Source organism: Lygodium microphyllum, chromosome 23 (genome assembly GCF_053477565.2).
Source record: "Lygodium microphyllum isolate KBCC chromosome 23, Lygodium_microphyllum_v1.1.10, whole genome shotgun sequence".
Classification (NCBI taxonomy): Eukaryota; Viridiplantae; Streptophyta; class Polypodiopsida; order Schizaeales; family Lygodiaceae; genus Lygodium; species Lygodium microphyllum.
In genome coordinates this window covers 100,302,710-100,446,888 of record NC_141157.1, presented here as the reverse complement: position 1 = coordinate 100,446,888, position 144,179 = coordinate 100,302,710, and the positions used below count along the sequence as shown (strand labels likewise).

Below are 144,179 nucleotides of genomic sequence, written 5' to 3'. Positions count from 1 at the left end.
ACATCCCCAAGGTTAGATGTTGAACTCTTTTAGTAATAATGAGTTAATTATGTAGTTTGGGTGCTAGGATCATTGCCAAATGCAAGAGGTCTCTTCATAGGGACATGTAGCTAGCTAGGAGATGCAATTGAGTCAAGGGGATTTGGCCATAATTCATTGGCCATACTAGGACTAGTCTACTCCCACAAAGGTCTCTAGGAAGGCCCCAATGCTAATAACTAAGGGTGGATTGGTGGTTTGCAACTAGTCTTCAACTTACCCTCACTTTGTGCATGTGCTCGTTCTTTTCCGTGCACTATGTGAAATCAACATTTTATCTCTTTTCAAGTGTGCTTTGAGTAATGGAAATTTGAGTGAGTGAGAAAACAATGTGCAACTTCGATGCTCTTGTCTCTATGGGTCGGCTTGATAGGGTCGTGTGTTTGGTTTCTAGCTGTTCTCATTGCCATTAGGCGAAGTTTGATTTATAGAGTGAAAATTAATAGAATTAAGTAAAAATTGTACATAAATTTTCTTGGAATAAAAATCCATGTATTCACAAATATGATTTTTGCTTGTATTTGTGATTGTGCTAATGCTAAATGAAGAAACATATTCTAATGGGTTAATTAAGGAAGTTATTTATGTGTGTTAAATATGAATTGTGGTAGGATTAATTAGGAAATTAAAAATACACCTTCAAGGGAAGCAAGTAGGTGAATCCTTGATGGGTTCATCCTACAACAAGGTGGTCTCGATTAGTAGAGAGGTTCTTGAGAGAGTGATAGACTAGAAAATCTTAGAGAGATCTGAATGTTTGACTACCCTAGAGCATCATTCTAGATCGTGACTTAGTGTCATTTTAGGGGACTAGAGTGAGACTTTACCCTACAGATAGAAGGGTTGACACATCCAAATCTCCCTCATTTCTCACTCTCTTTGAAGTCAATGTGTCACTAGTCTACTTTAGTTTATTAAAACTTGCACAAGCAGCTACACAAAACTAGTGTTGGAACTTTTGCTAAGAGACCTTAGAAGTTAATTAAGGCCCCTTTTGCAAGTGGATCCTTGTGGGGATGAGGTGGAGCTTCCCTTCAGAAGTTATACTAAAGTGATCCTAGGACATGAATTTCAAATATTTCTTGGGAGTTCTAGATGGAATTGCCTAGATACATCTCTTGTTGGTCTACCAAAGTCGCACTATTGAGAGCTCATTGGATAGGCATGTGATAGTCTTGAAAGTCCTTATTAATAGAATCCATGAGGAGAAGTTATACAAAGTCCCTAGTTAGCTATTAAACCTTGAACCAAACCAATCTAGGAGAATTGTTAAAATATTCCATTCAAATAGACAACCTCAACAAAGAGAGAGGTAAAGGAAGAGCTCAAACATTAAGAGTGATCAATTTGCATAATGAAAAAGGTAAGGAGAAAGAAGCCAATCTCCAATAAGAGGTGGAAAGGTTAACATAAGAACTTTCAAGTGTAAGTGGAAACCTAATCCCTAGACCTTACAAAACTAATGTCCAATGCATTAATTGTGTGGAAATTACTTGCCATCCAAATGTCCTGAAATTTTGTTCCAATTCTAGATGATATGGCCATGATGTAGTAATTTGTTGTGCACTTAGAAGGCTTTCATATCCCAATACTTATTCTATGAACTCTTATCGAGCAAAGAAATTATTTTCCTATGGAAGACTAGCCCCTCTTGCTCTATTAGCCCCCACTTGAACCTAGAACCTATTTCTCTCAAGGTTGATATCAATCCATTAGGAATCTCATGATGTAGTTCCAATTGTAACCCATCCATTGAGTTTCATACCAATAAAATATGTTAGAGAACCATTGAGGAATGAAAACTACACAAACATTTATCTCATTTATGATGATGGGGACCACATAGACCCTATGGATTATGGACATATTCTAGTATAGTGTTGAAAAGAGGCTACAATCAATGCACAAAAAATAGAGAGAACCAATGGCCAATTGGCAATGAAGAAAACCAAGTCACTTGAAAGTGCAATATCATAAAAAGCATGACTCAACTAGAGATAACAAGGTGGAGTAGTCTTGCCTTGACTTCCACATTATGTATCTTTTTGTGTATTTCCCATAACAAAATAGATGAAAATCCACTAGCTCGTACATGGCATATCCCTCCATCCAATATCATGCCTATCTTGCTTTTCTAAGGCATGCTTTATACATCAATGGGCACAACCAAAAGAGAGGTATACTTTAACACATGGACAAGCCACATTGGACCCATGATTCCATAGTACTCCTTGGAAATGTTGGCCATTTCTACCCTACTTAGTCCTATAATGACCAAAGAAAATTCAATCACCCTTTCAGCAAGCTTGAATGCTCATCAATGGGATCAAAGACATTGACCATTTTCATCTTAATTTGAATAAAAAATAGTTATAGAGAATCATAAATCTCTACTTTATGTGTCTTGTTTGAACTAGTTTTAATAGTGAGAGAGAGAGAGAGAGAGAGAGAGAGAGAGAGAGAGAGAGAGAGAGAGAGAGAGAGAGAGAGAGAGAGAGAGAGAGAGAGAGAGAGAGAGAGAGAGAGAGAGAGAGAGAGAGAGAGAGAGAGAGAGAGAGAGAGAGAGAGAGAGAGAGAGATCATAGTAAAATATATAGGAGCTCTTGATAAGCACTACATAGACAAAGCTCATATATCAATCCCAATTGATGTCATGATGAGGTTCAACTAAAGAAAGTAGGGATTAGCCTTCCATGATGTTCTCTAGTGGATGGATTCTAGATAGGATAGAGAAATGCTAAAAGTAAGACCTAAAAGGAATCAATCAAAATGAACCTCAACAACAATGAAATAATAACTACTTTGCCCTCAAGAAGAGCAATAAAAAATATAGAAGTACCTAAAACCAAGAAATTTCAGGTTGCAAAGGTGGGTGAGTACCCTGACCCCAAGGAACGACTAAAGTTGATCGGAAAAGTGAAATTCTAGGTAAAGATTGCTCAAATGGAGTTTGAAGACCATGTGGTTGTGTTAGACCCAAGTGCCCAACAACTATGGAGCATAATGACATAAATGACCTTGATAAGAACAAACACTTTTGGGAGACCTGAGTTTGACCCATGGGTAGTTGAAGAAGAGAAAATCCAACCTATGTCATCTCAAGGACAAGCTTACAAACCATGGAGAGGTAGAGTGAATACCTACAAACTGATAGATTCAAGGATGATAGCAAATTTGGCCGCCACTTGCATTACCATTCCCTTAGGAAAACTACTCAATAAGAACCCACAACTAAGAAGCAAGAAAAATCTACCAATCTATCATCCTTATACCAAATCTAGCACCTATTTGCACCCTCAAAGCCTTAGGATTCATAGTCTTTGGGAAATATCCAGACACATTGAATAACACAATAGAAACACCATAACTACTAGGATATCGCGACTTGGGATGGCATCTACAATTCTTATGCCCTTGAAACTTAAAGTTTCAATCCTATATAGACCATTGACACATTAAAAATTGCATCCTCTCCATTGTCACCATCATTCTCTTCCATAAAAAGAATTCAAGAAGCACAAGGGAGATGAGATGCAAGGCTTGTGCATGTCAAGACACAAGGAAAGAAGCATACAAGAGGGAGAATGTAGAGGAATAAGAAGTTGCAATCTCCAACCACCTAGCCACACAACTCCTCACATCCCATTTTGTACAATTTAAGTTTTTTTTTCTTTCTTGTCTTTTTGTTACTTTTTTTTTTGTAGACCTTAGGAAAGAACCTTTCTTTCTAATGAAGTAATATGTTCTAATCCTTTGAAATTGAAGAGACACACATATTTTTACCTATGGCTTTCGCATGTGCAAACTTACTAATAAGACATTGAAAATTTACAATGGATCTTGATTATGAAATACGCAAATAAGCAATTGTGGAGCTAAAATGTTTGATTCTTGTCAATGTAGACAATCAAGATGTGCCAAATGGTACATAAATTTAGAGCTTAGCATAGATGGAAGGATTTTTAACTTTGATTGATTGGTATTATTTATTTTAGATGGGTGATAGATTTGTATTTATATTGATTTTGTTATTGAGATGTAACCTTAGGTACAAGGCTATCATAGAAAGAATTTTGGGTAATATTAAAGTTCTGTCAAAATATATACATCACTTACATTCTAGAATAGTGCATTCAAATATTTAAAGATTGATTGCATTACTATTTTAGAGTAGAAATTACTAATCATGTGGAATTTCTCTTCAATAAAAAATTTGTTCATCAACTTTAGGGATTGTTTCATTCCACATTTGAACTACTAACAAGTAATGGTTCGTGCAATAGTAGGGTCAAACACCATAGCCATTTATCCCCTATGATTTGTTCATTGTTACAATTTGTGTCCTTAGTTACTATCTCCCAACCGATCTCACACAATTGTCTTAAGAAGGGTGATGTCCTGCTCTTTTGTACTTTAATAAATTCTTCATCTCAATCAATTACTTTCAAATGATGAGCATGGAAGTGGTTATATTGTTCCCATGAGACTAGGCATCTTTCTATTAAAAAGGTACATTGATGAAACCCTTATATATTCTGGTAACTCACTAAACCCAAACTAATGAAATCCCTATGTCATTCATCTTGTAGACCTCTTCATCATAATTTCGGGTTTCATCAATTGCATCCATACATCATAAGGTAAGATATTCTTGTTAAATTTTTCATAATAGGAAAACTTTAGAGCATTCCCTTTCATTGGTTAGCCATACTTTCATGGATATAGAGGTGCCATCACATTGCTTTCCTCAAATGGATTTGCAATCTATATGTTATATCTATGAACTCTTTCTTATCATCTTGCAAGGGATCCTTTGTGCCTTGGATCTTCCAATGGATAGTATACTTTAACATAACTTCCATTAAAATAGGCCATTCCCTTTCCTGTCAAGTCTTCTAGCTCAATGTTGCTCAGCTTTCTCTCGAATGAAATGGTAATGGACCTCTATGTATCTGGTCCATATAATATACAATAGATTTCTGGCCAATCGAGTGCAACCAAGGTTATCACAAAAGATGATAACCTTCTTATCCACCTATAGCCCCAAAATTACTAAGTATCTTGTGTAGTCAAGCTACAATGGCAATTTTTGGCAACTTGCTTTGGTCTTCATGGCTAGTTTTGGCCTTCTAACCTCAAACTTCTAGTGTTTAAATTTCTATTTTTGAAATTACTATTTCAAAAGTTGTTATCTTTAGTAGTTTTCTCTTTTGATCTTATATTTACTCTTGCTTCATCTTTTGATGTTTGAGTTTATCTCTTTAACCTTGACTTTGACTACTTCAATAATTGAATTTAAAGACTTAAATTCTACCCTCATTTTTGTTGACATAATCCCTTAATACTTGGGTCATTGGCTTTGGGAAGTCCCAATGTGCTAGGCATTTGAGGTGCAAGCCCATTGAAAGTTTTGAAATCAATAGTATTTGATTATGACATGGAAGCCTCCTATGATAATATGCTATGGTTTTATATATATATATATATATATATATATATATATATAGAGAGAGAGAGAGAGTCTACCTAAGTATGCATTAGATCTTTAATTGCTTTTATGCTAACTAAGCATTTGCATTAATAATGGTTGATTGTGGTATTAGAACCTCATATAATGATGTGCTATGGTTTTGGTTTTATTTCTAGTTCTAGAGAGAGACAAAGGATATATGAGTCTTAGGGGAGGGGAGAGGGGAAGAACGGGGAAACTTGAGACCTAGAATAACAATCTCTATCCTTCTATACCCAATCCGCAAGAAGGAAAATCATGTTATCAATTTGATTAAAGCGCTCAAATGTTAGCTATCATATAGCTAGATCTTCAACTGTGCTAAATATAGATATATTTTCACAAGTTGGTTTTATTGGTTCAATGGGGGATCTGGATATGAGGAACAAACCTTGCTGACTAGGTTTTCATTAGAAATTGGAGTTTTCTTTTGTTACTTTGAGGATTAGAAGCATCCTTGCTTGGTTTTTTTAGAGTCTTTTCCTTGGTCACTGTGATGTCGATGAGTTTATCTATTTTGCTAACTATGAAGGTGATGGTGCTATAGATAAGGGTATAGCTTGATATATTGGTTTTTGCTTTAATGGAATTTTGTTTTTGAGTTTCATATTAGCAACTGGTGGAGTCTTTAGTACTGCAATGGGGATTTACTTTATGTGCTTTAGCGATGTACTCACAACTTCTTTTGTGACTAGTTGATGAGTTTTCATGAGGGGTTCTTTATTTGTGATCTATATAGCCAAAGAGTGCAAGTGCCTTCATATTAGCCTTGTGCATGCAAAAGGTTATTGGGCACAATTTGGGCACCCACCTTGAGTAGGTGCTCTATCTTCTTTAGGGCTTGCCCCAACCAATTTCTATCCTCTTAGATGTTTGGCTTGCATTCTTTTTTCTTTATGGAGGTTCATGATTTTGTTGCCTTGGTTTTTATTCCATGTTTCATTGGTAATCTTCTTGCTACCAAGGAGTGTGATTTGACTCACTAATATTAGATATTTCCTTTGCACTCCTAGTAGGTTTATCACCAATTATTCTCCTCCCTCACCAAATGGTATTGTGGGATGTTGTGATTGGTTTTCCTACTTATCTTGACCACTTTGACTCAAAGCTATAATAGTCCTTGCATCTAGTAGTGTCAAGTATGTATATAGTCCACATTGTAGCTTGTTTGGAGCTTAAAATGTTTGCCAAGTAGTACTTCTTTTCTGGGATCTTCATAATCTCAACTTAGATGTGATAGTAGTTATTTGTAGATTGCAATGTGGGATGATCTTCATGCTTAGGTACTTCTTTTCTTGGATATTTTATGTTTCAAATGCATTATTATCTTGCATTTCCCTTGTAGTAAATAAGGTTTAATCCCACATGGGATTATGTTAGCATTAGTTGGAACAAGCTTGTATTATCCAATTGAGATCCTTTTGAAACATCAAACCCATGATATGTATTGGGGCCTATGCAAGAGACCCACTAGATTAGAACCATTGTATTCCTATATTTTCTTTTTTATCTATCAATAAAGGGAGTGTCTCCCTACACACACACATAAGAATATACTGTTGAGATATCGAGCTCCACTCGTGATATGCCAAGGTGACCGTTGTGCATTTATGTCACCGACTTGTTAGCTGTAGATGCGATTGGTACACCGCCCATGAATAATAGCTAGATGATAGCTATCCTTATCTACTCTAGTTCGTGGCTCAGTTAGTATGCCACCTTAGTTAGTTGAGTTTGGTTTGAGACCCATATATAGGGTTCTTCTATTTCTATGTACTAGAGTTCTTTTTGGCTTACACAACTAAGAAGAGGAAAACTGTTTTTAGCCTCCACCTTTGTGTGTATTCCCCCATTGTGCAAGCAAGAAAGCTACAAGTGAGACTCCTTCCTTCTCTCCCAGAATCTTGACATGGTATCAGAGCCTTGTTCGTGGTAAGGAGCTCAAGAAAGCAAACCAAGTTCGCGGTGTTCTGGTAAGAGGACTAGTGTTGCTTTCATTTTTCTATTTTGGGAGCAAGTCTCTGCAGGTAGCATAGCCGGAGAGTGCAAGAGTGCATTGTCTCAGATTGAGACGCCCTTCGCGGTATAGCAAGAGGGCAGTACATGCTGCGGGTGTGGGCTTTAGCCCTTGGTTGCTCTGTTTTTTTGATTTGAGGCCATTTCGGGGCCTGATTTGGAGGCGGAAGTTTTCTATACGCACTCACGAAAAGGCCCAGTTTTATGATGTGCGACCACTATTCTACAGGTCGGTGAAAAGTTACTATAAAAATTGCATCGTATGCCTGTGCGCAGAGACATTGGGAGTTACAAAATCATCCTTGTTGCCTGTTGATGCAAAATCGTCACTAGGAAGTGACTGTGTGGTCAAATACCACTTTCGTCAATTTTGCAGATTTGCCCTTGTGAGGCTGAAGCTGTGTTCTTTGCAGTGATAGAATTTTTTGCAGTGTTCTGTAATGGCGTCTGATTCTCTTTCACAGATTGTCACTGAAAAGCTTGACAAGAACAACTTCCAAGCATGGAAGTTTAGAATGACGAATTTCCTTATGGAAAAAGGATATTGGGAATTTGTTGCAGGAAATGAAGAAGAACCAGTTCTTCCTGATGTTCCCAATCAATAGCAAATGCAGGCATTTAAAGCATGGCATGAGAGAGCCAGGAAAGTTATGTACTGGATGTCTATCAGCATTTCAGACTCTATGATTGTGCATATTCAAGATGCAAGTACGCCAAAGGAGGCATGGGATACTTTGTCAAAAATGTATAGCACAAATACGCAAGCCAGGAAAATGCAGCTCAAGCAAGAGTTGCACAATGTGCAAAGAGAAAATATGAGCATCAATGACTACCACATGAAGGTGAAGAAGATTGCAGATGCACTTGCTTCCATTGGGTCGCTAGTGGAAGATGATGATTTAGTTTATGTGACCTTGAATGGTCTAGGAAAGGATTATGCACTGTTCCGAACATCCATTTCCGTCCGTAAAAGACTTCCTAATTTTGAGGAGTTGATTGCTCTTCTAATTTTTGAGGAGCAGAGAAATGGTGGTGCATCTTCTTTAGGAGGAACTTCAAAAGAAGCTGTCTTCTACTCAAATGCTGGAAGAGGTAGAGGCAGAGGTAGAGGAGGCCGATCTGGAGGCCATGGTAGAAATCAGAATATGCAGCAAACTCAAGAAAACCAGTCCTATGGAGGAGGACGTGGTAACTCTAGAGGCAGGGGGAGCCAAAGAGGTCGTGGTGGATGGCAAAGAGGCCAAAATGCAAACAATAATGTTGAATGCTACTACTTTGATAAAATGGGTCATATGGCTAAAGACTGCTATAAAAAGTAGAATGACATCATGAATGGAAAATTGCAACAAGGGAATCATGCATCTTCTAGTAGACAGGGTGATGACAGAAATGAGCATTTGTTTATGGTGCAGCACATGAACAATTCTGTGATAAGTGCAGAAGAAAGCAACGATGTATGGTATGTTGACTCAGGTGCATCAAACCACATGACATGCCATGCAAAATGGATGGAGGATGCAAGGAAAATGGAAAAACCAGGATTTGTGGAGACTGGTGATGATACTACACATCCTATTGTGCAGATTGGAAAAATTCCTTTGTCTATGCATGATGGAAAAAAGAAATACCTGTCCGATGTATTTCATGTCCCGAATATCACCAAGAATCTGGTTTCTGTTGGTCAAATGGTTGAGCAGGACTTGCAGGTCAGATTTAATCCTCACGGATGCTTTGTTGAGGATATGAAAAATAAAGTTCGCTTGATAGCAAGAGGAAAGAAGAAGGGCAGAATGTTTACGTTGGATGCAGACATGCCTGAATTGAGTGCAGCAATGTTTGCACATGGGACCGGTGTAGTTGCAGATATTGATATCTGGCATAAACGCATTGGTCATGTTAATGTACAGTGACTTAAATCAATGCAAGCCCAAAATATTGTTGCAGGATTGCCTAAATTCAAGGTTGCAGAAATGCATAAGGTATGTGAAGCCTGTCAATTTGGAAAACAGGCAAGGAAACCATTTCCTACATGTTCAAGAGAGTAAGAAGCCATTGGAATTAATCCACTCTGATGTGTCGACTACTAAAGCTGCATCTCTTGGAGATTGTCATTATTTTGTCACTTTTATTGATGACAATAGCAGAAAAGTTTGGGTGTATTTTATGAAAAAGAAAAGTGAAGTTTTTGGGCATTTCAAAACTCTTAAAGCTATGGTTGAAAAAGAAATAGGCTTGCAAATAAAATGTCTGAGGTCAGATGGAGGGGGAGAGTACCTCTCAAATGAGTTTGCAAGGTTCTTGTAGGAGCATGGCATAAAGCATCAATATTCATATGGTCATACCCCACAACAAAATGGAATTGCAGAAAGAAAAAACAAGCATATTGGAGAGGTATCTCATGCCATGCTCAATGAAAAAGACCTGCTAGATTTTTACTGGGTTGAGGCAGTTGCTACAGCAGTCTACATAATGAACAGGACTCCCACTGCAGCAATACATGGCATGATTCCAGAGGAGATGTATATTAGTAGGAAACCAGATATTGCTCATTTGAAAATTTTTGGTTGCATTGCCTATGTTCATGTGCCAGATGAGTTGAGATCCAAGTTGGATCCAAAAGATGAGAAGTGCATCTTTATTGGTTACTCTCTGCAGCAAAAAGGGTATAGATTCTATAACCCTTCTACTCGTAAGTTTACAGTGAGCAGAGATGTTATTTTTTATGAGATGAGTAGCTAGTATAAACCAATAAATGTGATTGATAATGTAGATGCACAAAATGGCAATGTTGCACAGAATTCACAGGAGCAGTCACAAGATATTAGTGGACCTAGAGTGTCCTCTAGCAGTGGTTCACATTCTTCGCAATGGACAGGCAGATTGAGATCAGGAGAATCTTCTCAAAGCAATGCAGATAGTGGTATGCAGGTATCACGAAAAGGAAAAGAGAGGGTAGATCAGCCCATGTTTGATGTGAATGCAGGTCACTCTTATGTGGATGGTGAATCCAGTGGCTCAGAACAGAGAATTGATGATGAGTTGGGTATTCCTTCTATTGTTACACATGGAGTAAGCAAGACCAGGGATGTTTTGAGAGCACCTGGGAGTGAACCTACTTTGCGCAGGTCTACCAGAGCTAGGTATCCTGTGGATAGGCTGAAATATGATGGATTTACAGCCATTCACTATGCCTATATGGTCAAAGTAATACATGAACCACAACCCACTTCTTTTGAGCAAGCCATGGGAAAAGAAAAATGGGAGAAAGTCATGGATGAAGAAATGGATGCCTTGGAAGCAAATGCTACATGGGAATTGGTATCTTTGCCTAAAGATAAGAATGCAATTGGTTGTAAGTGGGTTTATAAGGTGAAGCACAATGCAGATGGTTCCGTGAACAGATACAAGGCAAGATTAGTAGTCAAGGGGTATGCACAAACATATGGCATTGATTATGAAGAAACATTCAGTCCGGTTGCAATGATGGTATTCGTAAGAGTAGTCATTGCTATGGCTACATCAAAGGAATGGTCTTTACATCAGATGGATGTAAAGAATACCTTCTTGCATGGTGATTTGCAAGAAGAGGTCTATATGGAGCAGCCACTAGGTTATGTGCATGTTGTTCATCCTAAGTTTGTTTGTAGGTTGAAGAAAGCCTTGTATGGCTTGAAGCAAGCACCTAGAGCATGGTCTGACAAGATAGGACAGTATCTTGTCACTATTGGCTTTCAGATTTTCAAGGCAGGTTTCTCACTTTATGTGAGAAAAACAGAGAAAGGTATTATGCTGCTTGTCATTTATATTGATGATTTGATTATCACAGGTGATAGTGATGAAGATATCCTTCATGTGAAAATGCTATTGAAGCAGAAGTTTGAGATGAAGGATTTGGGAGAGCTGCGTTATTTCTTGGGCATTGAGGTGATTAGATCACCAAGTGGGATACGGCTTTTGCAGAGGCAGTATGGATTGGACATGTTGTCCAAATATGGGATGACAGGCTGTAAGCCTATTTCAGTTCCTTTGGAGCAGAATGTGAAGTTGAGCACAGATGCAGGTGAGCTTCTCGAAGACCCTACTATGTACAGACGCATAGTAGGAAGTTTGATTTATATGACTATTACCAGGCCAGATTTGAGCTATACTGTTGGATTGGTAAGTCAGTTTATGCAGGCTTCAAGGAAACCGCATTTGGATGCGGCTAGACGCATACTCAGGTATGTGAAGTCCACATTGCAGTATGGACTATTTTATGAGACTGGGATTCAGATACAGTTGCATGGATACACTGATGCTGATTGGGCTGGTAGTATTTTTGATAGACGATCTACCAGTGGATATGTGTTCTCTTTTGAGAGTGCTGCAGTCACTTGGAGCAGCAAGAAACAGCCTACAGTTGCCTTGTCAAGCACAGAGGCTGAGTACAGGGGCGTAGCAATGGCTGCATGTAAGGTAGCTTGGTTGCATAAGCTACTTTATGATATTCACAAGCCTACACCAGTTGTTATTTATTGTGACAACATGAGCAGTATACACTTGGCAAATAACCCAGTCTATCATGCTAGAACAAAGCACATTGAGATACATTATCACTATGTGCGGGAGAGGGTTTTACTAGGTCTTATTGATCTAGTTTATGTCAGCACACTGAGGATCAGGTAGCTGACATATTTACAAAGGCATTGGGCGCAGAGAAGCTACACAAGTTCAGAGACCTGCTTGGTGTGCAGGAATTGGGATTGAGCTCGAGGGTGAGTGTTGAGATATCGAGCTGCACTCGTGATATGCCAGGGTGACCGTTGTGCATTTATGTCACCGACTTGTCAGTTGTAGATGCGATTGGCACACATCCCATGAATAATAGCTAGATGACAGCTATCCTTATCTACTCTAGTTCGTGGCTCAGTTAGTATGCCACCTTAGTTAGTTGAGTTTGGTTTGAGACCCATATATAGGGTTCTTCTATTTCTATGTACTAGAGTTCTTTTTGGCTTACACAACTAAGAAGAGGAAAACTGTTTTCAGCCTCCACCTGTGTGTGTATTCCCCCATTGTGCAAGCAAGAAAGCTACAAGTGAGACTCCTTCCTTCTCTCCTAGAATCTTGACATATACATGCACATACTTGTAGCACATGCTTAGAAGCTTCACATCAATGTTGTTAGGTGGAACACCACCTACCAAAACCACTCACACAAACTACTATTATAATGTCTTTGCAAAGACTAACTCTTTTTGGATAAACAATGTATTGTACTCCCTTTGCTTCAACCATATTATGCATTCTTTTCTTCTATTTCTTATTCTCAAATGTAATTTTGTATCTTAGATCACTTGAAGGTATGGAATCTTTGAGCCATTATGAGCAGAAGATGAGGAGCAGATTGCTTTAACTTCTACCATTTGTTTGCAAGATTCAAAATGGGATTCAAGAGCAAGTGTGTTGAGATGACATATTGCTTTAACTTCTACCATTTTCTTGCAAGATTCAAAATGAGATTCAAGAGCAAGTGTGCTGAGATGACAAGCTCAACACCTGCAGACATTAATGATGGACCACATGGTTAGCTGGGTTTGCATATCTACAGCACTTAGCACGTCAGTGGTCATTATGATCCTCACAAGGCCACTACTTTATCACTTATTATATTTAGTTTGTCTCACCTACCTACAGCTAGCATAGTTATAGTGCCAATCAATTAGTATAGTCAATTATAAACAGTTTGACGTAGTAGGCCACTTTCCTTTATGTTCTATCTTATCTATACTTTATGTACATTGTATTTTGTGTGAAAAAAGAAAAAGAAACCAACAAGACAATGTTTTGGCCTCCATCTCTCTTCTTATGTTCTTGAGTGAGTTCCCTCTTATATATATGGTGTGTGTTTGGCATAGCAACTCAAACAAGTCCCCCCACCATGTGATTCCTGACATGGTACTAGAGCAGTTCCATTAAGAGAGGCTAGTTTTGAAGACTAAAGTGAAGGAAAAGAAGTAAGGATTCGAGCAAGCAAGCAATGGGTAAGAAGCTCTCCCATTCTTCCACTCTTTCTCCTTAATAAAGCTTGTGGAAACACCAGAAGTAGGGTTGAGCAAAAATCTTAGATTATTATGAGATTTGGTGTGCAAGTATAGTGCTATATATTTTGCAAATAGACCATTTAGATATTTCTCATTGCTTTTCCGGCCATCTAAGGCCATTTCGAGCCCCATTTTAGATCTACAAGGTTGCAGACAACAGTTTTAGGGATATACTGCAATTTCGACTGTGTCGACTGAAAGTGGATTCATAGGCTGCAAATTTCAATTCTGTAAGTTATGAGGTGTTTACCAAGAAGCAAACACAAGTTTTATCTAGAAACATGATGCAAATTACATAAGTGTTAAGCAGTCAATGAAAAAGACTACTTGGTATATTGTTATGCACTTATTGTAAAATATTATAGAAGACTTGCTTGTTGTTCTATATCAATTTTGTAAAAATGATAGAGAACAATGGAAACCCCATCATTGAGATGTTTGGACAAGAGCAATTATCCATCATGAAAGTTTCATGTGATAAATTTCATTATAGAAAAGGCCTTTACAAGTTCGTTTCAAGTGAAGAAAAGGAGCTAGAGCTAAGTAATCCAATGACTGTAGAAGAATTAAAGGCATGGAAAGAATGGAATGCAAAAGGCAAAAAGGTAATGTATTGGCTATTTCCAATCATTGATAATACTATGCTGGGACATATAAAAAATGTAAAAACTTCACATGTAACTTGGATAATTTTTTAGAACATGTTTTCAATAAATACAAAGGTACCAAAGATTTAGCTCAAGCAAGAGCTCAATACTTTGAAGAAAGGAAAAATGTTTGTCAATGAGTATGTTTGAAGGTGAGTAGCATTCCAAATGCTTTGGGAGTGATTGATGCAATGCTTGATGATGATAATTTAGTATCATCTACTTTGGGTGATCTTCATAATGAAAAGGCTTGAAAATTGTTTATTACTTTTGTGTATGTATGGAAGCCATTTTCAAATTTCAATGAGTTGGCCTCTCTCATGATAATTGAAGAGATCAACATGTAGGGTGAATCATTAGGAAAAAGTGGTAAACATCAATGGAGGGGAGCTTCAAGCTACCCCGAGACCTATGGACCACTTATTGCTCAAGTGTTTCGAACCGAGTAGCCATGGCTACTTCTCACATAGCCGACGCGCAAGGCCAGCCTTACGGGTGTAGTGAGCTTACCTTGATGCTCGATCGAGTGCCCTCCTCTTTCTTGCACACCGGTAGCTCCACGATCCTTGAGGCAAGCTCAAACAACCTCAATCCCTCTCCCATGACCTTCATCCTCCATAGCCACACGCGAGACAAGAGAAGAGAAGAGAGGAAGGGAAGATGAAGAGAGAAGATGGAGAGCTTCTTCTCCAAGATCCCTCACTCTCACACAATCACTCCCTCATGCTCTCTCAATCCCTCTCTCAAGCACAAGCAAGAAGGCAAGACACAAGAGAAGAACAAGAAGAAGCTTTTGCCACACACAAGAATGAGCTTCCCATTCACTTTCCAACTTTATATACATGCCCTAATTTCCATGGGCGGTCATCCCCCTTTTTTACATGGCCGGCCATTAGCCTAGGCCCATTTCCTCATTTCCCACCGTTCTAGTCTATCCTATCCCCAACTAATGCATACAATTTGCCCAGGAGTGAGCCTGGCGCTCTTTTACAAGGTTTTGGAAGTGTTTTCGCACTCAATGGTGCACTTTTTATTCTTTTACTCTCCTTGGGTGACTCCAAGACTTCTTGAGGATCGTGCCCGTGCATTTAATTTTTTCCCGGGTCTATTTGCCATTTAAGGCGCCTTTTCTTTTTCTCTTTTTCCATTTCTTGCTCCTCTGTGCTGCGGTAAAAATTACCCTTCTCCTAGCCAAGTGCCAGTCCCATGGCACTGTGGTGGGAAGTAGTGGGATAGATGGTGCTATTGCTAGGTGGAACTGGTGGGGAGATGACACTGATGCTTGTGAATGAGAGGTGATGGAGTTTGATGACGATGACCAGTAGAGATTCCGACGTGCTTTAGGCTTCATGAAGATTCTCGGCATCCTTCACAGTGTGCTGGTGCCCCTATGGAGCCGGTCGTCTTTTGAGTATCCGAAACGCTTGAAGCAATAAGCAATCCCTTAGGAGGATGGTATTGGAGGGATTTATTCTGGAGAAACCCCCCGAACGCTGGTTGCCTTGAAAAGCCGTGGCCTAGGCTAAAAACCCCTGGCGGTGAGTAGAGGATCTTGAGTTTTGAGTTGAAAGTCTTTAGGCTTGTGGTATCAATAAGCGATCTGTAGATCTTGAGGCGGTGGGCATGGATCATCAGACGATGAGGTTCCAAGATCTATGCCAATGGCCGCTCCATCACTGGGTTTTCCTTCTGCTTGATTTGGTTCAATCATGGGAGCCATTAGTAGGCAGATGATTGGCAACATGAAATCTGTTGAGCCATTTAAACCTTCGCAGCGAAGCACCTGAAGTTGCGGTAATGTGGTCATTTCCGACTCCTGGAAAAATTCCTTGTCGTTGGAGGATGTAGTAGATGATGTCCTTCAACCAAGCAGCCCATTCTTGAAACACGAACATAGCCTGCAAGAAAAATGGTGCACTTCCTAGGGGGTGCGTCTGTCTCTCTGTGTAGTGCGTGGTGCCTATGCCAGTGGAACTGGGAGATGGGTCTAACCTTGGGCAAGCCCTTGGTAATGTCCTACACTTGAGGACCCAGTTCGTGCGGCGTTGGAGGTGCGGTGCAAAACTTAGGGTGACAGGTCTGAAAAGTCCTGCCCTTGATGTGCCCTAAGTGTGAAGTGGGGAAGGGGCTAGAGAGGACTCTAGATGCAGTGAGGGTGGTGCACCATAATAGTGAAGGAAGACTACAAGCACTTTTTTTTTTGGTGAATGAGAGAGAGTACATTGGGCAAGGTATGGGGCACCTATTTAGTCACGGGGCGGTTGCAGGCATTGTGATAAAAATGCGCAACTTTGTAGGTATTCTTTAATACTGGCTTTAGCTCTTAGAGGAGTGGTGGACAAGAAGGGGTGATTACACCTTGCAAAACGGGTGTCACTCATATTCTCTAAGAGCTCTAAGCAGAAGGCAGGGAGGAGAGTAGCGTGCATCATCAACCTAGTCATGGCTCTACTATCTATTCCTAGGTTAATATCAAAAAAGAGTGGGGGGAGATGGGCTTCCTCTGCTGCAGGTTTTTGGAGTAGCAAGAATTTGAGAAGTCGGAGGTAATTACAAGTGGTTAAGAATGTTGGATCGGGGCAGGAAGAGAAATCTACAAGAAAACGATTTATGGAGGAAAGTATATCTTCTACCCTAAAAACTAAGCACTCCTCCAAGCTTCTAGCATTTACATTATAGATTTTTGGGAAGTCATAATCCCCATGCAAATCTCTATCGTAGTCCACTCCATGCCTACGGGGGAAGGGCATGTAGATGGGATCGTTACGCTCTTCGGGGAGGGAGCTACAAAATGCGGTCCAGGCATCAAAATTGGTGTCCCAAATCCTCCTTCGCCATTTCGGCTGTGCCTTGGACAGATTTGGGAACCAGATTGACCTTGTCTTCCCAGTACTCTTGTGGCTCTTGTCTCCACCTAGTCATTATCATGCTTCTTTCTTCCATCCATCTGTTTGCGAGTTCGTTAGCCAGATCTTTGATCTTGGCTACGACTCCTAAAGGCAGGGCCCAGTCCAGGGAGTGTGGAAAAGCGAATGAAAGCTCGAATGGCCTCTTATGTAGCTCTCATTGGCACCAAATGACCAACTCCTGGGGCCAATCTACAGGATGTCTATCATTTCTCAGTGGCATGGGCTCCTCAGGGAGTTGTCGTGGAAGTATGCGTGCTTGGTGTTGGGCCTCCTCCGCCAACTCTTGTCTCCTTCTCCTTGCTGCAATTATGTGTTCAGGTAGCTCGGCATTGGCAGGTTCCTCCTATGGGATCTCGGGTTGAGGCGGACTCGGCATCTTTTGTGGCTCTTCGTCATCATCTTGCTTGAAGTCCGGGCCCTCTTCGACATTTCGCTCAACCACAGGAGGAATGACTGGTGGTGGTGGCGGTGGCTGCTCCTACTCCTGAAAACCTAACTCCTCGAGCTCCACAATGGAAAGGCCCATACATCGCAGGTAGTAGAATTGTTGCTCTTTGGTTATTCCTGTACTTGTTGGAAGCTCCCGCTCTTGAAGACCGTATCTTAGAGCCCGGGTGCTTAGCTCCAACTTTCTTTTTACATTTTCCACTATATCATCGCCCTCAGCTTGCGTCACGTGGAGCACCGTGTTGAGAAAGGCATGTCGCTAGGTCTTAGTGGTTATCTCTACAGCCTCAACCCTAGCTTCGACAAGCATTCTTTCGCATTCTGCCACCGCCAGGTGTTTAGTTAAGTCCCTTATCGGAATAGCCTTTTTTTATTAAAGGTCATGGCCATGAGGGCTTCTACGTCTTCCTGGGAGGTCTCCAGCGCATCTTGCAATCTCTGTACTTCATCCTGTAGCCATTTTGCTTCAGCTGTGCTGAGACTCTCAGCCCTTCATTTTTCAGGAATTCGATTTTCCTTATTAACCTGTTTTATTCTTCTTGCTCCTGTCATGACTGGGGCTCCATGGCATGTTCTTGTGGAACAGTGGCTTCGCCTTCCTGAACCTCCCGGTAGAGCTTTTCCACTTGGGCAACCCTTTGTTGTAGATCATTGTATTGCTGCATCAGTAGTTTTAGGTTCCTTTGTTCCGCCACCAGGCTCTACTCCTTGTCCTCCAGCCTTTGCCTAAGGCGGCTTTCATTGTTTTGGGCTTCCTTCATTTTTTATGCTAGCTGGTCCTACAAGGCCTTTATTTCTCTCCGTCTGTCAGCTTCCTGCCTTGAGACCTCTAGTCTGAGGGCCGTTGACGTCTCCTTTTCTTTCTCTAGTTCCAACAGGGCCACCTTCTTCTCTTCTTTTTCCTTGTCCAGTTGTGTCAGTAACTCGGCCACATATGCGTCATAGTCTGCGGCAGGTATGGGAGTATTGGGCGTGGTGGTCGATGCCTCCAACCTTTGTCGTTTGGGGTCTTGCCGTGACTCTGCATCTATGGCAGTGGGCCTTTTCAATCTAGTTTCAGGGACGATTTTGGCCACCTTGCTCACGAGCATCTGCACCATGGTCATGAGTTGTGCCGTGTCGAGGGGAGGCATGGGTTGTGTGGTAGTTTCAGTCGTAGTTTCAGCCGTTGTTGGCACAAAGGAGGGAGGGAGTGGATGTAGGAGGGACTTGCCCTTGCCTACGACCACCGGTGCTGCTTCCACACTTGCGCTGGCTTCGGCTTTATGGCCAGGGCTTGCGGGTTTGAGTTCTCCCCCCCCATGGGTCTCTTCCACCAATCTTCGTGTAGCTTCCGCCAGTTCGGCCAGTTCCTTTAGTCGCTGCTCCTCGACTTCTTCCTCCGCCCTTCTTTTCCTGTCCTCTTCTGCCTTCTTCGACTCCTCTCTTATCCTAGCAAGCTCCTCCTCCTCTTTCCTCCTCCTTTCTTCCTCAGCCCTTCGAGACTCTTTTTGAGCCCTTTTGATGTCAGCCCGCTCTTCCTTACTTAATTTCTCTTTCTTCTCCTTCTGTCTCCTATCACTTTTGCTTTGTTCTTCGGGTTTGCTTGCTCGTGGAGGCGGCACCTCCTGCTCTCCCTTGTCGCTTACTGCTCTTTCGCTTGATTCCCCTCCTTCATGGTGAGGTGGGCTTTGATGCATAGCTTCCTCATCCATGACACCCTCATTCTTTATTGCTTCATCTATGATGGCTGTCAGGATGCTCCCATATCTAATTGTAGCTACCTTTGACGCAGGTTTCTTCCTTGCGGAGCGGGCGGTTGAGGCAGGGGATTCTCCTCCTGCTGGTGCTTCCACCGGAGTGACAAGGGCAGCTGAACTTTGAATGGTCTTCTGTATGAATCCATTCCAGTCTATTTCTTCAAGGACTCCTACTGCTATGCTTTCCAATAGTGGGACCCCGATCCTGTTCATCAGCGCATTGTAACGTTGGCCCGAGAAGAGGGTATGGATCATCTTTGCTTGTAATTTCACTGTTGGCTCCAGGATGTCAGCCAAGTTGATTCCATCCACGGTATGCACCGCTTCTTTCTTGACCCCCAGCATGGTGTAAACATCTCGTCTCGGCCTTCTCTCTTTCTTTGGAACAAGCCCCAGGGCCTTTTATATGATTGTTGCATTGAGGGGCACTTCGATTCTTCTTTCTTGCTCCCTTGCCCTTACTGTGACAGTGCCACAGTTCCGGCTCTTGTCGAAGTTCCTTAGGAAATCTGCACACATGTTGTAATCCACAGCCTGCCCCACCTTCTCCACGTACTTGTGGAGGTCGCATTTGTCCACCAAGTCTTTGATTGCGGGTTCCTCCAGGATGGCCTCGTCTAGATTCAGTGTGTGCTTGAAAGTGAACTGACTGAATCCTCGCATCTCGATATACTGATGCCAAATTTGGTCATTTCCTCTTCAGAGAATGGGAGTTTGCCCCCTTTGTCCTGTCCTGCCATGGTGGCGACCTGTCAACACACCATGCCAACATTAATGCCTCACAATCGGCTTATTTCTAATTAGAACTCAGTTTGAGAGAAAAATATATGTGCTCAAAATGGGTACACTTGCTTATAGGCTTGACCATTGCTATTGTTTTGCTCTGCAGTATTCTTCCATAGAAACTTACTTAATTATAACAATCTGCTAGCTAGATAGCATAACTTTCCATTTTTGCTCTGCTCTTGCTCACATTGCTCCCCCCTCCGTCGGGGATCTTTCAAAGAATCCTTCCTAGGATTAGCACAAGAGGACGAGGTAAGCACTGTTTCGCATGGGTTGACTTACCTAGCCAATAGCCAATCATAGAAGATTGGATTGTATTCGAGTTGGGCATGACAATGTAGAGTAGATGGTTGGATGGAGACTTGGGAAATGTAGGTCAAAACATTGTGGAAGAGATCTCCAGTATTGAGGCGACTGGCAACATGTAATTCCTCTTCGGTGAGGAATTGGTTAATGTAGGGGTGGGCAAGCACATGGTCATCCAAATGCTAATTACGGGTAATGGCCAAGACCCTAAACGAGATAGGTACCACATAAGTGGGGTCATATTCGATAGTTTTAACTGCCCTGCGTTGCTCAGCATTGGTCATTATGCGACAACCTTTTTTCTCCCATTGGATCCTTAGCGTAAACCACTGCCGCAAGAATGTGGAAGGTGAGCTTGCCATCTACTTAAGCTCTTGCAACTCCTGTTCAGGAGCAGAACGAGGAGGCTCATGATACGAAGTGATAAGTCTTCTGAGGGCAGCTTGATCCTTCAAGATTTCGTCGTTTGCTATCAATTTGGCAGCAATTTTGGGGACTTTAGTGGTCATAAGTTCGTATTCCTCCCAAGTGCATGGTAATGCATGAACATCCGAAGCAAGCATTTCGTCAAGAAGGCCTAGGTCTAGCCTCTCGTAGCTTCTAGCAAATGTAGTGAAAGTTTCATCTAACATTTTAATGCAGGTTATTAAGTCATCCCCAGAAGTTGCGGCAAGGTCCTTAGCCAAAGAGAGGAAAGGTCATATTGCGTATGAAGGTTTAAGACCCACTGGCGAGGGTGGTGCAACTGGACTGGATAGTTGTGACTTCCTCATCGGTGTCACGGGTTGGTCCTTGCACTCTGAAGCACCTTGAGATGCTGCAGGAGGCTCCGGAGGCATGGGGGTCGTGCTAGGTTCTGAGTGAACAGTCATAATGGTTTGTAAGTTCTCTGGATTAGGTAGGTTTAAGGCCTGTGGCATGTGCTTTGGTCGATAGATGAGCTGAGGCTTGCTAGCCACAGCTGACCAGGGCCTGCTGACTATGTGCTGGGCACCCTTTGTGCAAGCCTCTCTCATTGGGGTGAGATTGCTTGTAGATGGGCTTCGTAGCTGGCCACTTTTAGGCACCCAAATCCAGGGATTGCCCTCGTAGTATCCTTGTGCCCGCAAGAGATCTTTGGGAATCCAGTGCGGCGTGGTTGTGTGTCTATGGCGATAGCGCCTAGACTGCCTCTTGGGTCGGGACGGTTGATAATTTTGACGTTTAGGATCATACTTGGGTGGTCTACCCGTATGTGGTTTTTGCCGTTTTAGCACCCATAGAAACTTGGACTCTTCAGCCTTGTGAGCACCCTTGGTGGGTTTGGGCCTGGGGTCGAGAGCCTGGCACGAGGCCGTAGTTTCCTTCTGTTCAAATTCGGGCTGAAGCATGGTCATAGGGGTTTCTACCGGTGGCTTCGTAAAGGTGGGGGAATTAAGATAGCCCTTGCTGAAGGTCGTCACTATGTGCACATTGCCGATGGCAAGATGTATGCGATTTAGGTTGTAATCCACATTACAGTTGGTTTGCTTCTTGAAAGTGCGACCCAATAGCAACACATTACCAGCTCCTTTATTGTCAGGTAACACATGGAAGAAGGCTGGTAAACTTTCAAACTCGATGGAAATGACCACCTTGCACTTCCCTAGGAGTGGGTAAGCGGTACCCCCAAACGGGGTGAGTTTAGCATTAGTGGGCTGTAGTTGCAGTTGACCAATGCATGTCCAATGGTCATGCGTCAAGATGTTGTAGTTGGCACCTTCATCAATCAAGGCTTCAAAAGAATACACCACTCGTGTTGCGACTGTGATTTGCAGGTACGCCGGTGCCACTGCTTCTTCATCCTTATCTGTAAGGTCAGTTACAGTAGCCATGCGGACGTTCAGTGGGGGTTCTAGCATGGGTGGCTCATGTAATGGATGTGAAGGAGGATAGTACTTCTTAATGCGGCCGCCATTAAAAAAGCCTATTCCTTCACCGTCAAGTGTCTCCAACTCGACATTCCCGGTCCTACCGATCACGCGTACTCTGAAAGGCCCTAGCCCCCGAAACTTCATCTTCTGTTTATGTCCTTTTACCGAGTACAGCAGAACAAGGTCCCCTTGTTCGAAGTCTCACTGCTTGACATGCTTGTCAAACCACATCTTTCGTCGAGCCTTTTCACAAATCAGAGAGTGAGTGGCGAGGAGTCGGGTCTCCGTTAAGCGCTCGAGTTCCACCAAGCGGTTGGTCTAAGCCTCTCTGCCCTCCCAACGCTCCTGGACTGCTAGCCTCAAGCTAGGGATAAAGAATTCTAAGGGTAAAATGGCTTCAGTTCCGTACGTCAACCTAAAGGGCGTTTGTCCAACAGCCGTTTTATAAGCTGTGCGATAGGCCCACAAGGCCGCCATTAGCTTGTTGTCCCAGTCACTTCTTGAAGTAGACACGACTTTTGTAAGCACATTGACTAGGATTTTATTTGTGGATTCGGCTTGTCCATTAGCCTGAGGGTAATAGGGAGAGGACTTCCGATGAATTGTTAGGAAGGTAGAGAGTAAGTGGGCAATCACTTCATTAATGAAGTGTGTGCCTTGGTCACTTACAAGTTCAATTGGACAGCCAAACTGTGAAATGACCTGCTCCCACAAGAACTTTGCAGTGGTCCTAGCATCGTTCTTCCTCGTGGCTCGTGCCTCTGCCCATTTCGTTAGATAGTCGGTAGCCACTATGATGTATCGAGCTTGGGAATACTATGCTGCAGGACTGATAGGTCCAATAAAATCAATGCCCCATTTTTCAAGGGGTTGTCGGGCTATGACAGGGGTCAACTCCATCTTGTCCTTTCGCACAGGCACTTTGGTCCTTTGGCACTCATCGCAGTGCTTTACAAATTTAGCTGCATCGCGGAATAGGGTGGGCCACCATAGCTGGGATTGTAGCACCTTTCAGGCTGTTGTGTCCCCACTAAAGTGTCCTCCAGCGATTCCGCCATGTGCTTTGTTTAATGCGTCATGCATCTCGTGCTCACACACGCATCTGCGCAATAAACCGTCTTGTCCCAACCTGTAGAGTTGGCCAGCTAATCAGTTGGTATGGCTAGATTTTCAAGATAAGTCTTTTCAGCCTAGCCTTCTCAATGGATCGCTCTGGTAATCCATTTTCTAGTACTTGCACTATGTCATTGGCCCAATACGGCGTCAGATCTGCTTTAAATAATTCTCGCTCACTAGACAAGTTAAAAAGATGGGTGTCCGAAAAATCGTCAGGCACCCACCCCTTGCCCAACGGCTTCTCCTGTGGGTATATGGGACATGTGGTCAGTCATGTAGTGCTGCTTTCCTTTGCGTACAACCACAGAGAAGTCAAACTCCAGTAAAAGGAGTAACCATCTAGCTATGCGCCCCGTAGCGCAAGGCTTGTTCACAAGATACAGTAGGGCTTGATGGTCAACAAAGAAGACAAAGGGAGTGGCCAACAAGTAATGCCTAAATTTCTTTACCGCAAATACCATGGCCAACCCCTCCCTTTCTGTTGTGGAATAGTTCATCTCGATCTCTGTGAGCTGCTTGCTGGCAAAACTCACCGGGTAATCCAAGTTATACTCACCAGGCTAGCATAGCACGGCTCCAATAGCAAACTTAGAGGCGTCTATGTGCACATGGAACGTTACGTTCCAGTCTGAGGCTCGCAAGATTGGTGCAGTCGTAAGAGCCTTTTTCAAATCCTCATATGCGCGCTGGCATTCCTCCGTCCACTCAAGCACTATCAATAGCTTGTACAAAGGTCTAGCTATTAATGCATAATTTAGCACAAATCGTCGATAATATCCAGTGTGTCCCAAGAAGCACTGAACTCCCTTGTAGTTGTCGGGTGGCAGTAGGTCAACAATGACTCTGACTTTGGAAAAGTCAGTAGCAATGCCGTTCCTTGACACTACATGCCCTAAGATGCATCTGTGTTTTACCCAGAACTGGCACTTTAAGGGGTTTAGCGAGAGGTGGTACAGCCTACACCTTTCAAAGACAGCTCTCAATTTCTCCAAGTGTTCGGCCCAACTAGAGTGTAAACATAGGTTGTCTACGAACACTTCCAGTTCGCGCCTAAGCATGTCCTTAAAGATAGTGCACATTAGGCATTGGAAAGTTGCAGGTGCGTTCATTAGCCCAAAAGGCATGACAATGTAGGCGAATATGCCCCATTCTGTGGCAAAGGCAGTCTTGTGCCTATCATCGGGGTGCACTTGCACTTGATTGTAACCCGAGAAACCATCCAGAAAACTGTAGGCTTCCTTCCCTGCTACCCTCTCCAGCATGTGCTCGGTGTAAGGTAAAGGATAGTTATCCCTTTTCGTAGCGGCATTCACCTTTTTGTAGTTTACGCACACTCGGATTTTTCCATTTTTCTTCATGACAGTCACGATAGGTGATACCCAGTCCGTATGCTCGATCTCATATATAAAATGTACCCTCAGGAGTTTATCAATCTCCTCCTTCACTGCATGGGCGTGCTTGGGATTCATGGGGCAAGGTCGTTGTTTTGTTGGCACTGCATCTGGAACGATTGGGATGTTATGAGTCACGACCCTGGGGTCGACTCCCTTCAGTTCGTCCAATGTCGTCCAATATCCAGGCAAACATGTCAACGTACTCTTGCAGGAGCGCAACAAGTTTGGTCTCTTCCTCCTCCCCCAAGTCATCGGCAACGAACACCGGTCTTGGTTTTTCGCCTTTCCCAGCCAAGTTAACCTCTTTGACTTTGGCGGGTCCCTCAATCAGTTCACTAGTCTGACCTTGTCTTTTTGCACCTAACAGAACCACCACTCTGTCACCCTTTTTAAATTTTATAAACCGTTTGGGTAGATCCTATGGTTTCCTCTGCCTTTCCGCTTCTGAGTCCCTTGCTTGCTTCCTGGCCTCCTCCTTTAGCCTCCTGCACCTCAGGTGGACTGGCAAGTCTCCCTTGGTGCATTTGACCTTAGAGGGTTGTGGTATCTCGGGATCACTTTCAGTGCTAACTTCCGATTCTGAGTTGAACTCGCATCTCTCACTTGAGGAAGGTGTTTCCCCAGGGGGTCATAGTTCTGTAGGGGAATCTGTCTTGAGCACTGGAATTACCCATGGTTGTGCTACTCCAGCTTGCTTGTAATCCACGGCTCCTATTCGTTCTAGCCAGGATCTGTCACACTCCATTAGCATGACTCCTTTTTCATTTCGACTAATCCCTTCTTTCCTACGTCTTAAGTCTGCCCTGATTTGCTCTATCGCTTTTCCCTCCGTGTCGTACTCTATCATGTCTACCTCTTCTTCACTCTCTTCTCCCGTAGAGTGACAGTCCTCATACTCCTCATCTTCCGGGTCCTGTCCTTCTGACTGCTCATCATCCACCAAGCTTGTTGAGATATCGAGCTCCACTCGTAATATGCCAGGGTGACCGTTGTGCATTTATATCACCGACTTGTTAGTTGCAGATGCGGTTGGTACACCGCCCATGAATAATAGCTAGATGATAGCTATCCTTATCTACTCTAGTTTGTGGTTCAGTTAGTATGCCACCTTAGTTAGTTGAGTTTGGTTTGAGACCCATATATAGGGTTCTTCTACTTCTTTGTATGAGAGTTCTTTTTGGCTTACACAACTAAGAAGAGGAAAACTGTTTTCAGCCTCCACCTTTGTGTGTATTCCCCCATTGTGCAAGCAAGAAAGCTACAAGTGAGACTCCTTCCTTCTCTCCCAGAATCTTGACATGGTATCAGAGCCTTGTTCGTGGTAAGGAGCTCAAGAAAGCAAACCAAGTTCGCGGTGTTCTGGTAAGAGGACTAGTGTTGCTTTCATTTTTCTGTTTTGGGAGCAAGTCTCTGCAGGTAGCACAACCGGAAAGTGCAAGAGTGTATTGTCTCAGATTGAGACGCCCTTCGCGGTGTAGCAAGAGGGCAGTATATGCTGCAGGTGTGGGCTTTAGCCCTTGGTTGCTCTGTTTTTTTTATTTGAGGCCATTTCGGGGCTTGTTTTGGAGGCTAGAGTTTTCTACACGCACTCAGGAAAAGGCCCAGTTTTATGTTGTGCGACCACTGTTCTACAGGTCGGTAAAAAGTTACTGTAAAAATTGCATCGTATGCCTGTGCGCAGAGACATTGGGAGTTACAAAATCATCCTTGTTGCCTGCTGATGAAAAATCGTCACTAGGAAGTGACTGTGTGGTCAAATACCACTTTCGTCAGTTTTGTAGATTTGCCCTTGTGAGGCTGAAGCTGTGTTCTTTGCAATGACAGAATTTTTTGCACTGTTGGTAGAAATTAGAATATGCAACAAACTCAAGAAAACCAGTTCTATGGAGGAGGACGTGGTAACTCTAGAGGCAGGAGGAGCCAAAGAGGTCGTGTTGGATGGCAAAGAGGCCAAAATGTAAACAAGAATGTTGAATGCTACTACTCTGGTAAAATGGGTCATATGGCTAAAGACTGCTATAAAAAGTAGAATGACATCATGAATGGAAAATTGCAACAAGGAAATTATGCATCTTCTAATAGACAGGGTGATGACAGAAATGAGCATTTGTTTATAGTGCAGCACATGACCAATTCTGTGACAAGTGCAGAAGAAAGAAACGATGTGTGGTATGTTGACTCAGGTGCATCAAACCACATGACAGGTCATGCAGAATGGATGCAGGATGCAAGGAAAATGGAAAAACCAAGATTTGTGGAGACTGGTGATGATACTACACATCCTATTGTGCAGATTGGAAAATTTCCTTTGTCTATGCATGATGGGAAAAAGAAATACCTGTCGGATGTATTTCATGTCCTGAATATCACCAAGAACCTGCTTTCTGTTGGTCAAATGGTTGAACAGGACTTGCAGGTCAGATTTAATTCTCATGGATGCTTTGTTGATGATATGAAAAATAAAGGTTGCTTGATAGCAAAAGGAAAGAAGAAGGGCAGAATGTTTACATTGGATGTAGACATGCCTGAATTGAGTGCAGCAATGTTTGCACATGGGACCGTTGTACTTGCAGATATTGATATCTGGCATAAACGCATTGGTCATGTTAATGTACAGTGACTTAAATCAATGCAGGCCCAAAATATTGTTGCAGGATTGCCTAAATTCAAGGTTGCAGAAATGCATAAGGTATGTGAAGCCTGTCAATTTGGAAAATAGGCAAGGAAACCATTTCCTAGACATGTTCAAGAGAGTAAGAAGCCATCGGAATTAATCCACTCTGATGTGTGGACTACTAAAGCTGCATCTCTTGGAGGTTGTTATTATTTTGTCACTTTTATTGATGACTATAGCAGAAAAGTTTGGGTGTATTTATTGAAAAAGAAAAGTGAAGTTTTTGAGCATTTCAAAACTCTTAAAGCTATGGTTGAAAAAGAAACAGGCCTGCAAATAAAATGCCTAAGGTCAGATAGAGGGGGAGAGTACCTCTCAAATGAGTTTGCAAGGTTCCTGCAGGAGCATGGCACAAAGCAGCAATATTCATGCAGTCATTACCCACTACAAAATGGAATTGCAGAAAGGAAAAACATGCATATTGGAGAGGTCTCTCGTGCCATGCTCAACGAAAAAGACTTGCCAGATTTTTACTGGGCTGAAGCAGTTGCTACAGCAGTCTACATAATGAACAGGACTCCCACTGCAGCAATACATGGGATGACTCCAGAGGAGAGGTATACTGGTAGAAAACCAGATATTTCTCATTTGAAGATTTTTTGTTGCATTGCCTATGTTCATGTGCCAGATGAGTTGAGATCCAAGTTGGATCCAAAAGCTGAGAAGTGGATCTTTACCGGTTACTCTCTGCAGCAAAAAGGGTATAGATGCTATAGCCCTTCTACTCGTAAGTTTACAGTGAGCAGAGATGTTGTTTTTGATGAGATGAGTAGCTGGTATAAACCAGTAAATGTGATTGATGATGTAGATGCACAAAATGGTAATGCTGTACAGAATTCATAGCAGCAGTCACAAAATATTAGTGGACTTGGAGTGTCCTCTACCAGTGGTTCACATTCTTCGCCATGGACAGGCAGATTGAGATCAGGAGAATCTCCTCAAAACAATGTAAATAGTGGTATGTAGGTTTTACGAAAAGGAAAAGAGAAGGTAGATCAGCCCATATTTGATGTGAATGCAGGTCACTCTTATGTGGATGGTGAATCCAGTGGCTCAGAACAGAGCATTGATGATGAGTCGGGTATTCCTTCTATTGTTACACATGGAGTAAGGAAGACCAGGGATGTTTTGAGAGCACTTGGGAGTGAACCTACTTTGCGCAGGTCTACCAGAGCTAGGTATCCTGTGGGTAGGCTGAAATATGATGGATTTACAGCCATTCACTATGCCTATATGGTCAAAGTGATAAAGGAACCAGAACCCACTTCTTTTGAGCAAGGCATGGGAAAAGAAAAATGGGAGAAAGCCATGGATGAAGAAATGGATGCCTTGGAAGCAAATGCTACATGGGAATCGGTACCTTTGCCTAAAGATAAGAATGCAATTGGTTGTAAGTGGGTTTATAAGGTGAAGCACAATGCAGATGGTTCTGTGAACAGATACAAGGCCAGATTAGTAGTCAAGGGGTATGCACAAACATATGGCATTGATTATGAAGAAACATTCAGTCTGGTTGCAAGGATGGCAACCATAAGAGCAATCATTGCTATGGCTGCATCAAAGGAATGGTCTTTACATCAGATGGATGTAAAGAATGCCTTCTTACATGGTGATTTGCAAGAAGAGGTATATATGGAGCAGCCACCAGGTTATGTGCATGTTGTTCATCCTAAGTTTGTTTGCAGGTTGAAGAAAGCCTTGTATGGCTTGAAGCAAGCACCTAGAGCATGGTCTGACAAGATAGGACAGTATCTTGTCACTATTGGCTTTCAAATTTCCAAGGCAGATTTCTCACTTTATGTGAGAAAAACAGAGAAATGTATTATGTTGCTTGTCATTTATGTTGATGATTTGATTATCACAGGTGATAGTGATGAAGATATCCTTCATGTAAAAATGCTATTGAAGCATAAGTTTGAGATTAAGGATTTGGGAGAGCTGCATTATTTCTTGGGCATTGAGGTGATTAGATCACCAAGTGGGATATGGCTCTTGCAAAGGCAGTATGGATTGGACATGCTGTCCAAATATGGGATAACAAGCTGTAAGCCTATTTCAGTTCCTTTGGAGCAGAATGTGAAGTTGAGCGTAGATGCAAGTGAGCTTCTCGAAGACCCTACTATGTACAGATGCATAGTAGAAAGTTTGATTTATATGACTATTACCAGGCCAGATTTGAGTTATGTTGTTGGATTGGTAAGTCAGTTTATGCAGACTCAAGGAAACCACATTTAGATGCGGCTAGACACATACTCAGGTATGTGAAGTCCACATTGTAGTATGGACTATTTTATGAGACTGGGGTTCAGATACAGTTGCATGGATACACTGGTGCTGATTGGGCTGGTAGTATTTCTGATAGATGATCTATCAGTGGATATGTGTTCTCTTTTGGGAGTGCTGTAGTCACTTGGAGCAGCAAGAAACAACCTATAGTTGCCTTGTCGAGCACAAAGGCTGAGTACAAGGGTGCAACAATGGCTGCATGTGAGGTAGCTTGGTTGCATAAGCTACTTTATGATATGCATAAGCATACAGATGGGCCAGTTGTCATTTATTGTGACAACACGAGTAGTATACACTTGGCAAATAACCCAGTATATCATGCTAGAACAAAGCACATTGAGGTGCATTATCACTATGTGCGGGAGAGGGTTTTACTAAGTCTTATTGATCTAGTTTATGTCAGCACACAGAGGATCAGGTAGCTGACATATTCACGAAGGCATTGGGTGCAGAGAAGCTGCGCAAGTTTAGAGACTTGCTTGGTGTGCAGGAATTGGGATTGAGCTCGAGGGGGAGTGTTGAGATATCGAGCTCCACTCGTGATATGCCAAGGTGACCGTTGTGCATTTATGTCACTGACTTGTTAGTTGCAGATGCGGTTGGTACACCTCCCATGAATAATAGCTAGATGACAGCTATCCTTATCTACTCTAGTTCGCGGTTCAATTAGTATGCCACCTTAGTTGATTGAGTTTGGTTTGAGACCCATATATAGGGTTATTCTATTTCTTTGTATGAGAGTTCTTTTTGGCTTACACAACTAAGAAGAGGAAAACTGTTTTCAGCCTCCACCTTTGTGTGTATTCCCCCATTGTGCAAGCAAGAAAGCTACAAGTGAGACTCCTTCCTTCTCTCCCACAATCTTGACAAAGCTTTCCTCTTCAATCTCCTTGTCGTCAGTAACTAAAGCCCAGCTATATAACAAGTTCAGGTCGTGGACCTTGGTCCATTTCCATTCTGGTTTAGCTAAAAGGTTACGTAGAGGTTTTAAGTTAGCAGCCAAATTGCCGTCCAATTTATCGATCAGATACTCCACAATTTCCTGAAGCTCTAATTTTTTGTTGGGGATGTGGGACGAGGCCGGTTTGCCTGGGTTGAGTGAGCTTCCTGCCATCATGCAGAGCGGCACAACTGGCTCCTCAGTCGGCATGGTTTGCAGCTTTAGCAGTTTGCTGATGTGGTCCCTCCTCATCCGAGAATGGTAGGTCAATGGTTGCGAAAACGTGCATCCAATCCCTCTCATCCTCAGGGCAAGGAATATATCTAGCGAGTGATCCATAAGGCTTGGTCGTTTGAGTATCGCCTTTTAGCATAGCCGAGATAGCAGCAAGGTCAACAGGTGTCGTCATCCAAGTGTCCATCTCTACCCTCACTGCACTAGTTCTGTTCCCTAGGAAAATCAATCCATTGCCCCAATCCTCTATGACTCGTGCATTCCTCATCCAAGGTCAGCCTAATAGTATGTCGTAATCCACTCCCTTCATGACAATGAAGTTTACCAAAAATTGCACACCGGCAATCTTTACCGGCCAATTCTTTAGGACCCCAAATGGTCTTACCTTCATTCCGCTTACTAGCGTGACATTGAATCTAGCAGCCTCTATAGGAGTGGAGCCCCGAGAGGAACACCAAGGAAAAGGGAATTCTCTTGCAAGAAAATCTATCTTGTAACATCAACAAGCTTGTTTATCATGTTTCATATGATCACAATGAAGAAAAGAACACCAGGCACAACAAATCTTCATACAGCATCATGTAGATCTCCCACGAATTTGATAGAATCAACCATATTCTTCAATATCTTCACAAAATCCATCAATGGAACAAAGAAAGCAAAGGAATACACCATCTTTGAATGGAAATACATCACATAGTATTCATCTTCAATATCTTCATAATCTTCTCTCTCAATCTCTCATATACAATCACTCTGTTTGAGTAGAATTGGCTATCTCTGACTCTCTCTCTCTCTCTCTCTCTATCAATAATACATCATATCCTCACTACAATCTCTCAAAAATCACTCTCAATAATCCTTCTTAGATCGTGGATACCCCTTCCAAGAGGTATGTATGATATGAAGGGTCACCAGAGCCACTACAATGTCCTTTCATAGCTCACTACTGTCACTTCACTCTAGTCTTCACTTGAATCTTCAGCAGCTACTTCTTTCAGCTCTTTTGCACTTGTATTCACCTCTTTCCAAGGCTAGAAAACTTTCCCAAGCTACATTTATCATCCATCAGAACACATACAGAAGCATACAAAACAGTCACAGAACAGTGCCAAAATAGCTACAGTACAGAACAGAACAGAACAGAAACAGAAACAGAGGCTCTACAGAAGACCTACAGAAGGTTACAGAAGGTCATCAAAACCATATAACTCATTCTCAAACCATTCCATACTCTCACAAACCATTCAATAAGCTTTCTCAAGATCTCAATCTTCATCAATTAATACTCCATCCCTCCTTACAGAAGATAATCAGAACAAAACGGACCAAAACAGAACAAAACAGAAGGTATACAGAACCTATCAGAACATCATAGAACCACTAATAAACATTATGAACTTCCAAAACACAATCAATATCATCCAAAACACTCTCAAACCACTTTCACAATGAAGAAAAGAACACCAGGCACAACAAATCTTCATACAGCATCATGTAGATCTCCCACGGATTTGATAGAATCAACCATATTCTTCAATATCTTCACAAAATCCATCAATGGAACAAAGAAAGCAAAGAAATACACCATCTTTGAATGGAAATACATCACATAGTATTCATCTTCAATATCTTCGTAGTCTTCTCTCTCAATCTCTCATATACAATCACTCTGTTTGAGTAGAATTGGCTATCTCTGACTCTCTCTCTCTCTCTCTATCAATAATACATCATATCCTCACTACAATCTCTCAAAAATCACTCTCGATAATCCCTCTTAGGTCGTGGATACCCCTCCCAAGAGGTATGTCTGATATGAAGAGTCACCAGAGCCACTACAGTGTCCTTTCATAGCTCACTACTGTCACTTCACTCTAGTCTTCACTTGAGTCTTCAGCAGCTACTTCTTTCACTTCTTTCAGCTCTTTTGCACTTGTATTTACCTCTTTCCAAGGCTAGAAAACTTTCCCAAGCTACACTCTCATCCATCAGAACACATACAGAAGCATACAGAACAGTCACAGAACAGTACCAGAACAGCTACAGTACAAAACAGAACAGAGACAGAAGCTCTACAGAAGACCTACAGAAGGTTACAGAAGGTCATCAAAACCACATAACTCATTCTCAAACCATTCCATACTCTCACAAACCATTCAATAAGCTTTCTCAAGATCTCAATCTTCATCAATCAATACTCCATCCCTCCTTACAGAAGATAATCAGAACAAAACAGACCAAAACAGAACAAAACAAAAGGTATACAGAACCTATCAGAACATCACAGAACCACTAATAAACATTATGAACTTCCAAAACACAATCAATATCATCCAAAACACTCTCAAACCACTTCCTAACCCATCAATCATCTCATAAAATCAACCATTCAACTCTCAAAAACAACAAAAAACAGCCAAAAAACAAGTCATTTCAACACTCAACAAGGAGGGTTTCCCCATGCCTCTAGGACTGCATGGTTTAGCATACTAACACCGGCGCCTGTGTCTACAATTTCTTTCTGAGTCATGTCTCCTAAGGCTAGGACAGGAAAAATTGCGTGCATCTCAATGCCTTCCCAAAAAGCATTGATGTGCAAAGACTTAGGATCTGAGTGTAGAGTTATACTTGGGATCCGTGTAACTGCATCATGGTCTTACGGATCAGCACCCGCAAGTTCTGCATGTCCCTCGATCGAGTCTTTTAACTCCTGCCACAAGGAGTGATTTTGCCTAAGCAAATCCTCCAAGCTTAGAGTTACTGGAGTGGACAGCAAAGTTGTGAGGAGGCTATTGGACCCTTGTCTTCCTCTGAGGCTAGAAGTTCTAGGCCATGCATTCTGTCAGCCCTGGTAAGCTTTCCCCCGGCCTTGCTGAGTCGCTCCTAGTGGTGCAGGTATGCTCCCAGCCTGTGGTTTTGAGGGTGAGACTGGTGTGCTAACACTAGAGAAGTCGTCCATAGGGTCTTCCAATATGGGTTCAGCATCTTCGAGATGCTTTTGGGCGTCCTTGACCCACTCCTTGACCTTGGCTATAGCTTCGAGTTGCCGCTTGGGGTGGGGATATTCCCCTACCTTGGCACTCCCTAGCTCTGCTGTCTTAGGAGTCGAGGTCTCTGCCTCTGCGTCTGTGACCTTCTTTCCCGTTACTAGCGTGGTCGTTTCCTCGGTTTTAAGGGTTATCTTCGCCTCGGCTCTCTTTTTTCGTCTCCTTCGTCTTTTCTTCCCTATTGAGGTTACATCAAGGTTACTTGGCCCTGGCAAGGAGATGCCTGCTTGTTTCGTCTGAGCTCGCGTCATAGCATGTAGCGAGATGGGCGTATCCTCACTACCAAAAGTTTCCACTCCAAAGAGCCCCAAAGGCACCGATGGCATGTTGGCAGCACTCATTGATGGCTTCCGCCTAGGACAGTCAGAAAACAGATGTGTGATTCCACACTCTGTGCATCGAAGATCCGCTTTGTCTTTGTTAGCTTGTTCTCGCTCTGGGAAACGTGATAAAATGTGGCCTGGATGGCCGCAAGTCCAGCATGTGATTGGATCCTGGCTAGGCCCTCCAAAGCCTCTGCCTCGTCCTCTTCCTAAAGCCATCACCGGCACTGGCCGATAGTCCATCAGGACTGGGTTGCCCTCCTCGTCGTAGGATACATACGGATTGACATATGCCTCTTCCTCATTAGGCTCCACAAAGTGAACAAGAGCATCGCTAGGTGGGTGAATCACAAAAGGCCCTGGTGGCCTGGGTATACCAGTTGGGTTCATTTCCAGCCTAGGCACGACAGGTCTTGAGTCAATTGCTGGAAGAGCTAACTGGGTTCCCCTGCCAAAGAAATTAGGTGGCCTATTACCTAAGTATGGAGGGTTGTACTACTGTGCGTATGGGAATCTCCTCGGCATTCTGCAATGCACTGCATCATGTCCGAATCTACCGCAATTTGAGCATGGCCGAGATCTAGGATCTTGGCACTCCACTGGGAGGTGATTGCCGCCGCAGTATACACATTGTACATGTGATCTCACAGGCTTTCTAACGAGCTCTTGCAACCGTGCAATCTCCATTCTCATCTCTTCCATCCCTTGGTCGTGGTCTACACTCTTTCCCTTGTCCAGTGCGTTAGCAGTTGCTTTTCCCCCTAAGGTGGTTGATCTCTCAGGGTCCCTCTGGCTTGCAGTATCTCGGTTGGTAGTCCTCATGCTACATTCCCTAAGTTGATCATCTACGTGTATTGCCTCCTCGAAGACTTGAGCTAGCACGTCTCGTTGTAAGGTGGAGCTACTGGCCAAAGCCTTGTAGAGCTCCTCACTCCGAATCCCATTCATGAACACTGTAGACACTGCCCTCTCGGTAGGTCGCTCATTGGTAGGGATTCTCTTGTAGAGACTGCGCACCTGAGTGACATAATCCCTAACGTCCTCCTTCTCCCTTTGATTGATATTCATCAGCTTAACAATGAGGTTATCCGAATACCCTGCCTCCGAAAACCTCTTGATGAAGAGGCCCTTAAGGCGAACAAAGTTTGTACGCTCTGTATCATCCAGACTAGAGTACCAGGTCCTCCCCTTGTCTCCTAAGCACAGGCCGAAGGCTTGAGCTCGCTGCGCAGGGTCAGTAAGACTGTTCGCCTCACATACTTGCTTGAACTGCTCCATGAAGCTATACGGGTCACTACTAGGTTCATATCGAGCTAGTTGTTTTGCTACTATGGGGATTCTAGCCTGCCCCTTAGCCCCTTGCGTGACTCCCAATCCTGACAGTAGCGCGGTGGCTAGGGCAGTAGCACTCTGTTCCACGGATGTATTGTCCATGAGTCGCTTTGCCACTAATTCACTCAACGTCATGCCAGCCTCTGCTGCCCGTTCCCTCTCTACGTTCGGTCCGGACTTGGCTGCCCTAGCTAGGTCTAGAACTTGTCTAGCCTCATACATATCTACATCTTGCTACAGCCTTCTAGCCCTTTGCTCATGGTTGTAGGCAATTATGCCTTCCAGCGCTCTCTTGATAGCTCTTCTCTCTTCTTCCAGGTTAGCCACTACTTCCTCTACAGGTCTACCTTGGATCACGGTCCTGGTGAGCAAATCGTAGTCGTGGACCAGTTCCTGGACCGAGGTTAGAAATTCTCCTAAGTCTAATTGATCTTCCCCTTGGTCGCCTCTTGATCCTGAGCCTCTTGATCCTGACATTGTCTCTGCTTCCCGCTCCACGAGATTGTCAATGAATCTAATCAACTCCGGCAGCTTCCACTCCTCTATCTTGTTGCTTCCCGTGTCTTCGTCTTTTCTCCAGGTACTACTAGTAGGGCGCTCAGGCACCTGTCTAAGTCTTGGGGTCTTCTCCTACTAGTGGGTTCCTTAATGTTATTAGGTATCCAGATGTGTTCCTTGTTATTTGAAAGCAGCAGCGATCCTTACTCACACGTTGTGCTTAGTGCTTTTGTGGTGCTTGGTGCGAAAACAGGAGCTTTTCTCTTTTCCTGCTGTGCTGATTTAGTGAGCACAAGAGTGAAGTGCCGATGCAGAAAGTGTTTAATGCAAACTCCACCTTGTTTCTACCCACGTTCCCAGCCTAATTTAAGTCCCCAACTCGGTTCCCGACTATTCTATGGTCTTTTCGCACCCTAAGTTTGATTAATCTCTGAAGTTCTAATGGCCAAACCGGGTCCTGGGGGTGTTCAGGGTTGCTTCCTGGGGTCAGGTCTGTGGCAAGGTCAGCAAAAGATCCTTATCTTTTTGTTCTGGTAAGATGGTCCGATTCTGGGAATCGGATAGGGCTGGACCGTCCAACTCTGGGAGTCGGACGGGGTCCGATTCTGGCAATCGAACCAATTTGGTCTGACTCTAACAGTCGGACGGGGTTGGTCCGATTCTGGGAATCGTCCGACCTTGGCGGTCCGATTCTGGGAATCAGACCAGGAGGATGGTCCTACTTTTGAAGTGGTCTGACTGCCCCAATGGTCCAACTATGATGGTTCAATTCTAATGGGCAGTCTGAGTGCCATGTGGCATGTCCAATCGGGTTGGTCCGATTCTGGCAATCGGACTAGTCTGGTCCGACTCTCTCTCAATCGGACGGGTCCGATTCTGGGAGTCGAACGGTCCGACTCCAGAGCTCGGGTAGTCCGATTCTGGGGATCGAACCACTGCGGGTTGGTCCGACTGCATCGGCGGCGAGCGCGATTCTGGCGCGTTTGAATCCTTCCTAATGCCTGCTGCACTCAATCACCACAGACTTCCCACAACTAATTAGAGCACTAATGGAACACACCGGACTCAGCTGAAGCACCACGAATCGAATGTGCCTAGAATCGGGGTTGCGTTTCCTCGTCTTGTGAACCAGAAGCTCTCTCTCTCTCTCTCTCTCTCTCTCTCTCTCTCTCTCTCTCTCTCTCTCTCTCTCTCTCTCTCTCTCTCTCTCTCTCTCTCTCTCACAAGGCCAACTAAAGAAATGTGGTCTGTCCTAGCCTCCCAAGCCTCTTAAGGTCCTTTCCCAGCACTGCAAAACCTTACAGCCAGTTCCATGTCCCTGTTTCACCCAAAAACTTGAATCTGGGCCCTTGTTTTCCTGTTTCCAGCAGCAACCATAACCCCTGTTTTCTCTTTTCTTACCCTAATCTAACCTTAATCTAGTGCAGGCAATATGAAAAACAGAAATGCAGAACAGTAGTCTTAATCTAATGCTTCCAACAAACCCAAGTACTTACCTGTACCACGGATTAAAACCTCCTAAATCTCCTAGTTATCTCGAGCACTGGTTCAGGCTGCAAACCCTAATTCCATGCTCGATCTGATGCGCGCGGCGCTCAAGGCTCGATTCCGTCAGTCCCGACAACGAAACCAAAATGGAGGGGAGCTTCAAGCTCTACCCCGAGACCTACGGACCACTTATTGCTCAAGTGTTTCGAACCGAGCAGCCATGGCTACCTCTCACATAGCTGACGCGCAATGCTTGCCTTATGGGTGTAGTGAGCTTACCTTGATGTTCGATCGAATGTCCTCCTCTTTCTTGCACACCGGTAGCTCCACGATCTTTGAGGCAAGCTCAAGCAACCTCAATCCCTCTCTCATGAGCTTCATCCTCCATAGCCACGCGCGAGACAAGAGAAGAGAAGAGAGGAAGGGAAGATGAAGAGAGAAGATGGAGAGCTTCTTCTCCAAGATCCCTCACTCTCACACAATCACTCCCTCACGCTCTCTCAATCCCTCTCTCAAGCACAAGCAAGAAGGCAAGACACAAGAGAAGAAGAAGAAGAAGCTTTTGCCACACACAAGAATGAGCTTCCCATTCACTTTTCAACTTTATATACATGCCCTAATTTCCATGGGCAGTCATCCCCCTTTTTTACATGGCTGGCCATTAGCCTAGGTCCATTTCCTCATTTCCCATCGTTCTAGTCTATCCTATCCCCAACTAATGCATATAATTTGCACAGGAGTGAGCCTGGCACTCTTTTACAAGGTTGTGGAAGTGTTTTCGCACTCAATGGTGCACTTTTTATTCTTTTACTCTCCTTGGGAAACTCCAAGACTTCTTGAGGATCGTGCCCGTGCATTTAATTTTTTCCCGGGTCTAGTTGCCATTTAAGGCCCCTTTTCTTTTTCTCTTTTTCCATTTCTTACTCCTCTGTGCTGCGGTAAACAATCAACAAACACAAGTTTTATCTGCAAATGAGTTTTATAAAATCTAGATTATCCATCACAAAAGATTTAGTGTTTGTCGATCAAATGATAGAGCAAGGTTGCAAGTTTGATTTAATACAAAATATTACTTTGTGGAAGATTGTAATGATAAGTACACGTTGGTTGCAAAGTGAAAGAGAGTTGGCCACATGTTTACTTTAGATGCTAGAATTCTTACTATGAATGGTGTATGTATGCTAAAGGAAAAGGAGTGGTTGTAGACATTGAAATATGACACAAACGTATTAGACAAAGTTTGTGAAATTAATACAATCCAAAGGATTGGTTATAAAATTGCTTACTTTTAGAATTTCATAAAGTGTGTGAAGCATATCAATTTGGTAAGCAAATAAGACAACCTTTTTTGCATGATAGAGATGTGAGAAAAAATATGATTGATGTTGTGCATACGATGTATATTTCATGAAGGAAAACAATGGTGTATTTGAGCACTTCAAAACTTTCAAGGCTACTGTTGAAATAGAAACAAGCTTGAAAGTTAAGTGCTTCAGATGGAGGGGGAGAGTACCCTCTAATGAGTTCAGTGACTTCTTATGAGGTCTCATAGGGATAATGAGACAATTTACTTGTAGGTATATCCCATAGCAAAACAAGGTTGCCAAAAGAAAAAATATGCATATTATAGAAGTTGCACGAGCATCAATGGCTAAAAAGAATATGCCAAAATATTTTTGGTTTGAAGCTATTTATACTACTGTCTATATTATGAACAGAACATCCACAAGTGTAGTTCATGGGATGATCCTTGAAGAATGCTTTACAGGCAAGAAGCCTGATGTGTCACACTTGAAAGTGTTTGGTTGTATTGCATATGTTCATGTGCCAAATGAGCTGCAAAAAAAAGCTTACTCCAAAGGCTGAAAAATATATTTTCATTGGATACTCTTTAGAATAGAAAGAGTATTAGTGTTATAACCCTATTACAAGTGAGTTCAGAGTGAACAACGATGTTATTTTTAATGAGATGAGTAGTTGGTATGCATCTAGTGGTGATACATTGGATAATTATGATACTCATGATAATTATGTGTAGAAAGGGAAGTGAAAACTTTGAAGCCTTAGTGGACCAATAACATCATCTAATACTATATCTATAGTTAGCCCTTGGTATAGGAGACTAAGGACCGCTCCCACATCTTCAGGTGTATCTACTATTGTTGTAGGTAAAGACAAAGGGAAGAAGAAAGTGGCTAATGGTAATGATACATTTGCTAGTCATTTGGGGTTTGATGGAGATTCCAATGGTTCAAAGAGTTTGGATGATGAGCTTGGTTTTCCTTCAGTATCAGGACACCAAGTGTACAAACAACACATGGTAATGTAAAGACTCCACTAAGTGATCCAATGGTACGTAAGTCTAGCTAGGTTAGATACCTTGTTAATCGATTTGGTTTTGAAGGTTATGCAGCTTACCATTATGCTTATATGGTAAAGGTGGTTGAGGATGTTGAGCCCACTTATTTTGAGGATGTTATTGGTCATGCTCATTGGAATACATCGATGGATGAGGAGATGGTTGCATTAGAAGCCAATAAGACTTGGGATCTAGTATCATTGCCTAAGGGTAAGAAAGATATTGGTTGTAAGTGGATCTACAAAATTAGGCATAATGCAAATGGTTCTATTAGCATGTATAAGGCTAGGCCAATTATAAAAGGCTATGCTCAAACATATGGCATAGATAATTAAGAGACATTCAATCCGATTACTAGGATGGTAATCATTAAATGCGTGATTGCTTTGGTGCAGTAGCCAAAGGTTGGAGTTTATAGCAAGTGGATGTAAAGATTGCCTTCTTGCATGGTGAATTATAAGAAGAGATGTATATGGAGTAGCCAACAGGTTATGAGGATTTAGAGCATCCAAGATATGTATATAGGTTAAAGAATGTGCTCTATGGACTAATGAAGCAAGTACCTAGACCATGGTCTAACTAGATTGGAGAGTATCTTGTCAACATTGGTTTTTATATTTCTGATGCTAATCACTCATTTTATTTAAGAAAGAGAGATGCATGATTGGTTATCATAGTCATCTATGTGGATGACTTTATTACAAATGACAGTGATAATGGGATTGTTGGAGTTAGGAACCTTTTAAAGAAGTTTGAGATGAAGGATTTGGGTGAGCTATGGTACTTTCTTGGTATTGTTGAGATGATCAAATGTGATGATGGTATATGGCTATCCCAAAGGCTATATGGCATGGATACATTGTCCAAGTATGGTATGATAGTATGTATGCCACTAATAGCGTGTAAGCCTCTTTCAGTGCCATTGGAAAAAAATGTGAAATTGAATGCTGATGTTAGGGATGAGATATATGACTATGCTTAGGAGGATAGTAGGGAGTTTGATTTACATGACTATCACAAGGCCAATGTTGTTGGTCTTGTCAATCAATTTATGCAGATGCCTAGAAAGCCACAATTGGATGCAGTTAGACACATATTGAGGTATGTGAAGTCCACTTTGCATTGTGGACTTTCTTAGGAGACAACTAAGGATATACAGGTATTTGGATACACAAATGAAAATTGGGCTAGTAGCATGTTTGACAAAAGATCTACGAACGGATTCATATTTTCACTTAGTAGTGCAACAGTTACATGAAGTAGCAAAAAGCAACCTACAGTTGCTTTATCAAGTACAAAGACTTAGTATGGAGGTGCTGCTATGGCAACATGTGAGTTTGTATGGCTGCAAAAGTTATGGGGTGATTTAGATATGGAGGGAGATGGTCCAGTTGTCATTCATTGTGACAACATGAGCATTGAGGTGCATTATCACTTTATGAGAGAGAAGGTACTTGTAGGAGAGGTTGAGTTGGTATATGTCAATACTATATAGGATTAGATGGCTGACATTTTTACAAAGGTGAAGCTTACTTGGAGTTGCAGAGATACAGTTAAGCTTGAGGGGAAGTGTTGAGATGCCTAGCTCAACATGTGGGGACATTGGTGATGGACCACCTAGTTAGATGGGACTGCACATCTACACTTAGCATGTTAGTGGTCATTATGATCCTCACATGGCCACTAACTTATCACTTATTATATTTGGTTTATTGCATCTACCTATATCTAGCATAGTTATAGCACTAGTTGATTAGTATAGTAAGTTATACACCATCTGACTTGGTAGGCAACTTTCCTTTATGTTTTATCTTATCTATAATTTGTGTACTATACTTTGTATGTGAAAGAAAAAGAAGAAACAAACAAGAAGACATTTTGCCCTCCATCTCTCCTCTTGTGTTCTTGAGCGAGCTTTGTCTTGTATGTATGGTGTGTGTTTAGTATAGCAGCTCAAGCAAGTCCCCCGTCATGCGATTTCCAACAAAGTGTGGAATTGACAAAAGAGAGCAAGAAAATAAGAGTGCAATATATAAGAAACATTTGTTTGTTGATTAAGGTGCTCATAAGTGCAACTAGAGTGCTTCTTGCTCATACATAAAGAGCTTCCTTTTGGCCATTTATATAATCATATATATGCTAGGGTTTAGTACCACCTATCCTTAAGTCTAGTTTACATGCATTCATACCTTTGTGATGTACTTGTTCGTGTACCATTTTCTGAACAACAAGAAGGGCAACAACACCCCCCCTCCCCCCCCGGGCGGGTTTTCCAAAAATTCTCCACTAAAATTTAGAGTTTAGAGCAAACTTAAGCCTCTTTCTCCTTTCTAGAGTGTAGATGCTTACTGGTGATATGCCTTGTCTTTTTACACTAACTACACCATCTTTTTTAGGATACTTGTTCCAACAATTCTTGAGTATCTATTCTTTGTTAAAATAACATTTTGACACTAAGATCAAGAGACCTTGATTTATTCATGTTAATATAAATGCTTTACTGAAAGTTCCTTGCCTCTTTCTTCATCTAAGCAAGATTGATGATTCTTTCTAGTGTAAGATTTGGAACATGAGTTAATGTAGTGTTAAGAAGTGTATAACATTCTAACTATCTTTAGTAAGATGTTTCAATCAAAGATGTGATTGTAGCAATTTCTTAATTAAGGCACAAGGAAGAATTGTTTCACAAGCAGACAATCTAGAACTATCCTAGAGGCCTTGTAACTATAGGTTGCTAACACAACAAGATTCAATATTTTTTGTCATAACTCCATGCTTGACTTGAGCAAAGAAAGCAATCTATTATTTGCCTTGATACCAATATGATACTCGATATTAACCCTAAAGAAGGTGAGCTTGCCATCTATAAATAAATATTGGCCAATGTGAGTACCACAAAGGTCTTGTCATTGTAGACAAACATATAAGGATTCATATGCTTACCCATTAGAACAAAATTTAAAAATCCATCACCACACAAGGTTTGGGAGATGAGGCAAGACGTAGGCCTTGAGGGCCATTTTAGTAGCCAATATAACCCGCATTGCAAGTATTTGAGGCCTAATACTTCGTATTAATACTATCACTTTCAATACCTTTTGTTGTAAGCCCAAAATTATGCTAGCACAAGCCTTAAGGATTGTTTTGGGCTTGAGGCCAACATTAGTAGTTGATAGTAACCCAAAATGTTGGAACTTAGAAAAAACCTATTAGGTTTTTCCCAGGTATTAGGACCAATCGAAAGCCTAATAATTTGGAGATATACTGTAGAATCTAGCCTATAATGTTTGGCCAATGCTAAGAAATGCCTAACAGCTTTGAGATATATTGTAGGATCTAGCCTATAATGTTTGGCCAATGCCAAGAAATGCCTAATAGCAAATTCTCCCAACAAAAAAGCCAATATCTAATTCATGCTTATCCAATGGTTAGGAAAATGAGGAAAAATTTATGTTTGTCCATAAAGATAAACAAGTTTCAACTTAAATTTTAACAAACTAGATCTCACCAATACGAAGACTAATCTAGAGACTTAACATCTTTGCAAAGTTATCATATTCAATATATTTGGCACTAAGGCCAAGTGTTGACAAAAATGAGTCAATCTTTCAAACACAAGGTCAATCCTAGTACTTGTTAACAACTATAGCAATCTTTGATGCGAAGCCTAACAATTGGATTTTGGCCAATAAGATATATAGTTGATAAATCAACAATCCATTTTATTCTATGATCATTGTAGCCATCACAAAACCAATGGTTCTCTCTCTCGTTCATGATTGTTTTAAATGAGTTGTCACTAAATTGGCCCCCTTACAACAAGGACCGTTCCAAACACAAACTTTCTTTTCATTGTTTTATTCAATTCCAATCTTTTAGGAGTGTATGCCACCAAATAGCATAAAGAAAATTATATGTGCTAAAATAATCATTGAATACTCTTTCATATCAGGTCTAAACTTATGTCTTATATAAGACGAACAAATACAACTTTGGCTTCCTGAAAATATCCTCCAATAGTTACTTTTTAACACTTACATTAATTATAGGTTCATCCTAAAATATTCTAAAGCTAGTTCGTGTACATATGAAACACAATAATGCCAAAATATGGTTTACGCCCCTTTACATGATAGAACATTGCCAAGTATCCCTAATGCTTAATGGCGTCGGCGGAAAACACAAAGGCCCTAAACTTTGAGATTGTTGGTTTTGCATTGCACAGAATAATACAATAATCTTAAAGCAAGGCACAATCATTGCGACTTTTAGGCTTCAAATTCAAGAAAAAGTAACAATTCTAAGAAATTGTCATTTGTGCACATTGAAAAGCCTTTGAACCTCTAACCATGTGGTTTGAAGTAAGAGCATATTACTGATGGCCTTATTTCCTTTTCAGGATTGACAATTCCACATGTTATCTATGAAAAAGATTGTAGGACTACAATTCATTCTAAACACAAACCATGACATTTGTTAGAAAATCATTTCTAAAAAATTGTTTGCCAATTTTGCTATACAAAGATTAATAGTTGTTAAATTAATGCTTTGTACTCAACTTCACCAACACCCTATTATGTAGGTAGCTAACTATAAAAATATCTAAATGGATTGTGATTGTTGCAAATTTGAGCTGCACTTCCATCGTAAACCTTCACCCACTACACCAATTCTTACGACTTCTAGATTGCCATTTTAAAACTTAACAAGAAGTGAAAATCTTATGGAATTATATTGCCTACTCCAAGGTATCATTTCTACAAATTCCTCCACAAGGTTAACAATGCTATGTGCAAGAGAAGAAGTGACCCAACTTGGGATAAAGTAAAAGACAAAAATGTTAGTATTGCTGTTGATATAGACAACTTTCATGGTTTTTCCTATGATTATCATACAGGAGCATTGTACTACACACCTCTGCCACGATTGCCAAGCTGTTCACAATACATATGAACAAAGAGACTTGCATGTACATAAGTACATGTTTAGAGGTAGTTGAAAACAGGTTGTAATATGCTCAAAGATGATAAAGCAGAACCTTAACAATGCTTCCAGCTGCTTTTCTGTTGCAAAATTTTGCATGATTTTCCTGCACAATGATAAACACATCAAACGAGTCACACTGTTACTAAATTTGATGACATGAATTTATGACCTAAATATATGATCTACGCCAGATGAAATATACCCGGTAGTCAGTGTCTCATTACGACAGAATGCAGCTGTCCAAAGATCACTTTCAATATTTATAAACAGCTTGGGCTGCTGCTGGGCTGTAAGCACCACCATAAACCTTGCCTCTGAATCAGTCACCAATTACTTATCTGAGAAGTCACACTTTTTTCACGATGGTGATAGCTTGTCTGTGCAATCTCTAAAGCCTGTTCTGAGCCAGGATGATGTAGCCATTCAGCATACAACTCCTTGATTACTGGATTGTTGAAGGGATCAAAGACATTGACCTGCATGAAGAAAATTCAAATCTGAGGCCCCACTTCATATAAGCGCTTTACATTTGGGATATATTGACCTCTCTGCATTCCAAAACACACCTCTTTCAGATAGATAGTCTCAAGAGCCTGGATAAGATCTTTACTCGATTGTCCTTTCCTTGGTTTAATTTGACCCCCTCCAGCCAAACAGCCTATTGCAGCAGTAAAAAGTTACAACTGTCTAATAACCTCAGTAATCAAACATCTGAAATCTGAAGCTGTCCACAAAGTTGACCTGAAGGACATGCCATGACTTCAACAAATTGGTAATCACACTTCCCTGCTTTCAGCTTCCGGACAAGGTTCTGAATATTGCGGAAACCATAGCAACATGCAAAGCGTAGCACCACCTCTCCATCAACCTACAGATTTCAGAGTCTCGACATCTTAAATAAAACCAGTGGAGAGTGCAAGCTACTATTAACCATCTCTTTACTGTATAACCATGTGTACCTCCAAAGTTAACTCCCTGAAGTCAGAATTTCGTAATGTCCTGAAGTTCGAAGGACCAGATAGCTCCTTCCCAAACAAAACACGAGCTGCGTACCGGAAAATGCACTCAGCATAGCCTCCAGATCCTCCTCTTGCACCATATAAGTATCCAGATTCGTCCACATTAGTAAGCCTAAAAATCATTCAGACATTCTTAAGTCTCTCTCTCCATCCTTCACTCCTTGTCACTCCATCCATCCCTACTCCCTCCCTCTCTATGCATCTCTCCACAGTATAATCACAAACTAGAACAGAGTAGATGGGTTTCATCGGTTTGTTCAAACTTCAAGGTAAGACCATTACAGAGAAAAAAGTCTAAATGATCTGGCTATTAAAATTGGTCCCAAAAGAACCATTAGTGAGGAGACCACTAGGAGTCCCTTGTGGTAGCCACCGCATATCAGGAGGACCAAGTATGTGCCCATGAGGTGTAATTGCTTTGTCCATAGTTGCAGGCGCCTCTCAGAGCAGACCCCAACAAGAGGGAGTGAACTGCAAGACAATCTCTCAGATAGGAGCTCATTACTAGTATTATTGCATGCTATAGCAAGATGCAGTGAGGCTATTGATCATTTACTATGAGAAAGGGGCAAGATGCCTTCTTAGACATTTGGGACTTTGGCACCTTCTTCAATGTAGGAACTCCCATATGGTTTGGCAACTTTGGAATTTAGAATTAAATAACTTTGGAATTCGCGGTCATACAATATGAAAGTTGAAGCGCAGTAAAATGCTTGGAGGTACCAAAATGTGGCTCACACCACACAACTCAAGGCACAACCAACTCACCAAGTCAGATCACCAAGATGAAGGCAGCTAAGAAATATGGCAAATGGGCAGCTTATCAAAGTGGCAGAGCCATCATAAAAAAGTTCAAAAAGCCTAAGCTAAGGCCACTCTAGGATCATTGATGTACATTGAAACTCTTGTAGCTTTAGCAATCACTTTTCATTCATGTCAATTGCACTATGAAGTGGATCATAACCTGGTTGGTGTTTTTGGTTGATCTAGCTGTGAAGATTGAAGGTCAAGCTTGTGCAAAGGTCAAGGCAATAGCTGATATATTCCTCTGCATTGGGAATCAACATGGCAGCTTTCGAGCCAGCCTTCTCTTCTGCTGCTGCTCTCTCTCTCACTCTTTTTTTTTTCGTAAAAGGTAATTGTATTAATTACGAAAAAAAGTACATGATTACTTGATTACAAGATACATGACGACAATCTAAGTCATCATGTGAAGAGATTCTAAGTACTACAAGTTACAACGTCATGGCAAGGATGCAGAGGATTTCCTGATTACAGGATACACGAGGGCCCTAGGCCAACATGTGGGGAAACCCCGTAGTAATGCACTGAAAAGGTTACACCAATCATGGCAACAACCCCGAGGCAATTGCCATATGCCACGGATGCAAATCCTCCCGAGGGAGCAGGTCGGAGTGTCGGATGATATCTAGCTCCCAATGCAAGAGCCCTTTAAGCCTGGCAATATGTCGGGGTACATTAGAGGCCGAATCAAAGAGAAAAGCATTGCGCGTGGTCCAAATGTGCCAGCATCCCCAATATCTGAAAAAGTGAAATAAGATCTTCTCATGCAACTGTGGCGGTGCAGGATACTTCGGGCGCACAAAAACCCAGTCGAAAGGAGTTAGCGAGGACCCGACCACCGCGCGCCAAATGTGCGACAAGAGCGACCAGATATTCTTGGCGAGCGGGCAAGAGAGAAAACGATGTCGGGCCGATTCCGCCGGTGTGGTACAGAAGAAACAATTGCCATTCGAGATGCGACGCTTGGCAAGGGCCGAGGCCAGAGGAAGACCGCCAATCATCACCCGCCAAAGAAAAACCTTGCATTTGAAAGGCGTCTTATTTAGCCAGCCCTCCATCAGCGTTTTCTGCCACCATGACAGCGATTTCCGCAGTCCCCAAACAGTATTAGCTTTCTCTCCCAGCCATTGGTGATCTTGAACAAGAAGATGGTACACCTGATTAGTAGAGGCCTTTTCCAGACTCAGGCGGCCTGCAAGGTCCCAGTCCTGCCAAGGGCGGTCCACAGTCAAGGCAGGAAAGGGTTGCCGACCCTGAAGTTCCGACGAAAGCTGCTCCCATAAATCACGGTATCCACGCGGGATCTTGAAGAGTCGCCGAGCAGTCCGAAAAGATACGAGGACATTGCGAGTGGCAAGGGTAGCATCCGCCACCGACGTCACACCTAAACGGGCCATGCGATTAAATCTCGGTCTGAGTTGATGTTTATCTTCCCATGAAAGGAGTCTCGATACTGCCAACAATTCCAGCTGAAAGGAGTTAGTCTGCAAGCGGTCCCCTGCTGGGTGCCAACGGGCCTTTTGGAGCACCACTTTCCACAAGCCGACCAAGTGCAGTAACAAAGAGGAAGAGGGACTGGAAACACGAGAGTCCGCATTAAGGACATGCCACCAGGAGGCCCGAAGCCGTGTGTTACCATGGCGGAGCCCGCTGTCCTCAAGAAAATAGCGGGCTATGATGGTCCATGGGTGATGGTCCACACACATGGCACGAAAAAGGGACCAGCGTAGAGCTAACATATGAGTGTGTGCATCCAAAATAGCTCCTCCACCCATGCGCTTAGGGGTACATGCGTGTGACCATGAAATCCAGGAAATGCCGGCCTGCAGTGAATCCTTCTTCCACAACATGAAACGGATGGGATGAGTGAGGGCCTTCAAAGTAGTAGGCGTCCATGGCAACAAAGGCAGGAAATATGTAAGCATCGGAAGCATGATTGTCTGGGCCACTTTGAGGCGGACATGGAATGGCCACGCTTGTGACTTCCAATACATAAACTTCACCGCCAGTTTTTGTGAAATCCAGTCCAGCAGGTCTTTTGGCCGTACATCCACCCCCAATGGGTATCCAAGATGCTTGACAATGGAGCCACGGGAAACCACCTGGCCTTGCCAGCCTAAGGACTGCAGATCAGGCTCCGTACAACTGAGAATGGCTGACTTAAGGGCATTGATGCGAAGCCCAGAGGCCTGACCAAAGAGTGTCCAAACATCTAATGCCCTGCGAATGTTGTCCCTGTCCGCCTGCAAGATCATAAAGGTATCGTCAGCCAAAGATTGGCTAACGAAGTGCTGACCCAACGGAAGAGACAGCCCGGCCAGCTGAGCAGATGCTGCCATGGAGGATAACATTGAAAGGACCGGGTGAGTCGCCAGGGCAAAAAAGAGCGGGCTCAAAGGACAACCCTGTCTGACCGAGCGCGCAAGGACAAATGGCTCTGTAACTCCACCATTAAGCATAACTCTGGAGGAAGCCTCAGCACTAATGGTGTAGATCAGTCGGGACATGCGGGTACCAAAGCCCATAGCCGACATGAGGTCTGCAATGAACGACCAGTCCACATAATCAAACGCCTTTTCCAAGTCCAATTGGATCAATACCACTTGCTGACCGGAGTGCCGCGCATAGTCAATCGCCATTTGCACATTTAAGATATTATGTAGAATGTTGCGGCCCTTAATGAAGCCATATTGGAGAGGATGCACAATAGCTGGAAGGTGCTTGTGAAGCCGATTCGCCAGCACTTTGGAGTAGATTTTATACATGGAGCCCATCAAAGAGATTGGTCTCCAGTGTTGCAACTTTGACGGCGAAGGGAACTTTGGAATTAGTTTGATAAGGCCTTCTTTCCATGAGGAGGGCATGACCCCCGTTTCCCACACTTGCTGAAACATGGCCACCAATGGCTTCACCAACTGCGTGGCCGAGGTCTGAAAGAATTCATTAGTGAGACCATCCCAGCCAGGACTTTTATCATTCGACAAGTGCAACAAAACATCCATAACCTCTTCCTCGCAAATATTCGTCTCCAAAGCGGCTTGCATATCAAGTGGAACCTGCTGGCGGACCAATTGATAGAAGACCGAACAGGCATGCGTAACCTGGCTAGAAGGCGAGGAAGAGGAACCAAGGAGTTCCATAAAATAGTTTCTGCACATAGTGACAATGGTTTGCGGATCCATGACCATGCGACCTTCCGAATCCTGGAGTCTGGTCATATTTTCGCGAGCTGGAGACGCATGCAAGGCGCGAAAGAACTTATGAGACTGGCAGGCGCTGTCTTGCATTGTGTCCGTCAAGTTGTGCAGCTTGGCCTGTTGATAAGATTTCAACTGAAACACTTAAATAAGATGGGCCAACCGCCTCTCCAGAGACAGCAAAAAATCATCATCAGCGGAATCCAGGAGCAAGGAACGGACCAACGCCAGTAGGTCTTCTGTTGCATGTCGACGCCGGCGACAAAGCGAGGCATGATGGATCCCATACTGGCGAGCAACTCGCTGCACATTGGAGAGCAGTCGTGCAAATGAAGGCAAGCCCTCCGAGGCGAAGTCCAATAAGAACCTCTCAATCAGTTGCTGCATATAGCCCTGGAAAATTGAATGCTTCAAATAAGAGGAGTTGAAACGTAAAGGGAGCCTATCCAGGAATTGCACAAAAGGTGCAATAGAGTGTGCTCGCATCTCAAGCTGGAGGGGGAAATGGTCCGACAACGCATATTGCCGCAAGACCTTCATCTCCAGCATCTCGGGAAGAAAATCATCGCCCTGCATGATATATATTATGTCCAGTCGCGACCAGCTAGTTGCATATTGTGCGGAATGAAAAGTAAACCCTGAAAAAGAAGGGTGAAGCCACGACCAAAGATCTTGCTTGAGCACGTGCAAAGCAAAGGAATTCCACACCCGGCTTTCCGGCGTATCCATTACCGAATGCCCTGAAGTGGACTGTGAAGAGTCAACACACATATTGAAATCGCCCATCAAGAACCCCCTTCGGCCGAGTGACATGGAGCCTTGCAAAGTGGACCAAAGATCCCGTCGGGATGCGGGATCATTCGGAGCATAGAGGCCCAACAGCCATAAAATCTCTCCTTCAAATAAGACTTCGATCACCAGAAACCGGCCCTGCACATCATTTTTAACAAGGACAGGCTGATATTTCTCATGGACAATCATCAGCACGCCCGAATAGTGCGAAGCATGAGTCCCTGCATAAAACAGACGAAATCCATGACAATCTATCACTTTCCCTGCTTCACCGTGACTTTTGTGCTCAACTGCACACAATACATCCCACTGGTTCTCGTGCAAGACGGTCCACATGGCATGTTGCTTATGGCGAGAGCAAATGCCTCGCACATTCCACGTGGCTATCTTCATGTATTCTCAAAGAAGGAAGTCAGGAACGAGGCGCCTGCTGCCTCGATTTCACCTTTTCCACGAGAGCATCCAGGACACCCTCATCCAGAAAATCAGCCAATACTGCGAAAGAATTCTGGCGACCTGCTTTGGAGGTAGAAGGGAAATCCACTACCTTGGGAGAGGGGCGGGGATAACGCCGATCCCAGGGTGTAATAACATTTCCTTTGGCATCGAACGCCAGCTTGGCAGGTGGGCCTCTGGGGCCGTCGGTATAGGCTCTCCTTGGAGACTGATTGCGGGGGCCCGACGGGGCCGTAGGACGCGCAGCCTGCTGTGAAGTGGGCATGTCTTTCCGGCGCGTATATGTGCGCACGGAATCCTGGGAAGCGGGAGGCCCAGGATCTGCCAGGCCTGCATCCAACTTTTTACCTTTTTTAGGACGTGCCTCAATCCAGTCAGTGCGACCGGAATCCACACTCAGGACCTGTTGTTTGCCTTTATCCATGACATGAGGAGACTGAAGGGCTTCCTGGGGCGTGGCATCAAGCACCATGTCGTCCTTGGGCAGCGCAACCTGCGCATCCTCCGAAGACGTCTGCTTTTCAGGGCATTCAGCCATGAAATGCCCCAGTTTTCCACATGAAAAGCAGTGGCCCGCAAAGTTGCCCCATTTTAAGCGAAAATACAAAGGATGCATGCCCAAACAATTGAGGCGAAGCCACGCGGGCCTTTTCCTGGCCGTGTCCCAGAGCATGCATAAACGGTTGCGGTTCATCGCCCTGAGGCTTGGGGGAACCAGCACTGTTCCCACAACTGCCATCGCATCCTTCAATATGGGCCAATAGACCGCCGGACAGTTTTCCACCTCCACCCACACCGGGCATTCGCGTTGAAGCAGATGCTGGAAGTCGGCCATGGGGCGCCATGGCACAACATGAACCAAGCGGCGATCAAAGAATAGCGGCAACTTGGACAGGAGCTCAGCGCGATGCGTTTCTGATTTCAGCAGGACCTCATAAAACCCGCGAGGTCCAAGGAAGATCTCCTCAACCGACTCCCCTTGCAATAGATGGTGCAACCACTGGCGAATGTGCGAAAGCACTGGGATCCTGCCAGTGAAGAAAAGTATAACGGCACGGTCATAGAACACCGAGAAGGATCGCAAGACTGATTTGGGGTCGATCGTGGCTTCCAGCACATCATCCGTTCCCGCAACAGAAAAAGATTCGGTATTATGCTGGACATAATCACCAAGCAGAGTATTGGCGAAGTCCAGCAAATGCTCCCAGTCAATTTCCTGCGAATCCACATGATCAGAGGCCACTTGCGCATAGGAGCGTTCCGGAGGGCTCATTGGCTCATCAGGCGTATGCTTGGAGCGTTTGCCGGCAGGCGGCTGTTCAGAAGTCGGCGGTAACTCCTCCGTGCATGGCACCATATCTTCCGGCTCCTCTGCATCGGAACCAGGGCCAAGGGCTGCCACCGTCCGGTCAAGAAAGTCCAAATCCAGGCCAGCCATACTGCTGTCTTCACACGCGTCCTGTCAGCCTGAGTCGTGGCCTGTCCCACGAGCGCGTGTGGCAGGGCGCAACCCTAACGGTGCACGGGCCTGAGGGTGGGGCACAGGTCTGGCAGTCGACGGCAGCACGGGATAGTCGAGGGCGCAGGGCAGGGGCCTCGCCAGCAGAAACCCTAAAACTCAGAGGGCAAATGAACAAAAACTGGTGCAGAGCCCACCACTCAGGCGGGCGACAACAGGGCGGGGGCCGCTGGCGATGGGCCAACCAGCAGCGGGGCGAAGGACCCAGCTGCGCCCGACGGAACAGGACTCCAGGGGCAGCCGCGGCCAACGGGGCGTCAGGGGCGGGCAATGGGTGACAGGCCTGCAGGCGACGGGCAGCTGCAGGCAACAGGCGACGGGCGACGGGCCGCGGCAGGGGACGGGCAGCTGCAGGCGACGGGCGGCAGGCAGCTGCAGGCGACGACGGGCGCAGACGACGGTGGCGAACCTGGCTATGGCGGCGCGACAGGCGACGCGCTCCCCGACATCGCGCTCTCTCTCTCTCTCTCTCTCTCTCTCTCTCTCTCTCTCTCTCTCTCTCTGTGGAAAAGCTATTTCAGCTCAAAGGGCTGAGATCTCCTCTCTTTCTTTGAGATCTCAGCAATAGAGCACTTTTGAGTCATTTTTGTTGCAAAGAAAATCAATTTGGGGTGGCTTTGTCGGAAAAAAGGACCTACTTTATGAGAGAAACAGAAGAATGGGTCCATAGGACAGATCAGGGCAGCCAAAGGAATGAATGATCAATGAATCCACCGTGCAAAGTGCTGCTATCATTTTTAGAGTTTAGCATGTTTAAATTGTTGGATAAGTTTTGGAGTTGGATTGAGGCCTCTCAAGTTGCCAGAGCCATGGAGCATCTGATGAACAAGTACTGTGCAAGAAACCCAGGAAATTTCAGCAATTAGTAGCCCAATCCATCCATTATCCTTGGGGCCAATCGGTGTCTTTGTGCCAAATACAGCACTCTAGCTCCTGTTTATGAGTGTTTCATTTGCAGGTCTTACAGTTATTGCTGTAATTAGTGTTGGCAATATAAGCTGAGTACCCATCAATTTGAAAAGCTCCCACCACATGTTGCTGAGAAAGCGGGGATCGCGATGGGAGACAATGGCTAGCGGCAGACCACAATACTTGGAGACCCTGGAAAAGAATAACTTGGCCACCTTCCGTGCTGTAACAGGAGGCTCGGTAGCAATGAAGTCAGCCTATTTGGAGAGGTAGTCCACCATCAGAAAGATGGCCGTGCATCCATGAGACTTTGGCAAATCTGTGATGAAATCCATGCTCACCACGTCCCATGGTCGAGAAGAAATTGGCATCTGTTGAAGTTCCCCTGTTGGCTTCATCCTTTGAGCTTTCACCATTTGACAAGTGGGATAGGTGCGTACATATTCGGTGACATGCTCCCGCATTTTGGGCAAGTAAAAAAATCTTTTGAGGCGATCAAAGGTCCTAATCTGACCAAAATGCCCACCGATAGGACTATCATGACATTCCCATAGTATCTGGTTCCAAAGCTCATCATTCTTAGGTACATACAAAGCTCCTTGATAGTAGATGAGCCCATTTCTAACTTCATACATTCTCCATGGGGTAGTCCCTGCTTCAATCTCCTTTAAGAGTTGCTATGCTTTTTCATTTCTATCCATTTTCTCCCGTACTTGAGCCCCAAATCTGCTTTCTGCTACTGTGATGGCTTGTACTTCTACTTGTCTACTTAAAGCATTCAACATCTTGTTAGAGGAACCGGGTTTATGGATAGTTTCTATATCAAATTCTGCTAAAAAATATTGCCATCTAGCCTGCTTCGGTGACAACTTAGGCTGAGTTTGAAAGTATTTAAGGGAAATGTTATCTGTATAGACCTTGGTTGGCTTGTCTTGTACATAATGTCACCACTTACTCAAGTAGTATACTACTGCATACATCTCTTTCTCATGAGTAGCCCACCTCCTTTCAGTTGGGTCCAATTTCCTTGACTCATAGCACACAGGATGCCCATCCTGCAGTATGAGCACACCATGTATGGCATAACTTGACACGTGTGTGGACCTCAAAAGGGCGTGAAAAATCAGCCATCTTCAACATTGAGGCTCGAATCATCATGCTCTTTCGTTGCTCAAAAGCATGTTGTTCTCACTCTGTCCATTGAAACGTAGCTGAATTGGCTGTTAAGTCTGTCAGAGGGGCTGTGACTTTGCTATATCTTTGAATAAACATGCGAAAAAGGACAGTAAAGCCAAGAAATTCCTGCACTTGCCCAACCTTGCGGAAAGCCTCCCAATTTTTCATTGCTTGCACTTTCTTGGGATTGATGGCAATGCCATTTTCTTTCACCAAGTAGCCCAAAAATTCTATTTCTTACACTGCAAACTCACATTTCTCGGGCTTGACATACAACTAGTTGGCCCGGAGTCGAGAAAAGACCTTCTCCAGGTGCTTCAAGTGCTCTTCCAAAGTTCTACTGTAAATGAGGACATCATCAATATATATAATCACAAAATCATCCAGATAGTCAATGAATATTTTATCCATGAGCTCACAAAAGGTAGCTAGTGCATTCGTTAGCCCTTCTGGCATCACTAGCGACTCATAGCTACCATATCGGCTTCTAAAAGTCGTCTTCTCTTCATTACCTTCCGCTATTCTGATTTGATGGTACCCTGACCTTAGATCTTTTCATTGAAGTAGCGTGTTCCTTGTAGATGATCAAGCAACTCATCCCCACTACTGGGACAGGGTATCTATTCCTCATTGTAGACTTGTTGAGAGCCCTATAATCCGTACATAGTCGAAAGTCCCATCCTTCTTCTTGACAAATAGGACCGGAGCACCATAGGGCGATCTACTAGGCTGAATGTGACCAGAGACTTCCATCTCTGCTACTTGCCTTTTTAGTTCCACTAGCTCCGCTCTTGTCATCCTGTAGGCTGGCCTTGCTCTGGTGGCTGTACTCCTGGCAAGAGATCAATTCGGTGATCCACACTCCTGTGAGGCGGCAAGCCGAAAGGCAACGTGTCGAGCATGACATCGTGGAACTTGTTCAAGACCTCTCAAACCTTGTCATCTCCTACCGTCCAATTGATCTGTTGAATCACTGGTTCTTCTTCAATGAGCCTCATCATGCAGAACCGTAGCTTACCCCCATGCCTCACCAATTTCTGTAGCTGCTTGGCAGTGATCTCCATGGGACCTTGGGCTTCCACTTGTTCTTGTTTCTGTTGAGTTGACTCCGTTGCATGATCCTTCAGTGACTCCATCTTCTTTATGCCCTCAACCTGTTTTTCCTCTTGTTGCTCCTTTGTTGGTAACTTTTGCACCCATACTTGTGTGGCACTATCCTTTTCATGGCTACTTGAATCCTGCACCTTTGTGACCACCAATCTAGCATCCACCACATTTTCTGCCGGTGTCTTGTTGTGGCTTGTGCACTTTGTGCGAAAATATGGTATCCACACCACTGATTGAGGGGCCTACAAGTATATCTTATTCCTCCTCATGCCCAATATTTGTACAATATGGTTATCTATCCAATCCATGCCTAAGATACCTTCGAAATCATCCATTGGGACCACTGTGAAATCTAGGCTTGCCTGCCACTGTCCAATTTGAACCGAAGTCCCTTTTGCCAACTCGCAATACTTATACTTCCCTTATACAAAAGACACCTCCAACCCTTCTGTTCTCACTAGCTTCACACCTAGTTGGGCCGCTACTCTAGGTGCTATGAAATTTATACGTTGCCCTGTGTCCACCATCATTGTCTGTGGTTGGTTCCCCAACGTGGCTTGAATAAACATATTACAGATGCTAGGAATGAAGGTCGGTATGGTGGTTGATAGCTTTGCTCCCACTACTTTTGCCTTGGCCTTAGGTTCCCAATCCTTCTCTTCGTCTTCTATCTCCGTGATCTACACTGTCAATCTTAACCACTACTCACAACTCGTGAGACAGATGTTTACTTTGGAGGTAATGGAGGATAACATAAATCAAGCTCTCGCTCGTTGTAAAATTGGAGTAGCAAATCACGAGCATGTTCGATGACTAACGGTTCTGCAAACCATGAAGCTTCTTTAAGAGAATGGTTCTTCCATTTGATATGGAACTCTGGATGTTTGCCAATGAGCCGCGTTTCCAGGATGATCTCTGTCTCGAATGGAAGTTAAGCGAGTTGTGTTGCAAGCGGTCGTTGGTGTCCGAACTGGGTATCTGCATGAAAGCACTGTAGTAGTTGAACATGGAATGCATCATGGATTAACACATTCGGCGGTAGCTGGATCTTGTAAGTAACATCACTAAGCCTGGTGATAACTTTGTATGGGCCATAGTACCTATTGTTGAATTTGGGAGTGAGTTTTTTGGGTAAATCAATGTTTTTGAAGCTGACCAGCACCAAATCGCCAGGAAAGAACTCCACATGCTTTTTGCTTTTGACATTATATCTCTTTGCGATGAGAAGCTTGTTGTTCCGGAGGCTTTCTTGGGCCACCAACATCCGCTATTTCCATTTTAGCATGAATTCTTCAGCATCCGGATCCTCCACATACTGCTTACTTGCTGCTAGGGCTAGGGGTGTAATAACTTCTTTTCCTGCTGCCACCTCGAAGGGTGTGAAACCAATTGAACTATGTAAGGTGACATTATAGTGAAACTCCAGGATGTCGAGGTACTGTGCCCAATCTTTCTGACCTAGCCGAACATAACTACAGATATAATCTTCAATGCCTTGGTTCAGCCTCTCAGTTTGGCCATCTATTTAAGGATGAAATGCCGAAGAGAACGGAAGTTGAGTATCCATCAATTTGAAAAGCTCCCGTCACATGTTGCTGAGAAAGCGAGGATCGCGATCGGAGACAATGGCTAGCGGCAGACCATGATACTTGAAGACCTTGGAAAAGAATAACTTGGCCACCTTCCGTGCTGTAATAGGAGGCTCGGTAGCAATGAAGTCAACCTGTTTGGAGAGGTGGTCCACCATCAAAAAGATCGCTGTGCATCCATGATACTTTGGCAAATCTGTGATGAAATCCATTCTCACCACGTCCCATGGTCGAGAAGAAATTGGCATCTGTTGAAGTTCCCTTGTTGGCTGCATCCCTTGAGCTTTCACCATTTGACAAGTGGTGTAGATGTGTACATATTCGGTGACATGCTCCCACATTTTGGGCTAGTAGAAAAATCTTTTGAGGCAATGAAAGGTCCTAATCTGACCAGAATGCCCACCGATAGGACTATCATGACATTCCCATAGTATTTGGTTCCAAAGCTCATCATTCTTAGGTACATACAAAGCTCCTTGATAGTAGATGAGCTCATTTCTAACTTCATACAATCCCCATGGGCTAGTCCCTGCTTCAATCTCCTTTAAGAGTTGTTGTGCTTTTTCATTTCTATCCATTTTCTCCCGTACTTGAGCCCCAAATCTGCTTTCTGCTACTGTGATGGCTTGTACTTCTGATTGTCTACTTAAAGCATTCAGCATCTTGTTAGAGGAACCGGGTTTATGGATAGTTTCTATATCAAATTCTGCTAGAAAATATCGCCATCTAGCCTGCTTTGGTGACAACTTAGGCTGAGTTTGGAAGTATTTGAGGAAATTGTTATCTATATAGACCTTGGTTGGCTTGTCTTGTACATAATGTCTCCACTTACTCAAGCAGTATACCACTGCATTCATCTCTTTCTCATGAGTAGCCCACCTCCTTTCAGTTGGGTCCAATTTCCTTAACTCATAGCACACAGGATGCCCATCCTGCAGCATGAGCACACCGTATATGGCATAACTTGATGCATATGTGTGGACCTCAAAAGGGCGTGAAAAATCAGTCATCTTCAAGATTGAGGCTCGAATCATCATGCTCTTTAGTTGCTCAGAAGCATGTTGTTCTCGCTCTGTCCATTGAAACGTAGCTGAATTGGCTGTTAAGTCTGTCAGAGGGGCTGTGACTTTGCTATATCTTTGAATAAACCTGCGAAAAAAGACAGTAAAGCCAAGAAATTCCTACACTTGCCCAACCTTACGGAGAGCCTCCCAATTTTTCACTGCTTGCACTTTCTTGTGGTCGATGGCAATGCCATTTTCTTTCACCAAGTAGCCCAAAAATTCTATTTCTTACACTGCAAACTCACATTTCTCGAACTTGACATACAACTAGTTGGCTCAGAGTTGGAAAAAGACCTTCTTCAAGTGCTCCAAGTGCTCTTCCAAAGTTTTACTGTAAATGAGGACATCATCAATATATATAATCACAAAATCATCCAGATAGTCAATAAATATTTTATCCATGAGCTCATAAAAGGTAGTTGGTGCATTCGTTAGCCCTTCTGGCATGACTAGCAACTCATAGCTACCATATCGGCTTCTAAAAGTCGTCTTCTCTTCATTACCTTCCGCTATTCTGATTTGATGGTACCCTGACCTTAGATCTTTTCATTGAAGTAGCGTGTTCCTTGTAGAAGATCAAGCAACTCATCCACTAACCGGACAGGGTATCTATTTCTCATTGTAGACTTGTCGAGAGCCCTATAATCCGTACATAGTCGAAAGACCCATCCTTCTTCTTGACAAATAGGACCGGAGCACCATAGGGCGATCTACTAGGCTTAATGTGACCAGAGACTTCCATCTCTGCTAGTTGCCTTTTTAGTTCCACTAGCTCCGCTCCTGTCATCCTGTAGGCTGGCCTTGCTGGTGGCTTTACTCTTGGCAAGAGATCAATTCGGTGATCCACATTCCTGCAAGGCGGCAAGCCAGAAGGCAACTTATCAGGCATGACATCCTGGAACTTGTTCAGGACCTCTCGGACCTTGTCATCTCCTAACGTCCAGATGATATGTTGAATCACTGGTTCTTCTTCGATGAGCCTCATCATGCTGAGCCGTAACTTACCCCATGCTTCAACTCTTTCTCTAGCTGCTTGGCAGTGATCTCCATGGGACCTTGGGCTTCCACTTGTTCTTGTTTTTGTTGAGTTGAGTCCATTGCCGGATCCTTCACTGACTCCATCTTCTTTATGCCCTCAGCCTATTTTTCCTCTTGTTGCTCCTTTGTTGGTAACTTTTGCACCCATACTTGTGTGGCACTATCCTTCTCATGGCTACTTGAATCGTGCACCTTTGTGACCACCAATCTAGCATCCACCGCATTTCTTGTTGGTGTCTTGTTGTGGCCTCTGCACGTTGTGCGAAAATATGGTATCCACACCACTGATTGAGGGGCCTGCAAGTATATCTTATTCCTCCTCATGCCCAATATTTGTACAATATGGTTATCTATCCAATCCATGCCTAAGATACCTTCGAAATCATCCATTGGGACCACTATGAAATCTAGGCTTGCCTGCTACTGTCCAATTTGAACCGAGACCCCTTTTGCCAACTTGCAATACTTATACTTCCCTTGTACAAAAGACACCTCAAGCCCTTCTGTCCTTACTGGCTTCACACCTAGTCCGGGCCGCTACTCTAGGTGCTACGAAATTGTGCGTTGCCATGTGTCCACCATCATTGTCTGTGGTTGGTTTCCCAACGTGGCTTGAATAAACATATTACAGATGCTGGGAATAAAGGTCGATATGGTGGTTGATGGCTTTGCTCCCACTGCTTCTGCCTTGGCCTTAGGTTCCCAATCCTTCTCTTCGTCTTCTATCTCCGTGATCTGCACTGTCGATCTTGACCCCTCCGTGTCTGCTTGTGCATAAGCAAACCTTGACGCACTCAATGAAGCTGCCCCTCTCGGGAATTCACGCGCGAAGTGAGATCCTCCGCATATGTGACAAGCTAATGGGCAGCCCAATTCTGCTTCCCCCTCCGTAACTACCTCTGCTTGTATTGTTCCCTCGGCCGACCCGTGAGTTGATTGTCCTAGAACCGGTAGAACTATTTATTGGGGTTGTCTCTGACTGAGTTTTGTTGTTCTCTAGTCTGAGGGGTTGCTTGTTGTTCCATTCGCTGCTTCCCAGTGCATTGTTTTGGTAAGATCCTTGATTTTGCCTATTTTCCCATGTTGGGTTTGATTAAGCGGTGTTGCCTCCTAGAGAGAACCCATGACCTGCCCCTCCTTGTCTACCCTCATAGTCTGTGAGTCTTTTGGCCATTGTCATAGCCTCCATCACACTTCTTGGCTCTTATTTCTCTATTTCCCTTCGAGCCCATGGCTGCATCCCATACAAAAATCCGTGCAGTTTGGTAGTTACGTCCATATCTGGTAGCTGTAACATTAGAGACCTATACTTTTGTAAATAGTCTCTCATTCGTCCTGCATTCTGCCTTAGATTTCTCCATTCATCTCTGACCTTGAACGGTTCATTCTTTGGCACAAAGTATTCTTTCATATTTCACTGCAACTCTTCCCATGAGATTTTTTTGCCAAACTGTTCTTCTTCATACATCAGCCACTTCGAGACATCACCCTTCAGCAGTTGTGCCGATACCAATCCTCTCCTCTTGCTTGAGACCTTGAGTAGTTTCATGTAGCCATCTACCTCCCGTATCCACCTGGTTAGGCTCACCGAGTCCCTTTCTCCTTTGTACTTTTCTGGTGCTTGAGGCTTGTATTTTCCCATCTCATCTCATGAGGAGTCATCCGGATCCTTCTTCTCTTTCTTTCGGCGCTTTCAATGATTCTCCCCATCATTGTCGGTTTCAGCTTGAGCCTTTCTCAACGCCTTGGATAGCATGGTAGCCAGCAAGTCCTTCATCATCTCTCGCATGGCATCCATGGAGTCGGGCTCGTGCCGAGACTCCTCTTCGTCGTGCATCGCGGGATCTAACTCATTCTCCTGCTCAGTTGCATATCCTTCCCCAATTGCCAGTTGAGGCTTGCTTGCCCCGATTCCAAGGGCCACCAAGATTTCATCTAGGTCATCCTGAATCCCATCTTTATTCTTGTTGTGTCCACCCATGTTGATGAACCACAACTAGCTTCCTTTTCCAAATCGCTCCCATGCGCGTTGAAGGATTAGCCTTTGCGTGAGTCGAGCTCTGATACCAAGTGAAATGCACAAGGAGTGCATAGAGTGAATCTTTCCACTTTGTGTTTGCCACCTACGGTTGGCACCGTGATTCCCCGCGGTCTTTCTATACATTTACTTGCAAAAAGGCACTTTGCTTAGAAAAGAGAGTAGAAAGCAAGATAGCTTTAAGAATGAAAAACGGTACTTGTATTATATTGGCGCAAGACTCGGGTGGAGGGAAAAACACCCAGGCGTATGTGAGATGAAAAGTTGTTACAATGCTTTTGTGCGCTTGACCTCCCTCATATTAGTGAAACGCACAAGGCGTGCGTAGAGTAAATCTTTCCACTTTGCGTTAGTGACCCACGGTTGGCACCGTGATCCCTCGCGGTCTTTCCCTACCTTTGCTTGCAAGAAGGCACTTTGCTTAGAAAAGAGAGTAGATAGAAAGATAGCTTTGAGAATGAAAAACGGTACTTATCTTATGTTGGCGCAAGGCCCAGGTGGAGGGAGGAACACCCAGGCATATGCAAGATGAAAAGTTATTGCAATGCTTTTGTATGCTTGACCTTCCTCATACGTAAACGGTACTTGTATTATGTTGGCGCAAGGCCCGGGTGGAGGGAGAAACACCCAGGCGTATGTGAGATGAAAAGTTGTCACAATGCTTTTGTGCGCTTGACCTCAGTGACAACTTTTCATCTCGCATATGTCTGGGTGTTCCGCCCTCCACCCCGGCCTTGCGCCAACATAATACAAGTACCGTTTACGTATAAGGGAGGTCAAGTGTACAAAGCATTGCAACAACTTTTTATCTCGCATACGCCCGGGTGTTTCTTTCTCCACCTAGGCCTTGCGCCGACATAATACAAGTACCGTTTTTCATTCTTCAAGCTATCTTTCTTTCTACTCTCTTTTCTAAGCAAAGTGCCTTCTTGCAAGCAAAGGTGGAGAAAGACCGCGGGGAATTACGGTGCCAACCGTAGGTGACGAACGCAAAGTGGAAAGATTCACTCTATGCAGTCCTTGTGCGTTTTACTTGTATGAGGGAGGTCAAGCCCACAAAAGCATTGTAACAACTTTTCATCTCGCATACACCTGGGTGTTATTCTCTCCACCCGGACCTTGCGCCAACATAATACAAGTACCATTTTTCATTCTCAAAGCTATCTTGCTTTCTACTCTCTTTTCTAAGCAAAGTGCCTTCTTGCAAGCAAAGGTGGAGAAAGACCGCAGAGGATCACGGTGCCAACCGTGGGTGATGAACGCAAAATGGGAAGATTCACTCTACGCACGCCTTGTGCGTTTCACTTGGTATCAGAGCTCGACTCACATGAATGCTAGTCCTTCAACCTCCGTGAGAGCGATTTGGAAAAGGAAGCTAGTTGTGGTTCATCAACATGGGTGGACACAACAAGAATCAAGATGGGATTCAGAATGACCCAGATGAAATCTTGGTGGCCCTTGGAATCGGGGCAAGCAAGCCTCAACTGGCAATTGGGGAAGGATATGCAACTGAGCACAAAAACGAGTTAGATCCCGCGATGCACAACGAAGAGGAGCCTCGGCACGAGCCCGACCCGATGGATGCCATGCAAGAGATGGATGCTATCCAAGGCATTGGGAAAGGCTCAAGCTGAAACCGACAATGATGGGGAGAATCACCGAAGACGCCGAAAAAAAGAGAAGAAGGATCCGGATGACTCCTCATGAGATGAGATGGGAAAATACAAGCCTCAAGCATGAGAAAAGTACAAAGGAGAAAGGGACTCAGTAAGCCTAAATAGGTGGATACGGGAGGTAGATGGCTACATGAAACTACTCCAGGTCTCAAGCAAGAGGAGAGGATTGGTAGCGGCACAGCTGCTGGAGGGTGATGCCTCGAAGTGGCTGATGTATGAAAAAGAACAGTTTGGCAAAAAACTCTCATGGGAAGAGTTGCAGTGAAACATGAAAGAATACTTTGTGCCAAAGAATGAACCGTTCAAGGTCAAAGATGAATGGAGAAATCTAAGGAAGAATGCAGAACAAATGAGAGACTATGTACAAAAGTATAGGTCTCTAATTTTATAGCTATCAGATATGGACGTGACTACCAAACTGCACGGATTTTTGTATGGGATGCAACCATGGGCTCGAAGGAAAATAGAGAAACAAGAGCTAGAAAGTGTGATGGAGGCTAAGACAATGACCAAAAGACTCACAACTATAAGGATAGATAACGAGGGGTAGGTCTTGGGTCCTCTAAAGGAGGCAACACCACTCAGTCAAACCAAACATGGGGAAATAGGAAAAATCAAGGATCTTACCAAAACAATGCACCGGGAAGCAGCGGATGTAACAACAAGCAACCCCTCAGACGAGAGTACAACGAAACTCGGTCAGAGACAACCCCAACAAATAGTTCTGCCAGTTCCAAGACAACCAACTCAGGGATCGGCCAAGGGAACAATACAAGCAAAGGTGGTTATGGAGGGGGAAGCAGAATTGGGCAAGGAAGAGAAGGCCCATTGGCTTTTCACACATGTGGAGGACCTCACTTCATGCGTGATTGCCCAAGAAGGGCACTTCATCGAGTGGGTCGAGGTTTGCTTATGCACAAGCAGACACGGAGGAGTCAAGATCAACGGTGCAGATCCCGGAGATAGAAGACGAAGAGAAGGATTGAGAACCTAAGGCCAAGGCAGGAGCAATGGGAGCAAGCCATCAGCCACCATGCCGACCATCATTCCTAGCATCTGTAATATGTTTGTTCAAGCCACATTGGGGAACGAACCACAAACAATGATGGTGGACACAGGTGCACAACGCATAATTTCATAGCACCTCAAGTAGCGGCCCAACTAGGTGTAAAGCCGGTGAGGGCTGGAGGTGTCTTTTGTACAAGGGAAGTATAAGTATTGCGAGTTGGCAAAAGGGGTCCTGGTTCAAATTGGACAGTGGTAGGCAAGCCTAGATTTCACAGTGGTCCCAATGGATGATTTCGAAGGTATCTTAGGCATGGATTGGATAGATAACCATATTGTACAAATATTGGGCATGAGGAGAAATAAGATATACTTGCAGGCCCCTCAATCAGTGGTGTGAATACCATATTTTCGGACGAAGTGCAGAGGCCACAACAAGACACCGGCAAAAAATGCGGTGGATGCTAGATTGGTGGTCACAAAGGTGCAGGATTCAAGTAGCCATGAAAAGAATAGTGCCACACAAGTATGGGTGCAAATGTTACCAACAAAGGAGCAACAAGAGAAAAAAACAGATTGAGAGCATAAAGAAGATGAAGTCAGTGAAGGATCAGGCAACAGAGTCAACTCAACAGAAACAAGAACAAGTGGAAGCCCAAGGTCCCATGGAGATCACTGCCAAGCAGCTAAACAAAGAGCTGAGGCATAGGGGTAAGTTACGGTTCTACATGATGAGGCTCATCGAAGATGAACCAGTGATTCAACAGATCATTTGGACAGTAGGAGATGACAGGGTTTGAGATGTCCTGAACAAGTCCCAGGATGTCATGCTCGACAAGTTGCCTTCCTGCTTGCTACCTCGCAGGAGTGTGGATCACTGAATTGATCTCTTGACAGGAGTACAGCCACCAAAAAGGCCAACCTACAGGATGACAGGAGCGGAGCTAGTGGAACTAAAAAGGCAACTAGCAGAGATGGAAGTCTCTGTTCACATTCAGCCTAGTAGATCGCCCTACGGTGCTCCGGTCCTATTTGTCAAGAATAAGGATGGGTCTTTCGACTATGTACGGATTATAGGGCTCTCAACAAGTCTACAGTGAGGAATAGATACCCTGTCCCAGTAGTGGGAATGAGTTGCTTGATTATCTACAAGAAACACGCTACTTCAATGAAAAGATCTAAGGTCAGGATACCATCAAATCAAAATAGCGGAAGGTAATGAAGAGAAGACGACTTTTAGAAACCGATATGGTAGCTATGAGTCGCTAGTGATGCCAGAAAGGCTAACGAATGCACCAGCTACCTTTTGTGAGCTCATGGATAAAATATTCATTGACTATCTGGATGATTTTGTGATTATATATATTAATGATGTCCTCATTTACAGTAAAATTTTGGAAGAGCACTTAGAGCACCTGGAGAAGGTCTTTTTCTGACTCCAGGCCAACTAGTTGTATGTCAAGCCTGAGAAATGTGAGTTTGTAGTATAAGAAATAGAATTTTTGGGCTACTTGGTGAAAGAAAATGGCATTGCCATAGACCCCAAGAAAGTGCAAGCAATGAAAATTTGGGAGGCTCTCCGCAAGGTTGGGCAAGTGCAGGAATTTCTTGGCTTTACTGCCTTTTTTCGCATGTTTATTCAAAGATATAGCAAAGTCACAGCCCCTCTGACAGACTTAACAACCAATTCAGCTACGTTTCAATGGACAGAGCGAGAACAACAGGCTTCTAAGCAACTAAAGAGCATGATGATTCAAGCCTCAATGTTGAAGATGGCTGATTTTTCACGCCCTTTTAAGGTCCACACACATGCGTCAAGTTATGTCATACATGGTGTGCTCATGCTACAGAATGGGCATCCTGTGTGCTATGAGTCAAGGAAATTGGACCCAACTGAAAGGAGGTGGACTACTCATGAGAAAGAGATGTATGCATTGGTATACTGCTTGAGTAAGTGGAGACATTATGTACAAGACAAGCCAACCAAGGTCTATACAAATAACATTTCCCTCGAATACTTTTAAACTTAGCCTAAGTTGTCACCGAAGCAGGGTAGATGGCGATATTTTCCAGCAGAATTTGATATGGAAACTATCCGTAAACCCGATTCCTCTAACAAGATGCCGAATGCTTTAAGTAGACAAGCAGAAGTACAAGCCATCACAGTAGCAGAAAGCAGATTTGGGGCTCAAGTACGGGAGAAAATGGATAGAAATGAAGAAGCATAGCAAGTCTTAAAGGAGATTGAAGCAGGGACTACCCTATGGGGAATGTATGAAGTTAAAAATGGGCTCATCTACTATCAAGGAGCTTTGTATGTACCTAAGAATGATGAGCTTTGGAACCAAATACTATGGGAATGTCATGATAGTCCTATCGGTGGGCATTCTGGTCAGATTAGGACCTTTGATCGCCTCAAGAGATTTTTCTACTGGCCCAAAATGCGGAAGCATGTCACCAAATATGTACGCACCTACCCCACTTGTCAAATGGTGAAAGCTCAAAGGATGAAGCCAACAGGGGAACTTCAACAGATGCCAATTTCTTCTCGACCATGGGACGTAGTGAGCATGGATTTTATCACAGATTTGCCAAAGTCTCATAGATACATGGCCATCTTTGTGGTGGTGGACTACCTCTCCAAATAGGCTGACTTCATTGCTACCGAGCCTCCTATTACAGCACAGAAGGTGGCTAAGTTATTCTTTTCCACGGTCTTTAAGTATCATGGTCTGCCGCTAGCCATTGTCGCCCATCGCGATCCCCGCTTTCTCAACAACATGTGGTGGGAGCTTTTCAAATTGATGGGTACTCAGCTTCCGTTCTCTTCGGCATTTCATCCTCAAACAGATGGCCAAACTGAGAGGTTGAACCAAGGCATTGAAGATTGCATCTGTAGTTATGTTCGGGCAGGTCAAAAAGATAAGGCACAGTATCTCGATATCTTGGAATTTCACTATAATGCCACCTTACATAGTTCAACTGGTTTCACACCCTTCGAGGTGGCAACAGGAAAAGAAGTTATCACACCCCTAGCCCTGGCAGCAAGTAAGCAGTATGTGGAGGATCCTGATGCTGAGGAATTCCTGCTAAAATGGAAACCACGGATGTTGGTGGCCCAAGAAAGCCTCGGAACAACAAGCTTCCCATCGCAAAGAGATATAATGCCAAAAGGAAAAAACATGTGGAGTTCTTTCCCGGCGATTTGATGCTGGTCAGCTCCAGGAACATTGATTTATCCAAAAAACTCACTCCCAAATTCAACAACAGGTACTATGGCCCATACAAAGTTATCACCAAGCTTAATGATGTCACTTACAAGATCCAGGTACCGTTGAATGTGTTAATCCATGATGCATTCCATGTTCAACTACTGCGGTGCTTTCATGCAGATACCCGCTTCGGGCGCCAACGACCACTTCCAGCACAACTCGCTCAACTTCCATTCGAGCCAGAGATCATCCTCGAAACGCAGTTCATTAGCAAACATCCAGAGTTCCATATCAAATGGAAGAACCATCCTCTTAAAGAAGCTTCATGGTTTGCAGAACCGTTAGTCATCGAACATGCTCGTGATTTGCTACTCCAATTTTACAACGAGCGAGAGAACCCTGATTTATCTTATCCTCCATTACCTCCAAAGTAAACATCTGCCTCACAAGTTGTGAGTAGTGGGCAGACTAGTTGTTGTATCTTGGTAAAGCCCCTGTATCCACATATGTAATAGAGTCAGTGGGCAAGGCAAAGTTAACTCTAGGTTCATATATTTCTTTTCCAATAAGCAAGTCCTTATCTCACATTTGTATTGAGTCGGTGGATAAGACATTTTGGTTCGAGGCGGTAGATCTTGTTCTTAGCAGATTAGACATTGATCTGCTCACTAGGAGTGGATTAAGACCCCCGGATTTTCAAGTCAACAAGTCCCGCTCCCGCTCAATGAGGACATTGAGGTTCCTCGTAGGGGGGGAGTGTATGAGGGAGGTCAAGCGCACAAAAGCATTGTAATAACTTTTCATCTCGCATACGCCTAGGTGTACCATGGTGCAAAGAGATAGAGAATGGAGTAGAGAAGAAAAAGGTGCTAGGAGCGGAGATGGAAGATCCAACCCCTAGGGTGTGTGATGCAGATGTGGAGTGTAATCCAAGGTTTTGGAAAGATGATGAAAGGTGTGATATAAAAGAGGGTGGGATGGGAGGTGTGAGAAGTGCGTGTGATATGCTCAAATGCAACAGAAGCTGTAGATGTATCTAAATTTCGTCTGCTTCGTGAGCCCCCTCTATTGAAGTTCACATATGCAAAGCCATCCGGATCCTGTACCTCAAAAGAAGAAACAGGCGAGGGTTTTGATTCATGCAACACAAAAGAATTGTACAAACCTGACATTGGACCTGGCTGAGATGATGAAGATGCATCGCCAGACGTTCTAAATGCCGTATGTCCTCCATGATCGGAGAGGTAGCCAACCTCACCAACTGGTCCGGATGTGGTAGCAAAACTCGTAGGAGGGATGTAAACATCACCATACTTGTTGCGATAGTACTCCTCAAAGTCCTCCTCTGTCATGTTAGTGAAGTTTGGTGAAGGTGGAGTGTCGTCCTCCTCACTGAGTCCATAATGTCATCTCAGGGCCTCCAATGATGAAGAAGCTTGATAAGACATCATAGGAACTGGAGAAGAAGGTGTCTCGGACATTGTGATTGGGTTATGAGTCGTATTGTGTGCCTCACACAAAGACTAGCTCTCCACAATATTTGCAGGATACTCTTTACAAGAGCACCGGCTCTGATAGCATGTGAAGGAAATTGCTAGGGTTTGCACTCAGGACACACAGAGTGTACGACCACGACAGAAACACAAAAAGACAGACACAGACACAGAGGGAAAAACTCAAACTCTAAACACAAAACTAAAAAACTTAAAACCCTAAACACAAAACTGAAAACTCAAACACAAAAACTCAAACAGAAACAGAAAAAGGGAGACAGAGAGAACACAACTCTAAAGTGAATGAAAATGAATGAATGCTGTAAATGAATGTAAGAGTATATAGTGTGCTCAAGGGCAGAGCAATGTCGGAGTGGGACGTCCACCGAAGACGGATCCTAAGTCTGTGACCACCAGTCAGAGTGTAGGAGTGTTGAATAGTGAATGGCACCAGGCTGATCATCAAAACGCAGCAATCTAGAGGCTGGAAACTAGTACACGCAGCTGTGTACCACCGATCGAAGGCTGGAAACTGTAGTCTGTTGTAAACAGCAAGCTAAAACAGTGTCTGAGAGTGTCAGGGCCTGCAATGCTGAAAATGCAGGCTGGCTGGCCCTATAGATGATGGACAACAGGCTGAACAGCAGTCTGGGATAGTCCGGAGCAGTCGCCAGCAGCAGAGAGCTGTCGCCTACAGCAATGAACAAGCTGAAGATAATGTGGCTGCAGTCGATGATGGCTGGACAGCGGATGGAGGCAGGCTACAGGCTGGAAACTGGGCGCCAACAGCAGCAGAGGGTGTATGGGCTAGTGTAACCTACAAACAAGGATGATGGCTGAATGGGGGCAGCCTGTCTATTTATAGATGTGGAAGGGTGCCCCAAAAATTAGGGTTTCCACTAAACTCTCTCGGACCGCTCCCCATTTTAGGGTTTCCACTGAACTCTCTCGAACCGCTCCCCATTTTAGGGTTTTACTCTAAAAGAGCATTTTTAGTGTATTTTGGGGCTGTTTAAGAGGCTAATCAGCAAGTAATGCATATTTTAGCTCAGCAATTGCTAGACAGCAAACTAAAGATATGGCCTAATATAATATAGACAGGTCAAGGATCCAACAGCTTGCTAATATAACGTAGTGTCAAAGGATCTACTACCATCATCAAAAGTGAATCTCAAATCGAGCTCCAAGGGAGTAGACACAAGCTTGCAGTCCTCAAATGAAAAGCCCTAAAGAAGCTATCCAATATACTTGGACTATGTCTTGATGATGCCCCCTCAATGTTGGCAATTTGGATACCCAAGTAATATTAAAGAAAACCAAGATCTATCGTGGCTAAGCTTTGCTGTAAATCAGACTTAAATGCTGCAATTTTACCAGCATTGGTCTCAGTGACAAGAATGTCATCAAATAAAGTACAAGAATATAAAATCAAATCCCCAATATTGTAAGTAAAGAATAGCCTTTGTAGGGTTATTCTGAAGACCAATATACAGTAGATGAGAATGTATGTGAGCATACCAAGCCCATGGAGCCTAGTTAAGACCAACAAAGCCTTCTTAAGCCAACAAAATATGTTCTTTGTGAGATGGAGAGAGGATTGAAGCTGAGAGTAGTAGATAGTGTGGAGAGTGAAGCATGACACCCAAGGCAATAGACTGAAAGAGTATAATCTGAAAGTACAAAGTACAATCCTTACACCTTAGGGTTGTAGGGGGTGTTCACACCCGAACACGATAAGTGCCCTTAAGTATGTGACATAAGCACATACGAAAGAAGACAATAAGCTGGGGGAAAAAACCTCTTGTTATGAGAGTAAAAAGTGCCCCATTGTCCTACTGATCACTAACACCCCTCTGTGAGCGTAGGCATGAGTGAAAACCCAACAAACCCCCCTGGAGTGAAGAGTGATCAAAAGTACAAGGATCATCCGCCACCAAAGGAGATCAAATTTAAAGCATTGCGAAATGCTTCAAATTTGTCACGAGGAAGAGTTTTGGTGAAGATGCCTGTCACATTACTGGTGATAGGACAATAGACAAGGCTGATATCACCTACATGTAGCCTCTCTCTGACAAAGTGATAATGTATCTCAATGTGTTTCATGCGTGCATGAAACACTCGTGACAGATGACTCTGAAGAAGACTATGAAGCCGGAAGAAAACAGTCGGGATGGATGAGCACGAGTGATCCTTTCACCTCCCAGCCTTGCCTAGTTTATTACTGGCCAGACCCATCGTGTCCAATTGCCAGCCGTCAAACCTTGGTGAGTCCTACTATTCTTGGATTCTCTTTAGTTCTAGGCTCCCCTTAACCCCGTTCGGGCGCCCAAGAGCCCGGACGGTCATCCTCGTGCATGTTCCCCTTGATTTACCTTAATGTCACTTTAATGTCACATTCAATGTTTGTGACCTTAATGTCACATTAAATATCACTTTAATGTCACACTAATGTCACAACTCGGTTCTGTGCTATTGCAATGGCACTCTGACTGTCAGTAAACAAAGGAGTAGGCTCCATAACAGATACATCCAGATCAGCTAGCAAGCGTCTAATCCATACACATTCAACTGTGGTAGTGAAAGTGGCTTGTACTCAGCTTCACATGACAATGTGGCAACAGTGGATTGTTTCTTTCTAAGCCAAGAAAAAAACAATTGTCACTAGTGGAGTGACGTAAATCATAATCACTAGCCCAATCAGAATCATTGTAAGCATGTAACTGCAATGGTCCCCCCTTGGCATAAAGCAATCCAAGAGATCTAGTACCCTGCAAGTAACAAAAGACACACTTAATAGCTTGCCAATGTGACATGCGTTGCTGATGCATATATCTACTCAGGGCTGAAACTACAAACTATATGTCCGGCCTATTGTTGCATAGGTAAATAATACATCCAATTTCTGGAGCATATCTTTGTATATCAATCAAACAAATCGTTGTCATCATGTAATGAAAGCTTTAGTCCAGGTTCCATTGGTGTACAAACTGGCTTGCAATCCTGTAAGCCAAACTTCTCATGAAGTTTACCAATGTATCTTGACTGTGATAAACCAATACCTCTAGCATCATGTATGAACTAAATGCCCAAGTAATAATGCAAAGATCCCAAGTCTAACATTTCAAAAGTTTGCTGCAAATTTTATTTGAAAGCTGAAATCTGATCAGCATGTGTCCCTTAAGCAAAAGATCATCAACATATAGACAAATGATCAGCATGGATCCCCCCCTCTTTACATACATAAAGGGCAGACTTAGATGAGCTATTTATAAGCCCTTGGCTGAGCAAAAAAGCATCTATCTTTGCATACCAAGCTCTAGGAACTTGTTTCAAACCATATAAAGCTTTTTTCAACTTGCAAACCAAGTGTTCAAATCCCTCAACTGCAAAACCAATGGGCTATTGTACATATACTTCCTCATGAAGTTCCCCATGTAAAAATGCAATTTTAATATCTAACTGATGCACAGTCCATCCATAATGGGCAGCCAAAGCAACCACAAACCCAATGATCGTCATTCGGGAGGTTGGAGCAAATGTTTCCTCATAGTCAATGCCTTTCTTCTGTGCATAGCCTTTAGCTACAAGCCTTGTTATATATTTGTCAATGAATCCATCTGCATTCCGTTTCAGCTTGTAGACCCATTTTGTTCCAATGGCTTTCTTCCCAAAGGGCAAAGACTCTAAATCCCATGTTTAATTCTTAGTGATAGAATCCAATTCAGCTTGCATTGTTGCCATCCAATGCACACTTTGTTGTGCATCCTCAAAACATTCAAACTCCTCATCATCAATTGTGCTTGCTACCATAACAAACTCCATGGTATATGTAGTATCATACATACGAGCTTGCCTTCTAGTACCACTAGCCATGGGTGCATCCAGATGACTATCTTTCATAGTCTGTAAATACCATCTAGGCATTTGTCTTGCCTCTTAACTGGCATAAGCTCTTGCTGAATTTCAATTTCAGCAATTTGCTGAATATTCAGATCAGCCAATGGCTGATTTTCTGCATTTTCCAATGGAGCAACTGGCTGAACATTAAGTTCACTTGCTGAAACTCCAACTGAATCACCAAATGAAATGGGCAACAGTCCTTCAAATACATCATGGGCAGCCTGATAAGTGTCTGAACCAGCAAGGGATAATTATGATTTTTCATCAAAGAGTACATCCCTACTGACGAACACCTTTTTAGAGACAGGATCATAGAGTCTATAGCCTTTGCTCTCACTACTATATACCACAAAAATGCATTTGACAGCCTTGTTATCCAACCTTTTTCTGAGTACCTGGGAAATGTGTGTATATGCAAGACATCCAAAGATATGAAAGTGTCCAACAAAAGGTTTTCGATTGTTCCAAGCCTCAAAAGGTGTAATTTTCTTTAATGCTTTGGTGGGGCATCTGTTCAAAACATGGCAAGCACACATAACAGCTTCCATCCAAAAACTGTGTGGCAAGCTCTTTGCTTTCAACATACATCTCACCATCTCCATGAGTGACCAATTCTTTCTCTCTCCAACCCCATTCTGCTCTGGAGTATAAGCAGTAGTGAACTTATGAACAATGCCCTTCTACTTCAAAAAGAATTCAGCATAGAGGGCATATATTACCCCCCTCGGTCAGAACGGAGAGTCTTTATTTTACAGCCAGATTGATTTTCAACAAGTGCAATGCATCATACACTTCTGACTTTTTTACCAAAGAATAGACCCAGCAAAATCGAGTAAAGTCATCAATAAAAGTCACAAAATAGTAACATCCTCCCAATGACTTTGTCTGCATAGGCCCACATACATCTGAATGCACTTACTGTAACCTAGCTATGGCTCTAAAAGTAACATCACGGGGAAATGAAAACCAATGCATTTTTCCCAAAATACATCCTTCGCACAAGAGCTCAAAAGATCTCTCCAAAAGAGATAATCCATCTAGCATCTGTGTATGCTGTAAGAGCATCAAGCTACCAAAGTCCACATGCCCCATCCAAGCATACCAAAACTCTGTCTGTATCATAGCAGGAGTAAGAGTGGATGCCAAGTACACTCATTGATCAACTCAAAGAGCATAACTCATATAATCCATGACAGAAAATGCCAGTCAATACCAAAGTCATGTGTTCCTTGTCTCTCACCATACATCTGTCATCATCAAATGTGACCTGCAATCCACAATGTGCCAAAGAAAAAATAGAGAGCACATTCTTCTTTATACTGAGTACAAACAAAGCATCCTATAGGCAGAAAATAGAGCCATCAATGGCTATGAGTACAATCTCTCCAATACCTCTAACAAGGTATGATGCATTGTTAGCACACTGTACAGACTTGCCAACTGGAGTTGCACCAACATAAGCAAATAAATCTCTGCAAGATGTGATGTGCCAAGAAGCACCACTGTCAAAAAACCGAGTGCCTGCATCCTCAATAGAGCTAAATGCTCAATCAGCCCAAGAAGTGTCATAACTACATGTGTAAAAGCAACAGTCCTTGTTTGCAACAAAGGACGTGGACTTACTAGTAGTGGAGGAGCATCAAAAATAGACATTCTTGACTCCTTTTTCTTCTCCTTGGCAATGCGCTTTCTACACTTAGTGATCTAGTGGCCTAGCTTCTTGCAATAATGACATTTGCCCTTTTCTGGCTTGCGTGCCCCCTTGTTTTTTACTTCCCTGTGAGGTGCATGAAGTCCCAAAGCTCTACAGAGTATTATTTACTTGGCTGCCTTTGCCCTTCTATCTAGCCATAAAAGCCTGCTCAGAGGCTATGACATCCACACCACTATTTCTTCATGTTTGCTCCTCCTCTAAGAGCAAACTGACTAACTAAAGAAAGAAAATAGACTGTGGGGCAATCCTCATTGTGAGGTTTAGGGCAGTATGAAAAGCCAAGTATGAAGGAGGTAATGAGTTCAATGTAGTAGATATCAACTATGCATCTGAATAGTACCCATCGACATTCATAAGTTGCTCACGCAAGTCCTGAATTTTATTCAAGTGATCCTGCATAGAATCACCCTCGTCCATTTTCAATGTCTCATGCCTTTTCTTTAAGAAAGAGATACGAGTCTCATTCTTACCAACAAGCATCTACTCCAAAGTTAGCCAAGCTTCTCATGAAGAAGCTGCAGAACGAATGTGAGGGATGATGAACCACTGAACTGCCAATGCAATCAGCGACAAAGCCTATGCATCCCGTGTATCCCATGCTTTTTGAGCTACTGATCTTTGGGGAAGTGGCTGAAGTGGAGTAGGAGGCTAAACAGGCTGAGGTGCCTGTTGTCCACATCCTCTTGGAGGAGGAGTAGCAGGAGCCACAACTCCGGGCCTAACTTCTTCTCCACTGACGTAGTCCCAAAGATTTTTCACAACAAGTACATTCTTCATCATGAAGGACCAAATTGAGTAATTGTTACCATCCAAACTGTCCTCTTTGGATACATAGGTAAATACATCTCCTCCCTGATTTGCCATGATAATCAATACCAAAAGAAGCAAAAGAGGAATGTCCAAACTGGAATAATCTGGAAATCTCCAAAATTTTCAGAAATTACAGAAAATAGCTTGTTACAATTAGTACATTAAGGTACACTCCGTCAAAACTGTTTGTAATGCACACAATCCAAGGTGCATTCAATGTTCAGCAACACTGTATGAGCAAAAACCCCAAAATTTCTTGCCCCAAAATTGTCAAAAACAGTCTATTTCAAACTGAGACTGCAGTACATTTGCCAATGTCTTCAAAAACCTTAAAAGCCTCAAATTTCTGATAAATTTGCCAAGAAATTTGCATCAATCGTGTCCCAAACACATACTCAGAGTTATGTGCCTGCTCCGGCAGAAGCCCCCTTTTCCAGAGATGAATCTGGAATAAAAAATGTACTTTTTGAAAAAAAATTACCTCAGAAATCAGTCAAGCTGGGGGCAGAAAATGCAGATATAGGCACAACTGTAGTCGTGTGCAGCTGGCGTGGTGGCACGGACGCTGCTGAGGCATGGCAGGGGCAGGTCACTGGCCAGGGGCAATGCTGGAGGCAGGCAAAGGCGGCACACACAGGCGGGGCAGGCAGCACAGGGGCATAACAAGTAGGCTGGAGGGCGTCGGTCAGGAGCGGGCGTGACCAGAGACGGCATGGCCCAGGTTGCTGGTCAGGGGTGTCACAGTAGGACACGGAGTAGGAGCAGGAGCAAGCGGTGCTAGAGGGGCTGATGGTGACACACCTAGGGCGTGGCGGCTCACACACAAGCTGCAGGTCGTCTCAACTGGCACAGCTGACCAAAACACTGACGGACGGTGCTGTGCAGAGCACAGGGGCAAGGCGGCTCCGGCTGGAGTGACTACTTCTGATGCACCCGTCAGCTAGTATTGCTAATGAGCAGCTAACCAGGTTCAGGCCAAAGCACAGAGAGAAGTCTGAGCTGAACACAAAAAGAAAACTGAGTTGTACTCTGCTCTGATACCAAATGTGAGATGGAGGATCGAAGCTCAGCTGAGAGTGTAGTAGACAATGTGGAGAGTGAAGCACGATACCCAATGCAATAGACTGAAAGAGTGTAATCTGAAAGTACAAAGTACAACCCTTAAACCTTAGGGTTGTAGGGGGTGTTCACACCCGAACATGATAAGTGCCTGTAAGTATGTGACATAAGCACATACGAAAGAAGACAATAAGTCTCGGGGAAAAAAACCTCTTGTACCAAGAGTAAAAAGTGCCCCAGTGTCCTACTGATCACCGACACTCCTCTGTGAGTGTAGGCGTGAGTGAGAACCCAACATTCTCGAAGCATTTTACCTCAAATTCTAGAGGCTATGAAACACAAACCTCTTCAATGACGCTTGAGAATTGTCCAAAGGCTTTTTTTGTGTAGAAGATCTTTAAATTATTGTGAATATGCACCCAAGGTCTTCTTCCCCATATCTAGCTCAAACAACTTATGGAAATTTTCAATCTAGTCATCAGTTATGAAATGCTTCTAAAAATGGATTGAGAATCTACCCATGCTTCTAGCTTGGGGTGTAGCCCCACTCACGAAGCATATGCCTTCCCTTGTGACATGATTTGTATTTGTCCAATACGCTGAGCATCATCAAACTAATACAAATCGAGTAAGCTGTGCATTTGGCCAATCATGAATTGATGTTCATCTCATCACATTCCTTCTTCCCCCCTTTAAAAGGATTGGGCTAGAATTAAAAAGACAACGTCCTCATGGTTGCAGGCATAAACACAATGGGGAGTGTACATCTCAGCTAATTGCCATTGCATGCCCTTAATTTGAGCTTGGAGAATCGCCACTAACAATGAATCTTCATTAGACTTGAAGAAAGAAGACGCAGTCCATGCATGTGCTCGAGTTCAAGAGAAACCAAATGGGTATCCTCCATGTGTTGAGGTTCGGTAGGATTAGAATATATCAAAAGAAGATACTCCATGAGAAGCCATGATAGTAAGAGAGGTAGAGTAGATCGAGAGAAAGTAAGAAGATTGAGAGGGAAAAGTAGTTCACAAGAGTATTTGCTATTTGGAGTCAAGAGAGAGGCAGGTGCAAATAAAGATACAACTAAATAGAGTGCATTAAATGTAGATTTGTTCAATCTTTTGTTGTTGTTTTATTGGGTGACAAGGTGCGGGGGGAATGTGGGTGGGTGTGTGCATGCAGCTTAGGGGGCTTACTTTATTTTATTGGATGGTAGGGTGCAGGGGGATGTGGGTGTGTGTGTGTGCAGCTTAGGGGGCTTACTTTAGTTAAATTAAAAGTTTCTGCTAGAACCTGAAAAGAAGATAAGAGAATGTGAAGTGGATTGGGACGAGGCTATCAATTAATTCTTTGTGCACGTGGCACTTCAAAAAAAAGGTAAAGGATACTTACCTATTCCAACATGCTACCCCCAAAATTGACACAATTAAGACTACGTGCATCACTCCCGCCTAGTCCCGGCAGCCTACACAGCTGGATTGCCCCTTGCCTAGTCCACAGCCATTGCATGTTTACTTCCTGCCTAGTCCACAGCTGCCACCCCAACTAAAGCATGTGTAGCCTCTCTCTCTCTCTCTCTCTCTCTCTCTCTCTCTCTCTCAAAAAACACCACGGTCACTTGGTCCACGGCTGCCACCCTAGCACATATTTTCTAGTAATCTAATATACTTGAGTTCTATTGATATGAAAAAAATTAGCCTTGACTAAACTTCTATTGTTGTTGACTTGCCACTTGCTCTAGGAATGACTAAACTTTTGTTTTCACAAAGAGCTATGTTGACAATTCAAATGTTTCTAGACATATCTAAGAGCAAGACAATGCAATTATTTGGAAAAGTGAAAACCTATTTATTGTGTGCTTTATAAGTTTTGTAGAGTAATTTGGCTTATCACCTTGTACACATATGGAGCTGTAACAAGCATGCATGTGGGAAGCCCCACAACCATTCCCAGCATCCATCACAATGTTTTTCTCAAATTTGTGAGTATTGTAGATGATTCTTTTTGTTGGATTTATATTATAAATTCTGGTTATTGTTCGTATGCTTCCATCTTGTATGCTCAATCCATTGTCTTGTGTGCTCAGTTTTCATCCTGAGTTTTTGCAAAAATTTACGATGCAAGTTTTAGACCAAATTTCTTAAACGGTCATGAAAACGATGTGGTGGTGATTCTGTGTCAAATGAACAAGTACAAGGAATATGAACACAGCAGATTGGAAAGAATATAATCGTAACTGACCACATGACTACAAGAATGGTATGACCTTTCTCATCAATGCATCAGAATAGCAGACAAAGAAAGAGAGAGATATAAACCTCACTTTATCAGATTTCTCTAGTGGAAGTTAATTCCTTTACCACTCAAATAGAAGAGGACCAGGCAAACTAACAGCTACTTTGATTCTAAGGTCGGAAAGGTACTTCCAAGAGTCAATAATGGGAATAAAAATACTGCTTGTCCAAGTCAATTCAAAGAAGAAAGGAGCATACATTTTCTATTCCCCTAGTTAGATGTTATGAACAAAAGAGGTTGCAGTCATCAAATATACTCCTGTAGACTGCCAAGGTCACATGGAGGTCTAAGGGACAGGACATAACCATCTAATGTTTAAAAAGTTTTTAATGGGCAACCAGGAACAAGAGCCAAACCTCATGGTGGAAAAAAGAGCATTCCCACTGCATACGTGAAGAAATAAGAAAATGCTTTGAAGACTGAAGCCAGATAGCTTAAGTCAAAGGTTTCCTAGTCCATACATACAAGAAACCAAGTTGTGCAGCAGCCCTTAGATGCCATAAATTTCATCCTCTGTGACATCCACACTTCTCTGAGCTCTGATAGAATACTAGACGCTTGCACAGAGAGAGAGAGAGAGAGAGAGAGAGAGAGAGAGAATTATGAAAAGATGGCATAAAGTTAAGAAAGCTGCTACTGCACATGGGAATATGACACAGCAATTATAGTGAGAAGCAAAACAACAAGTGACCATTAAAAAGGAAGCTGCATGTGCATAGATACATTAACCTATAACCTCTGCAGTATGCAACTGAACCTGAAAAATGCACATAACTGTGAGACTATAGAAGTTTACTGACATCAGACGACAGATTACTTGCAATAAACATGGGTTACGCACAACATGTGCACATTTATTTTGAAGAAACATCCTGAAATAGGCCAAGAAAAGGAGCATACATCAAGAATAAACACCCTTAAATAGGCCAGCAAAGAGAGCAATGTATGATGCGACTCGCGCGCTGACTGAACTGAGCCAACATATATGATGCGAGCTGACTGAACTGAACCAGCCAACTGAGTTCTTGCACTCACATTCCTGCTGTCCAACTACACAGATGAACTCTAGAATGTACAAGATACACACTACTATGCAGCTAATAACCCATGAGTGCCTAACTGTAGTACCTCCTGATGTCATGCTGGTTTGGCTCAGCTTGCTGCCTCAATTAACCCCTAGCCTCCAGCACCTCACTTGTGTGACCAGGCATACTCACACCACAATAACAAAGCATACGAATAGAAAAACACAGCTCTTTTCCATTATCACCTTCATAGGATACAATCAGGACATGGACGTAAACACCCTTATTCAAAAGTCCAGCTGAGTTAACAATGTCAAATACATGATTAATCAAAATCCACGGAAAGAAGTAGCTTACATTTTATCTAATTGGCATTCATCCAACACCGTGAAGTCCACGCACTTTGCCTGCACATAGCAGCAATTTCACTAATACCAGGGCTTTCTGTAAAAACTTTGATAAGCAACTGGAGATGATGCACCCACAGCAAACCCCAAACAAAAAGCAATTGTCAGAGAAATACTTGAAGCAAGTCCAACATTTCTCCTGAAGTCAAAACACAATCTACTTCAGTCAGCTTTGTACCACCAGCATCTCCAGGGGCTGCTTTGTTATTATCTACTGAAAATATGAAATCATCTCTTGAAGCCTCGAGTTTCTTGTCATAGCATGGCATTATAGTCACGTGATAAATATCTTCAGGCCTGGATAATGAAACAGAGCATCAATGAAAAGGGCACATGGCAAACTTAGTCAACTACCAAGCAAAGTTTCAGCTAGCTAGCTAAATGAAGTAGCAAAAGCAGGAAAATCTTGAAAAAAGACTATACATGACTCGATGACAATATATAGAATTGCTAATTGTGATAAACACATAACGTTCAAAGCCATCAAGACCCAATGCAAGATCAGTGATTATAAGCTGTACAAGATTTACAAGATCAAACTCCGAAAGTGCGCTTTGACTGGAGTACAGCATACCGTTCACAACAGAAACTACATGGGTGTTTCTTTCTACCATAATTTCAATATTAGAAAATACTCTTGAGAAATTCACACTCACTTTAAGCCCATATTGTAACATGCATAGCGCTTGATAAGTGCACCCATAACTTGCTGAGAACTCTTCACAGAGCTTATATGATGAAGTATAAAAGGTTCAAGGGTCTTCTCTGCATAGCATATCCATCCTGCATTCAATAAGCCTCTTTATCATGTCATGTCTTCAGTAATTAGGGTTGAGAATACACTCTTTATAATACCTAATGCACTTTTTTAAATGAGAAGAAATAACTTGGGAAAAACCTTCGTGAGGTAAAAATATGAGGTATGAAATAAGCCTCATATCGGACTACAAGGTACATAAGAAATGAAGCCTAATGCAAGGGCTAAGTAAACGGCCAATTCAGTGGGCTGTAATGCTAGATGATATGTGACTCAAAGTGGGACAAGGTGCCAAAGCCCCAGGCACAACTAAAAGCATCTCTCTTCATCCAATCAGAGGCACCCTATTGTCTTCTCCCATCTCTTGCAAAGTGTGTGGATGATCTCTATCTATGACCCAAGCTACCGCCCCTAGGCCACTATCATAATTGAAGTGTTGGTTGTCATGTCATTTCATTTCTTTCTCAATAACTTCGTCAGCTCATTAAAACAGCCCCAAAACTCAAATTTGACCAAAGTTTCTATCTCCCATAAGTAAACACCCAAACTTTGGGAGGATCCACAGTTATAAATAGGAGGCTGCCTAGCCACTAAGTTCATGCCTTGTCTGCAGTTTTTCAGCCATCAGCTCTCCTTCCACTGGCTGTCCAGCCCCTAGCGACTGCTGCCCTGCCATCATTTGACCTGATCTGGAGCCATCAGACAGCTGTGTTTAAATTTTTTCCAGGCCGCCCTGTTGTCTAGCCTCCTCCAGAGCATCTTTCAGATTGCATTTTCTGCAATGCAGGCCCAGTCTACATCAGGTTCACCTTCCACAGTTGTCGCCCAACCTCCTACTGCTGCCAGTGATCAGCTGACTTCATCCTCAGGTGGTTGCACTGCTGTGTTTACCAGTTCCAACCCCAGAGACTACTGCATTTTGGTTTCCAGCCTACTGCCCTTCCACTTTTTGCATCATCCCTACCTCAACTACTAGTTATAGCATTCCGGATCTCTCTCCGGTGGACATCACCCTCCAACCCTTCCTCAACTTGCTCCCACAAGAGTCATCAACTATTGGACAGCTCTACCTTTGAGCATCTTGTACAATATACACTCTTTCCTTCATTTACTGTCAGAAGTGGAGCAGCGGTGGAAGCATAAACATGTGTTGAAATAAACTGCTGAAACACAAGACAAAAAGAGAAAAGAAAAGAACACGATACAGATGAGAACTCAGATGTATGCACGGGAAATGGAATCCATATATCTGAACACGAGACAGTCGCATACAACAGTGAGTCACTGGCTGCGTGGGCACTGGCACTGGCTCCTCTCTCCACAGAGTCTGCAGATGGTGAAATGAAGTGTCTGACTGAGGAGGAGCCACTGAGTATAAATAGGCTGAAAAAGTGGGGAGCAATAATGCTGGTCGGATAGCATTAAAGCTGGCCGACTGGTGCATAAAATGCTCCACTGGCATAAAATGCCACACCAGAAAAATACCTAAAATACCTAATAAAAATGCCCAGCCCAGATCAAGCTCAGACTCACACATGAGCTGACAAATACTCTGCTAACACCCTCTCTCAGATCATGAGTGAGCTGATACAATACAATAGTACAATGAAAAGGGATCATAAACTATACAACATAGAAACACCAAGTAGAACCATGGATACCCAAGCAGTGGGTGATCAAGCCACCACCAAGGTGCCTCGGAGAGAACCTGATGTCGATCGTACCAAACACCTGAAAATAGAGAAGATCATAGCATGTCTCTGTGTCCATCATCAATGTCTCGCAGTAGCATACAAGGCCATCCTGTCAAAAATGCCTCTGAACATAGGTGACCATGGATTCCCCGCCTTTGACCAGACCGCCAAAGTGTCCCCTCATGTGAGCTCCAGACGAAAGCCTCCCGCTCTCTGTCAGATAACCAGCTCAGCATGAACCTGGATGTCAATCCCAGCTCCAGGATTTGATTCCGCCAGACTGAAGTCGATGCGTCAGGGACGTCCCTCTCTGGAACCTTTGCACCTGTATAAAAATATAGATGAGGCGCGGCTGCCCCATCTGAACACCCGCTCACACTCCCTCTCTGGCACAAGAGAGTCATGAGGGATGACCTCATTACCACCACTAGAAAGCAGCCGAGGAAGGGGCCACCAAGCCCTTCCCACGATCCAAAGAAGAGGATCCCTTCCGCGCCTTGGACTTCACCTTGGTCGGAGGATCGGAGTCGGAGTCTGATGAAGGAGAGGACTCATCGATAGAGCCAGCATCCCGCTTCGTCTTCTGCTCCTTCCTGGAAGCCGCTAACTTCTTGCAGTCCTTCCACAAATGTCCCTTCTTGCCACAGTGGTAACACTGGGCCTTCGACTTCTTCTGCCTGCTACCCCTCTCTGAAACTACATAAGCCTCACCTCCATAATGTGCCGGAAGCCGCCCCTGTAATCTCAAGGATGTCGCATGGTTGTCCTCATCAAAATCTTTAGGAAGAGGAAAAGGACGGAGAGGTCGAGCAATAGCTCCACAGACGATGTACCATAGCCGCTTCTGCACAAACCAAGCTTTCATGACAGCACTCCATGTGAGAGAATCAGGTCCATGTAACTTATCATTAGTGGAAGTGCACGTAGGAGCCATATGGAGAGGATAAGAAGAGAAGTAGAGAAGAGATGGAATTTAGAGAGGAAACACAGCCAAAACACAAGCACAGACTACAGAAAATGAGAGTTCACATGCAATAGAACCCAAAATCTGATCAATAGAAGACAAAATCTGCTGCAGAAAGGCAAAAAATCAGTCAAAAACTGCCAAAAACAGAGAAAACGGCCTGAAGTAACAGTCATCCAGCCACGAGAGATGCTGAATCAGCAAAACGCAGACTGTAAACTGGAGAAAAACAGGTAGAAAACTGTCACCAGCAGCTGCAGATGAAAAATCGCAGGCAGTAGAGGGTGCGGAGGCAGCAGGCGATGGCAAAACTGCAAAAAACGCAGACTGAAAACAGCCCCAAAACAGGTCGCCTGGCTGCAACAGCAGTCGTTTGATCAGCAGGGGTACAAAACAGTCCTGAAATCAGCAAGAAAACACAGCAGAAACACAAATCTTGAAAACTGATACCATGTCAGAAGTGGAGCAGCGGTGGAAGCATAAACATGTGTTGAAATAAACTGCTGAAACACAAGACAAAAAGAGAAAAGAAAAGAACACGATACAGATGAGAACTCAGATGTATGCACGGGAAATGGAATCCATATATCTGAACACGAGACAGTCGCATACAACAGTGAGTCACTGGCTGCGTGGGCACTGGCACTGGCTCCTCTCTCCACAGAGTCTGCAGATGGTGAAATGAAGTGTCTGACTGAGGAGGAGCCACTGAGTATAAATAGGCTGAAAAAGTGGGGAGCAATAATGCTGGTCGGATAGCATTAAAGCTGGCCGACTGGTGCATAAAATGCTCCACTGGCATAAAATGCCACACCAGAAAAATACCTAAAATACCTAATAAAAATGCCCAGCCCAGATCAAGCTCAGACTCACACATGAGCTGACAAATACTCTGCTAACATTTACAACATTCATCCATTCACTTCAGAGTTATCTTTCTTCTTTGTTTGTGTTTTTGCATTTTTGTGTTTGTTTTTGAGTTCTCTATGTTTCAATCGTGGTCATTAACTCATTGTTTTCTCCTACAAATCCTAGCATATCTCAACACCCTAGCTTGTTTAGATCTTCCCAATGCCATCCTGGATCTGTCCACTCATTATGCAACATGCCACATGACACTCCATAAGCAAGCATCCCTCTTTTTGTGCAATTTCCATTTCAAGCTGGGTGGCACTTTTCCAAGCAAGGCAAACATTATTTAGGCCAACTTGGCAACATTTATTGAAGGCAGACCTATTTTTAGTTTTTAGACAAGTAACACTTTTCAAATGGTTGTCAATTGGTTTACCACCTCTCCCATCTTGAAAGGAGACTTGTCTCTACTACATCCTAGAACAATTTGCTACAAGATGACCCATCACCTTGCAAGCAAAGCACTACCTTAGGAGGCCCTAATAGTAAATCGGTTGGATGATGTATGTTTGCAATCCTAAGAGTCCAACAAGGAAGCACATCAATAGAAGCATTTTTTAAAAACCCCTACAAACAACTATTAGGAGGGGCCCTCCAAAACTGCATCAATAGAGGTCTTGTCCCACTAGATGGCAATGACCAAACAAGCTACCAATCTCAAACAAATAAGGTGTGAAGTACTTATCAACATTTGGAAAGAGAATGGTGATGGTGGTGTCGTCTCCAAGTGAGAAAATAGTCCTTGCCCTTAATCCATTTGCCAAAATAGGCCACTGAAGACCAAAAGTTTAAGTAGGCCAATGGCTACTACCACCTCCAATTGCTTGGGGCAGCTAAATTGAACCCTAAAGCACATGTTTGAAGGGATACTCGAAAGAAACCGCAGGGTTTGTGGCGAGGGACACAACGTACCACAAACACTCTGACACAGAAAGTGAATGAAATAACATATCATGTATAATGATGGCACAATGGAGGAGCCTCAAGGTTCCATATCACTCGGACTAGTATTGGGTTGAGCAAAGTCAAGTCGATAACACTAGTCAAAGCTTGAAGATGATTGCACTGTCTTGGCTGATTGGGTGCCAACACCTATGGATGACAATGCCCTATAGGCCCCAAAGTTGAAGAGTAAGGTTTTTCTTACTGTTTTTCCCCTCTCATCTTTTACATGTGTTTTTTTTGTCGGTCTAAAATTTCAGACTGCATCTCTCTCTCCCTCCCTCCCTCTTTCTCTCTCATCCTCATGTGTCTTGACTCTCAAGTCTGAGTGGCTAATTATTGTTGCAAATTTCTTAAACTAAAGTCTGAAATTTTTATAAATTTCAAACATCAACAGTCATTTAACTCTCAAATTCTTGAGAAACACTCTTTTTCCCTTTAGTGTTGGCTTTCAAATCTCTAAAATTTCTGATTTTTCAGCTGAAATTGATATTTTACCAAGGCTAAAATAGTTGAAAATTTTTAGTGTGATGATAAGGAAGATGAGAAGAAGGATGATGATGATGAGGATGAGGACATTGAGGAGGAGGATGGGGAGGGTGCATCTTGTCCATGATCAATATGTTAGAGATCATAGCCTGATCAGGGGCAGCAGGGCAGGTGGCAGTGTGCAGTCGGACAGATGTGCAGTCGGACTGCACAGTCGGACTGCCACGTGGCAGTCTGACCAGTGCAGTCAGTCGGCTGCATTTAATGCAGCCGACAGGCTATTTTTTGGCGCCCTGTTTTGTCCAGTTTTCGGCTATAAATACCCGATATCTTCAGCAGTCTCCTACACTTCTCTGCTCGCAGATTACAGACCGGTGACACGCGCAGATTCCGTCTCTGTTCGCAGATTTCAGACAGTGGCGCCCTGTTTTGTCCAGTTTTCAGCTATAAATACCCGATATCTTCAGCAGTCTCCTACACTTCTCTGCTCGCAGATTACAAACCGGTGACACGCGCAGATTCCGTCTCTGTTCGCAGATTTCAGACAGGAGACAGTGCAGACTACAGCGGACTTCGAGGTGAACAGCAGGTTGCATCGTCGAGGTAGAGACACGCAGTCCAGCCCACTGCGCCCGTGTATATATCTGCATATCTTTGTATTCAGCACTCTTTATACAGCAGATCTTCATCGTCCACTGTCTCTTTCTCTCTCTTCTCTCTCTGTGTTCTCTCTCTCTCAGTCCTACGCTTCTGCACCGCTGCACTCTGACATGGTATTAGAGCAGTGTTTGAGGGCTGACTGAGCGCAGAATCAACTTGAAGAGGAGTTTCCATCGCGACACAAATTTGCGTTTTTTGCGTTTAAAGGCAGACAGAAGGGCTGCGCCTTGGAACAAGGCTGAAACGAGTGTGGGTGCACAGGAAAGGAGTACAGGTGGTGGATTTGCTGCTGTTTACTGCTGTTTGACGCAGAGGAAGTTTGAGTTTTCAGCCTACAAGTGCAGGTTTTGCTTTTTCATCGCCTCCGGCGGGTGAAGAAGCTTTAGGACGCGGAAGAGCCTTAGCAGGCTGAGTTTTCCCAGTCAGAGGGGGCTGCTTTTGCGTTTGTGAAGGCATTGCAGGTAAAGATGTCTACAGAGATTGACTTGGAGTTCCAGGCGATTATGGACCGGAAGGTGCTTGTCTTACCGGCTCTTCCTACAGATCAGAAGCTCGACGGTGACAATTACCGCATTTGGCGCGTCATGATGTTGGCCATCCTTGAGTCCTATGATTTGGCGGAGTTGGTACAGGAGGAGATTGACCGGCCCTCGGTAAGAGATGAGTCCAAACTCTCTTCCGATGCTCGTGCGGAATTGGCCAAGGCCTAGTCTCATTGGGACAAACTGAATGCCAGGATTCGTTCCTTTCTCTTTCTATCATGCACTACAGCCGTGATCGCTCACATCGAGCACTTGACGGTGGCTCGGGAGATATGGCTAGAGCTTGATCAGATGTACAATCGGATGACCCTCATGAAGCGGGTTTCTTTGGAGGTACAGATGCGGACCTTGTCCGTAAATAAGTCTTCTTCGCTACGGGAGCACATTAACAAGCTAAGGCAGCTTCAGATGCAGGTTCAAAATGCGGGGAAGCCGATTTCCTCCGAAGACATGGCGATCACACTATTGTCCCAGTTGCCGCCACGATTCAGTACATTTTACTCTGCCCTTATTGCTTCGGGGCGAGAGTCTACTCTTCGGTGGGAAGAGTTGGTTCCTATGGTCTTGGACCAAGAGGAACAGTTAAAGGGACAGAATGCTTCCAAGTCAGAGGCGCTGACAGGTCAAACCTCTCAGAAGAAGGGGAAGGACCAAAAGAAGAAGAAGGGGGATAACAAGTCCAAGAAGGACAAGGACAAGGACAAGGACAAAAATTCCATATGCCATATTTGTGGAAAGACTGGCCATTGGAAGAAGGATTGCCCTGACAAAGACACGAAGGACACCAAGGATTCTGGGCGGTGGCTGCACCCTCATCAGCTGCATTTCTTCATCTAGCTATCATTGAGGACGCTTCACCGAATGCTTCTGATGCTGCGATGACGGCTCCCCAGGCTCGAGAGTGGATTGTTGATAGTGGTGCCTCACGGCACATGACTCCTTCATCAGATGGTGTTGCCCAGTTGCGACCCTCGCGTGGGCAGATTCTCATTGGAGATAGCTCTTTAGTATCTATTGCCGGTCGGGGTAAGATGCAGCTTATTCCCGATGGACGAGGTGGTACCCATACCTCAGAGGTTTTGCATGTACCAGGATTAGGGTACCATCTCCTTTCAGTTCATAAGATTTGCTCCCTTGGCCTTCTGGTGGAGTTTGACAGTACTACGGTGCGAGTCCTTGATCGTGGATCGAGGAAGGTTCTCTCATCCGGATATGAGGAGAACGGCATTTGCAAACTGAAGTCTTCCACCGCCCTCTCTACTCTTCTTCTTACCTCTCATTCACAATCCGAGTTATGGCATGCTCGGTTTAGTCACCTGAACTATGACTATCTTTGGAGGGCGTCACGTGGACAGCTTGTTCGAGGGTTGCCGGATATAGTGGTGAGCCAGCAGCCATGTGTCTCCTGCATTCGGGGGAAGCAGCATAGAGATGCCATTCCCCACACAGCTTCGCGGTGGTCTACTTCACCGATGGAGCTAGTATCTACGGATCTATGTGGCCCTATGAGGAATGAGTCCTTGTGTGGGAACTCTACTTCATGCTGATCATGGATGACTATAGCAGGATGACATGGGCCTATTTTTTGGCATTAAAGTCAAAAGCTTTCTCGCACTTCAAGGATTGGCTTCTCTTTGAGGAGAACCGATCGGGCCGGAAGTTGAAGACCTTGCGATCCGACAAGGGAGGTGAATTTGTTTCTAATGAGTTTGCTCGGTTTTGTGCACATAGAGGAATTCACCAGGAGTTTGCCAATACCAACACTCCTCAAGAAAATGGTATTCTTGAACGGAAAAACCGCAGTGTGATCGAGATGGCGCGCACCATGATGGAGCACCTACAGACCCCTCAGGTTCTGTGGGCCGAGGCTGTGGCTACTGCAGTCCACATCCTTAATCGATCCCCTACTTCGGCCGTAGAAGGATGACCCCATTTGAGGCTTATTTTGGGACGAAGCCAAATGTTTCTTACTTCCGGGTCTTTGGGTGTGATGCCTATGTTCACATTCCCAAGGCTCACCGTGATAAATTTGAAGCAGCTTCCCGAAAACATGTATTTGTTGGCTACAGCTCCCAGTCCCAAGGCTACCGACTATATGATCCCATCAAGCGGGATGTGTACACTAGCCGTGATATGCGGTTTGTGGAGGTTCCGGCTACTTCAACGGGTGAGGAGCATCCCGTTCTTGGAGATCCAGGGGAGAGTTGGGCTCCTTCTACAGTTCCACTAGAGCCCGTGCCTTTTGATTATGATTCTGTTTCTGACACAGAGTCTACTGTTCCACCGGACACCTCTGAGGAGTTACCACCGATGGATATTCCAGAGTCTTCTGCTGATGGAGAGAGAAGAGGGGAGGTTCGGCCTCCTCCTCGCTGGGCCCGTAACACACTCCGTGATTCAGGGATCGAGGGGGTTCCTGAGGAGTGGGGACCGCAGGATGGTCCGCGGCGGTCACAGAGGCACCAGGCACATTCTACGGAGCTTGTTTGCTCCAACTATTGTTTGATGACCCGTGTTATACAGGATCGAGAGCCCACCTCCGTGAAGGAGGCTTTACAGTCCGCACCATGGAAGAAAGCTATGGAAACCGAGTTGGAGGCTATTGAGAGGAATGGCACTTGGTCACTCGTGCCCCGCCCCCCGAATAAGAAGGTGATTGGAGTCAAGTGGGTCTTCAAGACCAAATACCTTAGCGATGGTTCTTTGGATAAGCACAAGGCTCGCCTTGTTGCTAAAGGTTTTGCACAGCGCCCAGGGATTGACTGTCATGATACTTTTGCCCCCACAGCTCGTATGGCGACCATTAGAATTGTTCTTGCTTTGGTTGGTCATAGGAGATGGCCTGTTTACCAGTTGGATGTGAAGTCGGCCTTCCTCAATGGTGGTTTGAAGGAGGAGATCTATGTTGAACAGCCTCCTGGCTTTGGATCTTCAGATGGGAAAGTCTACAGGTTGAAGAAGGCCTTGTATGGCCTCAAGCAGGCTCCGCGTGCATGGAACGAGAAGATTGATTCGTTCCTCCAGTCTCAGTTGGGATATCGGCGGTCCTAGGCCGATCCGCAGCTGTATGTTCACACTTCCGAGGATGGTTGTGTGTTGTTTGTCTTATATGTTGATGATTTGATTGTCACAGGTGATGATGCACAGCAAGTCCAAGAGACAGAGTCAGCTTTACATCGGACGTTCGAGATGACGGACTTGGGTCTACTCCATTTTTTTTTAGGCCATGAGATTTATCAGTCTCAGAGAGGGATCTTTATCTCTCAGCAGAGATATGTACAGGAGCTCTTGGTGTCTTTTGAGATGGAGGATTGTCGGGCCCTATCTACTCCTATGGATCCGAACTGGAAGGCCACTTCCCGTTCAGTTTCTCCTTTGGCAGGTGCGTCCCGCTATCGTCAGTTGATTGGGTCCTTGATTTGGCTTCTCAACACTAGGGTTGATCTATATTTTGCTGTTGGGCTCTTGGCAGGGTTCATGAGTGAACCTAAGACGCTGCTCAGAGGATACTTCGGTATTTGAGGGGGACGTTTGATTTAGGAATTCATTACCCCGCAGGGACAGATGGGTCAGATTTTGTACTTGCAGGTTGGAGCGACTCGGATTGGGCTGGTGATGTGGACCACAGGCGGTCTACTACAGGTTATTGTTTTACTTTGGGTGCAGGTGTTATTTCCTGGAGTAGCAAGAAGCAGCCCACGGTAGCCCTTTCGTCTACTGAAGCGGAGTATCGGGCCGCGTCTTCCACCACATGCGAGGCTGTGTGGCTTCGGAGATTATTGGAGGAGCTTGGGTGCCCCCAGACTCGTCCTACTTTGCTGCGATGTGACAATGAGAGTTGCATTGCCTTGGCACGGAACCCTGTTTTTCATGCCCGGACGAAGCACATAGAGATCCAGTACCACTTCATCCGAGAGAAGCTTCTGGATGAGACCATCACTGTGGAGTACTGCAAGACGGAGGACAATCTTGCGAATTTGTTTACGAAGGCACTTCCCCAGGCTCTACTTCGGAGACATTCCAGATCCCTTAGGCTTCTGCCCTGCCCAGGCTCTGAGAGGGGGTGTTAGAGATCATAGCCTGATCAGGGGCAGCAGGGCAGGTGGCAGTGTGCAGTCGGACTGCCACGTGGCAGTCCGACCAGTGCAGTCAATCGGCAGCCGACAGGCTATTTTCTGGCGCCCTGTTTTGTCTAGTTTTCGGCTATAAATACCCGACATCTTCAGCAGTCTCCTACACTTCTCTGCTCGCAGATTAGAGACCGGTGACACGCGCAGATTCCGTCTCTGTTCGTAAATTTCAGACAGGAGACAGTGCAAACTACAGCGGACTTCGAGGTGAACAGCAGGTTGCATCGTCGAGGTGGAGACACGCAGTCCAGCGCACTGCGCCCATGTATATATCTGCATATCTTTGTATTCAGCACTCTTTATACAGCAGATCTTCATCGTCCACTGTCTCTTTCTCTCTCTTCTCTCTCTGCGTTCTCTCTCTCTCAGTCCTACGCTTCCGCACCGCTGCACTCTGACACAATATTTCTACTTTTTTTCCCATACATTTGCTTCAGCCTTCTTCTATAGCTTAGACTCTAGAGTCTAAACTCTATTGTTATGCAACCCTTTGACTTTTATGGCATTTTGTTTTGACCTATATACCCTTTTTTGGATTTCTTTCACTTGTAAGGCTGCAGCCATCTCAGTGCTTAAATTGTGTCTAGACTCCAATAATTGGAAATGAGAATCTGAATATGTTTTGGCAAATCCATTTTGTGTCTTGATTATTGGATACCTTACTATTAAATTAAAGCTATTGAAACAATGGAATTTTAGTTTTCATTGAGCTTGTTAGCTTCTTTACTCAATTTAGTATAGAATACTAGATCTAGATACATTTTAAATTTTTTTAATTAAAATTAGGGTATCATATGATTCAGCCCCAAGGTGTGAATCATACTCTAATCATACTTTCATACCCGTCTGCATATGACATATGATTGCCGTATGAAAAAACTATGGCTGCAACAGTCAGCCCCAACACACAGCTCTACACATCAGCATGGGCACCAAACAGTAGCAAGGGGATGAAAGAATGAGGAGGGCTAGCTGATCATGAAGGATCAATGATGGATAATGGATGATAAAAGTAGGAGGGTAGGCTACCTATATGTAGGTAAAAAGGAGGCAACACCCTAAATATGGTCAAACTCCTAAAAATGGCCAAAAGTGCCCAAAAAGAAATGCACTAATGTACCCTCCATCTAACGTGTCTAAAACACATAAAATGACAAACAAAGACAATGTCAGAGCTCCTAATGTCCTCATCTGACTTAGACTCAGGCTCACAAATAGGAGATGACCAAACAAGACACACATGACTGCTAATAGAAATAACAGCATGTATACACCTCCAAACTGTAAAACGCAAGGTTGTTGATTAAGTGAGGCTGCTGCAAATGGGTGTGGGATGTTGCGTGGTCAATACAACAGCTAAATCCAAGGTTGTATCTCATCTCCAACAACTAGAGAGTGAGTGATAAGGATGTCAACAATTGTATGTCCTCTTGCTCAGCAAAATGCAACTGTTCTAATACTAGGAGAGACTAGAAACTTGGTTTTTGGCCACTATAATCTAAACGTAAGTGTGAAGAATGCCCACAACATACCCTATTTACAACAAATTTTGGAGCATTTGTTCTTGCATGTGAAATACATGCCAATAAATACAAATAAAACCTTTTTGGGGCTATTAATGAGATGCAAAATGGTGCAACACAAACAAATATTAATGCATGTGACTTTGGTTGCTCAACAGGTACTACTAATGTAAACCCTAGCACAAGTGTCTATGAGAGCTACCTAGATTAAGTCCTTCAATGCATAAAACAATGGTCGTCTCCAACTAGCTGACACGCAAATGATGACATCTCGAGGACTACTTACTCTATCCCTAATGACAAAGCTAAGTACTAGGAGCAAAGCAGATATGTAGGAAAGCATTGGCCAAGCGAGTGTAGGGGGCCACATTGCAGGTCCTTGACAAAGGCAAAGGACTGGCTATTGCCTTGTGAATCTTGTTTGCTCTTTCATTTTGTTAGGGTAACACTTGAACCATGTGGGTCCCTAAATCCTGCTCAATTTATCTATTGCCAAAGGAGAGAAAAAGCCCAAAGAGAGAAGGAAGAGGCTCAAGAGATGAACTGAAAGAGGACTGAGGTGAGAGGGCAAGTTGCCATAAGAAAGAAGAGGAGGCAGTAGGAGGGAAGAAAAGGATGGAGACTACTAGGCGATAGGATGTCTATAGGCGTGAAATGTAGGTTGGGAAGAGAAAGGTGCACAAATTGCTAGAAGTGATGTGCAAACTAAGATAGATGGCATAGGGCTAAAGAAGATGGTGTGGAGCTGGATGGAGGAGGGGCAAGTGTTTGATGGGCAGGGCACTGTCAGCAGAGTTGTATGCAAGCTGCAAACTTCTAGGAGCAAGGCTAGGCAAAAGAGAAGACTCAGTGAAATCATAGAAGGTTAAAATCACAAAATTATAGTCAAAACAAGGTTTTCCTAAAAGTACACAATTATGCCCATGTTGTTCTACTCACCCACCCATGGACACTAATCAAATTTGAGAATTACCCCATTTGGATTTCATATCACAAAGTCGTAGTCAAAACAAGTTGCAGCTTGCAAATAGGAGTTTGCATGTCAAAATGACTTCAGCATATCTTACACTTGTATATTCTATAGGCTACATATTCTCTTTTCATGGATCAGGTATTCTCTCCTCTTGTTATGAGTATTTATTTCACGACTTTGATACTTTCATGAGAGGGAAAACATGATACTCTATTGACATTATTAGTATGGTTATGAGAATGTGTGTTTTAAGCATTAACTTTAATATTGATTGACTTAAGAGAGATTAAGAGAGAGGGAGTAGGACAAACTTGTACAAATAGTTAGCATTTTCCCATTCATGTGAACAAATGTTAACGTTATGGAAGGGTTGAATCTATAAGTTTGGATGATATGACCGTGATTGTTAAGGTCAAGAATGGTTCATTTTGATGGAGCTATAAGAGGACCATATATAAATGATAAATATGAAAAGCGATTAGAATGTGATTGTAATCTTTCTTTTCTTTCCGTAATGAGTGGTTGTATTATATCATATCAAATTACAAAAGGATAACAAAAACCACATCGCAAAAAAGATACAAAAGTCACAGCAAGGAAGCAAAAGAGATTGCCATATGCCAAGTAAATCCTCTCTCTCTCTCTCTTCAAAAGTATTCTTAACACTTCTTCATCTCAAAATGTTGGCTTGTAGCTGCTCTTTGAATTGTTGACAATTCTCATGATTATGTGAGATTTGAGATCAAGATTGCCGTAGAGATTGTGATTGAAATCGAGAATGTGAATATGAATGCCCCATAATTCTTGGGAGTGCTCTAAACAAGTCCAAACTTGAATTGATCAATGTTCTCTTATTGTTGTACATGAGCAAGATTGGAAGTATTATACTTCATGCTAATTGCTTCAAGAAAGATAGGAGGTAGAACCCCCCTATTGGAGGTCTTTTGTGTATTCATCATATGTAAATTGGATTCGAGTAAATGCTCTCCTCCACTTCAAATCATTGTTCCATTTAGTATTATGAGGATTACTAAATGTGATGATTCTAGTGCCTCACAAAGTCTCTCTCTAGGTTTCTTGAAGACATACGTAGGGGAAGGAATCACTCAACGATTCTCAATGCAAGTCCTCTTGGAGATAGGGAGCTAGTGCCAATGCCCACGCAGCCAGTGACTCACTGTTGTTCATGATTGTCTTGTGTTTGGTATATGGATTCCATTTTCCAAGCATATCCCTAAGTTCTCCCTTTGCAATGTTAGTTTGTTTATTTCTCTTTTCTCTTTTCTCATGTTGTGCAATCTATTACAGCAGTCTTCTACACTTCCATCATTGCACCCACTTTTGACATGGTATCAAACATCTGTGTTCAGACTCTAGGTGTTGTTTTCTATCGTGGACAATCTGCCCTCACACTATTTTGCTGCTGATCAACCTCCTACTCTCTGTTGCAGCCCAGGTGACTTGTTCCTACTACAAATCGGCCTGACTTTTTGTCTCTATAGCCTGTGTTTCATCTCAGCTTCCTGCATTCTTTATTTTCTGCATTATTTTAATGCTGATAACTACATTTAATGCCTTATCTGTCTGTGTTTTGATCTACAGTTGCTGTGTTTTCTGCATTTAATGCTTCTACAGGCTGGGCAACATGTTTTTCAGCCTTTTGACAGTTTTTCCCAATTGTTTTCACCCTGATTATCTCAGATTTTGCAATCGTTTTCTAATCAGCTCCTCTTGCCACTACATGTAAACTTGTCATCCATGCAGTCTATGTTGTGTTTGGTTGTACTCTCTCTCTCTTCTTCTCTTCTTATCCTCTCCACATGGCTCCTTCCTACTATTCTACCTTTAGCAAACTTCATGGTCCTGATTACTCAAAAATTAACATGAAGTGTTGTTATGAAAGCATGGTTTGTGCAAAAGTGATTATGGTACTTGGTTTCTTGAGCTATTAAGCATCCTCAGCTTCCCACTCTTCCTAATGATTAGGACTAGGACAATCATAAGAAAGTTGCACTTACATGGGATTCCAATGATGCTCGCATGTATTCTGCTCTTCTCCGATGTATCTCTAAAGAGGTTCTACCAGCAATCACCTCTTGTAGGATAGCTTTAGCAATATGGAAGAAGCTTCAAATGTTGTACGAAGATCCCTCAACTATGCATAAAATGACCCTCTATGGTCGGCTCCAACATATAAAGTTTAAGACTATCCAATCTTTCTTACTTCATGTTACGTAGATACAAGATTAGCTTCTAAGCATGCAATTCGTGCTTCCACAAACTCATCATGTTGGGACTATGCTCTACAAGCTCCCACCAGAGTTGGATGGAGTAGAAAATGCTTTGCGGTCCCACACATCATCGACGTCAGTGAGCTTTACATATATATCCTCGATGTTGCTTTAGCATGAGGCATCATTTCAATTATAAGGGAGGCTTTCATCTCGGTATGGAAGCCATGATGAGGCATTTGCAGCTTCAGAGAGGGGTGACAAAAAGAATAAGTCAAAGGCCCAATGTTATCACTATGGTAAGCAAGGACATTTGTGTAAGGGTTATAAGAAGTTAGCAGCTTCAAGGAAAAAGAAGGAGAGGAAGCGGGATATGGACTCCTTTGATGAGTCATTCTCCTCCTCTGACTCTAACTTGGATCCTTCAGCCAAGGGGCAGAAGGGGTTCTCTTCTTCAGATCAAGGAAAGGGCTTAGCAGCCCCTCCTTTTGCTTCTTTATAATACAAGTGATGTGGTCATCCCTCACGACTCTCAAGTGCCAACAAGAGGGGGGAGAGGGTGGTGAGGTGAGGCAAGTGAGTCTCATCTATACAGGTATGTTGGTGCAATAGATCTAGAGAGGGACTCCCCTTCTACATTGACTATAGTCTAACAAGTTTTGAAATTGTGAAGCTAGGATGGACATCTAGGTTCATGATGGACTATTATTAGATAGAGAGTGGATTTGGCTTCTACTCCGAGCTCACATGAGGGGATACTTTAGCAATCTGATCAAAGGCAGGGAATCCATGGTCACCTATGCTCAAAAGCATTGTTGACAGAATGGTTGTGTATGCTCCTGCGAGGCATTCTTGACTGACGCACGGAGCTACTATGATTCTTCTCTATTTTCAAACTTTGGTATGAGTGACATCGATATCATGTTCTCTCCAAGTCACCTTGGTGGTGGCTTGATCACCCAATTGGAGTCATTATCATTGTATCATTGTATTATATCAGATCAACCATAATCTAAGAGAGAGTGCTAGCAATTTAGTCAACTCATGAGTGAGTCTGGGCATGTGCAGCTGTGGGATGGGCATTATAGACTATTTTAGCTATGTTTTATTGTCATCATTCTAGTGATTTGGACTGTATTTATGCTGGCTGACCTGTTATTTTATTAGCATTACTTTTTGCCTATATATTTGGCTCCCTCAGTTTGTATTATCATTATCACTTGCAAATTCTCAATGCAAGTCTTATTGAAGAGAGGGAGCTGGTGTCAATGCCCACATAGATAGTGACACACTATTGTACACAATTGTCTTGTGTTTGGTATATGGATTCCATTTCCCAAGCATATGTTTGAGTTCTTCCTTTGCAATGGTCTTTTGTTTTCTTCTCTTTTCTCTTTTCTCATGTTGTGCACTCTATTGCAGCAGTCTTCTATGCTTCCATCACTGCCTCCACTTATGGCAAACCCCCCCCCCCCCTTCTTTTTTTTCCTATTCATGTAGAGGCCTCATGCAGAGTTGGACTATTGGAAGCTATAAAAATGACTATAGCATGTGAGATTCAAAATTATGATAATTTTTTATGGGATGTAGACAATCCTTTTTACCACTTTTGATGTGGAATGATTCCGAGATGAATGTCTACTGCCACATAATTACTTTAAGAAATTACAATAATAAGAAAGGACCAAGAGGAGACAAAATTTGCTCCCCAAGTTGCAGGGGGATCTTAATGTACATACTCTACAATTGCTTACCTCTTAGCAACATTCTTTGAGCAAAGAACCACAAACAGTTATGCTTGAGCATAGACAGGATATCGTAGATAAGTCTATATTTGCAAGGAAGATGAAGTGCATGAAAGTTGGCCAAGATAAAGACGTGTGCAGAAAAAATGGGCAATGTTACAAGAGGAAGTAAGACTGTTCTCAATCATAACAAAACACTGAAGAATCTGACATACTGTAAAAAGAAACATTAACAAGCTCAAGAGAAGGAACATGGAAATTATCTGATGGAAGCAGAGATAAAGTGGAGATGATCTGTAAGGGAAACTGACAAAAGGGAAGGGTGATCTGAATGAGAATAACAGTGATAGCAATAGGTGCCACACGAGGACAGAAGTAGGAACCATCCTGATGAGCTGATATAGACGCCACTTTCAAAGAATGATACTAGAAGAGAATTGCTAGAAACTACCCTATTAATTTTGTAGAGTAATGCAAAAGAAACTGTTTTTGGCTTGGTCCACTTTTTAAAAATGTCACACACAAACAATGTCATATGCAGCAGAAGCGTTGAATGCCAATTACCTGGACAAGCCGATGCTAACACAGGCAAATGCCTGCCCTCTTTTGTGCTATTAGAACTCTTATGTTCTGTATACCTTCTGATGAATTCTTCACATGATTCTATGAGAGAGAGATCTCTGCTACAACTGGTGTCGAAAACAGCTCTCACACCTAATCCCTTCAAAAAGGTTGTCAATTTCTTTAGGGCCTGCACAAGCAAAATGAATTCCCTCTCTTATGATTTCCTTACAAAACATATTTCTTACACCTTGAAACTAAATTAGTAAGATTGAAAATATAACTTTGAAATAGAAATTGTGTGTCCAATATGGTGGTTCTTACTTGCAAAGGGGTAATGCCATAATAATTAGCTAGACTTGCCCTTGATTGAGGGGATACAGATACAATCACCGTCTTCTGCCCACTTGAAACACGACTCATAAATTCATCAAGACTTTGTTGTTCCAACAAAACAGTCTCTGCTGACGTAATGCAACCACTGCAGATAGTTTCATTGTAAGTAAGACTTTCATAGTTGAAGAACTTAATACTTGAAGTAAAAGTTGGTGCACACTAAAATCATTTAAGTGGTAAATGCAAATTTCTGCAAAAACGTCAGACCCCCCTATCATATTTGATGATACTCTAGGACATTATGACCTAGAGTCTATGTACTGGTTTGGCTTTTGGTACTATGTGAAATACCTAGACTATCCTCATATAAACTCATCCTACCCTATTGCTTTATGCCCATGCCCAGGTCAGTCTGTGTTTGGCTTTTGGTACTATGGAAATACCTGGACTATCCTCATCTAAACCCATCCTAACCAATTACTTTATGCCCATGCCCTTCATTCCCATCGCTCAACCTATTAGAACCAAAAGTTTTGGTAGTGTATGCCAATCATGATTGTCTTGTAACAAACCTTTTGTATATCAATTGTTATAATGAAGCTCTCTAGAAGAAATTTGGCAACTCCTAAAATGAAAATTTTGTTGCTCAAATGAAAATTTTGGAAGTTGCTCAAATGAAAATTTCATTCACGTCAAAGGCTCCAAAATTTCATAAGGAACAATTTATCTCAAATTATTAATCATTTGAGAGATTTTTAGAGTAGAAGGTTTGGAAGCTTCTTTCTTTAGAAAAGTGACATGTGGCATCTAGAATAGGACATGTGTCATTTTGAAGAGAAAAGTGTCCCTATACTTGTCATTTTCAGGAACACTTGTTATTTATAGCCTCTACTTCCACTTGTGAGTACCCAAGCCCCACACCTATATATTGGAGGTCTCTCTTCATTTGGAATAAGCTCTCATCCTGAAATTTCAGCCACATGCTTTGCACTCTCCTCTATCTATCTCTATCCAAGAAGCACTTTCTACTTGGCTTGATCTAATCCAAGCACTAAAGAAGAAAGCTTGTTGCTCAGAGCTTGCAAAAATTAGGGTCTCAAAGCCCATTTTCAGAATTGCAACAAATCAGCTCTTTTGTATATGGTTCAAAAACTTGGTGCCCGTGGTTTTGTTTCAATAAATTCAAATAAAAGGGGGAGGGGCCGGTTTCCCTCTCAACATGGTATCTCCTCCTCTCTCTCTCTCTCTCTCTCTCTCTCTCTCTCTCTCTCTAATTTCATGGTAATAATTGATCAAGTTGGTTGAGTTCAAAGTATTATCATCCTCACATTCTTCCCAGCACTTACATTGGTATCAAAACAAGGACTTCTTCCTTGTAAGAACTTTTATGGGTGACGATCTTTGGGCCCAACTTTCTCATGTCAAGAGGCAAAGAGAAGAATTTGGGTGAACAACCGGAAGGCTTCCAACACTCTGTATCTGTATGCTTCTTTGATTATAAGAAGATACAAAGATATAAGGAGCTCGAAGCCGATCCAAAAATTCAAGCTTTGATGGAGAGAAAGGCTAAAGCATGGGCTGAAACAAAGGTCTTTAAAGATTTCCTTACTGAGAAGGCTCTTGAGATAGATGGTATTACAATTGCAAAGGCCTATCTCAGCATAAAGGTATAAATGTTGTTGATACAACTAAGTCTATGAAAAATAACACATCACCTATCATTCGAGGATCCACCCAAGCGATGACTTCAAAGTCTCATCATACACAAGCTACTTCCTCTTGTCCTAGGAATCCCTCCATGGAGAAGGGCAAGAAGAAAGTCAAGGAACCAACCATTTCCATGGTAGCTGAATCTCCAAAGAAGCTTTTAACAAAGAAAAACGATGCTAATAGAGACTTCAAGCCTAGAGAGAAGAGCGTCAAGTTTTACATTTGTAAGAGATTCTCAAAAAGTTATGTCTTTTAGTAGACACTTAATACTGCTTTTGGTGGTGAAGATTATTCAAAAAAATCAAAAATCAAAATGGTTAAAATGCATCTGAAGGATGTCGCTTTTAATTGATGGCTCAAAGTTCTTCAAGAGAGAAAGGAATCCAAGACTTGGAAAGAGTTTAAGGAGATATTCACCAGGAAATTTCTATCCTCGTCCTTTGAAGCCAATGTGCAACAAGAATGGGATCAACTAAAGCAAAGCCATGGAGACAATGTTGAAACATATATCAGCAAGTTTGCAGTTATTTCTCTTAAACTTACATCTCTCAATAAAGTTCCTTTCAATATGGAGATGAGAAAGTTTATCCATGGATTGCATCCGACAATACGGTGAGCTGTCAAGATGACAAAGCCTGATACTTTGGAAGTAGCCCAAGGCCTTAGAAGCTGAAGGACTCCATGTGTCACAAATGCTTGGTAAATGTAACTAGCCTTCCTCCTTGGATAGGGTGATAAATAACCTGATTAAGCACTATTTAGAGAAATTAACAAATCCACAAAACTGAAATGCACATTTTACCATATAATCTTAGACATCAGACACCCTATTGGCCCCAAAACTAACGCCCCTTTCAGTATTTATTTAAATTAATTGAAGAAGAAGTTGATGTACAATGGGATTCTTCCAATCCCTTTCGGTATTCCAACTCTCCTTGCTGTCCAAAATGACCAACAACTCTTCAATCTTATTTGCCCCTTGATTCAAGCAATCAATTGGCCTTCACCCGCTTTGATGAAGATGGAAAATTCCCCAAATTCAATGATTTGTTGGTCCCTCCACTTGAATTTGATTGAAAACAGCTTCAACCCTATTGAATCTAAGTCTTGGAGTTTCCAATTTCCGGCACGCTGAAATTTCTCAATCTCTAATGATCTCAATGCTGTAATCTTCAAAGCAAAGCTATAGAAAGACTGGAAGATGAGAGAGAATGCTGAAGAGAAAATTTTCAAACTTTCTTCACGAAGAACTGAAGAAAATCTGTCATTTACTGCTGTTGCCTTGTCTCAACAGCTTGTAGATGCAAAGAACTGAAGAAAATCGGTCATTTACTGGTGCTGCCCTGTCTCCATAGCTTGTAGATACTATCACCTACTATTGATTGGTTTTCTCTTGTCCCTGGCTACCTCAAAAGGTCCTCCAATGGCTGCAAACCAAACCAGTAGCATCTCCTCCCTCTCTCTTGCAAGTTGAATACACTAAAAATACCTCTCTCCAACCTCTAAAGACGTTTTTTAGTCTTACATGGGCATTTTTTACAAGTAACAACCTTCTCGAATGCTTTTTCTGGCATTATCCATAATTAAATATTAATTTTTAATCTTTAAATACTGAAAATCATTCTAATAATTATTTTAGTGCCTTGAAAAATAATCTGACTGGCCAATAATTAAATTGGCAGGTAACTTCCATTTCCGAGTATGGTTGCGTAATTCATTTGGCCATAAGTATCAATTGGTGACACTAGGAAAGTGGCATTTAATGATACCTAACGCTAATCTGATGGTCGCCTCAAAAGAAAAACCATTTTAAAAAAAGAAAACCAAGATGTTTGACCAAAAGAAGTTGGATAAACAAGAAACAAAGCATAAGGATGGAGATACATCATCTTTGCCATCCAAAAAGAAGCTAACATATCAGCAATTAGCAAAATATACAAGAGAATGATGACGTTTCTCTTGTAGAGAAAAATGACACATAGCTATTCAATGTTCTAATAAGGCAAAGAAGGAAAACCAACCCCAAAAGACACCTCAAGCAAATGTTGTACCTAAGAAATCCTTACAACAACAAGATGAAACTCTGTCAAAAAAAAGAAAGCTTTTTATGGCTTGGGGTAAGATTGCCAATCAATCTACTCTCATTCATTTTGATACAAGGGCTATATATCATTATATCTATCCTCCGATTATTGAAGCTCTACATCTACCAAAGGAGAGGTTTGAAACACCAAAAATATCAAATATTACTTTTCAAGTAATGGAGTCAAAAGTTACTCCCATTCTTGGAAAACTGTGAATTGAGATAGAAGATTATGTAGATTATGAGAGTTTTGTCATGGGAGATCTTGGTCATTGTGATGTTGTATTAGGAGTACCTTGGTATAGAAGAATAGATCCAACCATCAATTGAAATCAAAATAAGTAGATTCCCTTTCAAGGATAAAAATATATCTTTTGATGTGGGAGTGGAAGGTCACTCTATTTCTATCATATCCCATATCCAAATTTATAAAGCAATGAAAAAGTTTATTTCCTCGTACTTAATTTTTGTCAAAGATTCTAACAAAGAGTCTAGAATTGAAGAGTCCATCTCAAATATGAACGAGAACCGAATGAGTTTCTTAAAAGAGTATGAAGATTGTTTTGCAAACACTTTACCTAACGAGTTACCACCCAAGATGCCAAAAGATTATCACAATGATCTCATTTCTGGGAGCTCACCTCCAAATAGGCCACCCTATCATGTGGGTCCAACACAAGAGAAGATTACGAAGCAAGTGAGTGAGCTCTTGGATTAAGATCTAATAAGACCCAATTCCTCACCTTTTTGCTCTCCAGTCCTCTTAGTGTAGAAGAAAGGCAGATCTTGGCACATGTATGTGGACTACAAGCTCTCAACAAAATTACAATTCAGAATAGGTTTCCCATACCAAAAAATAATGATAGCTTGGATAGATTGGATGGATCTAAAGTATTCGACCGGATTGACTTGAAGAGTGGCTATAATCAGATCAAGATTGTTTCTCAAGATATTTATAGAACAACATTCAGGACAACTTTTGGTTTGTATGAGCTTCTTCTACTACCATTTAGTCTCACCAATACTTTTGCAATCTTTAATAGAATGATGAAAAGAATCTTTAGAGCACATTGGAAGTTTACAGGTACTTTGCTTGATGATATTTTGGTTCATTCAAAAGATGAAGAAAAGCATAAGCGACACTTGAAAATAGTATTTCAAGAACTTTGCAAACACAAACTTTCTGTGAATGAGTTAATCTTTCCTACAAGAGATTCATTGCTTGGGCAATATTATATTCAAAGATGGTATTCAGATGGATCCAAAAAAAATCAAGACTATTGTAGAATGGCTAGAATTGAATAGTATTCATAAAGTTCGAAGTTCCTTGGGATTATACTCTTATTACATGAGATTCATTAAATGGTTTGCAATGGTTACTAGACCATTGCATAATTTAACCAAGAAAGCAGCATCATTATGGTGGACCAACCTAGAGAAGGAAGCTTTTCAAGCTCTAAAGTTCTATATCAACAAAGGACCTGTTTTGATTATATCTAATTTGTCAAAACTTTTCTTTGTGGAATCTGATGTTTCAAGAGACTGCATCGGTACAGTCTTAAACCAAGAAGGACATGCAGTTGCTTATGCAAGCAGAAGGTTGTAAAATGCAGAAAAAAAATTGCTACTACCTCTATGAAAAGGAGTTAATGGCCATCATTCAAGCTTTAAAAGATTAGAAATACTATCTTTTAGGTGGGAATTTCTCATCAAAACAGACCATGACAATTTGAGACATTTTCTCAACCAACCAAAGATTTCTCAAAAGCGTATTCGATGGGCCAATTATTTAGCTCAATTTATCTTTCAAATACTCCATATTCCTAGAAAGCAAAAAAGATAGCTGAAGCCCTATCAAAAAGACCTTAGATTCATACAATGTCTATGATTCATCATACAAATTTCACTAGTACAATGGACATATATGCTTCTGATAAAGATTTCAAATCATTTGGGAGAGTTTATAACTTGGTAAAAGGGTAAACTTCTATATTATCAAAGATGGATTTCTTTTTATGGAGAATTAAGTTATGTGTTGCTAAAGATTTCATGCCTAAAGTAATAGATGAATGTCATGCGGCTCTTTACATGGCTCATCGTGGTATTTGGCCACAACCAAGGCACTTGAAATGTATTTCTTTTGACCAAGTCTTCGATGAAACATTGAACAATTTATTAAAGAATATCTTGTGAGCCAAAAGATTAAGTTTGATCACCAAAAGCATGCAAGGCTTTTGTAGCCATTACCAATTCCAAGCCAACCTTCGGAAAGCATTGCTATTGATTTTATTTTTCGCTTGCTAAGATCAGCAAACAACAATGATAGCATATGGACTATTATTGATAAGTTTAGCAAACGAGCTCGTTTCATTCCAGTCAAAAAGACTATCAAGTCTCAATATATGGCTAGAATATTTATTCAACAAATCTTTAAGTATCATGGGTTACCACAATCCATCATGGGTAATAAAGATCCAAGAACTACTAGCCTCTTTTGGCGAGCTCTTTTTGAAAATTTGGATACAAAGCTTATTTTTTCTTTTTCCTATTATCTTTAAATAGATGGCCAAAGTGAGATAGTCAATCTCATAATATTGGATAGACTGAAGTACTATTACCATGAAGCTGACCAACAATTGAAAAAATATTTACCTTTGGTAGAATATACCTATAACAACACAATTCATGCTTCTACAGATAAAGTACCATTTGAGATCATATATGGAAAACCACTCTTACTACCTATTCTCAAAACAAAGGAAGAGATATTTCATGCTGATGAGTTCGTGGGTGATATGGATATAGCTTTTGCCCAAGCTAAATGAGCTATCTAAAGATCTCAATAAAAACAAAAGAAAGCAGAAAATAAGCATAGAAGCCACTTGATTTTACAAAAAAGAGATTCAATGTGGCCGAATTTTGGCAAAGCTCGTCTAAGAAGCTCTAACGAGCCTACATTCCAAGTCACTAAGCTCGCAACAAGAAATTATGGGCCATTTGAAGTCACTGAAAAGATTAATGATCTTTGTTAGAGGTTACAACTTTCAAAGCATTGGAAAATTCACAATGCTTTTCATATCCATCTTTTAAAGCCTTATCAAGGGTCTCCACCATTAAAACTAGTAATACAATATCCATCTGAAGTAGACGAAAAGAAGGATATACTTTGACCAAAGCAAAGAGTCTTTCATATGATTAGAAAATGATAAAGAAACATTTCTAGATAATTTCTTCTGAAATTTAAAAATTACTCTCATTTAGACTCTAAATGAATGCCAAAAGAGTATTTTAAAAACTATCTAGAAATACTTGTAGCTTATGAAGAAGCTATAAAATTAGAAATACTTCAAGTAATGCCTTGAGGACAAGATGGATTTCAAGAGGGAGGGATATAACAAACCTTTTATATATCAATTGTTACGAAGTCATATTGGCTCTATGATTCCAAATTAAATTAAGGCTCATGTACTTTGAAAGGCAATTTGTATTATTTAAGTATTTTAAAATATGATTAAATGTTCATCTTTCTATTTAAGGGTAGTCAATGGCAAAAATACCCTATAATTATACTTAGGTCGTCATTGACAAGATACCCAAGAGAAAGTAAAAGTTTAATCAAGCAATCAAATTGGCCAGAAAGTTCAAATGACTAAGACTTTTACACTCAAATAGTCACATTGACTAGAAGCCCATATAATGAGTGGTTTCAGAACATAAAACCGCATGGTCATGATTAAAGAAACAAACCATGAACTGGTGAACCTATACATCGAAGCTCTCCAAAAGCTAAATTTGACAACTCCTAAAAGTTAGGAGATTACTATTTTTGAAAGTTACTTAAATGGAAATTCTATTTGCGCCAAAGCCTCCAAAATTTTACAAGAAACAATTTTGTCTTGAACAGCTATCTCAAATTCTTAACCATTTGAAAGATTTTTAGAGTAGAAAGTTTGGAAGCTTTTTTCTCTAAAAAAGTGACATGTGGCATCTAAAATAGAAGATGTGTCGTTTTGAAGAGACAACTATCCCTACACTTGTCATTTTCACAAACAATTGTCATTTGTAATCTCTACTTTTCACTTTTGAACACTCCAAGCTCCATACTATAGCTCTCTTCATTTGGAATAAGCTCTCGTGCTGAAATTTCAGCCACGTGCTTTTTACTCTCACATCTCTCTCTCATCCAAGAAGCACTTTCTACTTAGCTTGATCTAATCCAAGCACTAAAGAAGAAAATCAACTTACTGCTTAGAGTTTGCAAAAATTAGGGTTTTAACATCCTAATTTTCAAAATTGCAACAAATTAGCTCCTCTCACCTTCTTGGTTTGGAAATAGGATGAAGTGGTGCTACAGGGCTTTGGGTATATAAGGGAGAAGATAGTGATCAGGTGCTTGATGATAAACCTTGGAAGGATTCAAAGCATAAGCAAATGTGAAAAATTCACAACAATTCTAAGAAGAACCCAAAAACATGTGCAAATATGAAAAATTCACAAAACAATCCTTAGAAGGATCCAAAAGTATGTACAAATGTAAAAATTTTACATTTGATAAAAAATTCACATCCACAACTTATCCTATACAAAATTAGAGTCATACTTCTTTTTGAAAGCTCTAAACCATGCAAAATGCAAGTGCACCCAAAAGGAAAGGAAAAAGCCATGCATACAAGTCATGTAAAATATGCATATAAAGAAAAATATTCATGGATACATAAAAGAAAAGAAAAATAAAGAAGTCATGGATGATAAATAAAACAATGGAAAAGATGGACAAAGGATACCATGTTGTTTAAAGAAGTAATAGGTGAAGAAAAAAAAAAATTCAAAGAAGTTACCATTTCCTTAAACTATGGACAAGAATACCATGTACACAAAAAAAACTTTTTCAAAGGCACATGGTAACAAAAGAAAAGGCACATGGGAAAAAACCAAGAGAAGACACATGGAAAATGAAGAGGACATCTCTTTTCAAAATTAATTTAGGGATAGTACTCTCCGAAGAAAGTAAAACGAAACAAGAGACAATGCCACTAGATTGTGGAGACCAAGCTTATATTTTGCATGAATAGCATAAAGCTTCTTGTACAAGGTAGAGAAGTGTACATGAAACAGGTGGATATGGCGGAAGAAGTAGTTACAAGAGTGTATGGAAGGCTAGATGGAAAGGTATGTTGGAAGCAAGAGCATGGAGCTTATGGAGTACAAGGCTTAGGCAAAAATGGTAGAGGAAAGACTACGAGACTTAAGGGATATGAAGCTTGAGGAGAAAGGAAGCTTGGGAAGAAATAGTAGAGGTAGCTTGATGGTGAAGGTAGTCGGGAAGCTTTGAGAAGTATGGTGGAGAAGCAAGTTGGAGAGCTTCTTGTTACGTGGCTATGGAAAAGAAAGATGGAGAGGCTTAAGGGTAAGTGCTTGATGGAGCAAGGAAGTATGGAAGCTTGGAGCGGCTTAAGGTTATGGAGAAAGGAAGCTTGAAGTGGCGTGAGGGTAAGAGCTTGAGGAAGTGAGGGTTTGCACAAGGGAAGCTTGAGGAAGAAGCTTCGAGAGAGAAGGTGTGAGAGGCTTGTTGAGCACCTTCTAAAAACACTAAAAACCACTACAAAATGAAAACTGTACAAAGGGTTCGTGAAAACTTGAAAGTCCCTCCCCCATTAAGGATGAGAGAGCTCTCTTTTATAGATCCAAGGGAGTTCTCTTTTACAATATAGATGGATATTTTATATTAGAGAAGGAACTCTCTAGAGAAAAATGGGTTTCTCATAAAAAGGTGGAAGAATAACGTGCTCCCTACATGAAGGCGAACGAGTCACATGTTTAGCCATGTGAAAAAGTACTATAAAATATTTATAAATCTTTTTAGATGTACTCGTATGATTCTCTTGATTTTCTTCCATGTGCCTTTCGTTACCATGTGCCTTTGTATCCTTTTTCCAAGTGGTTGAAAAGTCTTTATTGTTGAAATGGTATTTTCATCCATCTTTTCTTTTGTTAAAGAAATGTTTTGGCATTTCTTCTTCCTTCATCCATTTGTTAAAGAAATTTTTTATCATTTCTTTTTGTTATCCATCATTCATTCTTCACTTCACTATTTTCTCCTCTTCTTTGTATTACATAAAGAAGTATGATATGACTTCTTTGTGTTGCATAAAGAAGTATTGCATGTTGATGTGACCTTTTTCTTCCTCTTCTTTTGTATTGCATAAAAGTACGCATGTTGTTGTGATGTGACTTCACCCTCTTTTGATTTGCACGCATAAAAGTTTGAAATGTGGATGTGTATTTTTACATGGCTTTATCCTTTGAAAAACCTTTGCAAACGTGTGCATTGTGCATTGCTTTTGAGTTTTGGTGAGTCGCACATTTGGCCAAGGCTTTCCTTTTGCTTTCAAAACAAGTGATATTTTTCTTTTGAAAAAATAACTCTTGTAGATGAGGTTTGGTTTTTCCAAATGGTAAGTGTGGTTTTTTGTTAATCTCATTACTAGGGAATAAGGATTAACATTTTAAAACCTTGGCTTGGGATCATCCTTTTCATTCTTTGCTTGATATCCAATTTTGGTGATTGCCTTTTATGTTGTTTGGGAGGGTCCTGTTTAACCACAGCTGAGTTCGTTGACCATTTTAATAGAAGATTTTAGCCATGAGAAAACATAGTGTTCTTTGGAGAAAACATAGTTAACCTCCTTGTTGTTCTGGGTAGCCTTGAGATAAAGAAATATTCTTTGGCCAGGAAGGATGTTCCTTTGGAGAGAGCATTCTTTTCTCCTCTGTTGCTATAGCACATGTTGAAGGTGGCCAAGCTTCTTTTGACCTGTTGTCTTGTTAGAAAAGCTTTTGTCTGTGAAGGATGCTTCTTGTAAGCACTCTTTTTGTCTTTGCAAGGAGTGGAGAATGACTAGGGTGATAGTGTTTTGTTCAAAGGCCCTTTTAGATAATAGCTTTGCTAAGAAAAACCAAATATTTTACTTACTAGTAGTAGGTTATTAGTAGGGTGCTTAACATTATTTTTGTGATTTTGCAAGGGGCAACTTGCAAGGAGCACCTTCTATGCTATTGTTCTCTTCAAGGATTAGAAGAGAAATAATACCCGGGTCATTGTCTTTATATTTTTCTTTCAGAGATTCCCACCATCTCCTTAGATTACCTTTAATTCCCGGATCATCATCTTTATCTATATTCTTTAGAGATTCCCACCATCTCTGGAGATCACCTTTAATGCTTGGATCAAAGATAGGATCCAAGGAAGTTCCAAGAATAGGATTGACGTAGATCATCAAATGGTTTGATTGTGGTCATAATAGAAAATTTTCCTTTACTTGGAACATGGATGGATTTTCTTCCTCTTTGAAGAAAAGATAGGCAGTATTTAGAGGGTAAAATAGTGACGCAGCTTTTTTATCTGTGAAGGAAGATGTGCATCACCTGGATAATGTGTTCTTGGTACCACCAAATAAAGCCTTTGATCGTAGTAAAATGCTCTGACATGATCCACATCATCAATATTCGAACCTTGACTGTGAGAGGCAAAATATTCAAACTGAGGAGAGCTTGGGGAATCATAGCCCATTTTGGCGTTAGGGGGATATTTCATCCTGTGAGGATGATATGAAATATAGTCAGGGATGGATTCATTGGGCACGATGAGGGAGAGTTTGTCCAACTTACCATGATTTTTATCTTTATCATAATGATCCCTACCAAGATTATCAGCATAGTCCTCATAAGAATATAATCTTTCTTTAGTTTGGTCATTATCATCGCAACCAGAATCATCATCACATATGCATTGTTGAAACCACTCGGAGTTTGGTTGGAGACCATCTAAGGACTGTTCTTTAGGGATATGATTACACTGCTCTAGATTTGTTTTGTCACCAAGAGGAATATCTTCTGCATCTGTTCTCAGAGTGGAGACCCGAACTAAGGTTATTGATTTTGAGGAAGGAAAGTAGGGATGGGATAGACTCTCATCCTTTGATATGGCATTGTGATTTTCCTTCTTTTTATTGCCTACAATTTGATCTGCAAAGATTAGTTCCTTTTCGTGGAGGAACTCCAAAATGGTTTTGGCATAATCTTCATCCATGGGCACATAGTCTTCTAGCTTTGCATGCTTTGGGCTTTGGATGTTGGGTTGTAGGTAGACGTATTCCCATGCTCCATTATCAGGATTATGTAACATTGGTCTCATTTCTAAGTTAGAAGACCACCAACCTTTTGGAGGAATGTCTTTGCTTGATCTTTCAAACTCTGTGCCTACATCCCTTGGAGGAGAAGAGTGTTCCATGATGGATGCTTTATCAAGAGTATTCTCTGAGGGACTAGGAGAGAAGAGTTATTGGAGGGTTAACTCTTCAGAGGAGCTTGTCATGAAGGGAAATGGTTTCTTTTCCAAAAGAGGCGGAGTGTCAGATTTAGATTTTGACTTCTATGGGGATGTAGGAAAAGATGGTCCTTCTAGTGATGCTTCGGGGCTTAGAGGATTTTCTTTCTGATCAGTTTCTTTTTCATTGTCCAATTCTAAAGATAAAAATATATCTGAATGAAAGAGAGATTTACCTTGATTTGCTCCCAAAAACTCTGGAGATTGAGATATGTCTTCTTTTGACAGAGATATGTAATTTTCTTCTTCATTTGCTTTGGAAAATGCCACAGAGATATCATTCTTTTGTTGCTCTTTCAGTATGAGGAGAGATTCTTTCGGAATGGCTTTCATCATGTTAAGAGAGGGCAGATCTTTCTCATACTGTTGTTCAGGGAGTTGTGCAGTAGCAGTATGCTGGAACAAAGGGTTGTGGTTAAGAATGGTAGGTTCCTTTTCTCCCAAGATTCATCTTTCCATGCCATGATCCAAGCATGGTCTTGTTCTGCAGCTAACTCTGCTAGAGATTGAATTCTTTTTTCGCTTTTGTTAGTCTAATCCTTACCACAAGGGTACTTCGGATAGTTGGACTCTTGATATGTATAAGAATTCAATGTTGGGGAATCAGGATCAGTTACCTGAGGAGAGGAAGGAGAACTAAGATCTTCTCCTAATATGTCATAGACAGTCTCTACCCGTTCCCTTTCTTGCCAATGATTCAAGTCAGTATTGTGAAGCTCATTTTGATTCTGAGGAGCATACGTAGGGCACCGGCCTTTGAGGGCTTCCTTCTCTTTAATAGATCTCTGAAAGGTGTCAATTGGATTGGAGCCATTAGTACTTATCTCACCATAGATGTGAGAGTCTTCATGATGACACCGCTTTTTTGCTTCACAAGATATTTGGTCCAAAATTGGTTTATTCCACACAGAAGTAATAAGAGGTCTATTAGAGTAATCCTTCTTTTGTGTAGCATCATCCTCTAGCTTGAGAGGATATGTTTTCATGATGTCATTGCTTGTATCCGGCTTTGGGAAGTTCTCCATCTCTATCTCTTTTAGTTGTTGCATGCCATAACTCTTGTTCATTGTCAGGGGACAATTTCCAAGATGTTGGAGGAGAAGCTTTGGGAATCTTAGCGAACACATGATACCAGTCTTGTTCTCTGTCTAGGGAGAATGTCCAAGAAGGTGGAGGAGCTTTAGCAGAAGTTTCTGCACTATTCTTTTGGGGAGAAGACTTAAGAATGGGCATATTAATTAATGGAGAGTTAGGAGAGGATGTTTCTTTTTCAGATGTTGGTGTAACTTGACTAATCCTTGTTAGCTCATTTTCTTTGCTATACATCATGCAAAGCACATTCTGATTTTCTTTGGTTTTAACACAAGAAGAAGTAGATGAAGTAGATAATGACTCTTCTTCTTTACCTTTACTCGCATCTTGAATTGGGGATTCCAAATCTCTGTTCTTCGAAACATAAGTAGTGGTAGGTGATGACCACTTTGCTAGGATCTTGTTGTCCAAATCTCTATCCTTCAAGGAATGTAAGGGAATACAAGTAGTAAACGATTGTTCTTCTCTTTTGCCGAGAGTAAGACAATGTTGAAGAGAGGAACTCGGTGCCAATGCTTTAGGTTCTTCTTCAAGATCTGGAGGATGAGACTGTGGTGAAGCATGAGAAGACCAAGATGCAACATGGTTGTATTTATCTTCAAGATTAAAATCACCATGACAAGGCTATTGAGTGCCAGTTGGAGAAATAGATGCAATATCCTTTTCCGCTTCTTTAAGATCAGTAAGACAAATTTGTTTAGAAACAGGAGAACCAGATGAAAGATCCTTATGTGTAGTACAAAGATTGATTGGATAAGACGGTTGAAGCTCAGTCGAAGAAATAGATGGGAGATTCTATGTCTCTTCTTTAAGAACATCATAAGAACTTAATACAAGATTTTTGTTCTTATCTTTAGGATTAAGAGAATGAGATTGTGGAGGAACATCAGGACCAATAGAATCAAATTATTGAGGAATAGTGGAAGGGTTAGGTGTAATAGGAGGAGAGCAGTGTGGAACAGTAAGGAAATTAGATACAAGGCTTTTTTGGTTTTCTATGAGTTGTTCTATATGACTAGCTTAAAAAGTAACTCTATTCACAAGTTCATTAATATCATGGAGAGTAGATCCTATAGAGGAACTTTTATGAACATTAGTGGGGTGATTAGGATAGGAAAAGGACTCAATAAGATTATTGCTTTTGAAACATTTTTTAGATCTTGGAGAAATGTCATGAGAAGATATTTTTTCTAGGGTTTGAACAGAAGAAGAGAGTTTTCTTAGGAGATAGTGAGGTTTAGTAAGAGAAAATACCCTCTTAAGGATATCACTAAAATGTAGCTCACTAAACTTTACCTCTGAAGCTTTAGAATGCTCGGAACCTCTTTCGTTCGTATGAAGTGCAAATGGTTGTCGTGCAAAAGCAGACTTTGCTGCTTCTTTAGTGTTGGAGACACGCAAACTTTGTGGTGTGCCCTATTTCACCAAAGTCGATCTAAGGTCTAGATAACTTCGGAGAATATCCCAAAAACTGTATTTCGAACATGGTATAGACATTTTCAATTTCTGGTCCTACCTTTTGGATTGACCAATACTCCTGCAACTTTCCAATAAATAACAAATGATTTATTTTATCCATATCTTGGAAACTAGATAGTCGTTCTCCTCAACAACATTCTTGTTTATAATAAGTTGTTGAAGGAACACACCAAACATTTACACATCGTCTTACGTCTCTTGAGACAAAAGCAATCCACGTGTGAATTCTTTCGTAGAAAGTTGTTATACCTTGGTCTTGTCATCTTGATTTTTTATGGCATTAGGGTGGCCACAAGGCGAGATGGGCAAAGCTTATACAAGAGTTTGACTTCGAAATTTGATATAGAAAAGGAGCAACTAATATGGCTGCCAATGCTCTTAGTCAAATTCATGAAGTCAATGACTTATCCTTCTCCAAAATCTCGACTAATTAATTTCTCTCAAAGGACATTGCCAAAATGATCTCCACTTTGGTAAGATTTGGCGACTAGTTCAAGAGGGACTATCTCGAAGACGTGAAATTTTAGTGCTTTGCTTAGCATTTGATTAAAGTTAATCAAATGTGCTAATGTGACTTGCACATGTAAGGTTCAAGTAAATTATTTCATAGTGTGCAACCCAAGACTCCGAGATATCAGTTGGTGCCAAAGGCAAAAGTTATAATATTATAAGTTATGTTTGATAGGTACTCGGTAGTATTCAATGTCAGATTTGGGCCTAGATAAATTTATTAGCCACTAATATCAGTGGTAACATTAGAGACTAGGCATTAATTATTTAATTAATATCAATCTAGAGATAAATAACTGCTTAGGGACACTTGGGGTACAAATTAGCCTAGTCAATTTAATTATTCCAAAAACTGGAAACTCAATTGTCCATGTCATCCTCGAAACATCTTGAAACTGATGGGCTGACCGAACAAACAAATGAAACCATGGAGAATATGTTGCATACATATGTCTCCCATAGACAATCTGATTGGGATTATTGCCTTCCTCAAATTGAGCTTGCTTATAACAATGCTAAGCATTCGGCTACAAATTATAGTCCCTTTATTCTTATGTACGGTTATGAGCCGAAACCACCGATTGCCACAAAACTCGGAAGAGTGAAAATGTAGTCCCTACTCGACTTTCTGCACAATATGAATGGGATGTTGATGACTGCTAGGAAAAGTATTAAAGCGGACCACGATCATGCCACGGTTTTATGCTAACCAACCGTACTACTAGGGAGCTCCAAGAAGGCATGTGGGTTTACCTTAAAGTCCCCAAGGACTCCCATTTAATGAATATCGGCAAGCGCTACCAATTATCTTCGAGGTATTGTGGTCCTTTCCAGATTACAAAGAAGATAAGTAGTGTATCCTATGAGTTGGACTTACCTTCGGAAATCCGAGTTCACCTTGTGTTCCACGTGAGTTGTTTGAAAGAACAATTAGGACAAGGTGAGTAGATTGACCCAATTGAGGTGTCAGAAGTGGTGCAGCAATGGAAGCATAGACAAGTACTCAAATACAAGACAAAAGAGAAAGAAAACAAAAGAACACTACAAAAGAAGAGAACTCAGAGATGTGCTCGAGAAATGGGATCCATATACAAACACGAAAATGACGTATACAACAATGAGTCTCTGCCTGTGTGGGCACCGGCACCAACACCGGCACCTCTCTCCAATAGGAAGACCACCTGAAGAATGATGATAACTAAATGAGAGGAGAAGGAGCCACTGAATAAATAGGCCCAAAATATGCCAAATATGGCAGCTAGTCGGGCAGCATTTAATGCTGGTCGGCCAGTAATAAATGCCTAAATAATCACTAAGATGACCACCATAAAATGCCTAAAATACCCAGTAATGTCAAGCATAACCCAGACTCACACATGAACTGACTAGATTGATAACATTAGGAAGTCCCACGGCTTGAGAATGCTACTCATAATGTTTCACTCAAACCTGAATTGGTTCTTGACCTTAGGACTAAACAATCCTATCACACCATTTATCCCAAGTATTTGGTCAAGTGGAAAACCCGCTTAGAGGCGGACAACAATCATGCATAAGGGGGGAAGTGTTATGTCCTTGGACATCCGGATGGGCCCTAACAACACTAGTTGCGGTGGTTACAAAGTCACTTGGTGTGAATGCACTCTAAGGACACTTCGAGGTTAGGGCAGCAGATTTCTATTTATAGGACTCAAGGCTCTATTGTGCAAATTCATGATATGGCCACCACTCTTGGACTCTTGGCCCATTTGTCGACACATCCGTACACTAGGATGGTATGGACTAGTGTTATATGATGCCAACCCTTGGGATGTAGTCGTGACGCGGAGTGCTACTAGTTCCCAAGCTTGGGGGTGAGCCTATTTGGCTCTATAGCTAGGAGGTGAGTCTAATGTCCAGTCCCTTTTCTAGTGACTTTGGCTTGCATCGTGTCTCATGTGCAAGTTGGATCCTAGGGGGATGTTTCAATAAGATAAAGGGATGGGGGATGGGAGGAAGGCTGGTCATAGCCCGCATTGCAATCCACATCTCGATCTTTTTGGTCTTTACAAGGAGCTCACACTAATTGATGGAGACCCACTAGTCGTAATGTATGGACATCCCTCTTAACCAACCCCCTTCTCAAGTTTGGAAGGGTTATTTGATTAGTCTATCACTCCTCACATGGACTTTGGTCCTCAAGCCCATCATGCCTCCATTGAGGGTATGCGCAATCAATCTTTGATCTCTTCTTTTAGTTGCTAGCTACTTCCAATTCCCAACCAAAAGCAACCGAGCCCACTTTCCACATGACCAGCCGTCAAAAGGATCATGGTGCATAGTGCTTTTCTTGGTTTGGATACCTTATGGCGCTAACCAAGAAGTGACCCCCCATTCCCACCCATATATATTCAAATTGTTGCATGGCTTGCTCAAGTTTATACTCTCCCTTCCGCTATTCCTTTTCTTACTCTATTACATCATCTTGAGCTTACCCATCTTTTGGTAGTAAGTTCTCTTCTTAGCCTTTTTAAGGCACCAAAAGCATCTTCATTGATGGCGCATCCTAAGATTTCATACAAGTACTTATGCTTGATTTGCATTTCAATAAGGGATTAACATTGTAAGCATCTTCTAGTTTTGGTTGGGCCCAAAGACATGGATAGTTCACCACTCCTATGGCAGCATCTTCCTTGTTTACCCTCTTGGATCACCATGGAGGCTTCTCCCAAGTCTAAGGTTTGAACCTTCCTTGGGACTACCACAGAGATCATTCTTTTCACATGTTTCCAACTCATACACATGCTTCTTCATTGGGTGTTTTTCCTCACAAAACCCCTTTGACATCAAACATAATGGAGCCAGTGCTTACTTCTCCTTCCACCTAGAGTATTGATCATATGGTGACGGGAGGCAGTTTTTCCCCTTGGTATTCACAATGACTTGGTATTGTACTTATTTTATCTCTTGCTTGTATCTGGATGATCATTTTGTAGAAAAGTGATCGAGTGTGTAAACAATTCCCCTACAAAGGCATTGCTCAAGTGACACCCATTGCATGCATGTTCCCAAAATTGCATTACCCCTTTCCATTGCATTGTGTTTTGTGAATTGGACACTTAAGGATTACATTGGATGGTCACCCAAATGAAAACCCTTGCATCATGTAAAGCCATAGTTACTTGGAACAGGGAACGGGAACGGGGGGAACAACACGTGTCTTAAGTGCCCCAAATATGCTCTACATGACCCAAGTTGCCCCAAAGAATGTCCCTCTAATTGTCCCAATACCCCTCAGTGCTCCAAATTGACCCGAATGTCCCAAAATTGACTCGATTACCCCCATAGCTCCAAATTGCCCTAATTATCCCAGTTTCCCTTGAAATTAGACAATATAAATGGATGATTACCTTGGAATTGAGAATAGACTGAAATTTGATTGTGATTTGCAAGAGTTCATAATGCATCAAATTTGAACTTTGCATGGACTCCTGATTGGCTTGTGGGTTGTCTTGACACTTTGAATATTCAATGCGAGAGAGAGAGAGAGAGAGAGAGAGAGAGAGAGAGAGAGAGAGAGAGAGAGAGAGATTTGTGTGTGCACATTAGGCGATGGAGATGGGTGAACATGTGGTAGAAGTGTGATACAAAGAAAAAGAAAAAACGTGAAAAACCTACTTTTTTTGTCAATAGGCCTGGAACGGCCATTCCAAACATGGAACGGCAAGGGGAATGGCAGGGAACGGCAAGGAACGGCAGGGAACGGCCTTGGGAACGGCAAGGAACGTTCCCTATCCATTTCACCTCCTCCAAGGGTCTAGAATGCGTTAGGCCGTTCCTACAGGCTAGAACGGCCGTTCCCTATTTCTATGTGTAAAGCATATCTTCCTTTTACCTATTCAAAGTGATCAACTTGGATCCACATGCACAACATTTGCAACAATGTTACCTCATCGTTCCCTTACCATTCACACCCTTGAGGATGGTCATGTACACTGACTATATTTTATGGATCTTGAGAGCAAGATTCATCCCAAAAAAAAAGCCATATTTTAGGCTATTCAAAAGAAGATATCCATCACTTTGCAAATCCTAACAAGCCCTCAGACTCCTATGTGACAGCCTTGGTCCAATACCTTGGTCTCTTTAGCATGGGACCTTCTAGGTAAAAGCAAGTAGAGTATGCTCTCTCCGGCCTAGAGAGAGAGAAACCCATTGACCATGTTGTCTATGAAGAGTAAAAGGGGGAGTTGGACAGAGAGGAGGAGCCCATTGGAGTTCCAATCACTGAAGGGGATAAGGGGGAGTTGGAAGGAGAGAAGGAGCCTATTGTAGGACCTATAGAAAATGAGCAATAGATACATGAAGATAATGCTCATCTAGTAGAGCTTTTTCGTGTAAAAGGGACAAAGTGCTACCATGTGCTCACTACCATTTTCAATCCTCAAGTTATATGAGGCCATTAGTCTCTTTGTACATTCTAATCGTTTCTATACTCTCTTCTTCCCTTGAGGATTCATCAAATTGTGTTGCCACAAGTGTTGAACTTTATGTGCTCTATGTTTATCCTAGCATCTCCTTAAAAATGACTCCATAGAAAGGTGATGATAAAGCAATCCGCATCATGTCACTCCAAATCTTCCAACACCTCATTAGATACAAGAAATGGATCTAGTGAAATGGACCAAGACTTCAAGGAGGTTTGGCGGAAATCCAAAAACACCATCATTACATCGTCAAAATTTTGGTACACATGTGCCCACCCCCTTTACTACACACCTAGCTTGCCCAACCTCCTCTATGCCCTAGAGCCACATCCCACAACCTCAACTTTTTAAGTTCTTCCATAGTAAAAATATATATAATAGCAAGGCCCAAGAGCAGGATTGTCCTTTTGGTGTGCACAATTCGAATGATTTACAATATGTTAAACTTCAATAGTGGGGACTCTTGAAGCATACATCCATCCTTCATCAGGTATATCTACATCTTCTGTTTCATTTGAACATGTAAACCACTCTTCTTAAATCCCTACCATCCCACCTTCTTCTGATCCACACCCCAATTTCCTCTCTTCTTCATTCCAAAAACTTAGATTATACTCCACTTCCGCATCCAACACACTAAGAGTTGGATCCTCCATCTCTGCTCCTAGTACTTTCTCTTTCTCCACACCATATTCTACCTACCCTCACTTCACTATCTCTTTGCATCCTCGTACATCGTTAGGGAAATTGCCACCCTTTAATACTACGCCTTCCACATACCCACAAGTGAGTACTTTTTACCCTAGGACAACTATGATGAGCATCCCCCTCACCACCCCCGATCACTCACCTTCCCATTCATCGACCTTCCAGTCACATGGATTTCTATCCTCTCCTTATGGTACATTGTCCCACACTCCATGGGTCACTCCTACATAGGGATTTCCATCTTTTGCTCCAGATATCCCTCTCTCTCCTCCATGAGTTACTCATGCGATGACCATGCCCATGCCTAGCCAGCAGCCCATATTCACATTTGGATCCACTGTGCACACTTTTCACATGCATGGTGGGCACTCTAGGATTAATTCCCATGTGTACTCCACTCCCACACCCTAACCCCATTACAAAGCTTATCCGTCTCCTAGCACTACCACTCCTATTGCAATGGTTAAGAATGCTTCACAAATAAGACTCATATAAATGGGTCAAATTTCACCACTTGGTCGAACTTCATGCAATAAGTGCTTCAATCTCACAGTCTTTGGGATCTAGTCATTGATCTAGAGCCTATGCCAAATCCTCAACTCACCCACCCTAATCACATCCGTCAATGGAGAGCCTGCCAATACCACAACCAATGTTGAGCTAATGCAAGGTTTGCTTCCTAAGTTTCACTCTTGGTTGCAGCATTTTCTCCTCGCATCTAAGGGTTGGAGTCATCTCATTGACTGCTATATGGCACAAGATCACACTCTGCGTATAAATCTCAACTTTGAGCTTCAAGAATTTTCCATAAGGAAGGGCACAATCTGAAAGTAAAGATGATCAAATATCAGCAATTACTCGTCAATGAGTTTGCCACAACTTCACCAAAGTCAAATGACAATCAGGTTACGTTCTTCTTAAACAAGCTGCCTAAAAAATACTTCCACTTCATTCAACACATTATCTCATTAACCTGATTGCCAACCTTTCAGTAGTTGGAGTGTCAATTCTTGCATTACGCAAGGATGCATAATTAAGTCCACGAGGAGTCCTCCACGTACTCTTATTCAAAGAGGGGTTTGGTTACCTCTTCTTCGCAAGGGAAAACCGGAGGTGGCAAGAGCTCTCAAGATGTAAAGGCACCTCAAAGCAAGGGTGACACCCCTTCCTCAAATGGAACCAAAGAAATAAAACCCATCTAGCAACGACTCCCTAAGAAAAATAGATTTTGCACCCACTGCCAGGAGATTGGACTATGTGGATAAGGAGTGTCGTACCTAGGCCCAAGGTCTTCCTCCTAAGAAACCACTATAAACCGTTGTAACTGTCTCCACTCCTGCTGGACAATCCAGTGGGGCTTTGCCTCTCGCTATTGCCCCATCTACTCCTTTTGGCACAATTACTATTGGACATGTGGCACGTGGACAGCCTCAACAGCCCATATCTTTCACTACCCCTAAAGGATTAGCTGATTGGTTTGTTGGCTCCTCACTCATTGCACTCTTTGCATCCATTCCTAGGTCATTCTCTGCAACTCCATCTAGGACCACTTCTCCACCTTGTTAGGCATTTCATTGGCAATGACCTATTGATGGACATATGCGATAGTGACCACACCTTTAGTCTTTCCTTCTTCAGTCTTCCACTGCATTCACTCATACACGCACTTGTTGCACATCTTTCATTTAGCTTTACTTTTTTGTTTTGTTTTGCTTTGGAGCATCTTACTACTACTCTTTGTTTTACAAATTCTAATCTCTTTTGCAAAGTTTTGTATTTCAATCTAGGGCTAACATGTAGGTTTGCATTGGTCGTTCCTAGGCTAGAGACATGGGATGGGTATTATTCCTTTTGTGGTTTTATCTTCCTAGGAGATTTGCTCTTCTACCAATATGGAGGCTTCCCCTCTCGAGGCGGATCATGCAACATCTCTCTTGATGCTATCATGGCAGTAACTTCTATCTCACTCTTCTATTCGGGGTGCTTCATACTCATCTTCATCTCTCATCATGGTTCTCAGCACCAAACAAAGACTGATATTGGGCTCCTCTTCCTCCTTCGGCTTTGACATCCTCATCATGCAACATCTCTCTTGATGCTATCATGGCAGTAACTTCTAACTCACTCTTCTATTCGGGATGCTTCATCCTCATCTTCATCTCTCATAATGGTTCTCAGCACCAAACAAAAACTAATATTGGGCTCCTCTTCCTCCTTCGAGGCAGATCATGCAACATCTCTCTTGATGCTATCATGGCAGTAACTTCTACCTCACTCTTCTATTCAAAGTGCTTCATCCTCATCTTCATCTCTCATCATGGTTCTCAGCACCAAACAAAGACTAATATTGGGCTCCTCTTCCTCCTTCGGCTTCGACATCCAAGGTTAAGAGAGGGTTCCTACCCTTTCATGATATTCTACAAGTTATGGTACTTGTCTTCAATATCAACCTCCTCCCCCGGCCCCTCCCTCCTTCTCCTTTGCATTGCATGCTTTCATCAAAAGCACACTTGGGCAAGTAAATAATTTCCCCAGGAGAAACATTATCTAAGTGATACCTCTATTGCATGCGCATACTACCCTATACGTCTCATTGTGCAAAGCACCCTTGAGTGAATCTTGAGCTATATCCACCAGTAGTTCTTCACCACCACCTCACCATCCTTCATCAACCTTTCCCTCCTCATCGACACCCTTGAGTGCAGTTGGGTTCCATCTGCCTTTGCAAGTCCTGGTAGGCCACTGGGCAGCCGACGACTACCCTTTGTCTGATGCCTTGGCAAAAAAATTATATGTATAACTTTAAAGTCTATACCTAAATTGGGACTTCAAATAATACACTTCAAACGTTAGAGTCTTTACACTAGAGTTTACATATGGAGAGCTTGCGAGTGGAGGTAGAACATAGGGCAAAGGAGAGCTTGAGGGAGTAAGGAGTAGAAAGCTTGTGAATAGAGTTTGAGAGTAGAGAGCTTGAAAGTTGACCTTGAAATTAGAGAGGGAGAGAATATATTGCTAGAAGAAGAAGAGGGTTTTTTTTTTTTTTTTTTTTTTTTTTTGCCGGGAAGGGGACATGTGTTGTGGGAAAGGAAGCCTAAACACCACCTACAACTACCCCAAATGGTCACAAACAGGCACTTTAAAACAGTCAGACAGTTTGGATCGAACACCATCGGGCATGATCGGACATGTTGTACTGGACAGGACAGATTGGACTAGTCAATCTGTCCATCAACAGGGACAACTAGGCCTTGGCTAGCAATATGTTCTTAACCAGCTTGCAGCAGAAGGAGGCAAGCCGCTCATTTTCCACAGGCCAGGGATGGATGCATTCCCACCAATGTAGAATAGCCTAGACTTGGCCACTGTGCAGCTCAGCCACAACAAGCTACTAAATCACGTGATCAAGATGGATAGCACTGAGATAGACATTGAGAAGACAAGGACTGCTCCACAGAACAAAATCAAGTGTTTACCATGAGTTCACTGAAAAGATCCTCCAAAAGTGTTTACCAGTAAACACATGGAATTTTGCAACCAAGCAGTGTTCTACATTACCTGCAGGCCAAGCAGTCATGAAGAGTCACCTTTACTGGCTCCACATCAAGAACTTGATTTGGTCTTCTTAGCTCCACAAGATTTGATTGCAAGGCTTGTGTCTGTAAAAGCCAATTTATCATCATCAAAAAGCTCAATCAGAGTAAAATGCCCATTACTCTAAATGTAGTAACCAGTCAACAATCGAAACTCACAGAGCATTGAAAATCAAGGCCAAGCCCCATAAACAAAACAAACCAAAAGGAACTGTTCTCCTTAAAATACGATCAGATTCAGACCTTCTCGGTCTGTTTAGGCCAAGTTTAAACAAGGCTATATGTGTAAGCATCGATATAAAATGCATGATCATACCAGGTCTCGAATTGGATGTTACATCGAGCACCATTGTCTCATAATTACAAGTTACGACGGTCTTAATTAAAATCACAGTAAGAAAAGGCCATCGCAAGTCTAGAAACACGATAAGTTCTGAGACAAAATTGAGCTGCAGACAAAGTACCTCTTTTCGTTTGCCATTGAGAGACACAACGCAAGACTGAGATGGAGCAATAAAATCGTTCAAATCCCCTAACTTCAGAGCTGGTGAGAATCTTTCGGACATGCTGCGAGTGCCAGGAAACTATCACAATTCAATGAGTCGGTGCCTCTCTCTCTCTCTCTCTCTCTCTCTCTCTCTCTCTCTCTCTCTCTTTTCAATGACTCGGTGCCTCAGGATTTTGTGAACACAACTCCCTTCGATAACCAGTCTCTCTCACATAGTCTCTCTGGCACACACATACACACACACACACACACACACACACACTCTCTCTCTCTCTCTCTCTCTCGTTGGTTTCCTGTTTCTTCGTATTTGCATTTAGAGCTACATAACATCATTAACGCCCTTAGAACCGCCCTCTTTTCACTACACAAGGTAACGAAGCCAGTAAAAACGCCTTATTTTATAACAAGGTACCTAATGAGTCTCACTAAGAATTGCCCAGTTTAATTAACAACTTCATCTTGTATGGTCCTGCCATTATGTTTTTTAGATTTTTTGGGATGAATTTGTATAAATTACAATATTAAAACAAAATACTTTTCATTATTGATTTTTATAAATTTTTGTAAATGTATTTTTGAAAAATATTTATATAAACTAGTGATATGCATATTATAACAAACTTTTTTTCCATGGAATTTGCACGTAATTTGTACCAAAGTAAAAAAGTTGAGAAGTACATCAAAATGGTACACTCCCTTATGCTGATTATATATTGTTTACGTGGCCTGATTGAGGGTAGCTTAGGTGGCTCCTACTTATTAGTTACATTGTATGGTCATGGGAGAGGAGTGTCATATGGGGGATCAAGTCTGGTATTCTGGGAAGGTGCCTTTAGCTTGAAATACGGATGACCAGTATGCCCCTTGATGTTCGAGCTGCTAGAACTCTTGGTGGACTAGCATCCTCCTTATTTCTAATGGCACTTCTTCTTTATCCAACTCCACAGCTTTCCAGCAACTTGCATTGGGAGGCAAGCCCAGCGAAGACTGCATTTTCCATTTAAGCAAGGACCACTACTACCATTTCCCTCATTTTCATGTTCCAGGCTGCTTCTTTCTACCCCTTGGTCAACTTAATCAGCAAGCGCATGACTTCCAATTTTGCTTCCATCCCTGTGATGAGTCCCGCATGGTGTAGCACCTACAAAAAAAATTTAAGAGTTAGATTGGTTTGGCTACTTTTGAAATCTCCCCTGAACACATCTAAGTTTCTTTGCAACCAAATGTTCCAGTCATCCCCCTTACATAGATCCAGACTAATGAGGGAATCCCATTGGCTTCTCCCGATAGAATCTCCTTCCAACTGAGCTGATAAGGGTAGCAATGAAATATAACTTTATACAACTAGCTCATTGTGTTCCCATTTTGGGAGCATGTTATGAAAATATGTGACAAAGTTTCATCTCCTTTGCCCACGCCAAGGACAGATTTCAGCCCCCACTCCAATGCTTCTAACCTTCTCTTAAGTTGATACACTTTTGCAAAGAATAAGCCACATAAGGCTTGAGACTTTTGGTTGTATTGCTATTGACCAAATTTGTTTAAACTTAAACTCCCATTGGTCTTTTGACCAAGATAGATGTTATATTTGGTTGAGTTTCTATATTATATGTCAGTTGGAAGGGGGGAGGTTGGGCATGGGGGAGAGCTTCTCCTTCTTCCAATAGAATGAGTTAGCACCAAAATTTTCCATTAACTTGAATAAGACATTGGAACATTATTATGCCAGATCACTCTCCTTTCTAAGATAAATGCTATAACTTTATTGCCAAGCCTAAACTTTAATTGCAAGGGTCTATTGTCAAGCTAGTTTTTAGAGGGGAGTCCCACATATCCTTCTAAAATTTTGAGGCCTTTCCAGTTGAGCTGAGTTACTTGCTTTAGATGCTGTAATGGGCACGGTGGTACAATTATATTGAGCCAGATGGAGTCATTCACTAGCATCACATGTTTTTTGTTGATTTGGTGAGGTGAAGGAGGGACTTGAATTGAGTCCATGCTCCCCATTACTGTTTGACTAGTGGGGTGGCTCCTATGGGAATGAATTTGAAGTCAACAAACATCATTATATGGGGGGCTATGTTGTTGAGCCATGGGCAAGCAACAACTTTGAATTTGGTCAAGGAGTGAACAAATAGGGCAGCCCAGTCTTCCTTAGGGTGGGACATGCTTCTAAGTACCCACTTGCAGGTGAGCTTGTTGGCAAGAGAGTGCATGTCTAGAATTCTGAGGCCACCTAGTTTTTTTGGTAAGGTACATGTTTTCTAAGCTACTTTGGGGATTTTGAATTTATTGGAATCTCCACCCCAAAGGTAGTTTCTGCACAGGGACTCAAATGGGGGGATGTTGGAACTTGAGGGCTACCAACATGATAGGAAGTATACACAAGAGGGGAGGATGATGTGGTTGAGAATAACTATTCTCGAGGCGAATCCCATCTTTAGATCATTCCACTTGTTGATTTTGGTCAAGAGTATGTCTATTACCCATTGTCATCTTTGTTTCATGGTCACATCAAACCCCATTGGAACCCCTTAGGAGCCAAAATACAGATCCTTCTTGGATGGGTTTGCATCTTGCTTAAAGGGGGGGATCTTGGATGAGCGTTTTGGACCTTGTTTTAGGGTGGTTTATTTTAGAGCCAAAAGTAAGGTAGAACGTCTCTAAACATGCCCAAAAAGAGGAGATAGATACAGGATCATTGTTCAAAGTTGAATTGGTGTCAACTACAAACAAATTTAAAATCATGTCTTTGGCTCCCCCCAGTAGTCTAATTCCTCTTATGCAACCTTTCTAATATTGCTCCTCTATTAGACACCCTAATCCATATGCAGCTATAGCAAAGAGAAGAGGGGCGAGCGTGCACCCATGTCTAATGGAATGTTTGAGAGGGAATGGGGGTGTGAGGTCTCCGTTCACAATGGTTCTCGTCGTTGCATTCCCAAATAGAATAGAGATAAACTTGATAAAACAACAGCCTAGACCCATGTCAAGGAGGGCTTGGAGAATAAAGTCCCACTCCAACCTATCATATGCTTTGTTGAAGTCAAATTTCAAAAAGATATAGTTCTTAATATTCCATTGTGCAAATCCAATCCTTCCCAAAGGTTGATTATTGTGTCCAAAATGTATCTACCTTTGACAAAGCCGTTTTGCTCCTTCCTAATCCATTTGTAAAGGTGGGTAGAGAGCCTTCTGGCAAGTGTCTTAGCTAGGCTGTGTTTAGACAAGTGATCTGGTCTCCAATTCCCTAGTATCTCTTTCTCCTCATTCTTATGGATTAGTTTGACAACTCCTTTGTTAAGGAAGGCTAGAAGGGACCCAATCTGAATTGACTCTTTCCACACCTCCAATAGGGGGGGATGAGTAAATCCTTAAATGTTTGAAAGAATTCATTCAGTAACCCATTAGGGCTGTGAGATTTGCCCCTTGCCAAAGTCTTTATAGTGTCAGTCAATTCGAAGCTAAGTATATCCACCTCTAGGACGGTGGCTATTTCAAGGGGAAACTGCCCCTTTTCGTGCATCTGGAGACCTTGGCCTTGGCTTGAATTTGTGGGGGTGTAGGAGCTCAAAATACATTGAATATATTAAAGAAGTGTGTGTGGACAATCGCTAAGTTTTCATTCTATGAGACTAGGCCATGGTACCATCCTCTTTCCTTAGAAAGTGAATTTGGTATTTACTTTGTTTTTGTTTGAGTTGTTTGAAGTTCCCTTTAGTTGGTCTATCTACTTTGTCTACCCACCAATCCTCGAAGAATATCTGCAGACTCTCCACCTCAATTATTTCCTCCCTTCTAAGAGTTGTCTTCATCATAAGGAATTTTTCTTGGAGATTGTGTTCTCCCGAGTCAATCCTCTTCTCCAATTGGATGATGTCTTGATATGTTCCTAAAAGGTGAGAAGGATCGAAGTTTGCACTGGAGAGTTATGGTAGGAGAGCAAGAGCAAGAAAGAGAGAGACAAGAAATGGGAACTCCAACGGTCACAATGTGTGACCGGACCTTCTTTATTCAAACTATCACTGAAAGAATAAAGAATAAAGTGACGATGACGAGCGCCTGCCACCTGCAATGTGTAGTGGTGGTTGACTGTCAGTGTAGTAATACACAGGCAGCTAGGCGAAGGTGCCTTTACCCCCAACAACCTCCCACTTAAAGGCGAATCTGCCCTAGTGAGGAGTGAAAAGAAAAAAGAAAAATACAGTACAACATGTACACATGTACAACAGGATGAGGAAAGACGTCATCTCATCCCATGTCCATCAACCTCCTGAGGAAGGCAAAGTGCTCTATAGAGAGGCTTTTCTGAGCAGATTTGCAGGATTCTAGTCAGTCGAGATCTTGACAAGGTCAACAGACTTGTCCTCAATGACCCCACGTATGAAGTGATACCTCACCTCAATGTGTTTCGTCTTTGCATGGGAGACCGGATTCTTGGCTAACTGAATAGCACTCATAGAATCCGAATGCAGTGTAGGGATAACATCAATACCAAGGTCAGCAACCAAACGACCCAACCAAATGGCCTCCTTGCAAGCCTCAGTGGCTGCAACATACTCTGTCTCTATAGTAGAAAGGGCAGTGCATTTTTGCATCCTGGACATCCAAGAAACAGCACCTCCAGCATAGGTGAATACATAGCCGGAAGTGGACTTCCTACTATCTGCATGTCTTGCATAATCAGAGTCAGTGTACCCCACGACTCCTGTATCCTGGCTACCATAGCATATGCACATATCTGCAGTGCCCTTCAAGTACCTCATGATACCCTTCACGGCATCCCAATGCTTCTTGCCAGGTGTAGCCATATAGCGTGCCACAACACCAACTACAAAGGTGGTGATCATGGCATACATAAGACTGCCCACTGCGGATGCATAGGGAATCTTGGCCATCTCAACCCTCTGCTCATCTATCTGTGAACAATCAGCCTATGATACCTTCACATAAGAAGGCAATGGACAACCAATAGGCTTTACGTCCTGCATGCAGAAGTGCTCAAGGACTTTATGAATGTACTCCCTCTATGACAAGCAGAGGAGTTCTGATGCCTGTCACATCTAATGCGCATACCAAGTATGTGAGCAGCCTCTCCCAGATCTTTCATCTCAAAGATCTTCTTGAGTTGAGCCTTAAGAGCATCTAGCTCATCATGAGCTTTCCCTGCTATCAACATATCATCCACATAGAGTACCAAAATCAATAAAGAACCATCACGGGCTTTCTTCTGTAAAGACACGGATCCATAGCACTCATGCTATAGCCCTGTGACTGCATAAAGGCATCAAATTTATGATACCACTCCCTGGGTGCTTGCTTCAAGCCATAAAGACTTTTCTTCAATTTGCACACTAGGTGCTCCTTGCCAGGTTCTGCAAAGCCCTTAGGCTGCTCCATATAAATCTCATCATGCAAGTCCCCATGTAAAAAAGCCGTCTTGACATCCATCTGGTATAAATCCAAGTCAAGCTAAGCAACCAAAGCCAAGACTAAGCGCAGGGTGGTCATCTTAACCACAGGAGAAAAGACCTCATCAAAGTCCACACCATGCTCTTGCTTAAAATCCTTTGCTGCCAATCTAGCCTTGTATGCCGGCTTGGGGTGTCCAGGGGTACTTTTCAGCTTGTACACCCACTTGCATGGCAAAGCCTTCTTGCCCTTAGGCAAGGAAACCAAATCCCAAGTCTCATTCTTATGCAAGGAGTCTATCTCATACTGCATAGCCCTCTCCTAGGAGTGACTGTCACCCCTGCGCATAGCCTCATCATAAGTGAAAGGCTCTCCTGCATCTGTAACCAAGACATAATGCATCGAGGGCTGAAATCTATCAGGTGGATGTCTGTCTCTAGTAGACCATCTCACGGCAGGCTCTACTGCCTGCCTAGCTGCCTGTCCAACACCCTGACCATTAGCACCTATTGCAGTTGTAGGCTGTCCAACTGGCTATGCAGGAGCTCTCGGCTCCTCCTGAAATATGACCCTGTGGATCTCAACAACTCTCTCAGGCTGCCTATGCATCTTGTTTTCATGGAGGACTAAATCATGACTGCGGATGACTTTCCGTGCCTACGAATCCCAGAGATGGTAACCCATCTCGCCTGCATCCCCATAACCAAGGAAAATGCATTCGCTACTTTTAGGATCCAGCTTACTTCTCTTGTCCCTGGGCACATGGCAAAATGCCTCACATCCAAAGACACGAAGATGCCCATAAGAGGGAGGTTTTCCAATCCATACCTCCTCTGCAACATGGAAATCCAAACCACTAGAAGGTGATTTGTTTATGATATGCACAGCTGTACTAAACTGCCTCAGCCCAAAAGCTCTGTGGTAGGCCTGCATGGCTAAGCATACGGTGTACACGCTCCTGGATGGTTCTATTCATCTGCTCATCCAAACCATTCTAGGGGGGGTCTAGGGGGCGGTCAACTGATGCTTAATACCCCTCTCATCACATAACTGCTCAAAAGCATGTGAGACATACTTACCCCCATTATCTGTCCTTAGGCGTTTTAGCCTATATCCACACTGGTTCTCAACCAATGCAAGCAATCTCTGAAACACAGCCAAGACATCGGATTTCAGCTTAATAGGATAAGCCCAAACTTTTCGTGAAAAATCATCTATGAAAGTAACAAAATATTTGGCACCACCCATAGACTAACAAGGCATGGGCCCACAGACATCCGAATGTACCAATGCCAAGGGGGCTCACTCATGTGTGGCCTACCAGACTTCTTATGCGTAGACCTAGTCTGCCTGCCATAAAGACAATGCTCACATGAATCAAAACATGCATAATCAAGGGGCGGTAAGTACTACAAACCAGAAAGCATTTTCATTCCCTTCAAAGACATATGGCCCAAACGGGCATGCCAAAGAGATACATGTGGGATAGAACCCACATACAAAACATGATTAAGGGAAGAAGCGGATACAATCAAGGGATAGAGGCTGCCAGCCTTGGCACCTCTCGCAATCACAAGTCTGCCACGAGTGATCTTCCATGTAGAGTCTCCAAAAGATACATGATAACCTGCGTCATCAAGCTGTCCAGCTGATATGAGACTGCGTGTCAAAGCAGGTACATGATGTACATCCTGCATAACAAAACTACTGCCAGAAGGAAACTGCAGCCTAACATCACCAATGCCCACAATATCAAGAGAGCTGCCATCACCCAAGCGCACAGAACCCAAAACAGTACAATGCGAATGAAACCACTCTCGGCAAGGTGTCACATGAAAGGACGCACCTAAGTCCAAGAGCCAACACTGTGCATATATAGAGTGTATCTCTGTCATCTGCGAGAAGCACTAGAAGAAGTTGCAAGGATATAATCATCATCAACATCCTCAGGCTGCATAACATTGATCTCTTCAATTTTAACACTGGACTTTGCAGGCACTATGCTGCGATTAGAATACTTATCCTGCACTTTGTCTTTCCCCTTATCTTTGCGCCTTTCATTGTGCAATTCATGGCATTGGGGCTTAATATGGCCCTTTTTCCCACAATGGTGACAAGTAACATCTACTTTCCTGCCACGGGATTTGCTATGTGACTTTCCACGAGACTTGGACCGAGATTTCTGAGAATCCCGTCCACGGTCACTGCCATTGCCATGCTTTCCATATCCATCATTCCTACCTCTAACTATCATAGCATGCGACACACGAGAGGTATCCAAATTCTTACGGTTAACCTCTTCCTGCAGAAGAGCACTCTCAACATTAGATAATTTCAAGGTAGCAGTAGAGGTACATAATGCAATGCAAAATACATCCCATGAGTCATTAAGAGTACCAAGCAAGAAAAGAGGAGTGACATCCTCTGCAAAAGTGATGTCCTGTGAAGTCAAGTTCTTGAGTATAGCATGGAACTGGCTCAAGTGAGCAGACATGGTCACATTCTCCTTCATGCACAGATCCATAAGCTGCTTCAGCCAATACATGTGACTCGCTGGACTTTTCTTGTCATAGAGATTCTTGATTTTATCCCACAACTGCCATGCACTCCGTTCTTCCTCAAATACATTGTAATGAACCTGTTCTGTGAGAGATAATACAATATGGACTTGCATAACTCATCAAGCTCAAACCATTCCTCATCTGGCATAGTTGCAGGCGGCTACCCACCACTGAACCTCAATGGTTTGATCTACGATTTCTGCACCAATATTGCCAAATCTGGCTCTTCCAATAAGAGTAATTCGTACCATCAAGCTTAGTGATGTTGAAAATAGCATGATCAATGGATGAACTCGCCATAATGCAGGCTGGAAGACTGCAGATAGTTCAAAACTGCTTGTTGTTTACTACAGAAAATGACCAAAAAGTCACCAAAATCAAGAGAAAATGGCGAGAAAATTGTAACCAAAGCTGCTACCCACCAAGCACTAGTGAAAGTACATCATTTCAGAATATTTCAACATGAAAAATCCATGTCAGTCCGGAGTTATATGCTTGTTGTAATAAATGACAGCAGAGTACTGTGAGAGTCAATTTCTGACCAAATCACTGCACCAAGTCAATAAATGACAATCAAGACATGACCAGCCATAAACGGGTATAAATTAGCACCGAATAGTCATCAAGACCTTGAGCAAACATCCAAACATGTCACTAAAGCATCCGTCTCAGTGAGTAGGCATACCTCCTAGGCAGTAGAGCAAAGTATACATAACACTAGCAAGACCTAACACCAGTAGGTGTATGGTAACTAGAGTGCAAAGCCCAAGCTCATGTCAAAAGCAACTCCAAGATATCAGTACATGAACCATGCAACATTTTAAGTGTAAGGGATCCCAAAGTCTCAAGTATCTACAAAATGCTCAAAATAGCATAAACCTCCTGCTCAATGTCAGTCAAGCATACAAGATGCTCCCACTGGCTCAAAAGGCAGATAAACACGCTCAACAGCTCAAGCAACCAAGTCAAAGTACCAAAGACATGTAACTAAGACAATGCCTCAATAGCATCCAAGGTCGTAATGGAAAAAGCCAAGTCGTAACGGAAAAATCCAAGTCAATGTCCAACTACTCAAGGGAATACTCAAATGAATGTCGAGACGAGCTTAAACAACTGCCATCCATAGCCAAAGCATAAAGCATTCACCAAGACATCATAACCCGAACTGGGTAGCCTAGGCATGAACCATGTCATAGATAAAATGCCAGCTGCAAAGAAGTGACAGTCAAACCCAAATCGAGCTCTAATCTCAGCTCAAAAGCATTCCGGAGCATAAACAAGACATGTGGCATAGTCCAAATACATCATGACATCATACCGAGTAGTCGGGAGCACCCCGTGACCAATAAGCATAACCCAACTGTAGCATAAATAGATTCAATCCTAAAGTTTCCAGCAACATATAACCTCTATAAATTGAGCAAATTAGTGCTCAATCCAAGCTCAAATCCATAGGCAAACCATAGGCATACATTCCCGTATGTATAGGCACCAATCGGGCATAATCAAACATCAAATGCCAAGACCTATAAGCATAAAATTGAAGTAACAGTGGCTGCCTTGTTTTGGACAGATCTAGGATTGTTCAAAATAGTCAATGGCTGAGCTAAATCAGCTCCAAATGTGTCTCACATAAGAGGCATAACATCCACAAGTGATCAGGTATCAATAGACATCAGTAGAAGCATCACATGAGTCATAGGCATACAAATACATGCTGTCTCAGACCTAAAATCTGTTGCAAAATATTTTGTCATCGGAATTTGGCAAATCCAACATCACGATCGTGTCCGGAGCGTGCCAAAACCCCAACTTAGACTCTTACCTTGCCTGAATCGGGTTCCGAATGCTCGATATATGACAAAAATAGTAATTTTTGGGCCAGATTTTGAATCAAGCGCAAAAAAAACGTGAGTTGACTGGTGGGATCTGCTGTCCCACGTGTCAACAATGGGGCCCAAAGGGGGCACAAATGGGGGCCAAAGAAGGCCTACACCAAGCCTTAGCAAGTCTTGATAGGCTGGAAGCAAGATCCAGGTGAAGGAAGCTCCAAGAGGTGTGAGCTATGGCTGCCCACAACCTGTGAAAACCCTGTTTACCTAGACCTGTGGACTGAGATAAATCTTTGAAATAATGAAGCAATACCTCAATGTCAATGCCCTGATGGTGCCTCAATAGGCCGGGAAGAAGCTCGGGAAGCTGAGGAGTGATGGGAGCTCAAGAGAATGAGCTATAGCTGCTGGGAAGGAGACCCAATGCGAGTGGGGAGTCGAGGGGAAGCTAAGAATGCCACAAGCCAAGCTCAAGTTTGAGCTCCATCCTCTTCTTCTCGAAATTTGCTGATCAAATCCTTTGTACCCACTAACCAAATGAGGGGGTTGAGAAATAGAAGTGGTAGGAGATGGAAGTGGAATAAGTAAAAGAGGATGAAGAGATGGTAGGCAAAATCATAAAATGAGGAATAAGCTAAAGAAGGAGTGGCTGAAAATGTAAGCAAATCAGTTAGGAAAGGTGTCAATTGATAAGCGGGAAAAGTAGAAGGTATATGGATAGATGGAGAAGGACATGGCGGAGAAGGGGAAAAGACTCGATCTTCAATGAAAGAACAATAGGTAAATATAGGAATTTGAGGAAAACCTTGAGGTTGGAAAAGGAGAGGTAAGATAGCTGCTGAGTTGGATTTATAAAGGGAAAAATAAGCATCATAGCGATGGGCCATTTGTTGATAGTACAATAGGCTAGAAATAGAGGGACCTAAAACAAATAATCTATGGTAGGCATCAAAGAAGGATGAATCAAATGGATGGCTCTTGGAAAGATAAGCTAGGAGATCCACCCTCAGTTGGTTAGTACTCTGCACATAAGTAGAAGTTGTATTCTGGCGTTGGTTCAGGACTACAAAATCAATCATTGAATGCCATGAAGTGTTAGGGCAAGTAGCCACTTTAGAAGAATAGCACTGGAACATGCCATCTATCCTCAACTCCAAATGGTTGACATATAAGGCAGCTTGTAAGACCACATCCCCCACATACCAAGCAAGATCTACATCATCTGAAATTAACAGATCACCTCGTAGATACATGTAAGACAGCAACATGGTATCCGTCATCACAGAATCTTCAAAGACCATACGGACAACTTCTGTCAGCAAATCAGAAGACCAAGCCCCACTCCAACCATCCTCTGGAAGAGGGAGATCCATCGTTGAGAGCTTCACACAAAAGGTAAACTTTTGCAATTGATAGTGGACAAAAAAGGAATGGTCCGAAGAAACATACTCGTGAAAGTGATCAAATGTAGACCATAATAAATCCATCATGGACTGCAATCTTTCCACTTTATCTTGAAACAACGGACATAATGTGGCTTGTCTTTGGAGAACTGCCAAGTCTTGCTGAGATATAGAAGGAATCATAGGAACACTGGGGCTTGGAGGAATGGACCGTGACTGTGCCAGTTGGTCCTACAACTGCTTAATCTAGGAAGCTTGTGATTCCAATGTATTATGAGCAGTCTGCAAAGCTGACAGTTTCGTATCTAAAAGAGTCTTAAACTCTTGAGCTTCTTTGGACATTTTCTCTTTCTCTGCCAAAACTCTAGTGACCTCTGACTGAGCTTCTACTACTGAATTTTCAAAGAAGATATTTCTTCTCTTTGGATCTCAATCATTTGTGTCTGTTGCTCCATCTGCTTAAATAGATCGGCAAGAGTGTCTTTAGCAGAGGCTAACTCTGTAGTTGCCTTATGCATCTGATCTTTGGATTGCATCAATTCTTCATAGAAAGAAGCATATAACTGTTGAACACAAGCTGTCACTGAGAGTTTAATAGAACTCTGGATGTCGTTACAAAGGAATGGAATGGCATCCCCCCTGACACTAAACTATTCAGCGAAGGAACTGATATTTCCAAAGAACCTTCTTGATGTGCCCTGAATAAATTGTTGCATGTGAGGTAAGCAGGAAGGTCACTTCCAAAGGTAGCAGGAATTGTTACTAAAGGAATGACTGGGGGAATTTTCTCTGCTGTACGCTTCAAGTGCTTCCGCTGAATGACCAATGGAGGAGGGGAATCAAGATCCTCTATATCAATGGGTTCTGAATCCTCTAAAGGTGGAGGGGGAGGAACTGGATCAGATGGAGGAGGAGGTAGCACACCCTTCTTAAGGCCTGAGTATGTCAAGAAAGCATATAAATATGAACCATAGGTGACATTGGTAACATTCCCTCTAGTCACTTTGACAAAATGTTGGTCCATCTTTGTAAGAAGGTAAGCACTCCAATCAATGGCAACCCCTTTTAACACCATCCTAGAAGCTGTGAAGAGCTCCTTGGATAAATAGTGAGATGGTGTCTTGGTAGGCATGAACCTGTCTTGAAGAAATTGGCAGACTAGCTTCCAGAGAGGATCACTGATCATTGAAAAAGACACTCTTGAAGTGTTAATCACCTTCTTGACATCAAGGACCTCTTTAGTCGGCTTCTGTAACAGCTTGAGAGTCTCGTCATTTGAGAATAACTGTCTGGCTGTAACAAAGGGTTCTCCTTTGTAGGGAAGAGACAAAGCCTTCCCTAACCCTCTAGGTGTCAAAACCATGGAAGTACCACGAACCAAGCTCAATTTCTTACTGTATGACGCAAGAAACTCATCACATAGGGCTGGATCGTCTGGAATCAAAGGGAGTGAAGCAGTCACAAAAGTGGTAAGACCTGCTTTCGCGATAGGCTCAAAAGCCAGTAGGAAAGAATAATCCCTACTGATCAATGGGACATACTGAATAGAAGGAGGAGCATGAGGCGCCATTCAGATGGAATACACATACACCACAAACATAGACAATCACAGAGAATGCCTATAAAATAAAAAAATAGCTATAAAAAAGAAATCGATCAAAAGAAGCACACACACAAATGTAACTAACCAATTGACCATCCCAAACAACCCACATCCTAGAAAAAATTCGGCATGACCCCTACACATATGCGATCGAAAGCTTCATGCTATGCAACAAATAGTCACCTAAGACCCCAAAAAGAGAAAACAACTACAAACCGCACCCATAATCGTATCACACAATCAAACCATAATACCTTAAAAACCTAATCAGGACATAACCAGAACTTTGATAAACAATATTAGCTTAAAGGACTATACATGCCCATCCTATGAAGTGTATTTATTAAAAAAGAGAAAAAGTGCAGCGAGGGGAATGATTTTAGTGAAGGGTTCATTTTAATAAATTATTAACAATGGTTGAAATTTTATTAGGTTATAAACCTTAATAAGAAAATGACGATTCATTGTTAAATTGTTATTACAAATTATTAATGTGGAATAGTGCTTTTAACGAAACCCAGACTGCGATTCCCAGACTCATGTCTCTAAATGCATATTCATTGATTAAAAATTTAATGTGTTTGAAGCACTCTTCTTTTTCTACGCGTGCATTTTTGTGACGGCTGGTTCGTTTTTATTTAAGATTAAAGTGCCTCTGAAGCGCGCGTAGCGCGTGCAAAGTGAACGGCGGGTTGATTTTAAGTTATTAGAAAAATGTGTATTTAGCGCGAGTGCGCATGAAAAAGTGGGTGAATAAAGTTCATTTTAACAATTAACTATGGTTAAGGGATGACAAAAAATAAATAAAGCATACAAAATGGATACCTGGTAGGGATGTGTGCGCAAGAGACTGAAGGTGCACTAAGTAGTTCCAAATGCAAGTAATCCAATCAAAAAAGCAAAAACCATTGACTGAAAAAAATAAAGCACCTTAGTTTTTTTATTTTTTATTTTTTAATTAAAATAAATATCAAAGCAATATTAGGGGGATCACATTTGGTTTAGGCAATGCTCTTTAGTGTTTGGGTGAGATTGTTATTAGTATTTTTTGGATTTATTTATTGTAATTTAGGTGTGTTTTGATTGTGTATTTTATTTATTTTTCGTTGATTTTTCTTTATTATTTTTTTCTCTTTTTTTGTATATTTTTTTATTTTAAAATATTAGAAAAGCAATCAAATGTATTAATGGAAATTTATGTGATTTTTTTGAATTTAATTTTGATTTTTAGGAATTTTTAATGATTTTTCCTCAATTTGTAGTGAATTTTAAATATTATTAATTTTTTGACAATTAATTTTATGTATTATAATTAGCAAGATCAACCAAAAAATTACCAAATTGAGAAATGAAAATTTTAGTATTTTTTTGGTTTCTTAATTAAATTTTAATGATTTTTTAAATGTTTTTATGTGTTTTTAGGTATTTTTAGCAGATTTGTGGAAAATCAAAAGAGATACCTGGCTGCGTGTGAACAGCTAAGTGTGCTTGGGGACGACACGCACCACCGCACGGAGAAGACCAAACGCGCGTCCTCGCACGTGAATACCCGCTGGAAAATGTCCATAAACGCGTGCACGAACCAGGCACACAACACGAGAGAGGCTCCCGCGTGACGCCACGCGAACACATGCACACGCAAATTCACGAGCTCGGGAACACCGGGTAAGGGTGGGTGGGGTAAATAGAGGGAAGGGGGGTGAAATGTGGGGGTAGGGTAAAGTGGTGGAGGGGGAGTAAAAATGGCAATGGGTAAAATGTAAGGGGGGATAAAATAAGGTGTGTTGGGGGTAAAGGCGCCTCTGCCTAGCCGCCCGTGTATTACTACACTGACAGTCACCACCCCTGCACACTGCAGGTGGCGGGTGCCCGTCACCGTCACTGTATTCTTTATTCTTTTAGTGACAGTTTGAATAAAGGAAGGCCCAGTCACACATTATGACTGTTGGAATTCCCATTTCTATTCTCTCCCTTTCTTGCTCTTGCTCTCCCGCCATAGCTCTCGAGTCCAACCTTCGATCCGTTGCTCCCTTTCAATTGGTATCAGAGCTTTGCTTTCCGACTCTTGAGCTTGGTTCGTGGCATTCTTAGCATCCCATCGACTCCCTACTTGCATTGGGTCTCCTTCCCGGCAGCCATATCCGACTCCTTCGAGCTCTCGTCACTCCCCGCCTTCCCGAGTACCTTCCCGGCATTGTTGGCACCTTCAGAGCATTACATCAGAGGTATTTGATCATTTTCTTCAGGGTTTACTTTAGTTCTCAGGTCTCACAGGCTGTAAACAAGTTGTGGGCAGCCATAGCTCACACCTCTTGGAGCTTCCTTCACCTAGATCTTGCTTCCAGCCTATCAAGGCTTACTGAGGCTTGGTGTAGGCCTTTTTTGGCCCTCATTTATGCCCCCTTTGGGCCCCATTGTTGACATATGAGACAACAGACCCCCCAGCCAGCTCAGGTTTTTTTTTACGCCTGTTTCAAAATCTGGCCCAAAAATCACTCTTTTTGTCATATCTCGGGCATTCGGAACCCGATTCAGGCAAGGTAAGAGTCTAAGTCGGGGTTTTGGCATGCTCCGGACGCGATGGTGATACCGGATTTGCCAAATTCTGATGGCAGAATCTTCTGCAACAGATTTCAGGTCTGAGACATCATGTATTTGTATGCCTATACTTGTTTGGGCATGACTATATAACCGGTTTGATGCCTATTGCATCCCGATTGATTGGGGGATTGAAGCTACATATAATGCTATGATTTTGGCCTGATTTTGGGGCTGGAAATACACAGTTTATAACAGTAAATGCATGCTGAATACTCTTAGACTGAAGCTATCTTTCATGCTTTGACATATGCCTATTGGTTCCGGATGTATGTCTTGGGTTATGTTATGATGTATTGATCATCGAGGGACAACTTTGAGCTTGTCATTGAATCCGGATGCTTTTGGAAGCTTGAGCTTATTTCAGCCCACACTTATTGACATTGGTATATGCTTTGACAGTGATGCTTCTTGGGTTTATGCATACCCGTTGCCTACGGCTTGATGCTCATGTCACGGTTGATTATCCTATGCATACGTTGAGCTTGAGTGCTCATTGAAGCTCCACCTTGGATGCATTTTGGATTATCTGGAGTAGTCTTGGATGTTATTTGGCTTGTCAGAGTTTGGATTGGGATGTATTTGATGTCTTATATGCTTATGGATGCTACATATGGATGCTCTACCGCCTACATGTTCGAGATATACTATTGATGTATTGTCTTGGACTTATATAATTGGCATTGGCACTATGTCTTGCCTTGGCTTGAGCTCTTGAGCTTGTACATATACCTTTTGTGCCAGTGGGAGCATTCTTGAATACTTATCAGACATTGAGTAGGTGGTACTTTTATGCATTGAGCCATTACATGCTATTGAGCAGTTTATAGACACTTGAGACTTTGGGACTTCTTACCTTTTGGGATGATACATCATATGTCTTGGTTCACTGTATGCTTATGAGCTAAGTCTCAGTTTTGGATCCGTATCTTTATGAACTGACACCTACTTGTGTCAAGTTTTGGTAGCGGCAGGAACACTTTGCCCCGTTGACTGGGGGGTGTGTCTACTCACTAGCAGATGTTTGTATGACATACTTGGGTGTTGGATTCATGCTTATCGACCATCATATGCTTATGCTATGCCCGCATGATGCCAGCTTTGGTCTTGGCAATATCTTATGCTATGCCCGCATGATGCCGGCTTTGGTCTTGGCAATATCTGATTGCCTTGGGATCCGATTTTGGCCCTCTTAGCTCTCTTTTACTGAAATCTGAAATTTATTACAGCAAGCATATATGTATGGACTGACATGGATTTTTCATGCTGAAACACTCTGAAATGATGTACTTTCACTAGTACTTGGCAGGCAGCAGCTTTGGTTCCACTTTCCTCGCCATTTCTCGACTTTGGTGATTTTTTTGTAATTTTCTGCAGTAAACAATAAGCAGTTTTGAACTGTCTACAGTCTTCGATTCTGAATTATGGCGAGTTCATCCACTGATCATGCTATTTTCAACATCACTAAGCTTGATGGTACGAAGTACTCTTATTGAAAGAGCCAGATTTGGCAAGTGTTGGTGCAAAAATCGCAGATCAAACCTTTGAGGTTAAGCGGGCATTTGCCTACAACTATGCCAGATGAGGAATGGCTTGACCTTGATGAGTTATGCAAGTCCACTATTGCATTGTCTGTCTCACAGAACAGGTTCACTATAATGTCTTTGAGGAAGAACAGAGTGCATGTCAGTTGTGGGAAAAGATCAAAAATCTCTAGGATAAGAAAAGTCCAGCGAGTCAGATGTATTGGCTGAAGCAGCTTATGGATCTACGCATGAAGGAGAATGTGACTATGTCTGCTCACTTGAGCCAGTTCCATGCTATACTCAAGAACTTGACTTCGCAGGACATCACTTTTGAAGAGGATTTCACTCCTCTTTTCTTGCTTGGTACTCTTAATGAGCCATGGGATGTATTTCGCACTGCATTATGTGCCTCTACTGCTACCTTGAAATTATCTGATGTTGAGAGTGCTCTTTTGCAAGAAGAGGTTAACTATAAAAATTTGGATGCCTCTCGTGTCTCGCATGCTACGACAATTAGAGGCAGGAATGATGGATATGGAAAGCATGGTAGTGACAGTGGCCGTGGAAGGGATTGTGGGAGCTTTCGCTCAACCGCCAAGACCCACGGACCGCTTATTGTTTCAAGCGTTCCAAGCCGAGCACTAATGGCTACCTCTCACATAGCCGACGCGCAATGCATACCTTACGGGTGTAGTGAGCTTACCTTGATGCCGTTCGAGTTACCTCCTCTCCCGCGCACTTCGGTAGCTCCACGATCCAAGTGCAAGCTTCAAGCAAGCTCCATCCTCAAGCTCCACACTCCAAGCTCCGTGTCCGCGAGCAAGACAAGAGAAGAGAAGAAGAGAGGAGAAGATGGAGAGCTTCTCCTCCTCGGTCCCTCACCCTCACACACTCACTCCCTCACACTCTCACACTCCCTCTCTCAAGCACAAGCTCAAGCAAGCAAGAAGAAGGAGAAGAAGAAGAAGAGGAGAGCCACTTTTGGCCACACACAAGAATGAGCTTCTCATTCACTTTTCAACTTTATATACAAAACCCTAAATCCCTTTTGGGCGGTCATCCCCTTTTTCCCTTTTTACATGGCCGGCCATAGTCTAGGCCCTTTTTCCCATTGTCCTTCTATCTTCCTAGCTTCCTGTCCACCGCCCGTCTACCTTTACAAATTGCACGGGTGAGAGCCCGGCGCTCTTTTACAAGATTTCAGGGTGCGCCTTTTTATTTTAAAATGCGCCTTTCCCCTTTTGCCTTTGCCTTGGACTTTTAAGGTTGCCCTTGCGCTTTTGGCCTTTTCTCCTTTTCTTTCTTCAGTCGGGCTACCTTTTTTTCACCTTTGCCCTACGTCTTTTTCACTTCTTTTGCTTCCTTCGTGTTGGGGTTAACATTACCCCCCTCCTAGACGAGTGCCAGTCCCATGGCACTCATCGTCGTAGGTAGCAGGCTGTAGCATGCACCGAAGACGTGGGTGACAAGGACGCCTGTGGTTTCGGTGGAGGAGTGTTGGAGGTGGTGTGGCAGAAGGTCTTGGGGGACCTGTTGGTGGCCAAGGTGGCTGGTGGAAGGTTGCTGGAGTTGGTGGTAGGGCTATGCTGTGTTGGGGATTGCATTGATGGCCAGCACGAGTGTCGGTTTGTTGGGGATTTGGCACATGACGATTCCTTGCGGGCTTGTTGGATGGTAAGGGACAAGTATCAGAGTTGAGTGTTGATGAAGAGCAAACAACACCTTATACCTGCAATTGGAAAACCTCACCTGTGATCTCTCCTTAAGGGGTAGTGCTAGGCTTCTCATCGTACACAAGACATATTTTGATTAGTTTGGGAGACAGGTCAAACGCTAAGCAAGCCTAGAGTATTGTCCTGCACTTGAGGACCCAAACTGTGGATATACTTCGGTGCAAATATTATGTGAGTGCTCGTGCATACTTAGATATTACATAGTTAGAAGACCATGGGCTAGTTTCTCATAACAATTTGTAGATGAAGCAAAGTTGTCCATGTGGAGAAGGAGTACGCGTGAAGGAATATGAGACACTTTTGCATTGTGACTGCACGATGTAGCATAATGGAATATAAGGACACCGCACTTTCAGTAGCTGGAAACCATTGGACTTGCTTGATGAGTACGGTGTACTTTTCATGGCCAATCGTGCGGTGCTTATCACCACTGAGTGCAATGGTACGTAGGCAGAGTGCAAAAGAAAATTGTGCAAGTGGGTCAGGGTGACAGATCTGACCCTAGGCGAGACAAGCTCCCCAGGTATGTCCTACCCTTGATGTGCCCTGAACAATTGTGGGTGAGTGTAAGGGGCTAGGGGACTAGGGACGAAGCCGGTCGACCAAGGTCACCAGACGTACCTAATTTGAGGACCCCTAGGTGCTGTGCTGTGATCGTGGGTGCTTCTTATTTTTCTTGAAAGGTGAGAAGGATCGAAGCTTGCACGCGAGCTATGGCGGGAGAGCAAGAGCAAGAAAGAGAGAGACAAGAAATGGGAACTCCAACAGTCACAATGTGTGACCGGGCCTTCCTTTATTCAAACTGTCACTAAAAGAATAAAGAATAAAGTGACGTGACGGGCGCCCGCCACCTGCAGTGTGCAGTGGCGGGTACTGTCAGTGTAGTAATACACGGGGCGGCACGGCGGAGGCGCCTTTACCCCCAACAACCTCCCACTTAAAGGCGAATCTGCCCTAGTGAGAGAGAAAAGAAAAAGAAAAGACAGTACAAATGTACATAGGTGAGGAAAGGTGACATCTCATCCAACGCCCATCAACCTCCTGAGGAAGGCAAAGCGCTCAGTAGTGAGGCTCTTCGTGAGCAAATCTGCAGGATTCTCGTCAGTGGAGATCTTGACAAGGTCAACAGACCTGTCCTCCACGACACCACGTATGAAGTGATACCTCACCTCAATGTGTTTTGTCTTCGCATGGAAGACCGGATTCTTAGCCAACTGAATGGCACTCATAGAATCCGAATGCAGTGTAGGTGTAGCATCAATCCCAAGGTCAGCAACTAGACGGCCTAACCATATGGTCTCCTTGCAAGCCTCAGTGGCTGCAACATACTCGGCCTCAGTGGTAGACAAAGCCGTACACTTCTGAACCCTGGACATCCAAGAGATAGCCCCTCCAGCATAGGTGAATACATAGCCAGAAGTGGACTTCCTACTATCTGCATGTCCTGCATAATCGGAGTCAGTGTACCCCACGACCCCTGTATCCTGGCTGCCATAGCAAATACACATATCTGCTGTGCCCTTCAGGTACCTCATGATACCCTTCACGGCATCCCAATGTCTGCTACCAGGTGTAGCCATATAGCGTGCCACAACACCAACTGCATGTGCAATATCTGGACGAGTGGCTATCATGGCATACATCAAACTGCCCACGGCTGATGCATAAGGGATCTTGGCCATCTCGGCCCTCTGCTCATCTGTCTGCGGACAATCGGCCTGTGATACCTTCACATAGGAAGGTAATGGACAGCCAATAGGCTTTACGTCCTGCATGCGGAAGCGCTCAAGGACTTTATGAATGTACTCCCGCTGTGAGAGATACAAAAGTCCCTGATGCCTATCGCGCTTAATGCGCATCCCAAGTATATGTGAGGCCTGTCCCAAATCCTTCATCTCAAAGCTCTTCTTTAGCTGAGATTTAAGAGCATCTAGCTCATCATGAGCTTTCCCTACTATCAGCATATCATCAACATAGAGTACCAAGATAAGCAAACTGCCATCACGGGCTTTCTTTATGTAAAGACACGGATCCATAGCACTCCTGCTGTAGCCCTGTGACTGCATAAAGGCATCAAACTTATGATACCATTCCCTAGGTGCCTGCTTCAAGCCATACAAGCTCTTCTTCAACTTGCACACTAGGTGCTCCCTGCCAGGTTCT

The 144,179-nt window shown here is 42.6% G+C and overlaps 1 protein-coding gene across 2 annotated transcripts; it reads right to left on the bottom strand.

Annotated features, from left to right (window-relative positions):
* Positions 1 to 44,796: 44,796 nt before the first annotated feature.
* On the bottom strand, positions 44,797 to 123,653 carry NAR1 (ferredoxin hydrogenase). Of its 2 annotated transcripts, none has more exons than XM_087663845.1 (12): positions 123,305 to 123,653; positions 122,806 to 122,906; positions 98,802 to 98,958; positions 98,481 to 98,667; positions 81,011 to 81,137; positions 80,471 to 80,651; positions 80,305 to 80,354; positions 46,010 to 46,181; positions 45,792 to 45,918; positions 45,617 to 45,708; positions 45,253 to 45,526; positions 44,797 to 45,153 (listed from the first exon to the last, which is right to left on the bottom strand). In XM_087663845.1, the coding sequence occupies exons 1-11, from the start codon at positions 123,404 to 123,406 to the stop codon at positions 45,374 to 45,376; spliced, it is 1,449 nt and encodes a 482-aa protein (XP_087519971.1). In that variant the 5' UTR covers positions 123,407 to 123,653; the 3' UTR covers positions 44,797 to 45,153; positions 45,253 to 45,373. The 2 variants fall into 2 exon arrangements, with proteins under 2 accessions (XP_087519971.1, XP_087519972.1); XM_087663846.1 differs by having other exon boundaries at positions 46,010 to 46,139.
* Positions 123,654 to 144,179: the final 20,526 nt, after the last annotated feature.

Coding starts and splice junctions, on each gene's coding strand:
- NAR1 (XM_087663845.1), bottom strand. CDS start 123,406: ATGTCCGAAAGATTCTCACCAGCTCTGAAGTTAGGGGATTTGAACGAT. Junction 122,907..123,304: donor TCAATGGCAAACGAAAAGAG/GTACTTTGTCTG, acceptor TGGCTTTTACAG/ACACAAGCCTTGCAATCAAA. Junction 98,668..98,801: donor ATGGCATTACCCCTTTGCAA/GTAAGAACCACC, acceptor TTGCTTGTGCAG/GCCCTAAAGAAATTGACAAC.